Genomic DNA, 121,896 nt, shown 5'->3' with positions numbered 1-121,896 from the left:
CCTATAATTGGAGCACACTCTCCGGTCCCCTTTCTTAAAAAGAGGGGCCACCACCCCAGTCTGCCACTCCAGAGGCACTGTCCCCGACCGCCACACAATGTTGCAGAGGCATGTCAGCCAAGACAGCCCCACAACATCCAGAGACTTGAGATACTCAAGGCGGATCTCATCCACCCTCGGTGCCTTGCCACCGAGGAGCTTGCAAACCACCTCAGTGACTTCGGCGTGGGTAATGGATGAGTCCACCTCTGAGTCATCAGCCTCCACTTCCTCAATGGAAGATGTGATGGTGGGATTGAGGAGATCCTTGAAGTATTCCTTCCACCGCCCGACAATGTCCCCAGTCGAAATCAACAGCTCCCCACCTGCACTGTAAACAGTGTTGGCAGAGTACTGCTTCCCCCTCCTGAAGCGCTGGACAGTTTGCCAGAATTTCTTCGAGGCTGACCGACAGTCCTCCTCCATGGCCTCACCAAACTCCTCCCAATTCCGAGTTTTTGCCTCCACAACTGCCCGAGCTGCGGCACGCCTGGCCTGCCGATACCCGTCAACTGCCTCAGGAGTCCCGGAGGCCAACATGGCCCGATAAGACTCCTTCTTCAGCTTGACGGCATCCCTTACTTCCGGTGTCCACCACCAGGTTAGGGGATTGCTGCCACGACAGGCACCGGAGACCTTGCGGCCACGGCTCTGAACAGCCGCATCTACAATGGAGGTAGAGAACATGGTCCACTCAGACTCAATGTCCCCCACCTCCCTCGGAAGTTGCGAGAAGCTCTCCTGGAGGTGAGAGTTAAAGACCTCCCCGACAGAGTGCTCGGCCAGACATTCCCAGCAGACCCTCACCATACGTTTGGGCCTGCCAGGTCTGTCCGGCTTCCTCCTCCGCCAGTGGATCCAACTCACCACCAGATGGTGATCAGTTGACAGCTCAGCCCCTCTCTTCACCCGAGTGTCCAAGACATGGGGCCGGAGATCAGATGAAACGGCAACGAAGTCGATCATCGACCTCCGACCTAAGGTGTCCTAGTGCCACATGCACTTATGGACACCCCTATGCTCGAACATGGTGTTTGTTATGGACAAACCGTGACTAGCACAGAAATCCAATAACAAAACACCACTTGGGTTCAGATCGGGGAAGCTGTTCCTCCCAATCATGCCCCTCCAGGTGTCACAGTCATTGCCCACGTGAGCGTTGAAGTCCCCCAGTAGACCAATGGAGTCCCCCGTCTGAGCACTTCTCAGTACCTCTCCCAGGGACTCTAAGAAGGCCGGATACTCTATACTTCTATTCGGCCCGTAGGCACAAACAACAGCAAGAGCCCTCTCCCCAATCCGAAGGCACAGAGAGGCGACCCTCTCATTCACTGGGGTAAACTCCAACACATGGTGGCTGAGCTGGGGAGCTATAAGCAAGCCCACACCAGCCCGCCGCCGCTCACCATGGGTGACTCCAGAGAAGTGGAGAGTCCAGCCCCTCTCGAGGAGCTGGGTTTCGGAGCCCAAGCTGTGCATGGAGGTGAGCCCGACTATCTCTAGCCGGTACCTCTCAACCTCCCGCACAAGCTCAGGCTCTTTCCCCCTCAGCGAAGTGACATTCCATGTCCCAACAGCTAGCCGCTGTGTTCGGGGATCAGGTCGTTGAGGCCCCTGCTTTCGACTGCCGCCCAATCCAAACTGCACCGGCCCCCTATGGCTACCTCTGTGGGTGGTGAACCCACAGGAGGTCGGGCCCATGTCACCGCTTCGGGCTGAGCCCAGCCGGGCCCCGTGGGCAAAGGCCCGGCCACTAAGCGCTCGCATATGAGCTCCAACCCCGGGCCTGGCTCCAGGGTGGGGCTCCGGCTGTGCCATACCTGGCGACGTCACAGTCCTTGATCTTTTATTATGTTTTGGAATGGCCAAGTCAAAGTCCTGACCTTCATCCAATCGAAATGTTGTGGAAGGACCTGAAGCGAGCAGTTCATGTGAGGAAACCCACCAACATCCCAGAGTTGAAGCTGTTCTGTACAGAGGAATGGGCTAAAATTCCTCCAAGCCGGTGTGCAGGACTGATCAATAGTTTCCGGAAATGTTTAGCTACAGTTATTGCTGCACAAGGGGGTCACACCAGAAACTGAAAGCAAAGGTTCACATACTTTTGCCATTCACAGATATGTAATATTGGATCATTTTCCTCAATTAATAAATGACCAAGTATAATATTTTTGTCTCATTTGTTTAACTGGGTTCTTTTTATCTACTTTTAGGACTTGTGTGAAAATCTGATGATGTTTTAGATCATATTTATGCAGAAATATCGAAAAATTCTAAAGGGTTCACAAACTTTCAAGCACCACTGTATTTTCTGAATGGAATAGAAAAATCTGAATATTTCAAGCATGTAATTTTTTTATACACTAGGAATTTAATTCTGGTCTAATTCTGTTATGAATCGAAAAAATATATAAATTACAGCACTTATTTTTTCTTTTAAGTACTTCATCTAGGCAGCACGGTGGTGTAGTGGTTAGCACTCTCACCTCACAGCAAGAAGGTCTGGGTTCGAGCCTTGTGGCTGACGAAGGCCTTTCTGTGTGGAGTTTGCATGTTCTCCGCGTGTCCGCATGGGTTTCCTCCAGGTGCTCCGGTTTCCCCCACAGTCCAAAGACATGCAGGTTTGGTTAACTGGTGACTCTAAATTGACCGTAGGTGTAAATGGTTGTCTGTGTCTATGTGTCAGCCCTGTGATGACCTGGCGACTTGTCCAGGGTATACCCCGCCTTTCGCCCGTAGTCAGCTGGGATAGGCTCCAGCTTGCCTGCGACCCTGTAGAACAGGGTAAAGCGGCTAGAGATAATGAGATGAGATGAGTACTTCATCTACTTCAACAATGTTACACAAAGAGTGACACGTAACAGTTGTAAATGTCACTTAATTCCACAGGGTGTCGATAATGGTGGACACCAGTGAAAGTGATCACTATTATTGACACCTCACGTGACTTCTCAAATGTGCGTTTAGATACAAAATGGCAACTGTCAAATGAAAGAGTAAGAAACAAAGTAGGTTTTGACAAGGATGTCATGAAATATCGGTGAATTTGGTAACTAAAAACATGTCCATGATCTTCCCACCATGCTTACCTGCGATGATAACATCTGGGTTTTTCTCAAATTGCTGACTGTGCTTAAAAAAAAATCCATTTCAGGTAACAAGCTGTGTCATCAGATGACAAGACCAAAGGGTGAGGTGGGTCTTCTGGTTGATTAATTAACCAATAATAACTGTTGTAACTGAAACTCACTTTTGTAAAGTTGTTTTTTATTGCTAAATCTGAAAAGGTGTCGATAATTATGGACTGTCAATAATTGTAGCCGCCGCTCTATATCCGACAGACAAATTCAACAACAAACAAATAGAACAACCATTAAAGGCTTTTTGTTTTCTGAAAATATGACTGAAAGTATGGATTATTGAAAGTAACAAATGTTACACAATTAATTTTTTAATTACAGATCATTTTTAATTTCAAGTGTAATTATTTTCTGAACTCAGATAAATATGTTGAATGAAATAATAATTTTGTGAGGAATTTTAACGTTGTGACGTTTTCCTGATACAGTGGACACTGAATCACAGGCAGGCGGGATCAAGTTCACTTTTGGTTTTATTACAAAACCAGGAATCAAACAAAACATGCTTTTCAGCTGACCAAGGATTTTCAATGTCCCAAAGCACAGGCGTGACTTCAGCCAGGGTAAGATCCTCACTTTCTACTCCTCTCCCCCTTTTATCTGCTCCCTCTCACTGCACACAAACACACACCACATTACTTCACGACAGGTGCTTCCGCTTTGCCACTCACCTTCCCCAGCTTCACGCTTCATTTATAAACTGGTGCTTCACCACGCCCCCGCTGCCACAAATGTCCTGTCAAATTCAAGTTCTTCCAAATTACAGGTGCTGGTCATATAATTAGAATATCATGAAAAAGTTGATTTATTTTAGTAATTCCATTCAAAAAGTGAAACTTGTATATTATATTCATTCATTACACACAGACTGATATATTTCAAATGTTTATTTCTTTTAATTTTGATGATTATAACTGACTAATTAAAATCCCAAATTCAGTATCTCAGAAAATTAGAATATTACTTAAGACCAATACAAAAAAAGGATTTTTAGACATGTTGGCCAACTGAAAAGTATGAACATGAAAAGTATGAGCATGTACAGCACTCAATACTTAGTTGGGGCTCCTTTTGCCTGAATTACTGCAGCAATGCGGCGTGGCATGGAGTCGATCAGTCTGTGGCACTGCTCAGGTGTTATGAGAGCCCAGGTTGCCCTGATAGTGGCCTTCAGCTCTTCTGCATTGTTGGGTCTGGCGTATCGCATCTTCATCTTCACAATACCCCATAGATTTTTTATGGGGTTAAGGTCAGGCAAGTTTGCTGGCCAATTAAGAACAGGGATACCATGGTCCTTAAACCAGGTACTGGTACCTGTAGCTTTGGCACTGTGTGCAGGTGCCAAGTCCTGTTGGAAAATGAAATTTGCATCTCCATAAAGTTGGTTAGCAGCAGGAAGCATGAAGTGCTCTAAAACTTCCTGGTAGATGGCTGCGTTGACCTTGGACCTCAGAAAACACAGTGGACCAACACCAGCAGATGACATGGCACCCCAAACCATCACTGACTGCGGAAACTTTACACTGGACCTCAAGCAACGTGGATTCTGTGCCTCTCCTCTCTTCCTCCAGACTCTGGGACCTTGATTTCCAAACGAAATGCAAAATTTACTTTCATCAGAGAACATAACTTTGGACCACTCAGCAGCAGTCCAGTCCTTTTTGTCTTTAGCCCAGGCGAGACGCTTCTGACGCTGTCTCTTGTTCAAGAGTGGTTTGACACAAGGAATGCGACAGCTGAAACCCATGACTTGCATACGTCTGTGTGTGGTGGTTCTTGAAGTACTGACTCCAGTTGCAGTCCACTCTTTGTGAATCTCTCCCACATTTTTGAATGGGTTTTGTTTCACTATCCTCTCCAGGGTGCGGTTATCCCTATTGCTTGTACACTTTTTTTCTACCACATCTTTTCCTTCCCTTCGCCTCTCTATTAATGTGCTTGGACACAGAGCTCTGTGAACAGCCAGCCTCTTTAGCAATGACCTTTTGTGTCTTGCCCTCCTTGTGCAAGGTGTCAATGGTCGTCTTTTGGACAACTGTCAAGTCAGCAGTCTTCCCCATGATTGTGTAGCCTACAGAACTAGACTGAGAGACCATTTAAAGGCCTTTGCAGGTGTTTTGAGTTAATTAGCTGATTAGAGTGTGGCACCAGGTGTCTTCAATATTGAACCTTTTCACAATATTCTAATTTTCTGAGATACTGAATTTGGGGTTTTCATTAGTTGTTAGTTATCATCAAAATTAAAAGAAATAAACACTTGAAATATATCAGTCTGTGTGTAATGAATGAATATAATGTACAAGTTTCACTTTTTGAATGGAATTACTGAAATAAATCAGCTTTTTCATGATATTCTAATTATATGACCAGCACCTGTATTTTTCATGTCCAGGTTCATTGGTTTGCTTCCAAACTGGAAAGTTGAAAAATTGCACTCTATTTGCAATACGTTTTACAGGCCAGTCATGAGAATGGTTAGCAGTTGATCATGGAAAAAAAATACAATAAGTATTCACCATTCCACTGTGTTTTCAGTTGGATAAATAGAATATAAATATAACAAACACCGCCACAAAGCTACCTCCACGACTACCCTTGCTTTCGTGTCCTAAAATCCCATAATGCCTTGCATTGCTCACGTCGGCTGACGTCACAATCCCATTCTCTATAGACCCCTTGCACTGACATCATATTAATGTTTGCAACTGTCGCTACTCTATAGATGACTTGCAGCCACGTGATCAAAATGTGCTACGTCATGAGCGTCCGCCATGATGGTGGATATGGGTCTGTCTCAGAAACTGGGTACTGTGGGGGTACCCCACTAAATATACTCACAGTCAATAAACTATATGGTTTTGAATGGTGATGTTGGTTTTAATTTGAAATAAAATGATGAAAGAAATAATACAGATAAAACTAAATCTTTGATGTGAATACTTTATTCAGAATTTGGCAAAAATTCTGCAAATTTGTGGAAAAATGTCAGCTTGACCTGGGACATGATAAATGGTTGACTACATCGCATTCCCTTAAAAAGGTTGTAGTCCACTGAAAAGTCTTCAGTTATCACTAATTGTATTTTAAGTTGTAACTTTATACACCTAAGGATTGGTGCGCTCACAGAATAATCATAACCGTAATAAAACATCATGCAAAATATTTGATCACCGTTGTAACTCCATTTTCCGCATACCCAAAACCAATACGATCATGTGTTTTGATCTAAACGGAAAGCCTCAGGGTCAAGGTCACTACCTCACCAAAAGTAGTAACTTAAAATCACTACGCCACATAAAAATTTAGTTATAAATCTGCAATTTTGTTTTTTAAAACGAAAGCTGAAAGTTAGGTATAGAATATGTTTCTTACAGAATATGTTACAATGGTAGCTGGTCTTGTATGAATTTCTGAGCTATAAAATGAGTTATGGTCTATTTTTTACCGTAGCGTGTTTTGTGTGCGGGGAAGGACACGCGTTAATAATTTGCATGTGTAGAATGGAATTTTCCACTCCAACAGTTATTAGTTGATCGTGCTTCCATTTGCGGTCTGTGTTACACGAGTGATCTGTTTGGACGTTATCACTGAAAAGGTGAGTTTTGACAGTTTTATTGTGTTTTAGTCTTGCAGTATAAGGCAATAGAATGTTTCTTTTTCATCTTACTTTCATATTTCATAGTGTTTGCGTATTTTTGGCCAATATTTTGCATCCATGGTCAATTTAGATCAAACTTTTGATAGAATCTACGGCCAGTCATTTTGCCCCGCCCCCGCTCCATCCGGTGCGGTAGTGATGTCCTGTTGCTCGCGCGCCGCAGCAGAGACCCGCGCGACCTTCAGCCGGTACAGTCACTGTTCTTTTACCACCACCGTTATTCTCATCTTTCCGGTGTGTTCTTGATTTTTCCATTGTGTCCTATTGTCCTATTTCGTCATATCAAATACCCAAAATGTATCATATTATTCATATTTAAGTGAATAATCAATTCAGTCATCATAACTTGGCATTTTTAACCCAAGCAATCAAAAAGAGGAAATGTATTCAATATTTCACTCATCTGTGAAGGAGGAGCTTTAATTCTTCATGATGTATAGTTATTTTATATGTAAATCAATTTTACAAAAGCATTTGAATTGTAATAAAAAAAAATTTCCACAGTGGAGGCCAGATAAAGCAAGATACTATCTTTTATTCTTATTAAACATGACAAAAGAAACATTGAGTGTTTGGTGAATGCAAAAAAAAAAAAGTAAAATTAGAAAATTTATTTTTTGACCATAATGTCCCAAATGAGAGACTAGTTTCTGAGATGGACCCATATACAAAGTATCTATAGGATGGCAGCCGCTGAAAGCGTGTCTGTAAACAATGCTGAATTTTCTCAGTATTACCACGATTTGAACGGTCGAGTGAAGATTCAATACAAAGATATGTGTGGTTTTGACCCATATTATTTTTAAAAAGTCAGATTTTTCTGAGGATAAAATGCTTCTACTGACCGAGTACCCAGATATCACGTTCTATCTGGTTTGGCAGACTTTGTGGGTCGACAAATCTCAAATGAAGGCTTAAGTCCATGGAAGCCTATAACTTCTTTGTCTCTGGATGGGTAAATACCTTATTAATTAAACCAGTCAACAGTGACAAAGCAGTTGTACTTGCAAGGGTAAGTTGGCTTCTTTTGCATTTAGTTTACTTCTATGTGTAAACAACAGAAGAAGTGTGAAATTTTGACAAGTCTCTAGCTTTATGGCTTACATCACATTTCAATTTATTTCAAGTCAACCACTCAAATTATAACAATTTTATAATTATAAAATTATAACAATGACCAAGTGAACCATGACAAGAGAATGCTCATTTTATAGCAAGATTCTAGCAAGACGAAATAAAATTCTTCCATGATATTATTGAGAGAGCTTTTGAATCTCACCTGAGATAAAATGATTACTGCAAACGAGAGCTGTTTTGGTTTTAGCCTCTGTTACATCAGCCCTGCCGATGTTGTTCAGCCGTGCTCATCTCCTCTCCATACTAAGCCTCAGAGTTTCCTCGCCTTCTTTCTGAATCACGGACGGAATTCTAAAAAATCGGAACGTGCCACGGTCACGAGTACTGTTGTGACCACAATCATATACAGCACAAATATATGGCATAGCTAAAAGAACGCTTAAAGCAGCGGAAAAACAAAGTAAGTTACGCATGCGTGACTGTTTTGTATAGAATGTCGCTTGACCCCGCATTTGTATATCCACCAACATGGCCGACATCCGGGTTTCTATTTTGCTTTGACGTCACTTGCAAGCCAAGGATACCTGGGGGACAAATGAACTTCGTTTACATATTGTTCACATACTGAAGCCAAGCAGAATCTATATAATTATATCAGTGTTTTAGAGCTTTACCCTGTAACACTATTATAATTATTAGATCTAGGCCTGTAGATATGCACATTGAAACAGTTGAACCAAATCAGGACCTCTGGAAGTCAATCTTTGAAAAATCTAAAATGTTTTTTGTCCATGTGATATTGCCTGAGTGTGTTGGCAAACTATATTCCAGGCCCCAACCATCTCGGGTAAACAGTCGCCCAGATGAGAAACCATGTGATATATTGAGAGACGTTCCTCATGGATCTGGGTCAGACTCAGCTTCAAAACATAATCAGGGTCACAATCAACCAATTGTGTCCCAAATAATTTGCATTTGTAGACAGCCCCATCAACTGACTGATGACAGACTCCATCTATTGTAGCAATAAAAACTGTACATATCATTGGTTGCACCTGAAATTCTTGAATTTTAAGCAGATCCTGAGGTTCAAAACTGCCTGGTACTGTCTCGACTGTAGGAAAGGCTCTCAGTTAATTATAGTTAATATATATATTATCTAAGAAATGAACTAATGAAAACTGTGTTTTAGAAATGTATTTCTTTGTTTGAAATAACTGGAATTGTCAAATTTTGTGCACAAGTGCACTATGATAATAATATGCTCACATCTGAAGGAGAAGAGCAACTTTATTCATCACACATACACTTATGAAATTCCTCTCTGCATTTGACCCATCTGAAGCATTGAATACACACATGCACACACCCTTGAGCAATGGAGCACACACACATACCCAGAGCAGTGGGCAGCCATGCTAACAGCACCCAGGGAGCAGTTGGGGGTTAGGTGCCTCGCTCAGGGGCACTGCACCCGAAGGCACCCCATGTTAACCTAACTGCATGTCTTTGAATTGTGAGGGAAACCAGAGCACACTGAGGAAACCCACGCAGACACGGGGAGAACATACAAACTCTACACAGAAAGGCCCCCCGTTGGCCACTGGGCTTGAACCCAGAACCTTCTTGCTGTCAGGCGACCACTACACCACCGTGCTGCCCAAAAAATAGAACTTACTTAAACAGAACTTATTATTTATATCATAAAAATTATTCAACTCTCACATACTGCACTGTGTTTTCCTTGTGAATTTTATTTAATTGAAAGGCAGTACACACTGCAAAAAAATAAAAATCTTAGGAAGTTTGTCTATTTTCAAGTCAAAACATCTAGCCACCCATATTATAAGACATAATTGCCCAACAAGCAAAACCTCATTTAGCTAGAAAGGCTAGTTTTTAGACAGTCCATCTTGAAAATCTTGTAGAGACAAAATGTCTTGAAAAAGTCTTATTTGGAGCACGTTTGAAAATAAAAGTTTTTTTAAAACAAGTAAGTACATTTTGGACATTTGTCAAATGCGGTTCATCTTGTTTCAAGAAAAAAAAAAGTATGCTTGTTTTGGGAATAAATTAACTTTACTGAAATCTTTGAATCTAGTGCCCCCAAAATGCATTGTTGCTTTGGCGTTGTGTAAGCACTGTAAGTCAAAATGCATAGACGTTTGGTCACCTTGCATATCTTTAGTTTACTGCGACTGTTTACTCAGTCATTCAGATTGAGCTCCTTCTAGATGTTGTACATACTCTAGACCAGACAAGTGCCTTCAAAAAGTTTGAGTAAGTGGAGGGCATTTTAGTGAGGTCTCTTTGGAATGCTGTGAGTTAAGTTCAATGTTTTTTGTTTGTTTTTTGTGCCTGATCTTGTAAACCCCTCGTACACATGAATAGTCAGTGCCCCCAAAATGCACTGTTGCTTTGGCGTTGTGTAAGCACAATGCGTAGACTTCTTTTATTTAATTTAATTTTTTTTTTTTTGGTGCCTGAGGTCCTGGGGAAGTGGAATCTTATGAGATGTTTTAATGTTTGAATGTTGAAATTGGAAAAAAAAAATTGTTGCAATGCTACACGTGTCGTCAACTTGATTCAAGATAGTCTCTGGTCTCATATCTAGAGTATTTTACTAATTAAAGGTCACAAAAGGAGAATCTTTTAAGCTAGCAATGCTTAGTTGTAGAATTTAACAATCCTAATATTAGTATATTTATCTTAAATTCAGTTTTTACTGCTAAGACTGTGTCATGAATTTAAGTGAAATACCCTTAAAATGAAATAAATAAAAATGACTTGAATGGGGGCGTCGTGGATAAGGCGCCATACCATAAATTCGGGGACCCGGGTTCGATTCTGACCCGAGGTCATTTCCCAATCCCTCCCCATCTCTCTCCTGCTCATTTCCTGTCTCTACACTGTCCTATCCAATAAAGGTGGAAAAGGCCCCCCCAAAAAATCTTTAAAAACAAATGACTTGAATGGCTAAATGTAAGAAGTACGATCTTGTTATAAGAACTATTTTGATTATTTTGAGTTAATCAGATCTTGCATAATAAGTTCCCCAATCTTATTTTGGAATTATTTCATCTAAAAACAGGTTAGATTTTTCATCTTACTTTAAGAAATCTTACCAAGTCAAATTTGACTAGTTCCATTGGCAGATTTTTTTTTCACCTGATTCAAGCAAATATGCTTTGTTTTAATCTTTTATTTCTTATTTTTGAAAGGCCATTTTTTGCAGTGCAGAGTCACATAAATTTGTTAAGCAACAGCACACAGTGACAATTTTATCGCTAGCTGGGATTTCATTTCCTGATGTCAACAGGTGGGCAACGTACCAGACAATATGGTGAACTTATTTCACACCAATCCAATTACTCTCTCTACATGTATGCAAATATGTTCAATGTTCCTTGTGCTTTCAACATCAAGTGCAGATAGCTGAGATTTCCCCTTGTGAAAGCTGGAATTTTCACTTGTGCACATTTGAACCCCATACTATCTGCAATATCAAAACCCCTGTCTGCCAAGACTAAATCCCCAAGTAAAGTTGGTCTAACAGACCACTAATTTCTGTTATGTGTTTATCACTTGTACACCCAGTCCAGCCCAGCCCTTCAGTAAAAATGAAACTGATCCCTATGGTGTGATACCAACAAGGTATTTTATTGTATTGTGATGTTTATATGATGACCAAGTTTTGGCACGTGCTGTTAAATTTGATGGTCTTTATAATAACACAGATTTTAACTGCAAAATATTTTCTGAAATCCATATAGTAGGCATAGATAGTTGTAGTTGCTCTCTCTCAGGCCAGTAGATAAAGCTAATAAAGCCATCTCTGATACTAGTATTGTCATACTTTAGATTGATCTTGGTCTCGAGATCAGTCTCGACCACTTTTTGAAGATCTCAGTCTCGTCTCAGAATTGATCATGTTTTTACTCGGTCTTGTCTCAGTCTCAAACATAGAAGACTCTGGATTTTATTTCAAGACCGGTCAAGACCACAACTGCGAGGATTTCACTAAATTGCCTTTGCATTATCTGTTATTTATTAACACCGTTGCTGTGATTGGATGTAAAATTTCTTGCTTCAAATGCAACCAATAACGTGAATCATTGCTAATTGGAAATTTTTTCTTCCTGTTAATGGCTGTCACCCCTCCCCTCCCCACCCCCCTTCACACACACTGGTCTGGTCCTGGTCTTAACTTGGTCTTGCCCTGCCTCGGTCTTGGTCTTGATTTGATCTCAACCCCTCAAAGTCTTGGTCTTGTCTTGGTCTTGACACTTTGGACTTGGTCTTGGTTTAGGTGGTCTTGACTACAATACAATGGGATACAGTACATGAATCATCATTACAAAAGCCCTTGAAACAATAGCTTGTGATACAGCAAATCTATAACCTATGTCTTGGACTGGGGAATTGTGTCTAAGTTTCATTAGAACTAAGACTACTTTCTGAAATTTACTGAGTATTGATCTTGAACTTCCTGAAATGAGATCTGAAACCAATCCAAACAAAACCACCAATGTTTTAAAACCAGGAAGTCTAGTGTAACAGTTCACTTTCGCATGATCATCTTGAAAGGAGTCCAGTGTTATCTGGGAATTCTGAAGCCTAGATTTCAGATCCAAAGTTTCAGTAATTAGTCTTTGACATTCAACACTAGTTTTTTTTTTTTACCCATCTCAGAGTCACATTCAGAGTTTTGGTCATGTTCAGTCTCTTCAACAACATTCAAAGCTGTTTCTCTTGATGTACTTGGTGTGGGTTCTGTGTCAGCAAGTTGTTCATTCTGTTCAATTTCCTGAACACTCACTGACGACTCAAAAAGTGCATTGGCTGCATCATACTGGTCCTTATTAGACTTTCTGGCTTTAGCCCATTTTGATTCCAGTTGCTTTGGGGTTTTGACTGGCACTCTCTGTACTCAGTAGGAACAGAACTGGTCAAAGCAGGGAGTTCAAATACCTGGGGTCAACTGTACAAAATAATGGAGAGTATTGCTTCACAAATAAAAATAGGTACCCTATGGGTACATGTGGCTACTGCTTATAAATAAAATTGTTTTCTGATACCATGCCCATACAGTAAATATAGCATATATATTTACTCTATGAGGCAGTAGCCACAAAAATGAAGCGTAATCCAAAAATGAACAATTTAAAAATCACAGAAGTAAAATATACCAAGTGTCTGTACTTTATATTATTCTACCTCTTACAGTTTTCGAAACTGAAACCTCTGAACCGAGGCTGACATACACACGCTGTCGCCATGACCCAAACTCTTATTTCCCGGAAAAGGCCCGGTGCTAGAGCTCAGTGGTCTCGATACTCTTTTCGACAACTTCCTGTAACAATTCAGAAATGCGTCACATCTACATCACACATGGGACCACTGGCCAAAGAAAGCAAGGAAAGGTGGACAACCTGGAGTATATTTTAAAATAGGAATGCACTTTCCCTCGGTAATAAGCATAAACTTGTCTGAAAGCGATTTCTTTAGGCTAGTCCATTTATTTTGAATGGTGAACCGAATTGTATACACTCACGGGCCATTTTAATATAGGAACACCTGTATGCATATGCGCAGTGTGCTATTGTTACATTCATTCTTGCATTCTAACAACACGATGACATAGTGGCTACTGCCTCACAGAGGCAGTAGCCACAAAAACAAACACAGTCTTTGTCTGATTCAACAGAGATAATAAATTATATGACAAAGTCCCCCTGGATGAGTAAATAATCAATAATCTGCTACAATGTTAGTGAGCAATAAATAATAAATCTAGATTACAGTGAAAACACTGACCGGGCAGGCAGTGTTTACACAATATTACAGGATATGATTACACATTTTGCTGCTTAGTTGTTTATTTAATATCACGAATGAAATGGTCTGAGCAGACTCTACTCTCTTAGACACTTAGACAACCTTTATTGTCATTCAGTATGCAACACGTGTCCACCGAATGAAATTTCGTTGCAATTTGGCTCAGCACAGAATTAAATATGAAGTGTATTAAATTATGCAGCAGCAAAAATATTATAAAGTGCAATAGTATAAAGTGACCTGTGGAATTAGGAATGTTCAGGTATAAATAGGAGTTTAGATGGCTGATAGTTTTTTGTTTGTTTTTTAATCCTTGCAATCTTCATGCTCTTGAATTGCGAGAATGCAGTGAAAGCTATGACTAACTGGAACATTGCACCTTTTATTGCAGCCATGAATGCAGCAGGTATGTATCATTGTTGGCTTTAAAGCTTTAACTTTGGACTAGTTTAATTTTAAGGCTTTAAAATTTTATACGTATGTGTTAACAAAGCTTGCTCAATGAACCACACCACACCTCACTGCTTAACCCCAGTAATAGTGGACCCTGGAGAATTGCTAGCTTTGTGACATCATGTGAAAACGATCCATTGCCAACTTAGCCTGGGCAGGAAGGCCCGCCCAAACTAGCTAGTTGATTGACAGCTTGGACACTCAAGCAAAAGAAAAATCAATCGGGGAAAAACAAAAGCAAGAAAGAAAAAATAATTTTTAAAAATTATTTTAAAAATGTATTCTTTTTAGGCACACCTGTGACTCCATACACCTGTGCTGTTATAGGAAAATAATACCACAACACGTTTGCTGTAATTGTGGATGACTGTCGCTCGATGGCGCTGCACCAAAACGTCGTGAACCATACAGTGAACTCTGCGCATGCGCGCTATTTCACGCATGCGCATTGCATCTTGCCACCTGGGTGCAGAATCGGGCAGTGACTCGAAAGCTTTTGTTGTGTTCGTGCTTTACTTTTTTTTTTACACAGAGAAATAATGGAGGACTTTAATTCCGGAGAAGAGGTAAACTTGTGGAAATTTGTTGACTTATAGACGGAAAATAAGTTATATTTTATGTACGGAGACCGGTGAGATCGGAAACATGACGTCGGGCAGTTAAAATACATTATTAATCAACTAATAGGACGATATACGTTTAAGGAGTTAAAATGCATTTGTTATTGTACTACTTAAATGAGCAAAGCTGTTTATTGTGAACAATTCCGTTGCAGTTATGTAGAATGGAGATTTCCGGGTGTGGCTGAATGATGTTTCTGTGGAGAATGTTTGTTTATGTAAAGGTAGAGATGGGTGACTATCAACAAAGCTGTGACTGAAAATAGTGCCCTGTCCCCCTGGTCCCTGACCCATAGTGCATTCTGGGTGTTCATCAGAATCGGATTCAGAATCAGAATTGAGTTTATTGCCAAGTCCGTTCTCATATACAATACAGGGAATTTACTTTGGTGGTTGGTGCTTGAACAGTTAAGATAAAATAATTTGAAAAAAGACAAAAGTAATAATCTAAAGAAAATAAAGAAATAGAAGAATCCTAAAATATACACAGTTGAAAAATAAACACGTTTAAGGAGTATGTTCATGGGTTGGTTTGAAGTCCAGGTTCTCCAGTGTTTCCTAACCCTGTACCCCTATGGGGTGAGGAACAGGGTTCTCCACAATACGCCTGGCTTATAAAATGAGCAAAGTCCCTAATAAGTGCACGGTATTAATCATAGGGACAAACTTCAACATTATTCTCCCCCCCAAAAAAAAAAAAAGTTTAGGGGGGTATATATAGGACTCATCCTGTCTGTCCATGTGTCTTGTAAGCGCAACTACTCCTAAACGGTTTGATGGATTTTGATGAAATTTTACACAGTTGCAGTATACTGCCTGAAGATTTGCATGAAGGAAAATAGTTCCGGTCTGTTGTTTCAAAGGGGAGATAATTCAGCTTATTCTCTTACGTTGGGTGGTGTAGTGGTTAGCATGGTCGCCTCACAGCAAGAAGGTTCGGAGTTCGAACCCAGCGGCCTTTCTGTGTGGAGTTTGCATGTTCTCCCTGTGTCTGTGTGGGTTTCCTCCGGGTGCTCCGGTTTCCCTTACAATCCAAAGACATGCAGGTTAGGTTAATATGGGATGGCCTTGGGCTGAGGTGCCCTTGAGCAAGGCACCTAACTCCCAACTGCTCCCCGGGTGCTGTTAGCATGGCTGCCCACTGCTCTGAGTATGTGTGTGCGCTCATTGCTCACATGTGTGTTGAAAGGTTTCTTCACCTCTGGCCCTCACCATCTCGAGATCAGTCCCCTCGTGTCACCCAGACGTCTGGGGGTGAGTCTCAGAAAAAAGACAAGAACCCCACAAAGTAGTTCGCAATCTTTATTCGCAAGTCCCCTCTGAGACGAGAGTATACAGGGGTTTTATACGTGTGTATGTGAGTGAAACCTTGGATCAGTCATGACAATTTTTAACAAAGACTATGTTTAGTCTAACAAAGAAGTGTCTTCTCCACTGGACGAAGGTCAGGTTACACAGGAATAGTTTAAAATCACTGTTATAGTATATGTAATAGTCTAAAATAATAAAGGATCTTAAAAAGCTCTAAAATATTAAAATCATAAAGTCTTAACACCTTGTGCAGCAATAAGGCTAATATAAATCTATAAAACTAACATGAATCATTTAATGCAGCTTTAAATCTAACATTAAATCTAACATTCAATCATTTCAAATTCAACACTGAAGAGACTGGTTAAATCTAACAATCCTAAATCACGTGTAGCTATAAAACTAACTTAAATCATGACTTTAACTTTTAATCCCAAATACACGTTGGATATGTAGCTGTGTGTGGGTGTGTCTGACATCACTGCAGACCTTGGCGCTGTTCAGACTCAATAATCTGATCAATAATACATATTTCATATCAAAATAAGCAGAATGTTCTGATATGATAGCAATGTTCAGACAGAATGAAATTTTTAAACAATGTCTAGCTGAGACAGAAGGTCATTTTAACTGAACAGAATAACTCCTTACAATTTTGTCACAAAATAAATTACTGCCTTCTTGGTCAAGAATAAATACTTACAATTATTTATCCTTACAAAGGAATAAAACCTTACATGTGTGTGTTCACTGCTTCAGATGGGTTAAATGCAGAGAGGAAATTTCACAAGTATGTGATGAATAAAGTTGTGCTTTCTTTCTTTTTCTTTCCATATGGCAATATATGATGACAGGCTTATAAGCGGGGGGTATTCTATAGTGAGTTTACTCACAGTTCTAGTTTTTAAACATTCAGGTAGTTCTAATAGTGAATTCAGAAATGGATCAATATTACATGGCTAAAATGTTTGGAAGCTCTGAGTAAAGATGCAGAAATGATTGTACAGGAAAAGTGCAGCATTTTATTGACTTCTCCCTGTTTTTCTTTCTTTTATTTAGGTTGTATTCAGTCCCGATGATGCAAGTAACACAGTTAAAGAGGTAACTTGCATCAGCATCACAAAGGAAATTACATAACCAGGATAGGAAAAAGTGAATTTAATGTGTTGTCCCTGTTATGAGTTGATTGAACTGTGTGTGTGTGTGTGTGTGTGTGTGTGTGTGTGTTGGGCAGTGCATCGAGAGTGTAATTGGAGGTGAAGATTACAGACAAAACAAAGTGAACCAGTGGACAGCGAGCATTGTAGAGCACTCTCTCACTCAGCTGGTTAAACAGGGGAAAGCTTTTAAGTACATTGGTAATGTCATCATTTGTCTAAGAATAAAATGTAAAAAAATTTACTTATTCTAAACTGTGTATATCCATATCCTTATATGCATATATATTGTCATTTAGTTAACTGTGCTATAATGCAGAAGAGTGGTGCAGGACTCCATACGGCTAACTCCTGTTACTGGGACACCACCACTGACGGTAAGCGATGAGGCATGTTTAGGTTTGTGCTTAACCTTCTATGCACAAACTATGGAGAAATTTGTAACTGCATCAGACAGGAGTCAAAAATAATCAATGGCAGAGAGATTTGAGGCTGTGAAGTTTTTTTTTTTTTTTTTGAACAGCACAAAGTGTTTTATTCCTCTTATACCACAAGAAGTTTCCTGTGCTAACATTAAAAATAATAATAATGTGGTGATGTATTTTTTTATCAGTTTATAGCAACAGCATGTTTAATTTATATTTAAATTGACCTACGTTCAACTATTTGCCAGCTGTGCCTTTTTTCCAGATAAAGCAAAAAATATTTTTAAATATAAACCAATAAGAAGGAATTGTGTTTATACTACAGTATTGTTAAATTCTTTGGTGTGATTGGTCAGAAGGTGTTAATTAATTTTCTATAACAGTAGCTCTGATTGAAGTTCTGGGTGCAGGACATCAAAGGTTTATACTGTATAAATGGACTCATTACCTCTGCCAAGGAGGTTATGTTTTCGGTAGCGTTGGTTTGTTTGTTGGTTTGTCTGTTAGCAACATTACGGAAAAAGTTATGAACGGATTGCTCTGAAGTTTTTTCCAGAGGTGTGACTGGGCACAAGTAACAATCCATTAAATTTTGGCGGTGATCCGGATCACCGTCTGGATCCCGGAATTTTTTTAAAGGATTCTTGGCGGAGGTCTGTGCTCTCCGAGTGCTTTTCTAGTTCTAATATATTGTTGTTGCTATATACAACACATCATGCACAGGAGCTTGTATGAGCAGACACTCCACAAAAAAATTCGATTAACAAAGAAAATATATAGTCATTGATATGGTGAAGGCTTCAGTTAGTTTTTTTTTTTTTAAACATTTACGGAAGTCGTTTTCTAGTGTCTGTCTCATCAGTGAGTTTCCTCAGTGGGCTTGTTTTCAGGAGCGACTGCTGTCTCTTGCCTTTTTTTCCCTCCCCCTTAACATCCAGAGGGGGGAAAAAAAGAGAAGATGGTAATGGAGAAAAATAGTTGTTACCTCCGCCAAGGAAGTTGTGTTTTCGGTAGCGTTGGTTTGTCTGTTAGCAACATTACGGAAAAAAGTTATGAACGGATTGCTCTGAAGGTTTTTCCAGAGGTGTGACTGGGCACAAGTAACAATCCGTTAAATTTTGGCGGTGATCGGGATCACCGTCTGGATCCTGGAATTTTTTAAAGGATTCTTGGTGGAGGTCTGCGCTCTCCGAGTGCTTTTCTAGTTTTGCTGTTGTTACAAGCTAACCAGCGGCTGCTGGTGCTTAAAAAAAAAAAGGGGGGGGAGCACAGTATTGGGGCAGAGTTATTGTAGTTTTGACATTTTCATTAGTTTTTATTATTGTTTTTTTTTCATTTGTCTGGTTTTAGGAGTGCATAAGTAGTTTGTGTGGTTTTTATTTTTGAGGAATTAAGAGCTAGTTTTAATTTTTATTTAGTTTGTGTTAAGAAATATTCACATTATGAGGAAAGCCTTTATTTAAAGAAGCCAAGAAAGGTAAGACAAAAGAATGTATGCCATTAAATATGATCAACAAAATCTACATGATCATGTTCATCCATCCAGCTTGCAGCTCTGTTTGTCATAACAAGGGTGAGAGAAGCTTCGAGTGTAAGCCCGCCCCCGATCACCTATGTTGAAATTGGGCTGGTCTGGTCCAAGCTCCTTTATTCTCTTTTTTTTTTTTTCTTCTTCTTCCAGTATACACTGTATAAAAGGATATTTCTGTAAATAAATAACATTTTCTTTCTCCATGGGTCCACTTGAACTTGCTATCTTGTGAAAGCTCTGGTCTCACGAGCAGCAGTGAGTGACAGGTGCAAATCTGAAGGTCCGTAGAAAACTGTCCAATCACATGGGGGGGAACCCCAATTCCAATTGGCTGCTAATAAAAGAAGGCGTGTCTGGGCGCACTTTGCTGCCCCCCAGGCCAGGTTTTGAATCGGCCAATTTAAACGCATCCTCAGGCCACCTGCTCTCCAGAAATTTGTGTAGCCCACTGAGCTCTATATAAAACCTGGAGAGCTCATATGCTCGTCAGAGTGAAGCCATCTGGCCGACATCTTACCACTCGCATTGTGGAGCAGAATGGTCATTTAGACTACTGGAAGCTACACAAAACTGGACAAGTATGTAGTTGGTGAGAAGAATTGCAAGAAAAATGTCTGCATGTGCAGCAGTAAACTGTACAAACCGTAAAGTCATCAGTTATGGACAGACATTCACCTTCTGGTGATATTGATGGTGTACGTGATCATTTTTACACGTGTGCATAGTACCATTTGCATGGACCCCCTATAGCATTTTATGATGGTATGCAAGAGCGAAAGGAAAAAAAACCCAAACAAAATCTGTCTCGTCGTTTTGTCCGTTTTTGTTGCAAATCTGACATTGATATCTTGGATGAACACTGTGACTGTGCCAGATTTTCGATGGAAATATCCCAGACTAGATCAAAGCCAGAGTCTAGACATGTTTGATATTGAACGTGAGAGCTCAAGCTCAAAGTCTCAAATTCAAAAAGAAAAATGAACTGAGTAAATTAACCTCAGTAGCCTAAATAAAAGGAGGCTCCTAGCTGTAGGCAGAAATGGCAGTGAGGGATGCAAATAAAGAGATGTTATTGTTCTAGTTTGGTCAGTAGTTATTCCCATTCACCTAAAGTTGAGCACAAGATGTCAAGTGGTACACACAAGTGCCACATACCTGATGGGTATAGAAATTGCCCTGCAGTGACAACTGACTTGCCAAGTGATGCCATCCGTGGGCCATTTGAGTGGCTCTTCTGCATGCCACCTGGTGGTGTGCCATTGATCCTGTTGGATTCATCTGTCGCATTGCACGGAAAAGTGCCCTGCTACCAGCGCCTTATTGGTGATGTACTATTTAACCCATAGCTGGAACCCAGGGAGGTGCTACCACTCCAGGTCAGAGTGGACCTGGGAGCAATGGTGATTAAGGGTAACTCCTGAGACTCACCACCGGTTGCAGTTTAAATTCATACCCAGGACAACATAATCTGAGTAATTGGAAGGGGGTGGCACCCCCTATTGACCAGCCGCCACTAAAACTTGCTTGTTTTGTGGATGTTCCACACCATTAAAAGGATAAAAGAAATGTGCTGTTCTTTAATATAAATGACTTAATTTTTGTACGTGCTCTGGAATTATAGGTATTATATAAAACTCTGGGACGCTGTGTTACAGGAAAATAACCACTTCAGGCTGCTGACTAAGTGCGCTGCGTCAGAAAGCATCACACCAGCCTGCCACTGATAATTTTTACATTATCCTATTGGTTATAGGATTATTTTCCGATTATTCTTTACTTTCACACTTTGCTGAGGCTTTAGTGGTTCAGTATGTTGTGTTTTGTCATTGACATTAAATTTGCAAATGCAGTAATGTATACAAGTAACGCCACCTAATCCTGGATGAAACGTCGACATCTGTGCAGCTGGTGATGTTTATAATCGTGTCTTCTTTTTCTTTTTCTGTAGGAAGCTGCACAGTCAGATGGGAGAATCGCACCATGTATTGTGTTGTTAGTGTGTTTGCTGTTGCTTTGTGAATCAGGGCCATGCCATGAGTCCTCTCACTCAAACACACACTCTCACTCTCTCTCTCATTCACATGCACCAGGTGGCGCCATGAACTTATTTCAGTCGAATGATGCAGTGTGGTGTTGGGCTTAGGACTTTTGCGATTGAGTTCATCTGCCCTCAGTACTTTAATATTTTAACATTGCTGCTTGTGTTTGCCGTTCATCATTTTGAACTCTGAACTTTTTGTGTAGAAAGACTGCATAGTAAAGTAGTTATGTGTTTTGTTTGGGTTCAATTAAATGTTCAATGTTGTGTAATTGAGAACCTGATGCTTTATTTCCTTTTCCTTATACAGAAATAAATTCCTTAATAAAACATGAATACAAGGCAATGAATCAGATATTGATCTGATGCTCAATCATTGATCCTTTTTATTAAATTCACCAGTCCTTGTACACAGCCTATAGAAAGACCTACGGTGGTGCTTGAAAGTTTGTGAACCCTTTAGAATTTTCTATATTTCTGCATAAATATGACCTAAAACATCAGATTTTCACACAAGTCCTAAAAGTAGATAAAGAGAACCCAGTTAAACAAATGAGACAAAAATATTATACTTGGTCATTTATTTATTGAGGAAAATGATCCAAGATTACATATCTGAGAGTGGCAAAAGTATGTGAACCTCTAGAATTAGCAGTTAATTTGAAGGTGAAATTAGTCAGGTGTTCTCAATCAATGGGATGACAATCAGGTGTGAGTGGGCACCTGGTTTTATTTAAAGGACAAGGATCTATAATGCTGTGTTCACACTTATACTGGTACGAAAGTGGTATAACTGTATCAATACAAAGTATACCGGTACAGTTTAGTGCATCTGTCCACACTAGTGAGAAATGTTTGTGGTTTTCTTTCAAGGTAGTTGAAATGCACGTGCACGAAATGTTTCCGTAGTTACCGAGTAACTTCCTTCCGAGAATATATGGCGGATGAAACAACGCGTGTGTGCTTTTTGTTGTCAATGTACAGTCTGTATTTCTGGTGGTCATTTATTCAGTCGAATTGTATAAAATGCGCGAGGCAGTTGAGAAAAAAACAAACGAATCTCCGTTCTTCACTATTTTATTCAGCGAAGACATCGATTGAGGTGTGTGACTTTGCGCATAGGCATTATATTTGTATCGATACAGAGCCGCTTCATCTGTCCACACTACGCGAAGCGCTACAGTACCGATACTGTACCGGTACGAAACCCATACATTTGTGGGTTTCGTACCGATACAGTTATACCGCTACAGTACCGTTATAGTTGCTAGTGTGGACAGGTGTTGTGGTACGAAAGTAGTTTCGTATCGTTACAAAATCCCTAGTGTGGACAGGGTATAGAAGTCTGATCTTCACAACACATGTTTGTGGAAGTGTATCATGGCACGAACAAAGGAGATTTCTGAGGACCTCAGAAAAAGCGTTGTTGATGCTCATCAGGCTGGAAAAGGTTACAAAACCATCTCTAAAGAGTTTGGACTCCACCAATCCACAGACAGAAAGTTTGTGTACAAATGGAGGAAATTCAAGACCATTGTTACCCTCCCCAGGAGTGGCTGACCAACAAAGATCACTCCAAGAGCAAGGCATGCAATAGTGGGCGAGGTCACAAAGAACCCCAGGGTAACTTCTAAGTAACTAAAGGCCTCTCTCACTTTGGCTAATGTTAATGTTCATAAGTCCGTCAATTAAAAAGAAAAAATATACCCGCACACTACTGCTGCTGCTGCTCTCTGATTTTATTGATAGATACACAACGTTTCGACCGTAGTAGGTCTTTGTCAGGTGTTAACAATAACAAAGGATGGGAGGGGATATATACCCATGAAAATAGGCATTGCTCTCAATTATCCAATCAAGGAGTAAATAGTGTTCATAAACTTGAGTGTAAAAAATACATACAATAAATTTTTTTTACTTACAAATTTTACAATACATTGTTCTTATATTACTACTACAAATGTTGTACATTGACAATCTTGGCAGTAAAAACAGTATCAAAAGCATATCAAAACCCTCCCCCCAAAATCTGTTCAAGTGCTAAAAAACAAAACAAAGAAGGATTTTTCAAAAAAAAAAAATTCCATATATAAAAAAAGCACAAATGTGATAGTCAAACAAAGTATGGTACAGACTGAATTAATTCATAAAAAAGGCTTGAGGTCACACTCTTCATTTAGTCCATATGGTGCCATAGAATTGAGGGCGTATATGTGGTTTCACGTTGTAATAGTAGTTTTCACCCTACTCGCCTCATTAAGAGTCTTCCTGTAAGTCAGTTTCACCGGATTAGACGAATATGTAGCTCTGATGTGAGTCATGAACATCAAGCAAAGATTTTAAAAGAGAGATTCTTGGATAGGGGCTATAAACAAGAATGGACTGACTCTGTGGTGAATAGATTCAGTACTGTTACTCAGGATGAATCTTTACAGCCTAACACTAAAAAAAGAGTAATCCCATCTTCTGTGTGATTAAACATTCCCCATTGGGATTTGAGTTCAAAAGGATTATACAGAAACATTGGCATATAGTGAAATCTGATCCAAGACTTATCAATGTTTTTAACGAACCACCTAGGCTGGTCTACAGACGCCCACCCAGTATTAGAGACCAGGTAGTGAGGGTCCATATACCGGCTAGCAGACACACAGGAACCATCAACATCCCAGATGGGAACTACAAATGTGGAGGCTGTGCACAGTGTGGCTATACCACAGAATGTAAGACATGCACACATCCCCATAGTGGTAAGCATTTGAAGATCCATGGGGCCATTACCTGCAGCACCACTTTTGTTGTTTTATTTAATTAAATGCCCCTGTGGTCTTGGATATGTTGGTAAAACCTGCAGGGCCCTTCGTACATGCATTAGTGAACATCGTAGTAATATCAAATCAAATCAAGTTTATTTGTATAGCGCTTTTAACAATAAACATTGCCGCAAAGCAGCTTTACAGAATTTGAACGACTTAAAACATGAGCTAATTTTATCCCTAATCTATCCCCAATGAGCAAGCCTGTGGCGACGGTGGCAAGGAAAAACTCCCTCAGACGACATGAGGAAGAAACCTGGAGAGGAACCAGACTCAAAAGGGAACCCATCCTCATTTGGGCAACAACAGACAGCCTGACTATAATAATAACAGTTTTAACAGGTATAACCCTCAACTGTCCTCATGGGGCCGTCCTTCACAGGAGCGGTGCGATAAAACTCCGACCAGACACGGCACCAGGATGGATCAAGCAGGTCCAAGGGGCAGAAGAGGCCAGCATCTCAATCCCAGGATCAACATGTAACTCAGAGGGACAGATTGGGGGGGGGGGGGAAGAAAACACGTTGTTAGGTATGCCCTAAAAATGACAAGTATTAAATCTGTGTGGTAGGCTCGCAGAGACGAGAGTCTTTACATCAGGCATAAACACACAACAATGGCATGTTAATATGGTAAAATATATCATGACCTGCTCTGGCTGGATGCTTGATTGGGTGATGGGAGCACACTCCTCAGCAATGATGAGATGCAGATGGGACCCTTAGGGCTGGCCAAGACAATTCAGTTACATTTCACCGGGTCTGGGACATGCGACAGAATGTCTGACGGCCGATTCCCTGCAGGCTACAATAGCCAGTCGAGGTCTCCACCCTCTCCACCAAAAGATTTTCTGTTGACTCCATGTAACTCAGAGGGACAGATTTAGGGTGGGGGGGAGGGAAAGAAAACACAGGTGGTTAGGTATGCCCAATGTCACCTGAATAAGTAGGAACAGTATACATATTGCACCGAGTACAAGCAGGGACTCCGGCAACTAACTATGACAGCATAACTAAAAGGAGAGAGCCAGAAGGTAACACAGGCATGAGGGAGCCCCGGGACAATATAATATAAGATGTGGGGATGAAAAAAAAATTGTGGCACTACATTTTAGAAAAGCAGGACATAGTATTAGTTCTCTGCGCTATGTGGGCATCGAAAAGATGGAACGGCCCCCTAGAGGTGGTAATTATGAACACTTACAACATGAAACTTTCCACATATACGCCCTCAGTACTATGGCACCATATGGACTAAATGAAAAGTTTGACCTCAAGCCTCTTTTATGAATTAATTCAGTTTGTACCATACTTTATGTTTGACTATCACATTTGTGCTTTTTTTATATATGGAATTTTTTTTTTTTTTGAAAAATCCTTCTTTGTTTTGTAGCACTTGAACAGATTTTTGGGGGAGGGTTTTGATATGCTTTTGATACGCTTTTGATACTGTTTTTACTGCCAAGATTGTCAATGTACAACATTTGTAGTAGTAATATAAGAACAATGTATTGTAAAATTTGTATATAAAAAATGTATGTATTTTTTACACTCATAAGTTTATGAATACTACTTACTCCTTGATTGGATAATTGAGAGCAATGCCTATTTTGATGGGTATATCCCCTCCCATCCTTTGTTATTGTTAACACCTGACGAAGACCTACTACAGTCGAAACATTGTGTATCTATCAATTAAATCACTGAGAGCAGCAGCAAGAGTGTGTGGGTATATTTTTTCTTTTTAATTGACAGACATTTTTACCCTGCACCTGTGAAAAGTTGGATGTGCGTGCACTCCCTACTACAAATGTTCATGAGTCCACCATCAGGAGCACACTGAACAACAATGCAGTCCTCTCAATAACTGCTGGCAACCGGTGATTTTGCCGCCTACAAATGCTCCATTGCCGGCTACTCACAGTGGTTTTTCAAAGAATTGAAATTCATAAGTTTTTACTTCATAATTTATACTTCATAAAAATACAATTTTGCATTCAGGATCACTCAGAATTCACCATTTAACATCTACATTTTAAAAATTTTCCGGGGGAGGACCCCCAGACCCCCCTCTTTTTTATACATTGCGGCAGCGGCTAACGCAGCCTCTGCTCAGCTTACGCTTAACATGGATCCCAGATGTCCACTATTTAGCGGAATTCCGCTATTTTTCGAGCCAAAGCATTGGTTTTTTTTTTTAATCTCTTGTATATCCATTAAAAATATGTTTAGGTAAAGTGACCAGCAAAATACGTTCTGATTTGGTTTTCTTGTTTAGTGATGTTTTTGTCGGCTTTGTTTATTCTCGTTGACATTCAGGAACACTTGGAAGTTAAATTGATGTAAATACTGCAAGACTGTATGCGATAGAACGAGAAAACAATATGGCTGCGCCCATTTGCTAGAAAACGTGTTTTAACTCCGTTCGTGCTTTTGTTTCTAATGCGTTGAACTTAATTCAATATGTCGTGGAAAGCGTAGTTGCGCTTAGCCAGAGAGGAAGTTGAATCCAAGAAGAGATAATGAATGTGGTGAATACAGAACTTGAAACAAAAGCTCATGCGAACAGAGTAGCCAAGAAACTATCCAAAAGAGCACTGCAGGAACATCAGAAAAAGCAGAAGGAAAGATCAGAGAAACAAAAGCAGAGAAAACTGGAGGAAAGATCACAGAATGCACCCCAGAAAAGAGCATTAAATTCTTCTGCAGTGAAACCTTTCAGAAAGAAAAAGGTTTAAATCAAATATCTCCAATATTTGCTGTACATATGTATATATCTAATATTACTGAATAATTGATTTCTGCTCATATTCATGATTTTTGAAAAATGAATGTGGCTTATCCAAAAGTAGTATTAGTATTGACTAGTACTAGTATTGACATTAACTCAAAACAAAAAAATAAACAAATGAGATGAACTATGGATACTATTGTTATATTATAACAAAATCAGTGGAATATTTAGGCAAGTATATTCTTCAAAGCTACATTTTCGTCTAATTTTTATAAATAATTTTTTTGCCACTTATGTCATAGATTACAAAATATGGCATCAAATAGATGCACATTATTTTCAAATTCTGTTGCTTTTCTATGTTAAATCTATATAAAAAAAAATGTGTTCTATAGCATCTTTAAATGTTAAAATCTCAACAGCTTCAGGGGGCTTCACCCCCTATAGAGATCTTGCAGTCACGTGACCGGAAAGTACACAACCGCCATCGTGTCGGTCAAAAACACGGCTGAATACTGCTGCACTCGTGTACAGAATGGATCAATTTCAACCGACGGACTACACGGCTCATTTTTCTAATGAACAGATAACTGGATATATGTCTAAAATAAACGATCTACAGATTTGTGACCCTTATGGCTTTCCGGACGGAGTTTTCACGACCGGATTTTGAACTGCCAGCGGAATACCCGGACGTGTATGATTACCTCATTAACTTTCCCTCGCTGTTCAGTGGTGAAGCACTCACTGCGTGCTTAGAAATCTCTGGAAAGTTTTCTTTACAGAAATTCAGGATTTGTCAGCGACTCAGATGTGGCATCTTGTAAGCAAGAAAATGATCCTCACTGGATGGGTAAGTCACTTAAGTATTGAGTATAGCACTGACCAGCCGATTATAGAATAAGGTAATTCCAAATCGTCCGTGTTGTTTACATGGATCTGGCGTTGGAGAGGTAGAGGCTTGGCAGTGGAGGTTTGAGTAGCTGTTTTCTGAGCTTAGTCAACAGGCCGGCTCTGCCTGTAGCCTCGCTTTTGCTTCGGCTCCCGGCGCTGCCTCCTTCGCTTTGCTTCCGATAACAATCCACGGAGACCCCGCTGGTCTCGCTATCTGGTCTCGTCCGGAATGTTTTTTTTTTTCTTATCCGGAATTTTTTTTTTTCTCGTCCGGAATGTTGTGCATGTGATGGAAATCGCTACAAACCGTCATTTTCTGCTGGAAACCAATGTCCAGTAAGTCCATACGGTTGTAGTGGATATTGAAGTCCGGTACAGATGAACAACACGCAAAAATACACACAAAAAACATAACAAACGTGCACAGGTAGGGAGAGCTTGTAGCCGCATCTGTTGTAGTAGAATTGTATATAGTAGGGTTTTCCAGAAGAAAAGGTAGAAGTAAAAGCAGAAGTAGAACCAGAAGTAGAAGTAGAAGGCGGAATATGGCGTTTGCCCGACACGATGGCGTCTGTCACAATCTGGATCGGCTGTGACATCACATGCAAGATCTCTATACCCCCAGCAGGGGCGCTGCCCTTGCAGCCCCCTTGACCCATGCTGATAGTTTCTTACATACATTCCTCTATTTTTTTCAATTACTACTGGGATCCCTGGCTTAACCTCTGCCTACTACTCTTTCTTACTTGCCCCTTTCTCAGAAATATATTGAGAAGGCTGCAATGGTGTGCATGGCAGGATTGCAAGGAGAAAGCCACTGCTCTCCAAAAAGAACATTGCTGCTCGTCTGCAGTTTGCTAAAGATCATGTGGACAAGCCAGAAGGTTATTGGAAAAATGTTTTGTGGAGGGATGAGACCAAACTAGAACTTTTTGGTTTAAATGAGAAGCGTTATGTTTGGAGAAAGGAAAACACTACATTCCAGCATAAGAACCTTATCCCATCTGTGAAACGTGGTGGTAGTATCATGGTTTGCGCCTGTTTTGCTGCGTCTGTGTCAGGATGGTTTGCCATCGTTGATGGAACAATGAATTCTGAATTATACCAGTGAATTCTAAAGGAAAATGTCAGGACATCTGTCCATGAACTGAATCTCAAGAGAAGGTGGGTCATGCAGCAAGACAATGACCTTAAGCACACAAGTCGTTCTACCAAAGAATGGTGAAAGAAGAATAAAGTTAATGTTTTGGAATGGCCAAGTCAAAGTCCTGACCTTAATCCAATTGAAATGCTGTGGAAGGACCTGAAGTGAGCAGTTCATGTGAGGAAACCCACCAACATCCCAGAGTTGAAGCTGTTCTGTACAGAGGAATGGGCAAAAATTCCTCCAAGCCGGTGTGCAGGACTGATCAACAGTTACCGGAAATGTTTAGTTGCAGTTATTGCTGCACAAGGGGGTCACACCAGATACTGAAAGCAAAGGTTCACATACTTTTGCCACTCACAGATATGTAATATTGGATCATTTTCCTAAATGGCCAAATATAATATTTTTGTCTCATTTGTTTAACTGGGTTCTCTTTATCTAATTTTAGGACTTGTGTGAAAATCTGATGTTGTTTTAGGTCATATTTATGCAGAAATATAGAAAATTCTAAAGGGTTCACAAACTTTCAAGCACCACTGTAGATGTTAAATATTTGTTATATCAGGAAAGCATTTATCTTATGCAACATCTCAAAATATACCGTAGCTTACAAAATGAGTAATGTGCAACTCTAATAGCAATTCAGTTGTCATGATTATTTGCTCTCTACTTATTTATGATTGGCTTTAAAGTGCTGACTGTGAAGTCAACTGAAATTAAAAAAAAAAATTATTGTGCATGGCATTTTCCTATGTCTCACAACAATATCATGCGGATGAGACGTGATCATTTTGATGTGCTGAGGGTTGCTTTTTTTTTTTTTTAAACGGACCGTTTTCCTACCTGTTGATGTAAACAGGATGGTCCTACAGAAACAGCTGAACATAAGGAGCTTTAACTAATAAACATAGCTATGAAACTTTGTCACACCAAGATGGTGTCATGCAGAAAACATTGTGACAATTAAAAATTTATATTATACCAGCAGATCACGTTACATCCAAAAGCTGAAACATGCAGGCATCACAGATCCATATAATTTACCCACAAATGTATTTATTATGCACACTGTGCTTGCGTGCTCTCTCCCTCTCTTTCTGTGCATGCGTGCACACACGTGTGTTGGTGTTGACCGCTTCAGATGGGTTTAAATGCAGAGGAGGAATTTCGCTGTGTTTGACTATCCATCTGACAAAAAGTAAAGGCTGCATTTTAATTTACCCACAAATTCATTTATTCCATTTGAAAAAGTGTTCAGCAAACCAGCTACCGGATTTGGGACACTACGACATCCTGAAGTATTCAGAATTTGGGACTTCTAAATACACTGGAGACGCTAAAGGCAGGCAGAAGTATATAGATGAAGAAGGTTTTATGCATGCCGGAATGTTATGGGAAATTCCCAATCAAGAAAAATACCTTATTATGACAAAGGTAAGCTCAAACACGGACTTCTAACACAGTAATAAACAACCCAGATAGCAAAAGGGCATTGATTCGACGGGGAATCATCGGCATGTTCTTCGACCATACGCCGTCGAATCATCGTGGATCACCGGCGTTGATTCAACACCGCTTTGCTCATACGAGTTTGCATTGAAACGACGTTGAAAAGTGGATGGTGGCCGACAGAGAATAGACCCCCTTTCACCCTTTATTCAACTACGGATTTCGGTCGATTTATAGTTTAATTTTCGGCGATGATTCATCCAACTTTACTTCCTGTTTTATGTACAACAGGAAGGCTACAAATTAAGCAAAACAGACTAAATTAAACTAGCTAACAATAAAGCATCGGGGCTCTTGCCTAGGATGAACACACAGATGCATACTTCAACCATGAAAGTGAAACTTAATATCAATGTGCGTAGGCTACGTCCTGTTTTATGTACAACAGGATATAAAAATGCATGCAACAATGCACCTCTCCTAATGTTTGTCAAGCTATCTAATGAGGCATAACTTTTAATAAGGAACAGAACACACTTGAACAAGTTCTTAGAAACATTTTATGATTTATTTATAATTTATAATTGTGGCCTATTCCTCCTGCGGCGCAGACACCTGTACTGTACATGGAAACAGAAAAACATAACCAAAATTAATTTGATGCAGCATTGATAAAGAAAGTCAGCAGTAGGCTATGGGTTTCTAAATGCCACCCTACCTCACGTCTCCTCATCCCTCCCTCTCTCTCTGGCGCATACTTAAGCCACTTCTTGATTGCGTCACTAAAAGTAGCGTGTGTGCTCCCTGGCAGCTCCTTTTGTAGAGCATCTGAAAGAAAAAGAACAAAACAACATTGAGACTTTGCATGGTGATAATTGTTAAAGTTTGAGTTGTTAAGACTATGCACGTCACACTCTAGTGGTAGGTGGCAAGTAATGGTACTAGTACAGAAAATATATGTAAAAATCAGAAACCATAGATGTGAATCTTGTGACAATTTAAACGGGATTTAAAAAAAAACCAAACATTTTAATTTCCTCATTGACACAAAGCGGAAATAGAAATGCCACTACCGGACCGTTCGTCACTCAGTCAGCCTCCCTGGACTTGCCTGCACACCTGCTTTTTCTGAGTAAGGCGCCTGGTGAGTTTCTTAATCCTTTTTAATCCTTTGCATCTTTCACAATATGTTTGTCGTTGTCATTATAATCGTAATGTTACAGTTAGTGAAGGAGTTATCAAAGAACGTTTAGAAGTAGTGTGCAAGTACTTGCGACAGCTTACTATTTTACCCTCTTTTACAGCTTTGTGCACATGCATAACCTACCAAACAGGACATCATGGATCTTGGTGTCCTTAAACGCAGTTTTTTCCCCCTTTCCAGCCCAGTTAAATTGGCTGGCCAAGCTGTTGACCAGGAGGCTACGCAGCATCCGTCTCACTGTGACCCCTACGTTGGTTCCTCCACAAAGGGCTAAGGTAGACACCTGATAGAATAAAATGTAGCATGAAGACAATAATGAGAAAGTATTCAGTGTTTATCATTGTTTCATTGATTCACAATGATATTAAGTATTTGTGTTTCTTTTTGCAGGTGTTGCAGATGACTGGAAAGGAAAGGTAAGACTCAATAAGTACCATTAGCTGCTTTTGTTTGGCATCTTCCTTCACCAGGGCCTCTGCTGCCAAAAACTCCTCCATGGTGGAGAGTGGGAGCTTGATTAGGGGCGATGTCTGGGGTGTGTCTTGTCTCCCCATCTCTCTCCTTAGGGCCCTGACCTCTTGCGCCAGCCTTCCTACTTCCCCCTTCAGCTCCCTGTTTTCCTCCCTCAGCTGGCCAAGGAGAGCGATGACTGTGCTGATGCCCATGTCTGTTAAGTAACACCAAACATTAGGACTTTTATTTCATATTGCTGGTCATTTTTGAACAGTGATTACAGTTGATGACTCACCACGCAGCAACTGATTGTTCCCCTGTTGCGATGGCAGAGGTGTGGCTGAAATATCAGAGAGTACAATTTAGTTCACTACAAGGTGCGCCTTAATTTAAATTTCTGTTCTAAATTTACAATTTTCATGTTGATTGATTGATTTCCTCTTTGACTTAATGGAAGCGGTGACGTGGCTGGGGTGAATCTGAAAAATTGTATAGTCAGTTGATCAAAATGCATCTACATAGATATTTGTTTGTCGTTTTGTTGTTTTTTTGTCGTTTTTGGCATAAATAAAGGCAATGCATAGTTACCATGGGTTAGTGGCTGGCTGTGAAGGAAAGGGCCTGGCGGGGTTTCTGAAGACGGTGAATCTGAAAAATAGTAAGCAGTCAGTTTTCCTCCCTCAGCTGGCCAAGGAGAGCAATGACAGTGCTGATGCCCATGTCTGTTAAGTAACACCAAACATTAGGACTTTTATTTCACATTGCTGGTCATTTATGACCAGTGATTACAGTTGTGGACTCACCACGCAGCAACTGATTGTTCCCCTGTTGCGATGGCAGAGGTGTGGCTGAAATATCAGAGAGTACAATTTAGTTCACTTCAAGGTGCGCCTTAATTTAATTTCTGTTCTAAATTCACAGTTTTCATGTTGATTGATTGATTTCCTCTTTGACTTACCATGGAAGCGGTGACGTGGCTGGGGTGAATCTGAAAAATTGTATAGTCAGTTGATCAAAACGCATCTACATAGATATTTGTTTGTTGTTTTGTTTTGTTTTTTTAGTCGTTTATGGCATAAATCAAGGCAATGCATAGTTACCATGGGTTAGTGGCTGGCTGTGAAGGAAAGGGCCTGGCGGGGTTTCTGACGACAGTGAATCTGAAAAATAGTAAGCAGTCAGTTGATCAAAACATATCTTCACTTACTCATTGGTATTTTAATTTCTGGCATAAATAAAGGAAATGCATAGTTACCATGAGTTAATGGCTGGCTGTGAAGAAACAGGCCTGGCTGGGTGTCTGAAGACGGAAATGAAAGCATTATTATTTCAGACAACTTCTAGGTCTTTCGTAGAACAACAACAACAACAAGTGGTACAGATAGTCACCTTCATTAAGGGAGGGGAATTGCCACTCGCTGTCCAGCTGAGTGGCGTCAATAGATGGTGGCCTCCTCCCCCTACGGCTTGGTCCTGCCTCCTCCTCGCTGTCCTCCTCCAAATACCTTTTGTTTGGTCTTTAAAATAAACCCAGGACCTTACTGACACAGCTCAAAACACAAACGAAACCGTAATTGAACTTATAACTGCAAGTTGTGATTTAAAAAAGAAAACACTTTTACCGTCTTTTCCTTGGCCCCATCATCCATCATCATCATCCGATTGCAGGTCTGCTGTAAGGCAGCCTTCCTCAAGCGATCGGGTCAGGTAACGTCCTGCTTTGGCAAAGGTGCCTGAAAGGGAAGGCAGTCTTAATGAAATTGGCTTAATGCAGTATTGAAGTATTGTCATTGGTTTAATGAAGTAGCTATGCAGCTCACCACAGGTTGCCAGCACCCTTATTTTTTGATGGAATCGCCATCCTTGTCCCGGGGGGGTGCAGTTCATGGCGACCTTCACAGCTTTGTTTCCGCCAAAGGGTGGCCAGTAGCATCCCACTTCTCCGTCAACATCTACCACCCAGCTGGACGGCACAACTGCTGCACTCCGGTCTTGGAATTCCACAACTTTCCAAATCTGTGCCATCTATAATAAAAAAAATAAAAAAAAGTACTCCATGGAAAGGATAGTTAGTGCCTGCCATCCAGCTGGAGTACTCCAACTGTCCAGATTCCTTCTAATGCATAAGTAAAGATGTGTTTCTTTGTGTGTGTGTGTGTGTGTGGGGGGGGGGGGGGGTTTGTGTGTTTTTTTTTTTCTTCCCATATAGGTTTACGAATGGTGACGAAGAGGGATTGCCACAAAGGTCTCTCCATCTGGGAACAACACACATTTGCCCTGGACAACCTCAAGCCGGTCAACGTTAAGGCAGCTGTCTATGCCAAATACTCTGTAGCAGCCAATGCTTGTGGAGGGGCAAGGATAGTGGAAATATGACTCCCTCCTCTTGAATTTCATGTAAACCACAAAGACAGAGTCACCATGTTTAATTATGTTTTTCACCATTACGATTTCATTTTTAATCACTAGGCAATCATCGCCCTGCTTTGAAGAAAAACAGAAATCATTGAAATGCACTTTTTTAAATTGCTGGCCAGAACTTAAGTGTTGGGGTAATGGGCCCTCCTGGCGTGGGTGTAACAACTGTGGTTGTGTAGGTGGTGGTGGAAATAAACAAACTGGCTCCTCTGAAAGGCATTTGACAACCTGTTGTAAAGGTTGAGATGGCTTGCGTAGCATTTTTTTTTTAGTTTACCCAAATAATTCTCGTAAGGAAAGGATGAGATGTTGTCTAGGGAACCATACTGGCGGTACTCGTGTCAGATGTATTGTTTGATGTACGCTAAACACAATCTCGTCTTTACCATACACCTCTCCAAAATGCTTTACAAAAGCCATTAACAATTTTTTGGAAAAACAAACCATACTTTCAGAAATGTTTGGTGTGAGTAGCAAAAACATGGCCACAGAAAACAACATGAAGTTTTCATAGAGATCTTGTGGAAGAATGTCCCTCAGAACTAATGGCCCACTGTAAATCATAAATTGACGCAGCTCTGCCGCTTTCCACCTATCAATTTCGGCGAGTTCACGGGGTTTCCGTGCAAATTCAGCTGGAGTATAGGGACGAAGCTGTATTAACTTTTCGGAGATGGCTTTAATGGCTCTTGTAGGCTGCCTTGTAGAGTTTTTCCCCCTCATCCAAAAATGTATCAACTTTTTCATAACGCCAAGGCAACATAAATGCATATAATCTATTGGGAAGGCAGACACCATTTTCACCAGACCCGTCAGAGGACTTCTGTTGATGTGGTGGTCCTCATCTACCATATTTTCAAACTCCTCGTCTGACCTTAGCCTAACATCAGTCTCAGGATACGTCATTTTTTTCTGCCAAATACCAGTCTGATGGCATTTATCGCATCCGGAGTACCCATTATGGCATTTAATTTGTTTTACAAATGCTCGAGCAGGAGCATCACAAATGAAGGATGAAATGGCCACCCTCAGCTTTCTACCTCCAAATGTTACCCCATTGCAAAGCAGATCAGAGAGGTCTTTAACAAACTGCGTCAGATAATCAAACACATTGGAGGGTTTTCCAGGGCCACAAAAGATGCCAACTAAAAACGGTGTTCTGGTGTAATCGCAATCAATCAGTGCCAAAATAGGCCAAAACTGAAGCCTGGTGCTTTTGAAAATAGGGAGACCATCGATGTTAAATTGAACTCTTATTGTTTGAATAACATCTGGTAAATGGATGGTGCTTAATTTGGACAAAATTCCCTTTGCCAAGCCAAAATGGAAGTATTCCCCATTACCTACGGTCTGTAATGGTACTGCAGGCTTAGTGCCCAATAAGGTCCTAGCATCCTTGGGCAGTTCAGGGTGGCTTGTTCTCAAAATGGTCAACAGAGCAGTAATGGCAATCAAAGGCACAGAGAATGATGCAGCCCAGTGTTTTAATTTTTGGTGAAGCCCTGACTCTTCAAAAGAGTCACCATCAATATGACTGTCACTGTCACCCTCTGAAGACATGCTACTGCTGTCAGACTCTGCATCACTGCACCCTCCCAACTCAACAGAATCCCCACCATCCTCATCTAAACCCATTGATGATGCAGGCCTGGGTGATGCAATTGAAGGAGAGACTTGAGCAGCAGGATTACCCAGAGCTGACTCAAAATTGGACAGAATCTGCCTTTCTGACATTTCAGTAGCTGTCACAACACGTCTTCTTTTTGACCAATAAGAAGCCATGTTCTCTCCCCTAAAGAAATAAATGTCTGCAGTACCTTTTGAGGGAATGACGGGGTAGTGGTCTTCAGGTTCCATTGAGGTAAACATGGGGGGAACAAAGACAACAACATTTAGGTCATTACATTTGAAATAACCTTACACACACACACACACACACACACACAGTTCAAACAATTGTTTTATAGAAAGTTCTGTTTTAATACCAACAATGTTTTAACAATGTCTGGAGTCATGTTCTAATGGCTGCGACCCATACTGCCCTACAAAGCCAAAAGACCTTAATATCACTTAAGGTCAACATGAGTTATTGCCATTTTTGGAACAGAGGACATCAGTTGTATCATGTGATGAATTATTTCGAGTCATTTCTGTTTTTTTCTGGTAACAATAAGACGTCATTTTTACCGTAACTTCCAAAAGCAAAGGGAAAACCAAGGCAGAAGCCTGTAATGAGTCTGATGAGTTAAGGTCTTTTGGCTTTGTAGGGCAGTATAGGCCTACAGCGTTACAAAGCCCAGCCCCCTCAAGCCAGGTATAGAGCTCCCGGTTATAACCACGGCCTATATACTCGATTTAAATGCTTTGTTTTCACTCCATCAAGACCACTACTTTGACTAGTTTTCGACTAAACAATGCATCTGCATGTTTATTGTATTAGTTGAGGGAATATAAGCAATTTCGTTCGTGGTACCTCAAACAAAGTGGTCACTACAGAAGCGTTGGTAGCCTGGATAATCTTTAAAGTTCATGGCCGCGAGGCGCGACCCATGGCTACACAAAAGAACAGGTCAGCTCAAAACGACATGCGACCTAGGCCTACATGCTCGATTTAAACGCTAAGTTTTCACACCAACGCTAAGTTTTCACTCCAACAAGACAACTACTTCGACTCGTTTTTTGATTGAATAATGCATCTGCATTGTTGTTTCAAATGGATACTAGTTGAGGGAAATTTCTCCAACGCGTGCTATGATTGAAGTCCATCATAACTTCTTAAACTGCTTGAAATTGTATTCGAAATTCCCTTTATTAATAGTGACTTAATAATGGTACATACCAGATGTTCAGGGATGAATGAAAATGTAGCGTGGTCCAGTGTTTTTCTCAATGTTGTTTCAATGGTCCAAGCGTAACAGCAGGCCGATCCACAAGAGAGTCGCGATCCAACCGAGTGGTGTGGGAGTTTCACGTGCACCCAGGTATATAACGGAAATGACGTCATCCAGTAAACAGCAATGGTAATCGCACTGCATTATGGGACAGCGTGGGACATCCAACGACATATCGCTACGTATACGTACTGGCCCTTTTTTATATCATGCCTTGAAATGAAAGTCAGTACAACAGAGATGAGAGACACCGGGTATGAAAGTAACACCAGGATAAGTTGTAACACCAGCATTCCCACCAGTTAGGTATAAGATGCAGGTTTTGTAACACTTTCAATCTTCTTAGAATTAATTTATGATCATCTTGGAAATGTTAAGTTATTTGCAAAAAAACTTTCAAAGATAGAAGGTCAAATCCATTGCTGAGTTAAGAAAGTAAACTGGTTTTTGTTCTTTTTTTTATCATTTACTTATCATTATCACTTATACTTATATCATTTACTCGTATCTATGTGTAAGCAGGATAAGACAAACAGTGGCAATATTCTGAACAATTAGTTGCTCATCCTACCAATGTTGAAAACTGGCCGGCAAAAGTGACGATGGTTCAACATCGTATATTCGACCTTCTCTGACGGTCGACAGATCAACCTTTACCCACGGTGATTCAACAGTGATAAATCGACCTTCTCCGACGGTCGACAGATCAACCTTTACCCACGGTGATTCAACAGTGATAAATCGACCTTCTCCGACGGCGGAGAAATCGACGTTTCACGGCGCCGTTTCAGCGTTGATTTTCTGACTTACGACGGAAACCGACCATTCTGACCAAGAATCGGCGCCGTTTCAACGTCCCTCTGCTATCTGGGAAGCCAGGACTGAGATCTCACATATTTTATGGTGTTTAACCTTGTCTACATTATCAGTACATAACAAATGTGCTGCTAGTCTAGCCAAAAAAAAGTCCTTCTCGCACCACTAAGTTACATTTCTGTAGCCCTCAGGCTCTCACCTATTACATAGATAGGGTTACAGTGGAGGGCTAGTCCTCTGGTAACCACAAGAGTTTGACTCCCCACTCGCAACTGTATTGCAGCATGCCTTGCCAGATGGTACCATTTTTATGATGGTCTTTGGTATGACCCGACCGCAAGTAGAACTCATGATCTCCTGATTGAGAGGTGGACACGCTAACCACTAGGCCAACTTTCATCTAGCCAAGCATTAGGCTTAATAAAATATATCGCATCCAAAGCCCACATCCAGATATACATTTTAATGTTGCACAGAGTTTTCACACTAACCTGGTATAAAATGTTCTCCACACACACAGGAATGTTTTATCACCCAGTCTTCCTGTTTAACTGCAGCTCACCATTTCTGTCATCTTTCTGGGTTTGCCAGGAAGCGGTGAACCAGGCTTATCTACATGTCTGTTATTACATCCAAAAGCGTTACAGGTCTCTGGCATTGTTCTTTTAGATGTAACTTCTACAAGTTTATCTGTAGATGTAATGCAGCAGATAACTGAATATTTCAGGAGAATAATTCAAATGGTGATACAAGCACCAAAATTGGCTCAAATATTCCATGGGCATTACTCTTTTGAAAAATCCCACGGGCCACTCAAAATTCAAGATGCCTGCCAGTTTTCAAGATGGACACCATTTCCGGTATGATAAAATTATATTTAGCAATAGAATTGCACAGACATGTTCGATTTGAATGATTCTGACATCAAATCATACATTTCTGACTATGCAGAAACCAAATTTGGACCTCTAGAAACAGAAGTTTCCTTCTACTAGATTTCATATATTGTCATAATAATCTACTAACTGACAGCTCTAACATGCATGCATGAATCTGCTCTATTTTTGGGGTGTATGGGCATAATAGTAGAGGTAGTACTTTTGCTTCAGAAGTCAGCCACATCCCCTGGATGGACTCCTAGCACTAATCCTCACTACTTACCCAACTCTCACCTATGGCTCCAAGAAGTTGTTTGTGCACAGCAACGGCCACACCCTGGTACCCCATGTTGGCTCATGGGCGAAACTAGGTGAGGGTAGCACACAGAGAGTTTCTGTGTATGATGGATTATGTTAGACTCTAAAACCTTATGTGCATGAAGTCAGCTCATCCATGACTAGTAGATGTGGACCTCACAAGAAAGATGAGAACTGGAAAATGGATGCAACCACCGAGAGGAGTCAGAACACCAAAACAACAGAGTGGATGTCAAGGCACAACCAGGACACAGTGGTGACATCATTGCTGTGAAACTCAGCATGGGGTTCAGTGTCGGCTAACTAATAATTGCGCACCACAGTAGTTGTAGTGTAGTTGTAGTTTGGTGTCCCAAATGCTATCCAATAAGCCCTGCATAATATAGCTAGTATATTAGTTAGATGTAGTTAGATAGCCGCACCTGGATGGACAGGATGTGCCAGCATGGGAGAGCCGAGCCAAGGGTAACGGGGCTTCAGTTGCCTGGATGGTGTACAAATCGCACTGGACTTAAATGGCACTGGATGAACGATCGTGCTAGGTGTAGGCCATTTGTATGTCTGAACCTTATCATACTGTGTTAAAGAAGGTAAAAGGATAATCCCTTGGCCTTTCAACATTGACAGTCCAACAAAATGGCAAGTTCAGATCCAGTGCAATCTAAATGGAAAACAGAGTGGAGCAAATGTTGCCTTTGCCAAGAAGAGAAGAATGAAGATCTCAAATCGCCACCAACACATTATCCACGTGAACAAGATGGCCCAGTGAATGGAATTCTATGGTAAAATATACCATTTTGTACCAAAAGGGCGGCCATCTTGAAAAATAGCGGTCATTTTGTAATTTTGATTGGCCCGTGGGATTTTTTTAATATATGGCCCCTGAAGGATATTTGTACAAATTTTGGTGCTTGTATCACCATTTGAAATATTTTCTCACTTATCTGCTCCACTAATGTACTGAATTGGGCTTATGATCACTCGTGTACACTTGTGCTGGTCGTTGTCCAACACAAAGCTTGGCTGGAGAAACAAATCCGTAGTTATGATGACATCACTTGAAAGGCCCCTATAACTCCATACTCGCTACTGGGGAGTTGAGCCCATGTATTCTAAGAACCTGTTTACACGTAGCCAGGTATCTATAAAAACTGATATTTATTTATGCGGTTGCACCCATCATTTACACGTAAACGGAGGTTTCAGTCACTGGAAATGGCTGCTTTCGAAAACTCCGGGCAAAGTGGACATTTGTGAAAACTCCGTTTTCATGCCTGCGTGTAAATAGTGGAAAACTGAGTTATGTAAAACTGTGTTATGGGGAAAACAGAGTTTTAGCATTGTAATCTGACGGTCCCTCCTCCTTGGCTTTCAGATCTCTGATTGGCTCTCTATTTGTTTGACATGTTTTTGAAAGCCTTCCCTGGCTGTTTTTGAGCATTGTGTAAACGGAATTATTTTCTAGTACGGGGAGGAGAAGATACCCGTTTTCATAAATACCCGCGCTACGTGTAAACGAAGTATAAGGCTAAGATAGCTCAGTGCTAGCAAGAATTATTTCATTATCTGTCCAGAAAAATGATATAATCTAATCTTGCTCTATCTTGCAGTTGCACTCACTAGGCAGGCTTTCCTTTTCTTTCCTGCTGGCTTTTAGCTCGCAGGACAGTGGAGTCTGCCATGTTTCCCCACACTGACTTGTTTTGGTTAAAAGTAGGTTAAAGATGCCCCACGGTCTTTTCTTCGTCAATTTTTGGAATTGTAAAATGTGAGACACATTTTATCTCAGCAAAACAGTGACACATAGGACACGGTGTGTGCAGCATCGCAACATCTCGAAACTCCAACAGCTGTAGACATAAAACATTTTATCTAGAATTCAACTTTGCAGTCAGAACCTTTAAGAATAAAGATGATTTGTGTCCTTCAGTATTTTATTATGTTTGTGAGAATGTTATGCATTTTCTATCTAACAGCATGGTTTAAAGAAAACAAAGAAGACCTTGGTTGAACTTTTTTAAGCTTTGTCCACATGAAGTTAATTTCTCATTGCTGCAGAGGTGCTTCCTTGTTAGCACAACTCAATAGGAAAGAGGAACTCAGATTTTGAAAGTTCATTAATCTTGTGAATACTGGATGGTTATTTCTAAAAACACTTCTGCAATTAAATCTTGTGATTTCACAATGTTTGAAGAAAAAAATATATGGAATGAAAACTTTTGAATATTATATGATGCAGTGTAATAGTGGCAATGTTTTTTTGCCCCAAAGTCATAGAATTAAGTTAAACTAGCCTGTCTCATTGCACATCTTCTTGCAGAAAGTCTTGAAGGTGTTGTTACATCTAGACAAATCGATTGTATCTAATGTAAAACAGAAAGAAAGCAAGCCTACTAAGTTACTTAAGCAGCGTGAAAAGAGAAAACAAAGTGTGATAAGCAATTAAGGATTTGATAGGCAACATACATCAGTGCAAAACAACAATCTCTGAGTCATTTATATCAGCATTACAGCTTTTCATATCTCTTACTGTAGCAAAAGCATCAAGCTCAACACCTTCACATAAAGGACTATAGCATCATCGCATGGTACCATTGCCTCATCCTTTAGACTGTAGTTGTGCTCTGTTTTTTTTTTAAATAACTTTTAAAACAAATTCAGTGTATCTGTAGCATGTGTGATTACCACCAGTAGTAATTTCAACACACTTTCCTGCACAGAAGAATGAAAACAACAACAACAAAAAAAGATTGACTCAAAACTCACATCTGATGGCAGACGCTGGGACACTCAATAAACATTTTATTTTATTATTTTTTAAAACGATCATTTCTCAGTAAGCAACTTTTAACATAAAGTCTTCAGGATGAAGAGTTGAACTCTTGTTAACACAAAACGCTACGTTTTTTTTGTCAATCAATGGAGAGAAAAAAGAGGGTCATGAAGAAACAGCAGTTTGTTATAAAGTAAGTGACAACAGGAGCTAAATTGTTCTACAACAGCAACTGTCACTATATATAAATTGTTATTAAAACGTCTGATGTGTCACTCTTTCTTAAATAAAAAAAAAATTGTGTTTCTAAATGTTTAGTTTGAGAAAAATAATCAATTTCATCGTGGTTGAAGTAAATCTGCTTTGCGTCGTGCCACATCACACCACCCTGTTGATGACTGTGGTGGTTACACCATGTCACGTTTTATTCCTTCCTCAGATGGAAGTACTGTTTCAGAGGAGGGACTTTGTAGCTATGTGTTGTCATTTAAAGATAATAGTAAATGTGCTGTTTTCTACCTTCTGTCAAAATATTCTGAAGCGTATTACTTAAGAATTACTTATCACTCCAGTGTTGGAATCCTGGATTTATATCATCTCATTATATCAGTGAAGTTCAGTAGCTACCTGTAAATTTCCATTATGTTTCAAGAAAACTTATTTTTTTACATAAGTCTTCTGTGGTAATCACACATACACTACAAATTAGCTGAGTAGAGATTTGATCATTTTAGTTGTCTGCCTGTCTATCCATGGCCAAAATTAGAAGTTTTCCTTGTTGAAAATGAACTCCGCTCCAGCCTGCGACTGGCTGATGCACTGCTTTTCTAAGGCTTTTGCTAGAGGAGTCGGTCCACAGAGAAACACCCCGACTTTAGACCTGCAGAAAAGAGAGAAAAAAGCGAAAGGAGTGATTTCTTGTCAGTAAATCTGCTAACACAAACTACAAACATGGACACTCAGAACTACAATCCCCAAGAACCACAGCGCCCTCTGTCACCAGAATATTAATTACAGCTGCCATGCATCTCCCTAATTAGCTCTTCCCCTACTTAAGCCACTCTCTCACACTACTCCAGTGTGAAGTATCATTCTGTTTCAGCCATGCCCTCTGCCTGCCTCTCGATTTGCTGACCTTTGCTTGCCTTATTTTGTTTATGCTCTTTGTCTCGCCTATACTACGTTGTTTGCCGATCACCCGATCCTCGCTTGTTTTGGCTTTCCCCACAGTCTGCTTCCCAGCTTTCCTCTGCACATACATCTCTAAGTGCCTGCATTCTGACATTTCTACATGTAAATACAGACAGATATATCTAGTTTCTTACAGTATTGTAGTAATTACAATATTCTCAAGTGCAGGGATATTCAACAAAAATTAAAGAAGTCCCAGTTATATAAAGTAGTTACAGATCCAGGTAAGTGATTAGTTCATGGTGATCAATAAGACACATCAGCATGAAATGTTTTGGTTTCACATGTTAACACTTTTCGCCACAAGTGTTGTAGTACTCGAGACTGGTCTCAAGACCACTTTTTGAAGGTCTCGGGCTTGGCTCAGAATTGACTGCATTTTTACTTGGTCTTGTCTCAGTCTCCGACATCAAGGACTCAGTTTTATTTCAAGACCACAACTGCAGGGATTTCACTAAATTGCCGTTGCATTGTCTGATTAGCTCATTCAGCCACATGAGCTTATGTGATCACGTGTCGTCCATCGTCCGTCCACAATTTACAAAAATTGCTGCACCTCCTACAGGATTGATTGGATTTTGATCAAACTCACATACAATATTCCCCAGGTGGGTGTGCATAAAAGTTGTCAAGATGGTGGCACCACCTGTCATATTTACGATTTTATGGGCATCTTGGCCAGTATAAGCTCCAGTCTCATTGAGGCTATTTTTTTTTATTTGTTCACATCATGACTGTGATTGGATGTAAAATTTCCTGCTTCAAATGCAACCAATAACGTGACTCACGGCAAATTTGAAAAGTTTCTTCCTGTTAATGGCTGTCACCCACACACACTGGGTCTGGTCCTGGTCTTGCCCTGCCTTTTTCTTGGTCTTGACTTGATTGCAACTGCTCAAAGTCTTGGTCTTGTCTCGATACACTCTGGTCTTTGTCATGACTTGGTCTTGGTTTAGGTGGTCTTGACTACAACACTAACACCTGATTGGCTGCAACAAGCAGGACCAGAACCTCCGGTGATTTGATATTAGAAACTACAGGAAGGTTTTGGTTAAATATTGCTCAGTTTTGCTACAGTATTTTTCCAGCCCTCTATTTGATTCGCTGGTACAGCATCAGCTGACCACTGTTTAATCCTGTAGGAAATATTTAATACTACAGTTATCAGTCAGAGACTAATGAAGTCTATCACATACCCTGGGTGATTGGTGGCAATAGTGTTAAACTCGTTGTCCCAGTTGGGTTTTCCGTACAGAGTTTTCTGCTTCAGGCCAGTGATGGGGTCATTTTCTGCTTCATGGTGAACTCGGAAGTGAGCAGCCTTCATAAGGATGATAAAAAGTTAAAAACAACACACTACATTGGGAGACCTGATGAGCCTTTTCTGTTTATACAAAGTGTTCCTATTACATATAAGATGCCACCAAATAGAATCATTCAATCCTGCTGTGCGCCTATGAATATGAGACAGGGTGGATGAACTCTTTGCAAGAATGCATATTTTCTAAGTCCAAGAAAAAAAATCCATTTTATGTGTTCCACTTTGTAGAAGTGTATCTAACCTCTGTCTCCTTCCAGCGTGTGAGGTAAATGTTGTAATTGAGGAAGTCCTTCATGTTTTTTTCACTCATCTGGCGCTCCAGAGACTGAAGCAGGTCTGCAAACCATTCAAACGCCTGTGTCTCAGGACACAGCCAATAGAAGTAGATCTGCCAGGATCAAAAGGTCAGAATTATATAATATAATCACAGGATACAGTATATAGTTCAAGCTAGAAGGCCTTTACATTATTGACAAGGATTTCATACTGAAGGGGTAAAACATTATACAGAGTCATATTTTCCCTGATCTAGCTTCCCTGATTTAATTTTCAATGTAATAAAATTATTGTGCTTTTACTACTTTCAGATCCCTAATGAGCAAGGCTAAGTTGTGTGAATGGCAAAACCCCCTGAGAAAAAACTCCCTGAGAATAAAACTCCCTAGTGGGAAAAACTCTCTGAGATGACATGAAGGAGGAACCTGAGGAGGAACCAACTCAAAGGGGAACTCATCCTCTTCTGAGTGCATCCAGATAGTGGGACTATAAATAATTCCTCTTCTACAACTGTATGCTATAACATTAAACAGGACTGTGTTGAAAGTATTAGCAGAATAAGAGTGAATGACAGTCCTGGGATGAGTGTCTTTATGATTACAGCAGTAGTTCTTAGGTACATATAGACAGAGATTATCTCCTGAAACAAGGGTGAGACTTGGACAAAGTGTTTTTGGGAAGTACCAATCACAAAAGTAAAATGGGACACGTCCATTAGGATTTAGCTCAGATATGTTACATAATTGAAAAACAGAGCAACCATTTCAAACAAATCGCATCCTTTTCACATTTCCAGAACATAAGCAATGAAAATGGAGTATATTCTTATGTCTATCTATACACATTTTCAAGATCAAAGACAGTGCCAAACTGCCATGCTGCTCCACAACTAAGGCAATGTAATTCATTGAAACTGAGGAACCCTCTCACCTTTTTGGTGAACACACTGGTGTTTTGCTGTACAGTTTTGTACCACACAGACTTCAGGATTGACGCAAAGGGAGTTACACCAATTCCTGCACCCACCAGCATGACCACTTCATAGCGAAACACATCTTCACTGGCTGTGCCAAAGGGGCCATCTACTGCCATCCTGCACACACAGACACACTCAGGCTCAGCTGTCTGTCATGCAAAACAAGAATATTAGAATTAATAATAATAATGGCACTTTATCTGGAGCCTATCTGGGGAACATTAAAAGATGGGAAAACTTCCTGGATGGAAAAACCAAAAGATTGCAGGACATCATGCACACACATATGTTCACACACTTCTTTTCAAGGGGCAATTTAGAGCAGTTAATCCACGTAATGCTAGCATGCTTTCGGGAGGTGGGAGGAAACTGGAGAACCCAGAGGAACCCACATGCGCAGGGGAGAACATGAGAAACTCCACACTACTTTTTCTTCTTCATAATAATAATAATAATAATAATAATAATAATCTCATCTCATCTCATCATCTCTAGCCGCTTTATCCTTCTACAGGGTCGCAGGCAAGCTGGAGCCTATCCCAGCTGACTACGGGCGAAAGGCGGGGTACACCCTGGACAAGTCGCCAGGTCATCACAGGGCTGACACATAGACACAGACAACCATTCACACTCACATTCACACCTACGGTCAATTTAGAGTCACCAGTTAACCTAACCTGCATGTCTTTGGACTGTGGGGGAAACCGGAGCACCCGGAGGAAACCCACGCGGACACGGGGAGAACATGCAAACTCCACACAGAAAGGCCCTCGCCGGCCCCGGGGCTCGAACCCAGGACCTTCTTGCTGTGAGGCGACAGCGCTAACCACTACACCACCGTGCCGCCTAATAATAATATTGTTATTATTATTATTATTATTTTTATTACCTCTGCCAACTTTGTTGGAGGACGTTATGTTTTCATTGCTGTTTGTTTGTTTGTTTGTTTGCCTGTTCCCAATATAACTCAAAAAGTAGTGAACAGATTTTGATGAAATTTAGAGAGGAAAGGTGAGCCATGGGACAAATGATTAGCTTTTGATGCAATTCTGAATATTTGGCTTGGAGGTAGGAACTCTACTGTGTGCCCTTCTAGTTGTTGTTATTATTATTATATCTTTGTGAAGGGTTTTTTTGTTTTACTATTTGCGTGTCAAAACATTTCTTAAAAGAGGTAGCAACAAAAGTTTATGATGATGAAATCAACGCTCAGTAACTATCCCCCTCTGCTCACTGAAATAATTGCAAAACTCTGCTTTAATCTGCTCACTTCTTCTTTCCAACAGCACAGTATCACCCTGCTAAAGCCACATCCTCTTTTCACAAGAGCATAGTTTCCCAGTGGCTGTTACTTGCCAACAATAGACTGCTTTAGTGCACACAGAGACATATAAGTACATAATGTTATGAATGTAAAGAAGCTTAATTCAATAATACAAGCTAACAATGAAAGTAAAAACAGGCCAGTCAGGAAAAAAATACTAGCGTTAGCATCTGACTTACTTATATGCTTTCCTTCTTCATTATTAGCTTGTACAAGCTGTCTGAGCTACCATGTGTATGAAATCTTCTCGATAAATAATTTTTCCTTAAAAAATTTAACACCGTTATTCTTCATTTTGGATTCTATTTTCAGATATCTGACTTAATTTCCAGAGTTCAATATTCTTTTATGCTATTCTTTTATTCCCTGAGGCTTTGTGGTACAATTAGAGTGGAATTCAGTTTGTTTTATCCAAAAGTCCCAATGCAAAAGACAGTGAAATATTCATTCTTACCTGGGAAGTTCCCAGGCCTCCTGAACTCCGCTCTTGTCACCACCGCATGCCTTGTACAGGGCCTCTGTCCAGTCTCCAACAATACGGATGTGGATACTGAAGTGGTCTTCTTCAGGGGCAGAAGTCAGGGTGAAAGGATGCCACTCCAGGTGCGAGATGGACGGACACTTCAGGAAGACGTACTGACCTACCTCCATCTTAAAGCCTTTCTTCTTCAACTGCAGCTCCAGAGTTTTTGATGGATGCATCACGACCTGATGGGCAAGAAGCAATGAGTGATATAGTAAGGGCTATGCTCCTAGGACATCTCAAACAAAGTTCTTTATTAGTTAAGCAAGCAAAGAGCTTTGCAAAGTGGCTTCTTTCTCAAAAAATATGGACAACTCCAGAATTTCAGAGCAGTTATGGACTAGATTTATCTTTGCACTGTAAGAGCATGAAGATATGCAACTCAGCGAGTCAGAGAGAAGTAATATAACTCACTGAAAATGATGTATATTTTACCACTTGATGCATTTCCACTTGACTTTCTTTAGCACACATTGCATTAGTACAGTAAAAAGATGTTTTTGTTGTAATTATTGTTCTGAACACCATTTCCACTGACCTTGGTGATAACCACCTTCTGCTTCGAGCGGTAAAGTCGAACGAACCTCTCACACACGTACAGGATCATCGGCCCAATGACCCACTTCCATGTCTGTTAGTAAAGCATTATGCAATATTGGAAATAACATCATGTTCACAGTGAAACAACATTAGCACAATAAATGGATAAATAAAAGGAACAGACTTCAAAAATTTGAAAACAAGTTTCATTTCTACATGTAATACAGTAGAATATAGAACTCAATTATGTCCCAGTGTCAGAAAAATGATTAAAATGGTACACGTCTGTCAGATCAACAGAAGCGGTGGTGCTTAAAGTAGGCATATCAGGTGAAAATTCACATTCAATCCAAATTGCTTGAAACTGCTCTCATGGAATTCAGAATTTAATGCAGAACAACATACTTTTTTACAGAATTATCCGTTCTTGAGCTATTACCAATCAAAGATTGACAAAAACGGCTTAATTTTTAGAAAACTGATGTAGTATAATCTCATTTCATCATCTCTAGCCGCTTTATTCTGTTCTACAGGGTCGCGGGCAAGCTGGAGCCTATCCCAGCTGACCACGGGCGAAAGGCGGGGTACACCCTGGACAAGTCACCAGGTCATCACAGGGCTGACACATAGACACAGACAACCATTCACACTCACGGTCAATTTAGAGTCACCAGTTAACCTAACCTGCATATCTTCGGACTGTGGGGGAAACTGGAACACCCAGAGGAAACGGGGAGAACATGCAAACTCCACACAGAAAGGCCCTCGCCGGCCAGGGGCTTGAACCCAGATCTTCTTGCTGTGAGGCGACAGCACTAACCACTACACCACCGTGCCACCACCGTAATATTATGTAATAGAATAACATGGTCCAAAATGGGCCTCATTAACAAATGAGATCAAATGTTTTTTCTTAATAACTTTTTTTTATTTTTCAAGATATTTACATGGAAATTGGCAGGCACATAGATGGTTGTATAATGAGTACAAAGTTTGAAAAATTAGTAAAAACCAATTATGTAAATTAGCGTTTAATTTGTATTAATTATACTAATTAGATAAAATGTTAAATCAGTACACTCTCTTTTTTAAATCTCCTTATTCAATCTGGGCCTGGTGGAACCATCAAGAAAGATGAAAAGTGGCCCAATGCAAAAGCATACAAACTTCTTCAAAGTTTCACCAAATGGCTTTATTTTTGCAATATAAAGCTGATCTTAACTCTCATTTATGCATCACAAAGAAGGAGAAATCAATGTTAATTATATAACAGTGGTCACCAAACTTTTTTCTCTGGGGGCCACATTGTCGTTCCTGACTGTGATGGGGGGCCGGGGACGGGTCAACTATATAACATAGAATTGTATGACCCAGACAAATATGACCACCAGCAGGCCTCATTACGTAGTAGAGATTACTAGCCTGGCACAGCCATCCCCACTACTATAACCCCACTACTACCGTATATCAACACTTGATTCCTGGCACATATTTGTTTATCTTTACTAGTGGTTTGCAAAAGTAATAATCAAGTCTTCACACTTTGTTTTAAATTGAAATACCACAGATATTCCATTTATTTATTTTCTAATATAAATAACATCAAAGCTGTCAAGGTAAGAAACATCTGGCTAGTTGAGGTGATTGACACTGGCAAAGGTGAGTGGAAAATTATAAATTGTAGGTAGGCCTGTTGATATTATTAATAATATTAATAATAATTGTTTGCAGCACTTAATAAAGGTCAAATAAATAGGCCTATAAAATAAATACATTTTAAAAAACAGTGAAATTATAATAATATGAGCAATAGATCAATAGATCACAGCAGTTGTGCTGTGTCCTGCACGTCATTGCTTTCATCCATGGCCAAAGCAAAAAACTCGAATTCTGACACTTTCTCATTCAGCTGGTCATACACATTGACCCCCAAATCTTCGGTTCCTGCCTGTCACTGCTTGATCGTGAGCATATGACGAAAATTCGGAAAATATGAATAGTTAATTTTATAACTAAATATCAATTTTAATTGATAAAATCAACAAAATACAAGATGCAGACATGGTATTATTTGCCAAAAAGCAATTTTAAAAAAGGCCATGACCACTTTTGGGGATTGCCTCATAGGGTCGGTTCAAGTGGTGGGGGGCAAAGGGGCTGGGGGGCCGGTCAAAGGGGGGTGGCGGGCCGTAGTCGGCCCGCGGGCCGTAGTTTGATGACCCTTGTTATAAAACATGCATAAATAAGCAATCAATGTCATTTACATCTACAATTCTCTATCAAAATAAAAAAAAGTAATAAAAGAATATTTCTAATACCCTCTTTGTGCTCTGTAGGCCTTTGTATTTCTAAATAGGCCCTATTAGTGTTTATGAAATAATATAAATGATTGTTTCAATTAATATTCACAGCTTTCAAGGCTTACCTTGAAAAAGCTGTGTGAGCCACATCCAATAAACAATTCCAATTAATTGAATTGAAATTGACACTCATTTTTCTGACATCCGGTTTTTAAAAATATCATTCCAACCACTAAGAGCTCAGTATTTTTCATCAAAACAACTACAGTTATATTCTAAAATGTTTATTTCCATGAGTCAGTTTGATTTAGAAAAAAAAGTAGGTAAAGCAATGAAAACTCACTTCAAAGTCTCCTGTGAAGCATAACATCAAAACTAGCTGATGGAAAATTTTGCTGAATACTTCATCAGAAACAGTGAGAGCTAATGAACATCCCTATAAAAGTTATCTGATTGATATTCATGAGTAATCCAGTCGGAAACTGATCAGAAGAGAGCCTGACCACTTTCCTGTGACTCAAAAAGCAGTTTCCTGACATCACAAGAGCAGAGAGTATACTCAGTTGTACCGACTTCAACCTGCCGTTACTCCCAAAGTACTAAACAGATCTTAACGATATATATTCTTTGGAAAGCAGAGATTATAAGCTTTTTATTGATATTATTCCCGATAGAAAATATTCAAGAGTGACAGATTTAGAATATCTGTTTAGTCAAGCCTTTTGTTAATGGTGTTTATGAGGTAAAGGTGTAGATCTAGAGGGTCCTCAGACATAGTGTTTTGGTAAACTGGGATGTATGGATGCTGTCAGTCCCCACTCGCTTGCTCACTCGAGTTTGTTGACGGTGTAGTGGCTGGCTGCTTTATGTCCCAGGGTTCCCTCATGCCTTCTGGCTCTCTCCTTTTAGTTATGCTGTCATAGTTAGTTGCCGGAGTCCCTGCTTGTATTCGGTGCAATATGTATACTGCTCCTACTTATTCAGGTGACATTGGGCATACCTAACAACCTGTGTTTTCTTTCCCTCCCCCCCACCCCAAATCTGTCCCTCTGAGTTACATGGAGTCAACAGGAAAGCTTGTGGTGGAGAGGGTGGAGACCTCGACTGGCTATCGTAGCCTGCAGGGAATCGGCCGTCAGACTTTCTGTCGCATGTCCCAGACCCGGTGAAATGTAACTGAATTGTCTTGGCCAGCCCTAAGGGTCCCATCTGCATCTCATCATTGCTGAGGAGTGTGCTCCCATCACCCAATCAAGCATCCAGCCAGAGCAGGTCATGATATATTTTTTACCATATTAACATGCCATTGTTGTGTGTTATGCCTGATGTAAAGACTCTCGTCTCTGCGAGCCTACCACACAGATTTAATACTTGTCATTTTTAGGGCATACCTAACAACATGTGTTTTCTTTCTCTCTCTCTTCCCCCCCCAATCTGTCCCTCTGAGTTACATGTTGGTCCTGGGATTGAGATGCTGGCCTCTTCTGCCCCTCAGACCTGCTTGATCCATCCTGGTGCCCTGTGTCTGGTCGGAGTTTTATCGCACCGCTCCTGTGAAGGACGGCCCCATGAGGACAGTTGAGGGTTATACCTGGAGGATGCTCTGGACTCTTACAGTAATGCTTTTATGGCTGAGGACTACAGTTGTCTTGCTAACTTTAGGACTGCAGTTATCATGAACAGTTTTGCACTCAAGTTTCCATCAATGAAGAGTTATAACATCAATGAAACTGTCCTCATGTTAAAACTGTTAATATTATAGTCAGGCTGTCTGTTGTTGCCCAAATGAGGATGGGTTCCCTTTTGAGTCTGGTTCCTCTCGAGGTTTCTTCCTCATGTCGTCTGAGGGAGTTTTTCCTTGCCACCGTCGCCACAGGCTTACTCATTGGGGATAGATTAGGGATAAATTAGCTCATGTTTTAAGTCATTTAAATTCTGTAAAGCTGCTTTGCGACAATGTTTATTGTTAAAAGCGCTATACAAATAAACTTGACTTGACTTGACTTGACTAGAAACTCAGATGAGCGTCTGCATGCACAGTTTTCACACCACGGCCAGTAAGTATCTGATATGCCTACTTAAAGAGTGCAACAAGACAATCATTCAAAATAAAATATAAATCAAATGTAGGTTTTATAGGAATAAAATGAAGTTTATTGATCAGTCAGGTCAATCACCAAATGTGAATCACCAGATGTGTGGATTTGATTTTCTGAAGTCAAGGTCTGAAGGCAAATGAGCCTGAAACTAGCAGGAACTGAAAATAGCACTGCTGTAGACCTGGTAAGGCAATTTCAGGGAAAATACCCTGCATCTGCTAATGTTTAGAGCTTCAACTAAGCATTAATTGTGACATAGCAATAGGCATGTGAAATAACTGAAAGTTGGTTTACCCCTGGTGGATTTCCTGCAAAGTCTGGTGTAGGGCAGTCAGGGTCCATGCCCCATCTCTCAAACCGTTCACTGCAATTTTTAGGGTCATGACGCTTTAGACTGTCAAAGCTCTGGCCTCGTACAATACGACTGACAAGTGACAGCAACACACACACACACACACACACACACACACACACACACAGAGAGAGAGAGAGAGAGAGAGAGAGAGAGAGAGAGAGAGAGAGAGAGAGAGGAAGCTTAGGTGTTTACCAAATCACTGTGTTGCAAATATCAGTGTGATACAAGTATAAGGTTGCTTCAATCCTTTGTTAGTCAACACACAACTGTGAGAAAACACTTTTAAATGCAGCAAAATCTACAGACTTTAACCTGTTAACCTCCAGGCTTTGTATTCCATTATTTGTATTAACACATATTGTTCAACTAAGTACAGTTAAATGAGTAAGAAGGAAAATAAAGTGTAGTGAGAAGAGTAAGGAATACACATTTGGATCCACTGATTGCTCTCAAGACTTGAAGGGGTAAAAACAATATATTCAGTCCAACTGTAAAATTTTACTCAAACAAAATTAATATTATTTTTATACATAAAAAATGTGTTAAGATTTTCCTAAGATATTCCTTTATTGATCCCCATGAGGGGAACTTCAGGATTGAGAATTTAAGTTAATCTGATTGTTTCACTTTCTCCTAAAATTTGCAAGGTGCAAGGCTTTTTCAAATAAAAATGTACATTTGTATGTACTAGGAATGAGGTTTGGTAGAGTTGGTGTAACATAGATAAATAATAATACAAAATATACAGTATACTGTATATACAAAGTTGTTTATGTTAGTGTGTAAAAAATATGAAGTAAAATATCGTTTTAGTCCCTGATACTGGACTTTAAATCTATAGTTTGAGGGATTTTTAATTATTATAAAAAATTAGGGGGAAACAAGATTGAGTCAGAAGACAACAAATACTCATTAATACCATTATCCTGAACTGCTGTGAGTTGGATTTGGTGAGAAATTATATCATATGTCAGCTCAGATACATCAAAATTCATCACGACCCAACTTTAGGCATGAAAAAAAAGTCTGACTATATGGTGACAGGCAACCAATCAGGAGACAGAATGTCAAATATAATCAGTAAGTGAAAATGAATTCAGGCATGATGAATGTTTACATTGCTTTTATTCTTATTGACATTTATGTTTTTTCGAATTTGCAAATTTACTATCTATTGTTACCCACTTAAGTAACAATACTTTATACACTTTATAACTAGATAATAGCTAACTAGTTACTTTTGGTGTGTTTTTGGATTTTTGTTCTTCAAACTCAGGTTACATCAGCAGCATTATGTGTATTCTATCAAATGATTTGTCTTTTTGGGATCACGAGCGATAGTTTTATTCTCAACACTGTATTTTTTTTTTTTGCTAGCTGAAATTATTGGGTTAGTTTGTGACCTACCACTGGCCTTGAAAATGCACATAGCTTCAGAGAAATTGACTATGTTCACAGAAAGCTGCAATGTTCCAAAGCAATGTCTATCACTCACCCGACCCCATGCACCACCAGTCCAATGAAAAAGATGATAAAAAGGTGATGGGTGAACCAGAACACCTCAAAATAGGACCTGCGAATGACTTCCATGGAGGATGTAATGATGAGGATGAGGGCAAGGGTGATTGCTACACCTGACAGTCCGGCAATCGTGGTAAACATCACGATAGTCTGACTCTGTAGCATGGCAAAGAATGGAAAAAGAAAATATGATTCCCAAAACCAAGATTCAATTGCCTAGTTAAATATTTTATTCATTTTATTGAACTAAAACTCTGTGAAGGTTCAATGCATGTCCAATCTTTCAGCTGACAACATTTTGTATGACATACAGTACATTCTGCATTGTAGGACTTTTGTGTGGGTTTGCTTCCCAGTACAGTATATATTATTTGGGGAAGGTTTTGCTGCAGGTAACTCATTTAAAATGACCCAAACTGCCTGATATTTTGCTTGGTTTATATATATATATATATATATATATATATATATATATATATATATATATATATATATAATGTAATGGATAATTTTAGGGGTTGCCTGAGGTTTTGTAATAAATCAAACATTACTTGGACCAAAGAAGGATTCCATCAGTCTTACTGAAAGTTAGGGTCTCAAATGGTTTCTTAGGAAAGCAGGAGCCTTCAATCTGTTCCTTGCTTTGTGACTGCATAGATGAAAAGCAGAGTGCATGTACACTCACTGAATTTACCAACAGATGGTTAAACAAAGTATCAGTACAGACTGGCTAATTTTAAATGCAGCAGAACCTACCCCAAACATTATACGCAGAGGAGGGACATGAACCTATGCTTCCAGAGTGAAAACCCTGTGCCTTCACCATTACACTATTCTGTTAACATTATGCTACATAAAAGGCATCTTTTTTAAATCTTTTTTTTTCTGTTTAACAAACGGCATTAGAAACGTGACGAATTGTGGCAACCTGACATAACATTGTTTTGCATGCACACACACACGCGCACACACACGCACACACACAAATATGCATGCAAGTGGTGAAAAATACACATTCAATCAGTGAAGTATAATGAATAAATATAATGCTATTTCACAAACACACACATACACACACACATATATGTGTGTGTGTGTGTGTGTGTGTAACCAGGAAAAGTAGCTTGAGTAGCTGCCTCCTTCCTCTTTGAATATCTCCAACACAATTTCAAGTTATTGAACATGAAAACTCACTGAGAAGACAAATCACCAAAAGTTTTATAGAAATGTTTGCATTTTATCCATACAGCATAGAAAATGATCTAACCTTAATGTGAGTTCAAATTCCTGAGCTGCACAAACTCAATATCTCTGCACCCCTTGAGGTCAATATAAAGCTACAAGTCCAACATTAGCTTTTTGACAGGATATGATTCGTTACTCTTGAGATCTTTGTAACATATAATCACAGTATAAACAACAGAGCATGACTGAGTGTGTGCATATATATCATCTCATTATCTCTAACCGCTTTATCCTGTTCTACAGGGTCACAGGCAACCTGGAGCCTATCCCAGCTGACTTCCTGGACAAGTCGCCAGGTCATCACAGGGCTGACACATAGGCCAAGTTTACATTAGACCGTATCTGTCTCGTTTTCTTCGCGGATGCACTGTCCGTTTACATTAAAATGCCTGGAAACGCTGGGAAACGGGAATCCGCCAGGGTCCACGTATTCAATCCAGATCGTGTCTGGTCCGGTGCTGTGTAAACATTGAGAATACGCGGATACGCAGATACGCTGTGCTGAGCTCTAGCTGGCGTCGTCATTGGACAACGTCACTGTGACATCCACCTTCCTGATTCACTGGCGTTGGTCATGTGACACGACTGCTGAAAAACGGCGCGGACTTCTGCCTTGTATCACCTTTCATTAAAGAGTATAAAAGTATGAAAATACTGCAAATACTGATGCAAATACTGCCCATTGTGTAGTTATGATTGTCTTTAGGCTTGCCATCCTTCCATTTGCAAGTGGTAAGTGATATGCACTGAGATCACACACACAGCGGCTCAGTCCCGAATCACTGCTCGTGCGCTATACTCGCGCGCTCTGTGAGCTGCGCAGGGCCGGAGTGCGCACCCTCCAGAGGGCACTCGCTGTTCAGGGCGGAGTGATTTGGAGCGCAGGATGCCTACGGAGCCGAGCGTATCCGTGTATTGGTGTTGCTGTGTGCACGCGAATCGTGTATTGGTGTTGCTGTGTGCACGCTAATCGTTTTAAAAACGTTAATCTGATGATCCGCTGATACGGTCTAATGTAAACCCCACCATAGACACAGACAACCATTCACACTTACTGTCAATTTAGAGACACCAATTAACCTACATGTCTTTGGACTGTGGGGGAAACTGGAGCACCCAGAGGAAACCCACACGGACACGGGGAGAACATGCAACTCCGGACAGAAAGGCCCTTGCCGGCCACGGGGCTCGAACCTGGACCCTCTTGCTGTGAGGCGACAGCGCTAACCATTACACCACCGTGCCGCCTAAGTAAGTAAGTAAAGAGGTTCCCTCAGCCTTTCCTTCATCATTGTGGCCAGTTCTAAGGGCAGTTTCGCTGACCCCAAAGAGGAAGTTTCACCCACAGTGTGACCATGTGAAGAGTTACTGAATCACACTCATGTAATCAACCCCGATTTCCAAACACTTAGAATGTGTCAATATATCACAAGATATGTGTGTGTTATACTGACCGTTTCTCTGGATCGGATAGGGTTGAGGTAAGACTCGTTGGGCTTGTTGCCAATCAGAGACAGAATGTGAGGCAGTGAGCTGTTGTTGTCCTCCCACTGAGCAGACTCAAAACGCTCAAAATTAAACAGATGAGCGATGGTGTGCACAGCTGACAGAAACATGAGAGAGACGGTCAAAGAGCTGACAATTCTTTAAGACAGCAGTACTTGTTTTACCTCTGATGTGGTATATAAGCAGATTTCAATCCAAAAGGTACCGTACCTGTGTGGAAAGCAATCATGTAGGCTACCAGTTTGTGAAAAGTGATATTTCTGTCTAGTTGACGAGCAGCTGTACGGCTACAACACTATCCAAACATCCAAACACACAGTGTTACAGTTAATACTGTTAATGAATTCATTGTGATTGCATATCAGTCATGAGGCTGACCTGTATGGAGCCTCGGAGGAAGGACAGAAGGTTGCGGCAGACAGGCAGGAGGACCAACATGCAGTTAAAATTCAGACACGCAGCTGGAGCTCTCGCCCAGGGCAGCGCATGCTACAGAGACACAAATGGGAAATGAAAATGAGAAAGTTGTCAAATTCAGTTCATATAAACATAGACACAGCAAATGAGATAGAGAAATGATACATTTTGCGATATCTACTTTAAGCTCTAGCACTTGCTTCACTGCATGCTCAGTGTTCTGTTATGCTTGAAAAAAGCAGAATTGATGCCATTTGTATGTCTTACAACAATGCAGAATATTATGAACTCAAAAGCAGAGTAATATTGGGATGCATTCTGGGATGTCTGGCAAATCAGATTTCCTGAAGAACTATCATATTATATTTAATTTTTTTTATTGTTGATGTTGATGCTGAGCCAGATGTAGTTTTACAGTTTTGCAAGCGATGAGCTATCATATAATTATAGTGGAACGAAGCTCCATACTTAAGAGAATATAGTAATGCATTGACCTGATCTTTGATGGCTTTTGCGCCCGTATGACATCCGTACATCTGTACATACGAACAACATATGTGTAGCACCACAGGGAACCTGATCGTAAGTGCAAGGCAACATGTCTCATAAACACTTTTTTAAAATAATTTTTTATAGCAAGCAATGTATCTTTTTTCTATTTAATGTATTGTATGTTTTTTACCTGAACAATTCTGCACACTCATGTAAACATAATTATTGTATAGTTCAATAGCAATTATGAGCATCTTTCCTTAGTTTTAGATAATCGATATTGATTAGTTCTTACGTCTGAGAATATCTGATCGTAACTTTGACATGTAGTGTCAAAGAAAGGAATAAATATGTATTTGTAACTGCAATATGCATCTCATTACTGGTATCACTGTCACAAGACAATGCAGCAATTTATTGACACGAAATACACGACACTACACAATTCGATAGTTCATATGCTATAATATTATTATTCTATTCAGGTTGGGTGGCACAGTGGTGTAGTGGTTAGCACTATCGCCTCACAGCAAGAAGATTCTGGGTTTAAGCCCAGCGGCCGACGGGGGCCTTTCTGTGTGGAGTTTGCGTGTTCTCCCTGTGTCTGGGTGCTCTGGTTTTACCTGGCTACTCTAATTTGTCCATAGGTGTGAATGTGTGTGTGAATGGTTGAGAGGAGAAAACCTCTATAATAATCCAATAGAAGGCAACAGGAACCCACTACTGTAATTCTTCCCTAGAAACTTTAATGGCTGAAGCTGTCAGAGCAGACCTGCCATCAGGCAGAACACTAAAGAAGATTCAGGTTGATTTTGTGCCCTTGCAAATATTTTGCTTATTCGCTCATCAAGAGCGCTGCTTTTAGGTAGTGCCTAAATATCTATATTATAGGCTATAATAGTGGCTGAATTTGTAATTAGAGTGTACTTCCGTCAGCAGGGTCCAAAGATTTGAGCTACTTATTACTAAAGTGTTTTTTTTAATTGTCTATTTGTTACGTTTTAGAGGTTTTGCATACATTGGATTAATAATATTAGGATTCTACAATCTAGATGTAGAATTCACTGTAAAGTAACAATGAAGTATTGTAGTAAAAGCATTGTATTTTTTTCTTGAACAGAGAAATTACAGAACATTGCAATAATAATAAAAAAGATTTATTTTTGCAGTGCTAGCACTACAATAACTATGCATTTATGTAATATACAGTACTGTGCAAAAGACTTAGGTACCCTTTTTTTAATACAAACTTTGTTATAGATTTCTATTTTATGACTTCTACATTGAGTCAGTACAAAAACATTCTAGAGTTCCAAACATTCATTTGCCATCACAAAATTAAATGCTACAGAGAAAAAAAAAAAGTTTGTATCTGAGCAGCATATTCCATAAGAGCACACTTTTCAGATTAAAAAAAGGAAACATAATGAAGGCTGCTGGGTTTTGCTGCAAAATTAAGAAGCAAGTGTGACAGTCAAAGTGTCCAGAAGAACTGTGGCTGGTTGTGCAAGATGCTCAGTAAAACCAACAGCTCATTTCCTTATAAAACTGCACTCACTGTATCAGAGACTAAAGCAAAGGGTCATCTCACACCAAATATTGACTTTGTTTCATTTATTATGGCTTGCTGCTGTTTACAGTATTTTTTTATATCGAAACATTTCATTTCATTTCATTATTTTTAAGTTGTTTTTTGTCTACAGCATTTCTTTACACGTGCCTAAGACTTTGCACATTACTGTACATGTATGTGCACATCGTACAGCATACTGTCAATTCATGAAATTAGGCATCCCTTACTTAGTGAGTGAATACTGTACTGTAATATTCAGTCTTACCCCCAGGATGACCCTGCTGTAGTAGAAACGGTCGATCAGAAATGCCATGTAGAAATGGACAAAGAGAAAGGCATTGATTCCAAGCCATACCAGCTACAGAGAAAACAGCAAGTTATAACACATTTAAAACTCCGAGAGTTCAGTAAAACAGAAATGGAATATTTTAATATCAATACTGTAAAGTAGAATAATAACTGTATAATAAGTTTATAAATAACTGTAAAGCCTTAACAGGAATCATATACAGAAACAAAAGACTCACAATAACAACGACGGATAGCCCTTCATTTGCTGCAAAGTTGCCCATGCTGAAAGGACAAATGAGTCTGTGTGTGCGTGTGTGTATGTGAGTGTAAAAGTGGTAGAGTGAGGTACAGAAGTGTTCATTTGGTGTTGAAGGCAGAGAGTCATAGAGGAAGTTGAGTAGGCGTGACAGAATCAGATGAAGCGCAGTTCCTCAATGTAAAGTGTGTGTGTCCCCATGTGTATCTGTGTTATACACTTGAGAATCCAGTAAGCAACAAACAGACAGAAAAACTGTAGCTGATTTACTCATTTCTATGAGATCATAACATAAATATTGACCTCCAAGAGACGCCTACACTCTTTATTACCATGGAGATGAAGACAAATTAAGTTATCTGCTCTTAGCATTTTTATTCTTGTTATTTTCTCAGACTTCACTTACAGAAGAAAGCTGTAACAAGCAGTTGGTCACATTTTAAGGTTTTAAAAAGACTGTACACCTCTGTAAGATTACTTTCACTTCTCCAAACACCAGAGGGCACCAAAGGCTTAAATACAATCATCAGGCCTGCATTAAGGCCACTGTTCTTCCTTTAGCAAACTTTTATATTGTGCAAACTGGTCTCTTTCCATTTGTAAAGCAATAGAAGTGCAAAATATAACTGTGAACAATTAAATATAACAATTTTTAAAAATCCTCCCAAAACCTTTCTTACCTTCTTTTTGACTTCATAATTTTAACCTACATGGTAGAAACATATCAGCACAGATGTCATTTACTATCCTTCTGAATTAGTGAATAAAAAGTTGCTGGTAAAAGATCAATCTGCTGTTTATTCACTAATGTTATATCAATAAACATGTAAGACAGCATCATTGAGGAATAAACCTGAGAAGCTTGTAAATAAAACACAAACTCTTCACAAAACAGAGGACCAACAAAATATCCAGGACACCAAATGGCATTTTGATATGATTACAGCATAACTAATGCCAACGTAAGCATTTCAATTTTAAAATGCATGTGTCATTTGTTTTACATAAATGTGAAATCAGAGTTAAAAGTGCAAACGCGTTTAGTATTAAAGACAAGAAAAAGGGGAAGTGAATGCAAAAAATTAACACTATCTGGAAATAATGTAATGAATAGAAAAAAATTAATTAAATGGTGGTGATGGATTAATATTAATACGTGGCAGTGATGAGTGAGCAATTATGGCTCTAAGCTGCTGATCAGGAGACACTTAACTGCCTGGATCGTATTCACTCTCAGTTGTAAGTTACTTGAACTTGAGTCATTTGTACTTATCAGGCTTGTCGTACTTGAGTCCAGGACTCGGACTCGAGTCTGACTTGTGCCCTAAGTTTAAGGACTCGTGACTTGACTTGGACTTGAGCACTGATGATTCGGACTCGTAAATTGGAGACGAGGACTTGGATTTTTTCTTTATTTTTTGTAACATGCCATAATAATTTGGCATAAGATATTTATATCTACATTAATTTTTATACTAATTTCGTGCAAGAGAATGCACATTCACCTGTTCATACACTATGTTCAGGAACAAACTAATGTTAATGGTACTAAAATGCCTGGAGAAAATGCCTCTAGGATTGTCTGCTTTGCTTATACAGACTTCTCGCGCAGTGGGAAAAAAAATGCACTACTATGCGTTCCATATGTAGAAGAACTATCAAGGAGATGACGGGCACAACCTCGAACTTCAGTCATTGTTTGGCAAGACTCTACCCAGAGAAGTAAGTGACACACTATGTTCATTACTCTGTTGATAGCGGGGCTTGCTTGCTGACCGATGAACTAGCTAGTGTTAACCCTCTCTCATGTTATTTGCCCTGTTGATAGCGGGGCTTGCTGAGCGATGAACAAGCTTTTTATCTGTAGCCTATTAACTAAAATGGGGCAGCCAAGCAGTAACGTTAGTCCAACACAGTAACAGAGACGGTTTCACATAAAGGCAGCAACAGCCACCATCAAATGGTGCAGCTGGACACGGATCAATAGTGGACTCGACTCGGACTCGACTCAAAATTTTCTTTAAGGACTTGGACTTGAACACTGGGGACTCAAGACTGGACTTGAACTCCAGGAACTTTAGTGACTCGAATACAACACTGGTACTTATACTCTTGGAAGTGGTTTTTTTTCCTATATTTGGATGGGATTTTAGTTTGGTGAAACCTAAAAAAAAAAAAAAAAAAAACAAATTAAAAGAAAAAAAAAACACTTGCCACCCACTGCACATGCTGGTACATGCTGCTCTTGAAGCAGGAATGATTTAATTACCTCTGCCAAGGAGGTTATGTTTTCAGTAGCGTTGGTTTGTTTGTTTGTTTGTCTGTTAGCAACATTACGGAAAAAGTAATGAACGGATTGCTCTGAAATTTTTTCCAGAGGTGTGACTGGGCACAAGTAACAATCCATTAAATTTTGGCGGTGATCCGGATCACCTTCTGGATCCCGGATTTTTTTAAAGGATTCTTGGCGGAGGTCTGCACTCTCCGAGTGCTTTTCTAGTTTTCTTCTAAATTGTGCTAATTGTGCTCATTGATGCTTTCATTATTTAATACAACACATATAATACAGTATTTTAAATAAAGTGTCAACTTTTAAAGAGACACTACACTTGAGTATGGTAAATTTTGGAGGTATGGGGAGAGAGAGAATCAGACAGTAGCGTACATGTCAAAAACAGCATTCTTAATTTGTCCAAGTTAAACAGCACATGCAATCAGCAATGGCACTTAAACAACCCAAGCCACAATCATGCTGACTGTTTTGTCTTAAAATCCAAAGGACAAAAAAGAAAGAAAGAAAAAAATCAACACCCTAAAGTCTTAGAAAGACTTTGTATACAATCCACAGAGCATACGTTAACTTCATTGGTTAATCAAGCTTCTGGTCCATAAGGGGCACTTTAAAAAATGTTCAGCTCACAAAAGTGTCATTATAGATGCAGACTGACACCCCTATTTGTGCCTGAATCACACTAATTCTCAGCTACAGCCTTTACTTGCCAAGTGTGCCCAAGTGATTTGTCACCTCTTCAATTTTTCCATCTGTACTGTGGCTCTTTAGATTGGCTCAGAAGGGACTCAGAACAAACACTGGCTGATGTCTCCATTGGTGGTGGAAATTGATTCATCTTTGGCTGGATCAGAGTTCTCTAATGAAACTTTTCCCTGTGTGCCTCCAGGCTGAGAGCATGACGCAGCCGGCATCCGTAGCATGCCACAGCACTCCCACAGCCCCTGCACTGGGCTGGAGGAGAACAGGTGCCTGCAGGGGTGGCAGCACTGGTAGAAGAGGAGCATGAAGAACACAGCAAGCATATAGCTAAGCAACAGCAGCAGCTCAAGCACTGGTGCATCTACTTGTCGATAAAAATCAGTGCGGTGGGCGAACCAGAGAGATGTGAGCGCTATGTTCTCAATGAAGCGTATAGAATAGTAAGCAGTTGCTCGCCTCCAGCCATAATTTTTGTCAATCAGGTCAGGGTCGTCAAGCTTGAGCTGCACGGCTGACCAACAGAAAACGTTGATGCCGGCGTACAGAAAAGTGAGCATGGCGAGTGCAGTGGCTGTGCCCACACGTGTCAGTGTCTTCTCAATGCTCTCGGGGAAGGGTGAGCCACTGCGCCAGAATGCTGCCCATGGCTGCAGGAAGAAGGCCAAGAAGCCGAGCATGACGACTGGCAGCAGCCAGGTTTTCAACACGGACCCGAAAAGCACGAGCACAGCAACACGTGTCGCAATCTCAAAACTGCGCCACAACAACACGCACACATACGCTGCAGGACGCACTGACACTGCGTAGTCATCGTAACGGATCTTGATGGCCAGAATGTTGCAGCGCAGTGCACCATACACGATAGAGAGCAGAGAGATGACCATCAGGGTGCCTGAGAAAGAGAAAACGAGAGAGAACGGGACAGAGAAACATTAAACAGAGAAAAGGAATTAGAGAGTTATAAAGTAGACTGAAAGAAAGAGTTGGTGGAATGAAAGGCCTGGTGAGGGGATGACTGGGTGTACTGTATATACACTTACCATCCACTTTATTAGGAACACCTGTACATTCATGCAGTTATCTAATCAGCCAATCATATGACAGCAGTACAAAGCAAAAAATATGATACAGGTCTTTAGTCTTGAGTTAATGTTCACATCAAGCATCAAAATGAAGAAAAAGTATAGAATTCTTTTAAAGTGTTAAAAGTGTAGAGTTCACACAGAATGATGCAAAAAACAAAAACAATCCTGTGAGCGGAGGGTCTGCAGATGAGAGAGATCAGAGGAGACCAGACTGGCTTGAGCCGACAGGGAAAAAAAAAATCACCAGGTCAGATGCTTTTCTGCATACCACGGTTGTAAAGCGTGATTCTCATCTCATCTCATTATCTCTTGCCGCTTTATCCTTCTACAGGGTCGCAGGCAAGCTGGAGCCTAGCCCAGCTGACTACGGGCGAAAGGCGGGGTACACCCTGGACAAGTCGCCAGGTCATCACAGGGCTGACACATAGACACAGACAACCATTCACACTCACATTCACACCTACGGTCAATTTAGAGTCACCAGTTAACCTAACCTGCATGTCTTTGGACTGTGGGGGAAACCGGAGCACCCGGAGGAAACCCACGCGGACACGGGGAGAACATGCAAACTCCACACAGAAAGGCCCTCGCCGGCCCCGGGGCTCGAACCCAGGACCTTCTTGCTGTGAGGCGACAGCGCTAACCACTACACCACCGTGCCGCCCGTAAAGCGTGATTATTTGAGTTATTACGGACAGGACATAGTAACTCAAATAATCATTCTTTACAACTGTGGTATGCAGAAAAGTATCTGACCAGGTGATTTTTTTTCTAATCTTCAGCTGTCCAGTTTGCGTCAGCCTGTGCCTGTGATAGCCTCAGATTCTTGTTCTTCACTGACGGGAGTGGACCCCAATGTGGTCTTTGGCTATTGTCACTCATCCACCTCAAGGTCAATGTTTTGTTCATGCTGAAATGTTTTCTGCTCACCATGGTTGTAAAATGTGATCAACTGAGTTTCTATATCCTTCCTGGCAGCTTGAAACAATCTGACCATTTTCCTCTACCTCTTACACTTTTTCTTCATTCTGATGTTTGATGTGAACATTAACCTGCATCTGCATGACTTTTGGCATTGCACTGCTGCCATATGATTGGCTGATTAAATAACTGAATGAACCTGCAGGTTCTGATGCTCTGATCTGATGTTTCTAATAAAGTGGATGGTGAGTGTATAGACATTCCACAACATGAAATGTAGATGTAAACTCATAAAAAGGATGGATTTAAATTTTTTTTTAAATGTAACAATTGGCAAATTGCTGTGGGATAAGAAAAAAATAAAACACTTAAGTGTAAGCTGTAAAAGGAAAATTATCAACGACTGGGTGTCACTGTATTATTGATTATTTTCCTCTAACATTGCACAGTTATGTTATTTTATTATATACATAAGAGACAGGTAAATGTCTCATATATACATTTTGACTGGTTGTTAATTTGTGGAATTATTTCAGGAATCATATTCATGTTTCTTGTTTTCTCCAGTCTCACACTTCCCTGGTTCTGAGTGTAGTTTCCCAGTTACTGGTACTAACTCTAGTCAGGTCTATTGTTTTTCCTAGTTTTAATCTCAATTCAATATTTGTGGATGCAAATATAGATTTGTCTCTGATGACCATATCTGTCTGTAAATTGACATTTGTTGATATGGACTTCAGCTATGATTTTTGGAACCCCCTAAATATCAGCTCTGAAATTATATCCACCTGTTCGTGGCATGCGTGTAAGGTAATCCAGCAAGAGAAAGTACAAACACAATGCGATGCTGAGATGGTCAGGTGGATGCAGCAGCAGCTTCAGTTATTTCAGGCCTGTGCTAATAATCAACATGTCATACTCTCCTATTGCCTCAGCTGCTTCCCTATATATATATACCGTATATATCTTCTTCCACGACATTAATTCTGGACGACTTGCCCCTTTTGCTGATGGTTAGGATTAGATTCCTTGGGGCTGGCAATATTTTTTCTGCCAAGTGCTACCTGTATTTTGTGCATATGGTTACAACAGCATCTCCTGACTTTATCTCCTTTGGTGGTATCATGCCATTGGTTTTAAGCTACACAACAGGGTAGTGGTGCAGGAAGTCCATAGACCCCTTAGTCTGCTGTTTAGTTTCCCCCAGTCCACAGCTGGAGTCTCTGACATCCTCCAAGTACAAAATACCTATAGTTGTACAGGTTACCCTGCTCTTGTTGTATTCTTCCTGAAGTCCATCAACAGTATCCCTCTGACTGCTGCCCCAGCAACACTATCCTCTGATACTAATCAAATTCCAGAGCATAGTACATAATCCTGTCCATAAAACTGTCAAATTCATTACAGAGGCCAAAACCCTATAAAGGTATCACACTACCCGTAACTTGGTCTTTGTTGCACATCGGCCTTGCCAGAATAGTCACAACCTCTCTTTCTGGGAGCCTGAACCAATCAGAGTCAAATCCAGCTCCAGGACCTAGACCTGTCTCACCTCTAAATTCTTTGTCAATCCCTGCCCCTGTCCCTAATTCTGGTCAGTCCCAACCACTGCTGTCCCTGGCTCTGTTACTTGCACTGGCTTCTGTCTCAGTCCCTGATCCAATCCCTGCCTCAGCACTTGCGGAGATCTGTTTTGATCCTTTGTACCCCACCCTTCCCTTTTACTTTTCCAGTTTCTTACCTAGTCACAGCCTTTGATCCAGTTCCTGCCTCAAGACCTGATGTGCACTTATATTTACTGCTGCATCGGTCCATGAATTGCTCAGACAACCAAATACACAAAAAAACCTGCAAACATATGGCCTCGTTCAGTAAATTAGTCTCCACTTCACTAATCTTCACCTACTGCATTATTTGCCAAGAGTTCCCAAATGATATGCCACATGCTGTGTTCCTCCATCTGTTCCATGGTTTTCCAAGGAAGGTCTATATTCTTGCATACTCAGTTGAGGGCCTGTTACAGAGTGCTGGGTCAGGAAATACAACAAATTGTGCAGGTACTATTATGAGACAAGACGGCGTGTGAGGTGCAAACATTAGCAAACATGTGCTACACGTACTGTTAAAGAATGAAATTATTCTTGAGGAAATCCTAAGGAAATTAATATTCCTTTCTGTTGAATAGTATTTCAGGGTTTTGTGCAATCCAGAATATCCAAAGTAAATGTGAAGAAAATATTTCAAGAAGTGAGGGGAGAAAAATCTCAATTTGGGCTAGTCTTTAGAGTTAGTTGTCTGATTTATTTATACTATTGTAAAATGCTCAGTGAGCAGTACATTTTACCACTGTGCAGGCAAAAGAGGAAAAGAGACTGAAAATACACTTTCCACAAACACGAGGCCTGTTTCAACCACTATTAGCCTACCCAATTCAAGTGTGCTTAGTACCACCATCTATAATATAAAGAATTATTATACTGTATACTCATGTATATTGATTATACAGTGGTGGTTCAGTGGTTAAGGTTTTGGTTTTCTGATCAGAAGGTTAGGGGGTCAAGATGCAACACTTTCAAGCTGCCACTCGAGCAAAGCCCTTAACCTTTTTTGCTCCAGGGGCGCTGTATCATGGCTAACTCTGCGCTCTGACCCCGACTTCTTAACAAGCTGGGATAGGTGAAGAAAAGAATTTCACTGTGCTATAATATCCAGTATATGTGACAAATAAAAGTTATAGTTCTCTCTCTCTTTTTTTTTCATTTCAACTGAAGGTAAACCTAGGTAACACTAGATGCAGTTAGACTAGCTAAATAGCTAATATTTGTTAGCTAGCTTGGCATTTTAAAATATATAACTTGTGAACATTATTTCTTCATTTGTTTTTCTGTGATTTTCAGCTCTGACTGACTCTCTCACTGTTCTCATGGTTCATTTCATTTTAGATGTATATTCGGCAATAAAGGCCTTAACTTTATAGAGCATAATTGTAAAATTCCAGTAGTGCTTTTTATAGTAATATTCAGCCTCTGACGTTACAGTATGTGAGTTATAAGTAATAATAACAGTCAGCTCCGTACATTTCCAAGGCAATGTTTATAATGGACTATGCAATTAATTGTATCTTGGCTCTGGCTTTTTCTCTCTAAGAATTGAGCTCTATTTTAATGGAATTTGTAAGAAGTTCAAGCTTAATTACAACATACAAAACAAGATTTAATAGATGGCATTTATAACCAGCAGCTGAAGCAGAAACAATATTTTGTTCTTTCAGTTTATTATTATTATTATTATTATTTTGTAATCTCTTACATTATCTTGTGATGGTCTTTTTATAGTTCTGTAAATAATATTCAAACACTGTTTACATTTTTATTGTTGTTTCAGCCTATTGCTAATGCTATCCTTATGTCTATTCATTCATTCATTCATTCATTCATTCATTTATTTATTTATGTCTTTGCACTGCCTCGCGTGTGTATTTTGGTTACTAATTCTACCTTTATTCCTTTCAGAAAATGTAATAATGAAACATGCTATAAATAAATTACCCACCCACATGCATTCATTTGACTTTTCATTCATTTTGGTTAGTGGATATAAACAGCATTTATCTCATTTATAAACACAGGGAAACTGCTTGGAACGATACGAGTGTCTTTTTTCCTTTATCTACACACTTGTATCCTTCAAACTGAAGTGTGTATCCTTGAGATAAGGCTCAAGGAAGCAGATAACTTGTTGTGAAGTGTTTTGTTGCCATGTGCCAAAGCTGTACAATGTGGTAATGATGTGGCAGGGTTTAACTCTGACATTAGACGTGCTTTGAAAAAATGTCCTGCATTGTGCTCTTAAAGAGCAAACTTGGCTATGGTGGTCATGCTGAATGAGCAGTACATTTTGCACTAATTCAGAAAAACACAAAAGCAAAATATTCTAGAACCTGGCTTAATAAGATCATGTCTCTAACTTTTAATCCAACTTAAAAAAATCATATTTCATAAAGTTATTGCAGAAAGATATTAAAATATTTTTTTTCCTAAGCTAAAATGCCCCCCATAGATAGATAGATAGATAGATAGATAGATAGATCGATCCCTGGCCATAGTTCAGCAACTGAAGTTTGACAAACACGAACTATCACGGCTTCTATAGCAAATCCTGTATTTTGTTTTGTTGCAGTCAATTTCATGTATTTACAATAATATGTAAATGCATTCCGAAGTGGGAGAGTTTTCACAAGCTGTTACAAGGAATTTTAGTTGAAATTTAGCTTTTACTTGAATGCCCTGGTTTTATGGAATTGTCAGATTGGACTGAATTGTGACTTAACTATAATATGTACCAGACAGGAAAGTAAGATTTATTTAAGGTTTGAGATTTTAGAATCGGTATTCCTTCCTGCAACGATGTGTATTCACAAATAATACCAGAAAACGTGTGCCTTCCCTGAATCAACAGTACAAACACAGTAAGTAAGGCTCGCTCCGGATAACCTGAATAGATAGGAAACTGATCCTGTAATCCATATCAGTAACAATGTAGTACAACTTATATAGAAAGCTAAAAAGTCCTTTGAGTGCTGGGGCTGTTAATGAGCACATCCTCTAAAACGCACTTGGATTCAGCACATGAGGAATGCAATGTGGATTATAAGTGCCATTCAGCTCCAGCACTTCCCATGTGGGTGTCTATGCCCTTTCCCTCACCTCTCGCAATGGAAACGTCCCTTTGCAGCACACAGATGTAGAGCTGCAGTGTGAGCTGAGGGGCAGAGCCCAGGAAGGCCTGAATTACAGAGGTTCGGGCAAAGGCTGCTCGGTGAGCAACCAACTTGCCCTCGGCCTGCCCAAGTTCATGTTCCACCTCCTCGGCCCGGCCACACCGAGGCATTTGTTTCTTCCTAGTGATGGTGACATACGGCTCCTCCACCTTGCCTGAGCCTCCATAGATACAAAAAGCATCCAAACACCTGGAAAAGATTCAGGTTAGGGTTACAGCTTGTAGGTATTACATTCAAATTCAATTTTTTTCAGACATTATTTAAGTAATTACTCTGTCGCTGGTCAACACTTAAGTAAAAAGCTACTTCAGTAGGTATATCATTCGGTACACCTTCAAATGTCATCATGTACCATCATAGCTTGCTGTTCCTATAAAAGCATAGATAAAGAGATAGCAAGAACTGGACTTCCATTATTGAGATAATCTGGCCTGATTTAAATTGGCAATTAATAAGACACAACAGTTTGTCCATTTCTGTAGTTGTTCCAAGTCCAAAGTTTCAGCTTTCAGTGCATCTGGATACTACTGCTTTCTAAGAACTGGCTTCTTATTCAGAATAAACTCATACTAAACACCCTTTCAACACACTAAGAACTTTTTGCCTTTACTCTTCTATACTGTAAGGATTAATAATAGCACTTAAAAAGGCATCTTTTCTACATGTTCAAGGAGACACATTATAAACTCTTACTTTAGACAAAATCTAGATATCTTTTCACTTGACATAAATGTGTTTGCGGTTGCTGGGATACTGCTAGGACACACCACAATAGAACAGGGGACGTGAAAAGGTTCAAATGCGGTCCAATAATAGTTTTCTAGCCGATCGATTAATCAGAGATGTGAGAAGGCAGGATTTACTGCAGTGAGTTACACCTTCTTATTGTGGAATTGTTGCATCACAAATTAAATCTGTTACATTTACTTCCATAGTGGAACATATCCAAATGCCTTTGCAGACCTCATGACATCTGTTATGTCAATTTTAATGGCGCTAAACCAAGGGACAGAAGTTAAGACACAGCAGTAAGCTCACATCCTGTTTATTTCCTTCTATAGGAAGAGAAAATAACCAAAGACACTGTCCTTAAATGATCATTTCTATGTAAGGGCAAATTCTTGAGCAGAAAATTCATAGCCTAACATAGCACACTCACAATAAATCCTCATGCAGTTTGTTTTAAGCACATAACATCACATTAAATTGTGCTATTAACAATTGATTTAGTGCTACATTAGCACAGAGGCTAGATAAATACTGCCTGGGGGAGGGCACTTGCAAGCTCCACTGGGCCATTTTCCTATCTAACTTATTTAAAATGCAAAGGGTTGCTTTCCATTGCACATGCAGTACAGACCTGATACATTTTGCTGTATCAAAGCATCCAAACATAGCTATTTTAAAAAATGTGCAGGTACTATTACTCATCTCATCTCATCTCATCTCATTATCTCTAGCCGCTTTATCCTGTTCTACAGGGTCGCAAGTAAACTGGAGCCTATCCCAGCTGACTACGGGCGAAAGGCAGGTTACACCCTGGACAAGTTGCCAGGTCTTCACAGGGCTGACACATAGACACAGACAACCATTCACACTTACATTCACACCTACGGTCAATTTAGAGTCACCAGTTAACCTAACCTGCATGTCTTTGGACTGTGGGGGAAACCGGAGCACCCGGAGGAAACCCACGCGGACACGGGGAGAACATGCAAACTCCGCACAGAAAGGCCCTCGCCGGCCACGGGGCTCGAACCCGGACCTTCTTGCTGTGAGGCAACAGCGCTAACCACTACACCACCGTGCCGCCCTGGTACTATTACTATTTGGTACTATTATAAATAATGGCTTATAAAACATGCACAAGTGAAATGTATCTGAATTTACTCTAGAAGTTATTGTGAGAAAGGCTGTTAAAATGAAAGTATCAATTATCGATGAGTCACACACAGCCCTGAAACACTGACCAGTGATTAGGACATCACAGGCCATGTTTCTGAAAGTGTACTGAAACAGAAGGTATTGTCAATGCATCTATTATACACACACTATATGATGCTGAGGGACCGCTGGAGCTGTCATGTTGCTTCAATGTTGACTGCTTTAAAACATCCCAATGATACACTGACACACTCTTCTTAATGTAAACACATTTCTATTAAATTCATTATTAATGCAATGTTTAATGTGACTGCGCACATTTATTCACTGATTCAGTAATGAACCATTCTGCTTGAGAGGAACATCCCATTTGTTGGTGCAGTGATTAGCACAGACAGTATGAACCCAAGATATTTCATGTTTTGTTGGTCAACTTTTTTTTTCCTGTTAATATGCATCCATTCCTGCATTTCAGGCCTGCAACACATTCTGAAAAAAAAAAAGTTGGGATGGGGCAATTTAGAGCTAGTAATGAGGTAAAACAATAATGATGTGATTTGAAACAGATGATGCCAACAGATGATTGTAATCATGAGTTGGTACAAAATCAGTATACATGAAAGGCCTAGTCTTTGAGGAGTAAAGATGGGCTGAGGATTTCCAGTTGGTCTCACAAACAAATTTGTGAGAAAATTATTAAAATGTTTAAAAACACTGTTCTTCAAAGAAAGATATGAAGGGATTAGAATATTTCACCCTTGACGGTGCATAATATCGGTTCAAGGAATCTGGAGGAATTTTAGTGAGAAAAGTGAAAGGGCGCAAGCCCATGAATACCCATGATCTCCAATCCCTCAGACAGCACTGCATCAAGAACCGTCATTCACCTATAGCTGATATAACCACATGGGCTTGGGATTACATTGGCAAACCTTTGTCAAGCACTACAATATGGAGTTATATCCACAAATGCCAGTTAAAACTTTACTATGTAAAAAGGAAGCCTTATGTTATCTTTGTCCAGAAGCGCCGTCGACTTCTCTGGGCTTGGAGGCATCTGGGATGGACCATCACACAGTGGAAACATGTATTGTTGTCAGACGACTCCGTATTCAAGGTCCTTTTTTGTAAGAAATGGACACCGTGTGCTCCGGACCAAAGATGAAAAGGACCATCCAGACTGTTACCAGCAATAAGTCCAAAAGCCAGGGTCTGTCATGGTATGGGGTTGTGTCAGTGCCCATGCCAAAGGTAACTTACACTCCTGTGATGGAGCATTAATGCAGAAAAGTACATTGAGAGTTTGGAGCAACATATGCTGCCTTCAAGACAACAACTTTTCCAGGAATATTTCAATAAGACAATGCAAAACCACATTCTGCACACATTACAAAGGCATGGCTGTGGAAGATGCCTGTCCCCTCTGTCCCCAACAGAGCATGTGTGGCGACTTTTGAAATGGAAAAATGACAACAATGACCCCCTACTGTTATACACCTGAAGACCTGTTTGTAGGAAGAATGAGCCAAAATAACACCTGAAACATTTCATCACTTGATTTCTTCAATCCCTAAACATATTTTAAGTGTTGTGAGAAGGAATGGCAACATTAAAAAGTGGTAAATTCCAATTTTTTTTTAATGTTGCAGGAATCAAAATTGGTATAAGGGTTTATTTAAAAAAAAACATGAGGTATAACACATAAAACACATAAGACCACAGTAGTCTGTTCCTAAGGTGGCTCATTTCTGTCTAGCTGATCTTCCTATAAACTCTGAAGATGCTCATTTCACAGTGTGAATCTTCTTGTGTGTTTTATGCGTTAAATGATGCTTTCAGACTGTGTCATGAAACATTGATGGACTTTACACACAGCTCTGTCATATGAAGAAAAAAAACTCATATCCTTGCTGCAATCAGCTTGGATAAAAAACAAACAAAAAAAAAATCTGGCTCATTATGTAAGTGTGCTTACAAGCTACAGTCAATATTTGATTGATGACTCTCTAGCCTGTGTCATGCACAGTTTGTCTGACACTTACTTATTCAGCCTAACATCTCAGAAAAAAAAAAATATATATATCTCTTACAGATATCTTGTGGTTCTAAAACAGCAGATTTGACTTGGAAACTCTTGAGATTCAGAAGACACTACCAGCACTAGCTTTATTGTCAGGCTGATGAACATGCTCTGTAAATCCTAACCCATCCTGGAGCTCCACACACTTCAGTGCTGATGTAACCTAAATTCTACTTTCCTTGCGTGAAGGAACTGAATATATGGCAGAAGGTAAGCTGATCAGTTACCTGATGACAGGTCCGAGCTGCAGAAGGTGCAGCAGCAGGATGAGCGGCCTGTCTCTGCTCAGGTCTCGGTGGATGAAGATAAGGGTGAGCTGCACCAACACGCACGGCACCAGCGTGAAGAGCAGCGTGAAGCCCTGCCAGATCTTATCTCCAGCCGAGCGGTACGTGGTGCTGAGGTACAGCGCTGCAGTTGTTTCGGCCGTAAACAGAGAGACCGACACCAGAACGGAGCTGGGCAGTCGCATCCTCTCACCCTCACTCCGCCATCCTGATCCGCTTCTCTGCGCTGCCGCACACACACACACACACACACGCAGCACCGCGGGATTTGAGTTGCCATGTTTTGCTGTGTTTACTGTTGCAATTTACCACCTACTCATGCCACACATGAAAATACCAGCACATTATATATTGCATCTTTTTTATGATGATTATTTCCCATTCCCTTAAGAGTATTTTTATAGCACATAATGCGATTAATATTAATTTGGAAGGTAACTGCTCAATCTGGCAACACCAATCAGGCTGGGGTGGGTTTCCCAAAAGCATCGCAGCACAAAGTCATAGTTAAATGGTAGAACGAGCAGCACAATGAACACACTCTCTCTCTTCGTTAAGACGCTCTTAGCATTAAGAGGCTTTTGGGAAACCCAACCTTGAACAGAGATTGGCAACACCCCAGATAGCAAATGATGTTATTTCAATGTTGATATTTGGTCAAGATGGTTGATTTACAGTTATAGTTGAACACTGATGGTGGATCAACCATTAAATCAACCACTGATAAAATAAAGTTGAAAAAATGTGTTCGAATCAATGTAATGGTTGAAGGAAACATTTGATCAATGTTGAATACATGTTGATTTTGTTGTCATCATACACTGCACCACTGGACGGGAGCCTGGGGTGCACTCTGGGCGAGACCATTTTGTGTGTGTGTGTGGGGGGGGGGTTCCTATATTTCACTGAATTTCATTTATTTAATTTAGAATTTTAATAGAGCACAAGGAACTATGAAGAATAGATTATTATTTATGGTTATGTGCAAATCGTGTGTGTGCAACATGTAAGGAAAAAACGAACAGAAAATTCTACTGTACCGGCCGCTATTTGGAATGGTCCAAATAACCGTCTCTCAGAAGAACTTTCAGAAGAGCTCGAGCTCCGTTGACGACGAGACTTGCGACCATAGACTGTCCGTGCTTGCGACTGAAGAAATTTGCTTCAACAACACTGGCCAGTTCTCCTCTTTGTGGTAGTGTGGTTAAAAATAGTGGTTAAGTGAACATGTGCTTGTACACATGGTACTCTGATGGACAAGAACCCCATCCCACCTCACGCCCAGTGTTCCTGGCATAGGCTCCAGATTCACCACCATACTGAGTAGGATAAAACAGTGACTGAGGATTACTATACAGACTTATTATGACATGTTATGTATTCTCATCTCATTATCTCTAGCCACTTTATCCTTCTACAGGGTTGCAGGCAAGCTGGAGCCTATCCCAGCTGACTATGGGCGAAAGGCGGGGTATCTACACCCTGGACAAGTCGCCAGGTCATCACAGGGCTGACACATAGACACAGACAACCATTCACACTCACATTCACACCTACGCTCAATTTAGAGTCACCAGTTAACCTAACCTGCATGTCTTTGGACTGTGGGGGAAACCGGAGCAAATATTCAAATATTTTGTTCGTCAGGCAGTTATTTGAATTGTACAGTAAGTTTCTATTTAGATGATGGTTGAATCACTATTGATTCAATGCTGATAGGGTTGAAAATTCAACGTTGATTCAACCCAAATTCAAGAGGACACTTTCAATATCATTTCAACATTATTTCAATGTTTTCTGCCAAACGCTATTTCAATGTTGATTCAACTGATTTTTGCTATCTGGGACGAAGCTCCAAACTCACCCACAGTCATCAGTCATTTCAGCTTTCCTCCTACAGGGGGCGCAAGAAGACCAGGTCAGCTTACTGTCACTAAGCAGCGCGCACGTTGGAAGTGACTCGTTTACAGCGTTGATTATATCCTCAGCTTCATGTATTTTATATGGCGTAATTGCTCTTTGTAAGCGCCAATCAATAAACAAATATAAAGCTGAAGAAGTACATGAGATTTCACTCGTCCAGGCATAGATGGTACCATGCTCACAACCATTTGCATTCTTAAAGGGGCAAAAATAGAAAGCACTGCTTCAGCACCTTTTTCTGAAACTTAATATCCTTAAACATTTAACCCTTGTGTTATAGCCTACTCGGTCCAGAATAGTACTGTTCATGTATTACTGACTGAGCAGCTGAGACATGAGACATAAAATAATCAATCCTAAAGACACACAAACCACATTTTCATGCTCTTTGTGCAATGAGGCATGCTTGCATGAAGGTAATGCAACAGAGCAAATTTACGTATTTTTTTCTGAAAAGCTCTTGGTGTCAATTGATATTTCACCATACTGACCATTTTTTGCAATTCATATTTCATCTTTTTTCCATAATGTTTTCACATAGTACATATAACCTATGTGTTATTTTTTTTCATGTTCAGAAGATCCTCACATACAGGTGGATACACAGTACATTTCACCAGCGAAAAGTCAACTCTGAAAATGTTTAAGCATCACTAAATAATCAATACTACATCAACAAATAGGTTACTATTTCTATGTGTCTGTGCTAGCTTTTTGTTTTGCAGTCAAAAAAGAAATAGATAACCAACACACACACACACACACACACACACACACACACACACACACACACACACACACACACACTCCTATTAAAATTCTCTTCCCAACCTTCTAAAATACATCTATCACTCTAGGTTTATAGATTAGTTCCCCCAGCTTCTAATTAATTTAGTTTATTTATTAGATTAAATTGATGTCAAATCCAACACGTTGAAGATACACTATATGGCCAAAAGTTTGTGGACAACTGACCATCACATTCATGTGTGCTTTTTGAACATCTCATTCCAGAGATAGTCCTCCTTTGCTGTTATAATAGCCTCCACTCTTCTGGGAAGGCTTCCCACTAGGTTTGTGCTCAGTCAGCCATAAGAGCATTAGTGAGGTCAGGCACTGATGTCAGGCGAGGAGGTTTGGTGCTCAGTCAGCATCGCTATTCATCCCAAAGATGTTCAGTGGGATTGAGGTCTCTGTGAAGGACACTTGAGATGTTTCACTCCAACCTTGGTAAACCATGTCTTCATGGACCTCACTAGTATTTGCACAGGGGCATTATCCTGCTGGAACAGGTTTTGGGCCACTTAATTTCAGTGAAGGGAAATTGTAATGCTACAGCATCCAACTTTGTGGCAACAGTTTGTATGTGATGGTCAGATGTCTACATGCTTATGACAATAAATAAATACATATATATATATATATATATATATATATATATATATATATATATATATATATATATATATATATATATATATATATATAATCTGTAGCTGCTTATCCTGTCCTACAGGTTCGCAGGCAAGCTGGAGCCTATCCCAGCTGACTATGGGCGAGAGGTGGGGTACACCCTGGACAAGTTGCCAGGCCATCGCAGGGCTAACACAGACAACCACGCCAATTCACAGCCACCAATTAGCCTAACCTGCATGCTTTTGGGGAAACCGGAGCAAACCCACGCGGAGAGTATGCAAACTCCACACAGAAAGGCCCTCGCCGGCCGCTGGGCTCGAACCCAGGACCTTCTTGCTGTGAGGTGACAGTGCTAACCACTGTCATAAAGAATAAGCATGCAGCTAATATGCATATGTATATTAGCATATACATATGCATACACAGGAACACACAAACACTAATTGAAGCATGCAGCTAATATGCATATGTATATGCATATTAGCATATACATATGCATACACAGGAACACACAAACACTAATTGAAAACCAGATAGGCAGCACCATGTGAAGTTTTTCAAGTCTATCATCATGCCACGCCACTTGCAAACAATAAACACTTGCTGCTAATAAGTTCTTTTGCTCAACTCAGGGAACATACAACATGCAGTTCTGTCATTTGTTCCATTGTATGACTTGTACTTTGTACCTTAATTGGAATGTATGCATATGTCTTGCTTCTTCCTCCTAATGAAAAAAAAAAATCATTTCAAGAACTTACCCACTTCATCCTTCACTCCACCATCCTTCTCAAAATGTACCTTGTAAAGTTGTTTCCTTTTGTGTATGCTGACTTTTCAGCAGCCTTTTTATTATTGCAACACCAGCAGAATTGATGTTTGTATAGATCCTGCCAGGTTCTGCTAGATTGCCTGTCGAACAATGCAATCAGGCCAACAGAGGAAGAAATATTGTAGATTCCTTCCTCTTGCTAAAATGTGAAAACTGTTTTCTACCACTAGTGTTGGAAAGCTGGTCAACTTTTTGAACTACAATGGAAATTAAAAAGAAAGAAAGAAAGAAAGAAAGAAAGAAAGAAAGAACCTCCCTGACCCTTTATTGCCCTTATTGACATCTTCACACCGCTTCTTGCTCTCACATGTTCAAGGTGTTGATCATAATAGGGCATAGCTGACTTGTAATTATAAAAATGAGATCATGTGATTGGTTTCTTTTAAATGGAAGAAAATGTCCTTATTAAGAGACTCTAAAGTCTTTTTTTTACTTCTTTAAAAATTCAAAGGTCAAATTTTATTTCTTACTGTTTCAAATAACTTGGAAAATGATTAATTTTAATTTCAATTATTAAAATAAATATTGTTTAAGCAATTGCATCAGCACAAGTGTATTACAGTCACTTTAATCGGAACTTGTTCTTGAGTCTAAGATTCCTGTTCTTGGCTGTCAGGAGTGGAACCCAATGTGGTCTTCTACTGTTGCATGCTGAGATCCTTTTCTACTCACCGTGATTGTAAAGAGTGATTATATGAGTTACTATATCCTTCCTGGCAGCTCAAACCAATCTGGGGTGGGTTTCCCAAAAGCCCCTTAATGCTAAGGGCATCGATGCTTTTGGAAAACTCAGGCCTGGCCATTTTCCTCTAACCTCTCGTCAAAAGGTGTTTCCATGCACAGAACTGTTGCTCACTCAATGTTTTTTTTTTTATTTGTTTTGCGCACCATTCTGTGTAAACTCTAGAAACTGTTGTGTGTGAAAACTTCAGGAGATCAGCAGTTTCTGAAATACTCAAATCAGTCCATCTGGCACCAACACCCATGCCTCAGTGAAAGTCACAGAGATCACAATTTTTCCCATTCTGATGTTTGAAGTGAATGTTAACTGAAGCTCTTGATTTGTATCTGCATCATTTTAAGTATTGTGCTGCTGTCAAGGGATTGGCTGATTAGATAACTGCATAAAACAGCAGGTGTATGGGTGCTCCTAATAAAGTGGCTGGTGAGTGTTTGTGGATAAGTAAACCCATTTGGAAAATTGTGGCCGTGTAGACTGCTTGGCTGTGGTTCATGCATAGGCATCCTATCAGTCTTTTTATAGACACTCTCCAGTGCCCCTTCTCTCCATTGGTTTGAAAGCAACCACAAGCATACTGATATAAACTATCCATTGTCATTAGGAACTGGTGTAATTGTTTTTGCTATGAAGGAAGACATCAGATGTCTACCCTGCTAATGAGATGTACATTACCAGTCAAAAGTTTGTACACCCCTCCTCATTCATAGGTTTTTCTGCATTTTGACTATTGTCTACATTGTAGAACAATACTGAAGCTATCAAAACTATAAAATAGCATATGGGACATATATGGAATTATGTGGAAAACAAAAATGTATTAAAAACATGCACAACATTTCATAGTTTAGATTCTTCAAAGTAGCTAGCGTTTACCTTGATGGTGCTTTGCACACTATTGACATTATCTTAACCAGGCCAGCTTCATGAGGTAGTCAACTGAAATGCTTTTCAATTAACAGGTGTGCCTTGCCAAAAGTTAATTAGTGGATGAGTTTCTTGCCTTCATAATGCACTTGAGATCAAACCATAAATAGTAAATAATAACAATACATTAAATAGCCCTAGTCAATGACAACTGTAGTAATCCATATTATGTCAAGAACCGCTCAACTAAGTAAAGAGAAACAATATCCATCATTTCTTTAAGACATGAAGTGTCTTTTAATTAAGAAAAATAAAGAAAAAACATTTAATTAGACGGTATGTTCAAACTTTTGACTGGTACTGTAGGTTGGGTTTCCGGTCAAGAAGTGTGAGGTAATGCTAGCTTGCCAATGCAGTACAACATAGTTTAAGTACTGTACTTTTATCATCTATTTCAAAATAAAGTTAATGAACAACCTGCTTCCTTTTCTTGAAAGAGATGCCATGACAATCCTTAGTAAACTGAACATTAAATACATTCTGATGGCCACCACTGATTCACGTGGCATGGATTCAACACAGCAGAACATGGCTTTGTGGACATGGGAGGGAATGGGTGGGGGCTGGAATGGAGGTTGAATTCCAGGAATTAAAAAAAAAAATTCCAATATTATACAGTACTTCATCGGCAAATCTTTACTGTAATGCACCTTTCATTTTTTAAATTTGACATACAAATTCTCATATAGTCCTCATATTATCAAAGTATATTTTCATGCTAGTATTTTGCATTAAAGAATTTACTTAATGAACACCTCATCTCATTATCTCTAGCCGCTTTATCCTGTTCTACAGGGTCGCAGGCAAGCTGGAGCCTATCCCAGCTGACTACAGGTGAAAGGCGGGGTACACCCTGGACAAGTCGCCAGGTCATCACAGGACTGACACATAGATACAGACAACCATTCACACTCACGGTCAATTTAGAGTCACCAGTTAACCTAACCTGCATGTCTTTGGACTGTGGGGGAAACCGGAGCACCCGGAGGAAACCCACACGGACAACATGCAAACTCCGCACAGAAAGGCCCTCACCGGCCACGGGGCTCGAACCTGGACCTTCTTGCTGTGAGGCGACAGCGCTAACCACTACACCACCATGCCACCCCTTAATGAACATAATGATGAAATTCAAGAATGACCCAATCATTTCAACAACCCTGCCATAGAGACTTTTCTTAGGCTTAAATTTGTCTTATGTTTTCCACATGTTTTCCCAGAACTGAATAATTAGTCTTAGACAGCTTTAAAATAAATAAATAAAAAGTGAAAATTACACTACATTTTTTCATTGCTCAGCGGTTCAGGTTTTGTCAAGTTGTCACACTTATTTGTATAGCGCTTTTAAAAATAGACATTGTCACAAAGCAGCTTCACAGAAAATTAAAGACTTTAAACATGAGCTCGTCCCTCAGATGATATGAAGAAACCTTGAGAGGAACCAGATTCAAACGGGAACCCATCCTCATTTGGGTGATAACATAGCATGATTATAAATAATTTGCTTCTTGTATCCTATATAGTCACAAAGTTTAATTGTATAACCAGGAAAATCATTATAATTTTAACAAGTCTGTTTTGTTGACATTATAAACTGTTCATTGATGGACAGTGTTGTGTGACTGACTGTTCATGACAACTGCAGTCCTAATTTTCTCCTGCCAGTTGTAGTCCTCAGCCATAAATGCATTACTGCAAGTGTCCAGAGCCATCTTCCAAGTGTGACTAAAGTTTTGTTCCAACTTTAGTCCAACTTCCAAGTTTTGTGCTGCTTACAGCAAGTTATGGCTCTTCACCCACTGGCCTTCAATACAAAAGATTTTTTGAATAGTAGCCATGAATTCTAGCTTTGTGAAGTGCTCATTGAATTCTGTTGTCATCCATCCCTGTCAGTCAGCATCAGTGTACAGCTGTTGTTTCTCTTTGGTGTGATTCCTCTTCTGTCTTTTTTTTTGTCTGCATAACCTACTTTTGAGATTGAACCTCCATGAAACAGTGTAATTTTCGAGTTTTTGTGACTGATGCCCTTGCAATTTAGGCACCCAAAATTTGGCCTCTTTGAAACCCATACTTGTTAGTTGTGCATTTATAGCTGATACATGCCACTAGTTGTACTAATACAGTTGTCTATGACTCACCTTTGCAGCTGTGTTTGTAATTGTGATTTAGTGACTACTATACAAAAGGTCCTTTTATCAGCTACTGAGAATGAAACACATTAGCAGGGAGGTCATGGGAAACCATGGCCTAAAGGTTAGAGAAGTAGATTTGGGACTAAAAGGTTGCTGGTTCAATTCCCTAGACCATCAGGGATGGCTGAAGTGAATGTAAGTGAATGACTTGAGGAAGGCACCCAACTGCTACCTGGGTGCTCTTGGTATAAGGATCACTCTGGATAAGGGTGTCTGCTAAATGCTTGTACTGTGATAATGAGCACCTCTCAAGATTATTCAAAAGTGAATCACAGGAAACATTTGGTGGAGGTTATTGCAGCTAAAGGAGATTGTTCCTAACTGACCTCTGTTGTTCAGGCAGAAAGTGTTGGTCTGTTATTATAACTTGGAAGAAAATCAGAACAAATTTTATGAACAATTAACATAGAAATTCATGAAGACAAATCCATTAAGACAAAGAAATACATGTTTAGTACTGTGGTACCCAACATGCAGAATACCTGCTTTGCTGTCTGACTATGCCACCTCCAGATAAAGGGCAGGAGAAACCCCTAATCTTTCTTAAGGTACAGTGTGGCTGGTTCTAGGCCTTCCTCACAAAGGGACAGTTGACAAGAAGCATATGTATATATAAACAATTCAAATTTATGACAAATTAGTATAAACACAGTCAGAGCATATTAAAATGGAGAGTACTGCAGATGATAACCAGCTGATTCTCCTCAAAGTAGAAAAGTCAGATTGGCACATGCAGCTCCCATCTTAGGAGACCCCTGGTGAGAGACAGAAAAGGAGACCATAAACCCAACACCAAACAAAGCACGCAACACAAGCACTACACACCAATACAGTGTTCCCTCAGTGTGCCCCCCAAGAAGAAAAGGAACAGTAAACCAGCTCCCACCACCATTAATAGCATGGGATGCTAGATTAACTATAAATACTGCAGTAGGAATGGACTGATTGACAAAATCCAGCAAGCATACAGGGCAGGTAAAGGAATCAAACAAAACTAAAAAGCCAAAGAAAACATATGAAATAACAGTAAAATAGAATCAGTAAAACAGTCACTGGCCTGGTGTCCCTTTTAAAAGGGAACAAGGCATATTAGTTCCCAGGTTCATTTAACAGCACAGCATATATCCAAAAAAATTAAAAAAAAAAAAAAGCCCCCCCACACACATGACCAGCAAATATAGGCCTTCTTTGGACAAATGCTCAATACTTCTACAGCACCATAACACAGGAACGGATAAGGTAACATTCCAATACTACAAATTCAAAAAACAGTGTAAACACTGTAGGTATCATGCCGCCATCTTGTGTCTAAGAACTACAACTCCCAGCCAACTTCCGCGTTGACTACGTCACGCCTGGGCGGGACACTTACATCACATCTTTCAGCATTCCAAGAAAAAGAGTTGGAACCCAGCCATCTTCGCTCTTTCGCGTCGGACTCCAAGCGAGACTGACCAGAAGAAGAGTACTCACCATCAGACGTCTAAACCGCGCGTTTTCTTCTCTATCTAACCCTGATCAAGTTAGATTTTGGAAACACGTGATCATCAACTCAAGCGAGTTATTAAACTGGTTTGCAAGTATAATTTTTCTTTTAAAGCGTACGCAACTGCAAGTGAAAGCAGTTTCTTTCTTTTAAATCCATGCACGGTACTGAACAAAGACTGTTCGTCTCATCAACTACGAAGATCTCCAGAGAAAACTTCTCTCTTCCTCACCGAAGCGCAAACTTCCTCTCCGAGATCCACTTCTCCAGTAAGACTGTGCTTCCTACAAAGGCGAGACTTTTGCAGTAAGAAAGGCATTGGGCAGAAGTTTAAGTCTTAGGAATTAGTTATTCACTTAATGTGAAGTTATATGAAGTTAAATGAAGTGTACACTGAATTTTGGTTCTCTATCATTTGTTTGTTGATTTAAAATTGGTTAATCCATAAGTTTTTGCATGTCTCTCTCTCCCTTTTAACATTCTAATTCATTACTTATACATCTGGGTTTCACACGTGTTCTAGCTGGCAAAAGCTAAATTCCTTTGTCCGACAAAGGAAGCATGTGTCCCTCACCCACTAGGCCTTAAAACTGAGTTCCTGTATCTCAGTCTTAGACAAAATCATAAGTATTGTTTTCAATTCAACCTTATAGCAAATTCTCCTGTGCCTACATTTAAAGCCATATATACATATATCTATATCACGGATGACCGTTTGAATGTATTTTAATTGTTAATTTTAGCTTTTAACACAGGTGGCATACTAGGCCTGAAAAGCACATGGTAGCTAGCATTCCTTTGTCTAGTTAGCCTTCAAAGCTAATCACTTGGAAAGCACGTGACTAGCTAGAAATTCTTTTGTTCAGTTAGCTCACAAGCTAAAACTGCTTACACACACACACACACACACACACACACACACACACACACACACACACTTTGTTTACAGAAGATTCAATTCTGCTGCTATTAAATTGTTCAATTTTTCCTTTTCTTTTTATTAAAATTTTTATTATCTTTGTTATAATAAACTCCATTATTATTGAAATTGTGTGTGGTGTCTATCTGCTGTTTCGATACTTTGAAGTGGCCCAATCACAAAGAATTCAAGGAAAGGTGTAGATCATTTGTAATATGGTAAGTGATCAATAATAATTTGGAAGATACCATTTTAGCTGTCTGGTAATTTACCCAGGATCAATGGTATGATTCACTAAATGATTCACTAAATGATTCATTTAACGATTCACTAAATGATTCACTTCAAACGATTCAAATGAGACTGATTCTATGGTATGATTCAATTCAAATGAGTCAAATTAAACGATTCAATAGGATTGATTCATTTTGATTATTAACCTTCAAATTTAATGAGACTGATTTCATGTAATTATTAAAGATTGATCACTTATCCAATCCTAAATACACAAAATCATTAATTACACCTACAACACATTTTAAATACCAGTATAAAACAAATAAAAATGCACACAAATATATAAATTTACCAGTGTGTAGCGAAGGCCAGGCAATAAATATAAATTTTGGTAGTTGACTACGCCAGTCTGGGGGTACATGTTCTACAAACTGATCGCGAAGTAAGACTATGGAATTAGGCACACCATCTGGAGCCCGTTGTTTCACTTGCTCCATCAAAGCCAGGGAGAACTCCTGCAACGTTTTGCCTTCCTGCTGCTGTCTGGCAAAGAAAGCTTGTTGCAAGGTAACATATGATTGAGAGAGACCATAAAGCTCTTGTAAAATAGCCCAAACCTTGGCGGGATCTCTTCGTTCTATACTAGGCCGATACTTAATTTCCTGCTTTGCTTCCCCTTCCAAATGATCAAAGATGAAGAAGGCTTTATCAGCCTCAGATATGTGCCGCGCTCGCATACATGCCTGTATCTCCTCAGTCCACTCCTCCAGCCCTATGCCGGTTTTCCCATTGAACATGGGGCACTTCTGCTCACGGGGTATAACAACTAACCGCTCTGTTACCGGAGTGCTGGTTCCTGCCGTTGGCACTGAACCAGCTGCCACAGGTGTAGGCGGGATTGGGTTGGAGCTCATTTGAGGGGCCGTTTGCTCTTGATGCAAGCGCTCATTGTCTGCCTGCAGCTGTGCAACCATTTCCCGTAACTGCTGCATTTCCTCCTCCATAACTGGAGGAGCCGAAATGTCAGGGCTATAGCAAATTATGCAAAAACAAAAACAGTCCTACCTTAGGCCAGGTACCAGTTGTTCCTGAAAATCGCAGCTGCTGCCTTGTCTCCCTACTACACACAACCACACAGCAAATACCAAACAAATTCAGAAAGAAAGAAAAAGGAATGAAAAAAGCAAACAAAACAAAAACAAATAAACACATCTCTCCAGCCTTACTGAGTGATATCCTGCTGACTACGCCAAATTGTAGCAAAGGCCAGGCAATAAATATAAGTTTTGGTAGTCGACTACGCCAGTCTGGGGGTTATGTTCCCAGACACCATTAACCAGTTACTAAGACATTAACCATGACAAGCAAATAGACACAGGTTCAAACACTCTTAGGCCAGGAAGGTATGTTCCACACAAAATATTTATTACAACACATAGATAACAACCACTGATAAAACAAATACAGGTTTTAAAACAACAACCACTCACACCTCACTTAAACATACTCCAGATGACCCGGGACACTGCACATACATAATAGCCATTTAGCCATGGTACCTACTGCTTACTTTAATAAATGAGACTAGGACAGAGCTAAGGCTTACCAAGCGCACCAGGCTGACAGACAACAAAAAGAGAAAAGGGGCAGAGGCCCAGAAAAGAAACACAACAAACAAAAATCACAGCACACAACAAAATCACAACACACAACAAAATCACAACACACAACTATAAAACAAAGCAAAAATCACCCGTTGTGCACACAGCAAAGGAAAAGGTGAGAAGGCTCCACCACCTCTAGGTCAGCCGAGGACCCGCCTGGATTGCTACACTCCTGTCCAAAAAGGGAGAGAAAAATACACAGATCAGGCAAATACCTACAGCAGCTACTGGCATTCTAAAGGGTTAAATACACTTAGAGCACAATAATGTGACTTAACTTTCCTCGCAGCTAGAGCTGAACGTTGTCCTGAAGCGCTCCCACTGGACGGAAAAAAAAAATACAGCTACCCTGGTCACAGGAGGCAAAGTTAGACGGGTCATACAGATCCACGAGCATACATACACTCTTTCTACATGTACTTAACTGGCATCGTGCCCAAACACACCATACACATCCACCCACAAACACACACAAGACAAAAGAACACCACAGGCACGGCTACATTAGCCCACTCTGTAGTACGTTTCACAAACAAAACAAATAAGCAAAACCAAAAAGAAAACTACAGACACAACTGGCACTTAACAATTACTACAACTTGGCCGCTTTGCACCAAACCCCCCCAAGTATGCAGTAGCCTACAGGCTAACAGCAACTGTGAAGCAGCAGCAAGCAAGCCGAACAGCCACCATTTGTAAGTGGACAATCAAACGGGAGACAAAACAGCAGCAGCAAAAGTTATGGGCACAGTAGGCAAACAGCTTCCAGCATATGCAGATCACGCAAACAATGCTTCCGCTCCACTACGGACCAGGAAGCATACCTGTCAACCCTCCCGTTTTTCCCGGGAAATCCTTTATTTTGACTTATTTCCCGCTGTCTTCCCGTTTTTTTATTTTCCCGAAAATATCCCGTATTTTCACATTATATAAAAGTCGGTAGGTCCAGAATTCATGACGCGCCTCTGACAGGAGTTTACAGCAGGAAGTCGGGCCATGAATTCACGTCCCCGCCCTCTCCAGTACAGCAGGTGGCAGTCTAGTAATTACACACTGATTTTAATTGCATGTCTGTGAAGAAGACTGTCAGAACCATAACGCTAGTCTGACCAAGGTCACTGCTCGGAACTTCTCACAAAACTAAAAGATGGTCGTAATTCTTTCCTCAGGCAGGGCTTGAAGTGGGCCGGAACGCACCGGAACTGCGTTCCTGCACTTCTTTATTTTCACCAGAGTGGCAGCGCAGTTGTGTGCGAAGTTTCCCCATTTGTTTGTCTGGCACTGCCTCAACCACAGGCTTGGATTAGCAGTTGGGGATGTTTTAAAGCAGATCAATGGTATGAACAACTTTAAGATCTTCTTCAACAAGCTGTACAGCCTTTATCACGCTTCGCCAAAAAATCAGCGCGAGCTGAGCAGCTGTGCGCAGCGCGTTGAGCAGCGCCTTCTTGTTATTGGCCGCGTCCTTTCCGTGCGCTGGGTCGCATCCGGTGAGCGCACCGTGAGAGCGGTTTGGTGATTAGTGAACTTAGTTAAACTTAAAGGTGTTTATGTATGTGATTAGTAAACTTAAAAGGTGTTAAACCTTCTTTTGCTTTTCTTTTAGTGCAATACGTGCACTAATTACTCATTTTTTTTTATTTTTGAAACTTAAAGTAATGTTGTGATGACTTGTTTTTATTAGTTTAAACTTAATATGATGCAATGTTTTTCTGTTGTTCTTAAGGTTATCAACCTAATCAAGCCCTAATCAACCCCTTCATCACCTTTGAACTTCAATAAAAAACAAAAAAGGGGAGAAACTGAGTGTTCCTTGTGTGACCAAAGCTCTTTTGAAGTTGGGGCACAAAACTGGGGAAAATCATACACAACTTGACAATATGGTTGTGGTTCTTAGTTCTGACTTGTTTTTACTCCAGCTGTCTACAAACTAAGACACTTCGTTCAAAAATAATATCTCAGAGAGTCATTGTGAAAACACATCTGTCCAAACAACAAATACTGTAGCACAACAACAGATGAAAAGAGTAGAGCATTGTCCTTATGAGCCAAGTTTTGCAAACTGCGTGAAGGCAATACAAAAACTGAAGTTTTCAATTAAAAAATTTGAACTTTATTTGAACTTATTTGAATGACCGGGATGGCATTGTCAGAAAATCAGGGTTCCTGCACTTCTTTTTTTTCCACTTCAAGCGCTGTCCTCAGGGAGCGAGTTTCAGTAGATGGCGAGACTAGAGACATGAATAAAGAAAGGAGCGAGGCAAAACCAAAAAAGGTGTATTGCCGCTACTTGCCCAAATGGCAAGACGAATTTAATTTTGTGAAGAAAAGTCAGTTCGATTACCGACTTTCCGAAATTTTCGGAAATTTCGACTTTCCGAAATGTTCCCTTATTTTGAGTTAAAAATCTGGGAAATATCCCTTTTTTTCAAACCTCAAAGTTGACAGGTATGCCAGGAAGAAAAAAAAAACTCAGAAGCCAGTACGTACTCCGACTAAATCAGACAGGCACATGAACAGTGCTCCACTAGACCAGAGAGAGAGAAAGCAACCTCCGGAGCCAGTGCATACTCCTGAGGGCAAGGAGTTTCCCTCCTGTTGTAGAGTAACTAATGTAAGCACAGCAGCAACTGAAAGTTGAACAAGGCTGCTCCGCACGTCCCACCGCATCAACCAGGAACTAACAGCCCCCTACCATCACAACACGCACCACTTCCTTAAATAGTCCAGAGTGCCCGAAATCAGTTCCTGTGTTAAGACCAAGACTTGACTCCTCCTAGTGGAGGGAAGGGGGAATGTGAATGTGCACCCCACTACAATCGCATCAACATCTGTAGCCCAGCAGCTCATAGCAGGTCACATCAATGCTAAAATGCCATGCAGTAACCTCTGTGTCCTCCATGAAGAGTGAAACACATGCTTCTAGCAGTCACCCTGGTAAAACTGAAATAAGGCATAAAAACCTTTGGTAAATAAACAGGCCCCATTATCACCTGCATGAAAGGGGAGCCCAACTCAAGTCAGGAGTAGCAAGCAGCAGCACCAAGAAAGTGTAAGAGTTTGATCTACCAAACTTTTATAATTTCCTGGTGTGTCATGTGATCTGCCTCATGTGTGTGTTGTGTGACTGCCTGTATTGCAAATCACATAAATCCCCACAGTACAGTGATGTAAACATCAAAAAAAGTAAAAGATGTATTGAACTGATCTGCTTGTTAAGTTAATTCAGATAGTAACATACATGTTTGACATATTTTAATTAATTGTAAAGTTTAATGATGATACTTGACTAGCTTGACTGGAATTAACTTAAAACTCCTGATGAGTGTCCACCGAAACCTCCACAAGAATTTCCAACCACTCGGTATAAACAGTTTATTAGCAGAGAAACATAATGCAGTTTGGCTGTAATCTTGTTTGCTTGATGAGATTAAAATGAATGAAACACAGTTAGGACTTATCAGTGTGCGTTTCCTCTGCTCTGAGCTACATTTAGGACCCACAGGATGCCTGGATGGGAGTAAATATCTGCTCGGGTGTGTGTCAGGGAGCAGTGTTACAGCACTCCTGAGGGATCTGCTGAAGCATACTTGTCAGCTTCAATGCAACTGTTCACAGCTTGTACTTAAGCAGCAAGAGTTAGGGTCACTTTCCAGGAACAAACACAAGATTGAACACAAGAGAGGCCTCTTTGACTAGCAATGAATGATAGCTACCAGACCCTCATTCCATACATGTCAACCTTTGGTCAATCAAACCTGTATAACCAACCTCCAAAATCCTTATTTCCCTTATAAAATCCTTATAAGATGCAAATTAAAATAATTTACCTAAAATTTGAATGATAATTAACAATGATATATCCCAGTTACTTTTTATTCAATATTAATAACAATAAACCTTCAGAATGAATACAAAGCTCCAATGTTCGACAAAAACACAGTGTCACTCTAATGTTCTGAATTGTACTCCATGACAGCTTTTTTAGCACTCTGCACCAATACCTTACTAGGCTGCATGTCACAGAAAGTGTCTAGCTGTGTTGATCTTACACTGCAGTAGGCCAGGTCAGTGTGTCTGCATTCAGGTTCTTTCTGCTCTCTGTGTGTATCTTCCTGACTTGAGAGAAAACTCTCTCACAGTCAGCATTACTGTGGGGTAAACAGAGCACTGCCTAACTTGAACTAAAACGCCCACTATCTTGTGTTTTCTGTTTTTTCCAGTTGTTGGCATATCAGTTTTTGAGCGTGCAAATACTGTCATCAGTGGCTGATTTTGCCTTTGGCTTGCATTCCGCTGATGTCGTTTCGATTTGAAATGTTCTTTCACATCATACACTCCCGATGCTGCAATTGTGATGTCATGCACACACAGTGTGCAGTGTGCGTATTCTTCGTTTTTGGAGGCTGCCGGTTGGATTATGCCATTGAAAAGGTCCTTCCATTCAGGGAGAAACCTACCGCTGTATTGTGTTTTGAATTTCTTTGCCGGAGTGCCCATTCAGAATCTTTTCAGTCGCTATTGAAAGTCGCTCAGGTGGAAATACGCTTTTCAAACAAAATGTTACTTCACGGTTGGCGGGATTCTCGCAATGCGGTGTGCGCATGATCAAAAGTGGAACGAAGTCTCGCTACCACAAGATAACGCGCAATTTCATAAGACTCTTTGCTGGCTGTGTTGCAAGGATAGACGGCGGTGGAGCAGACAGAGAGCCAGAAAACTTCTTCCTCCAAACATTTTTTAAATATTTTTTCTATTTTCAAAACTCTTCTTAAAATAGTGCAAATATTTACAGTGCACCAACCAAAGGTTCAAATTGCCAAAAAGAAAACTATACAAACAAAATAAGAAAAAACAAAAATAAAGAGGCTTCAAGTTTGCCAGACTAAATCAAAAAAGACCCTGAACAAAACTATTAGTCAGCCAAACCACAGTACCTTCAAACAAAACGTTCCAACCACAACTGAGGCTCTGGAGCGACTGCAGAGCTTACATACCCGCAGCCCCTCCCACAGTTGGGCCGAAATTGCAAAATTAATCAATCAACTAAATAATGACATCCTAAATACAAAACAACAATTTAAAGAAACAAACACAAAATATACAAACATCTAAAATAATTTTCTTTAACCAAAAACCCTTCAGTGCATAGTAAAATACGTTTCCCCAACACCAGTAAAACACCCCCGTTAAAATAGTCCGTTCTACCAAACACCCGCGAAACCCCTCCATAACAAGCCAATGGTACAGTCCCTCAGTTTCTCACAACAAACAGGAAGTATGTGGAGCTCGCGTGATGAGTTACTGAAAACTATTTTGTGTTATAAAAAAATGCTAAAACTAAATAAACTTGACGTTAGAAATAGCCGGTTTGTACGCGTGTTTCCTAGACCATAGACAATGCTTAACAGATGGGAGATGAAAATGCTTAGAAATGTGTGATGCGTTTTACATATGAGTGGAGCCAAACAAATGTTACTAGAATGCCGGTAGGCCTTTCCCTGCACTCGTAACAAATGCTGCTCTCGTTAGAAACTATGGCAAATGGTGGAGTATGAAATGCTTGAAAACCAGTAATACCCATACAGAAAACTGTCATGGTCCTACCTGTGGGCTTCTCTCTTCAGGTAACATCTCCACTCAGCATTACCGGCCACGCCCGCACTCACTTCCTCTTATTATCTTTCAGTGACTGTCATTGGCTGTTGCCGATCACCTGCTTCCCCCCGTGTGTATTTAAGCTGCAGTCCTCCCAAGCTTCTGTGTCAGATCGTCTGCAACTTCCAGCGTGATAACCTGCTCTGTGTTCCCACTACTCTGACTCCTGAAATTATCCTGTTCCGTCTGACTCTGTCTGCTCTCCAGCCCCGGTAACCTGATCTGCCTTCCATTCTGTCGACTCTGCCTCTTGCCTGCCTCTCCTATACCTTCGCCTGATCTCCAGCTCGCTTAGCCCTGCTGCTCACCTGCCTCTCCATCTGCCTGGTCCTGCTCTCTAACTCCTGCCTGCTGTGGTACTGCTTGCTGGGAGACTGCCTGAAACCCAAGTACTGTCAGCCTACAGCCACACCTCTCTGACTACACCTGATCCTGTCAGATCTCTGCTGCTAAGCAGGGTTGGGTCTGGTCAGTACTTGGATGGGAGACCTCAGACGTCACCACCAGCCATCCCTGCCTCTCAGTTCTCCTGCCACTGGACTTCACCCACACACATTCTCCCAACTCCCTTTTCCCCTGTTATTAATAAACTGTGGTTTGAGCGCATTTGATCTCCTTTCCTGTTTGGTCCCTGACAGAACGATATGACCACTACATGGAGTCAGTGCCCGAACCCTCTGGCCTAGACCGGCTGCAGCGCACTGAAGGGGAGGTCAGTCGGATGTCTGCTGACATTACAGCCCTGATCCAGCTTGGTCATCATCATCAGCAGCAGCAACAACGACTGGACCTAGCACTCCAGCTGCTCACCGCCCTAGCACCCCCTGCTCCTCCGAGTCAACCACCGCAGCCCCTCGTTGCATCAGCCCCCGTCATACCCGCCGCTGACGTTCCAGCTCTGGAAGGTGCTCCTACTACACTCGATGCCCTGGTTGGCAGTCCGGAGCGTTTTGACAGTGATCCCTCCCAAGTCCGTGCTTTCCTGACCAGCTGCCAGTTGCTGTTCGACCTGCAGCCCAGAACCTTCGCGTCGGAGGCAGCGAAGGTGGCCTTTGTCATCACTCGTCTGACTGGCCGCGCACGCCTGTGGGGGACTGCAGAGTATGAACGCCGGACACCGGTGTGTGCCTCCTTCTCCCTGCTTGCAGTGGAGATGACCAAGGTCTTCGACCTGGGCTCGTCGTCAGTAGAGGCATCCGGAGGACTGATGAGTATTCGCCAAGGCGGACAAACAGTGGCTGACTACTCGATCGATTTCCGGACCTTGGCCCGGCGCAGCAATTGGAACATGCAGGCGCTGGTGGACGCTTTTCTGCACAGCCTGGCCGACTACATGAAGGACAATTTGGTCTTGTACGAACAACCATCGACACTCAATGAGGCCATTGCCCTGGCCGTCCGCATTGACCGCCGGGTCAGGACCCGTCGACGAGAGAGGGCCCGCCAGAATCAGCCAGTCACCAGCGCACGGAGTAACCCAGCCCCTTCTGCTTCTCCGCCGAGCCTTCTGGACCAGTCAGAGCCCATGGAGATCGGCCGTGCTTCCCTCAGCCCGGCAGAGCGCCAGCATCGGATCACCTCCAATCTGTGCCTGTACTGTGGGGGTGACGGTCACTGTGCTGCCTCTTGCCCAGTAAAAGCGACGAGCTCACCGGACATAGGAGGGGCCCGGCTGGGCTCAATGACCATCCAATTCTCCACCAGCCAGAAACCTATGCTCCAAGTCTGCCTTCGTCTGTTGGATTCCACCCACACCCTGGCCACCCTGGTGGACTCTGGCGCCAAGGCTAACATCATGGACACTGAGCTTGCGCGCCAGTTGGGTCTGCGAAGCCATCACCTATCCTCTCCTGTTCCAGCCAGGGTGCTGGATTGCCATCTCCTTGGCACTGTCACCTGCCTCACTGCCCCTGTTCCGATGACTCTGTCAGGCAACCACCACGAAACCATCCAATTTCACCTGCTCCATTCCCCCGGCCAACCTCTCATCCTGGGCTATCCATGGCTCCGCCAGCACAATCCTCACCTCGACTGGGCCACTGGAGAGATAAGAGAATGGGGCAAGGACTGCCACCGGACCTGCTTACAAGCTGCCATCCTAAACACCCGTACTCCACCTGCCAGCTCTGCCCCCGACCTCACTAATGTCCCAGTGTGTTATCACAGCCTTCGGGAGGTATTCAGTAAAACCAAGGCCACTTCCTTGCCTCCTCACCGGCCCTACAACTGCGCCATTGATCTCCTCCCAGGCACTGCACCACCCAAGGGTCGTCTCTACTCTCTGTCCGCCCCGGAAAGGAAGGCGATGGAGGCCTACATCAGTGACTCTCTGGCTGCCGGCCTTATCCGTCCATCCTCTTCTCCCACCGGCGCTGGGTTCTTTTTCGTGGAAAAGAAGGATGGATCCCTGCGCCCCTGCATCAATTACAGGGGTCTCAACGACATCATCGTCAAGAACTGATACCCTCTCCCACTGCCTACCTCCACCTTCGAGCTGCTCCAGGGAGCCACGGTCTTCACCAAACTCGATCTCCGGAATGCCTACCACCTGGTTCGGATAAGGGAGGGAGACGAGTGGAAGACCGCGTTCAACACCCCCACCGGTCACTATGAATACCGGGCGATGCCGTTTGGCCTTACCAACGCGCCAGCGGTATTCCAGACTCTGGTGAATGATGTCCTGCGAGATATGTTGAACAAGTTCGTGTTCGTTTACCTCGACGACATCCTGATCTTCTCTAAAACCCTGTCCGAATACACCCAGCATGTCCAGCAAGTGCTCTGTCGTCTCCTGGAAAACTCCCTCTTCGTCAAGGTGGAGAAGTGTGAGTTTCATGCCAAGTCTGTGGGGTTCCTGGGGTACATCGTGGCAGAAGGGAGCATCCAGATGGACCCTGCCAAAGTCTCTGCAGTTACTTCATGGCCAGTACCAGAGAGCAGGAAGCAGCTTCAGCAGTTCCTGGGCTTCGCAAAATTTCTACAGGAAATTAATTCGTAATTACAGCACCATTGCGTCACCCCTCACCGCCTTGACCAGCACCAAACAGCTCTTCACCTGGACTCCGGCTGCCAACGAAGCCTTTGCCACCCTCAAGGCTCGGTTCACCACTGCTCCTGTCCTCCGGCTGCCTGATGAGGAGCGGCAATTCATCGTTGAGGTGGATGCCTTGGATGTGGGAGTCGGGGCAGTGCTCTCACAGAGATCTGCGGATGACAACAAGCTCCACCCCTGTGCGTTCTTCTCCTGCCGGCTATCGCCGGCTGAACGCAATTACGACGTAGGCAATCGGGAACTGCTGGCGGTCAAGCTCACCCTGGAGGAATGGCGCCACTGGCTGGAGGGGAGTGTAGTCCCATTCCTGGTCTGGACAGACCATAAGAATCTAGAATACATCCGCACCGCCAAATGACTCAACCCCAGACAGGCCCGCTGGGCTCTCTTTTTCACCCGATTCAATTTCACCCTTTCGTACCGGCCCGGATCTTCCAACACCAAGCCTGACGCACTCTCCCGCCAGTTCCAGAAGGATGATGCCCCCTCCAAGGACCCGGATCCCATCCTATCTGACCCCTGTATCATTGCTGCTCTGACCTGGGACATCGAAGAACGAGTGCGGGAAGCCCTCTGTGACCAACCCAGCCCCAGCGCATGCCCCGCAAGTCGCCTCTTCGTTCCTGAAGACCTGCGATCCCAGGTTATACAATGGGGACACGACTCCCGTCTAGCCTGCCACCCCGGTTCCACTCGCACCTACCACCTGCTCGCCCAACGGTTCTGGTGGCCTACTATGAGCAGGGATGTGCGAGACTTTGTCCGAGCCTGCCCTACCTGTAACCAAAATAAGTCCTCCAGCCGGCCCCCTGCCGGTTTGCTCCAGCCTCTGCCCGTGCCAATGCAACCCTGGTCCCACATTTCCCTGGATTTTGTTATGGGTCTACCCCCTTCTAACGGGATGACGGTCATACTCACCATCGTGGACCGCTTTAGCAAGATGGTACACTTTGTTCCCCTCCCTAAACTACCATCAGCCAAGGAGACTGCCCAGATCGTCTTGCAACATGTCTTCCGCATCCATGGGCTGCCCAAGGACATCATTTCGGACCGGGGGCTGCAATTTGCCTCCTCTTTTTGGAAGGAGTTCTGTCACCTACTTGGGGCCACCGCCAGCCTCACCTCTGGATTCCGACCCCAGTCCAATGGCCAGTCGGAGCAGACTAACCAGGAGTTGGAGAAGGCACTTTGGTGCATGGCATCATGCAACCCTAGGACCTGGTGCGAGCACCTTCTGTGGGTGGAATACTCTCACAACTCCCTCACCAGCTCAGCCACCGGGCTGTCCCCATTCCACTGCGTGTATGGCTACCAACCACCCCTGTTCCCCAGCCAGGAGGAAGAGGTCACCTGCCCGGCTGCCCTCACCTATGCATGCCGATGCCGCCGCACCTGGTCTCAAGCCCGCGCTGCACTCCTCAAGTCAGTCACCAGCTACTCTACTGGAGCCAACCGGCGGAGGACGCCTGCGCCCACCTGGTGGGTGGGCCAGAAGGTGTGGTTATCTGCCAAGGACCTGCCCCTCCAGGTGGAGTCTCGTAAGCTAGCACCTCGGTTCATCGGACCATTCCCTATCCTGAAGATAATCAGCCAGTCTGCTGTCCAGCTCCGACTGCCCAAGTCTATGAGAGTGCACCCCACCTTCCACATCTCTAAGATCAAGCCAGTGCATGAGAGCCCGCTGGTCCCACCTGCACCTTCTCCTCCTCCTCCTCATCTCATCGATGGTGGCGCAGTCTACTCCGTCCGGCGACTGCTGAAGTCACGGCGCAGGGGCAGGGGCCTCCAATACCTGGTAGATTGGGAGGGCTATGGTCCTGAGGAGAGGATGTGGATCCCTGCTGGGAGGATCTTAGACCGTACCCTCATCAGCACCTTTCACCGCCTGCATCCGGACCAGCCGGCCAACCGGAGGGGCCGACGAAAGGGGCCGACGAAAGGGGCCTTGTCGGAATGACAATGCGCCCACCGCTACTGTCCCTGAGTCAGATCCTGAACCAGATCCTGAGGCCTTGGACTCTGACCGGTCAGAGGAGTTCTGACCCTCCACTGGTATTCCCCCTCCTCCCGCCCGTCTTTCTGGATCTGTGGCTAGGGACTTCTGGAGCCGTCCCTTGGGGGGGAGGTTCTGTCATGGTCCTACCTGTGGGCTTCTCTCTTCAGGTAACATCTCCACTCAGCATTACCAGCCACGCCCGCACTCACTTCCTCTTATTATCTTTCAGTGACTGTCATTGGCTGTTGCCGATCACCTGCTTCCCCCCGTGTGTATTTAAGCTGTAGTCCTCCCAAGCTTCTGTGTCAGATCGTCTGCAACTCTCAGCCTGATAACCTGCTCTGTGTTCCAACTACTCTGACTCCTGAAATTATCCTGTTCCGTCTGACTCTGTCTGCTCTCCAGCCCCGGTAACCTGATCTGCCTTCCATTCTGTCGACTCTGCCTCTTGCCTGCCTCTCCTGTACCTTCGCCTGATCTCCAGCTCGCTTAGCCCTGCTGCTCGCCTGCATCTCCATCTGCCTGGTCCTGCTCTTTAACTCCTGCCTGCTGTGGTACTGCTTGCTGGGAGACTGCCTGAAACCCAAGTACTGTCAGCCTACAGCCACACCTCTCTGACTACACCTGATCCTGTCAGATCTCAGAAGCTAAGCAGGGTCGGGTCTGGTCAGTACTTGGATAGGAGACCTCAGACGTCACCACCAGCCATCCCTGCCTCTCAGTTCTCCTGCCACTGGACTTCACCCACACACATTTTCCCAACTCCCTTTTCCCCTGTTATTAATAAACTGTGGTTTGAGCGCATTTGATCTCCTCTCCTGTTTGGTCCCTGACAGAAAACAGTAATGGAAATGAAGTGCAACTCACAGCGACAGGTCAGCCAAGATGTTTGAACGTTGCCAGCAGATTGCTGCCTGTGCGCTGTGCGCTTGCGTGAGAGGGGTGTGTGTGTGCGCGAGCGTCATGGCTCACTCCGTGACAGGCTGTCTGTGCTTTCTGTGGTGTACAGTATGTTTGTAAATGTTATGCGCTCTTTTATCATCGTGGGAGTTGATTATAGCTCTAAATAAATATTGAAGTTTTTTTAAAGAATCCATATAACTTTATTTGTACGCCCATGTACTACATTTATTGAATCAAATCCATATAAAATACGGACATTCCGTATAGGTTGACATGTCATTCTAGAGTTGGAGAGAAGCCAAACTGAGAAAATGGTGAAGGACCATAGTCAGGGAAGTCACAAGAAATGCATAGGTCACTCTGACAGAACTTCATATGTCCTGTGCAAAGATGGAAGAACCTGCCATAAGGACAACCATCTCTACTGCAATCATGTGGGGCAGTGAAATGGAAGACACTTCACAGTAAGACACATGAATTATTGTTTGCCGAAAGGGACCTAAAGGACATCTAAGCCATGAAGAACAAGATTATATGGTCTGATGAAACCAATGTCATGTGATTAATGAAGGTGCATGAAATTAATAAAAGGCAAAAAGATTGTGGAGAAAAGAATGGAAGGTGATGAGTGAGTGAGTGAGTGAGTGAGTGTGTGAATGACAGAGAGGGGGACAGGAAGCATGTGAGTGTCGTGCATGAATTATTCAGACTCTAAATGATTTAATATTTCAGTTCATTCAACACAACACAAAATGTAATCTCCAGTGACCTTTCTGATGGAAGCGTAAGTGGCACTTAATTTGAAGCCAATTTGACTTCATCAACTTTGTTTACATGTCTTCTAAAGAGTGATTAGTCTAAAAGCCTTCTCAGCTCATGGCAATCATTTTTTATTACCATAGCATGATGTCAAAATATCAAGGGTCTTGTGCATTTACATAAAAAGGTAAAAACAAAATAGATTATCACTTCACCTGTGCGTGTCAGCTCACCAGGACAAGGTGGTGCTTCTGTGGTGTGATGCTTATGTGCACATACAGTGTCGTGCAAAAGTATTCATCCCCCTTTGTGTTTGTCCTGTTTTGTTGCATTACAAGAAGGAATTAAAATGGATTTTTGGAGGGTAAGCACCATTTGATTTACACACCATGCCTACCACTTTAAATGTGCAAATTGTTGTTTTATTGTGACACAAACAATAATTAAGATGAAAAAACAGAAATCTGGAGTGTGCATACTGTAGGTATTCACCCCCTTTCTTATGAAACCCTTAAATAAGAGCTGGTCCAACCAGTTCACTTCATAAGTCACATAATTAATTGATAAAGAGCCACCTGTGTGCAATCAAAGTGTCACATGATCTATCACATGATGTCTGTATAAATCAGCCTGTTCTGGAAGGACCCTGAGTCTGCAACACTACTAAGCAAGCAACATGAGAACCAAGGAGCACTCCAAACATGTCAGAGACAAAGTTGTGAAGAAATATAGATCAGGGTTGGATTATAAAAAATATCCCAAACTTTGAATATCCTACGGCGCACCATTAGATCGGTCAAAAAGGGCATTACTCAGAGATGCAACAAAAACACCAAAGATAACACTGAAGGAGCTGCAAAGATGGGAGTATCTGTCCATAGGACCACTTTACACCATACACTCCACAGAGCGGGGCTTTATGGAAGAGTGGCCAGAAAAAAGCCATTGCTTAAGAAAACATGTTTGGAGTTTGCCCAACAGCATGTGGCAGACTCCCCAAACACATGTCAGAAGATTCTCTGGAAACTAAAATTGATCTTTTTGGCCATTGTGGGAAATGCCATGTGTGACGCAAACCCAGCACCCTGAGAACACCATTCCTACAGTGAAGCATGCTGGTGGCGGCATCATGCTGTAGGAATATTTTTCATCTGCAGGTACAGGAAAGCTAAATACAGGGCAATTCTGGAGGAAAACCTGTTTGAGTCAGCCAGAGGTTTGAGACTGGGACAAAGGTTCACATTCCAGCAGGACAATGCCCCAAAACATATTGCTAAAACTACACTGGAGTGGTTGAAAGGGAAACATTTAAATGTTTTGGAATGGCCTAGTCAAAGCCCAGACCTCAATCCAATTGAGAATATGTGGCATAACTTGATTGCTGTACACCAACGCAACCCATCTAACTTGAAGGAGTTGGAGCAGTTTTACCTTGAGGAATGGGCAAAAATCCCAGTGGCTAGATGTGCTAAGCTAAGAGAGACATACCCCAAGAAACTTCAGCTGTAATTGTAGCAAAAGGTACAATTACAATACTACAAAGTATTGGCTTTTGGGGTGTGTGTGTGAATACCTATGCACACACTAGACTTCTGGGTTGTTATTTTTTTTCCATCTTAATTATTGTTTGTGTCACAATAAAATGGTAGGCATGTTGTGTAAATCAAATGGTGCTCCCCAGAAAATCCATTTTAATTCCAGCTTGTAATGTGATAAAACAGGACAAATCCGAAGGGGGATGAATACTTTTGCAAGACACTGTACTGATATGAAAAGGTCTCACAGGCAGATATATGTTAGATATATTACCTGGTTACAGACCTAGTCTACTGTAGGTCTGTTACCCTTTGATACAAACTCTCCCCTTTTCTCAAATGCCGAAGGATTCAAGCCTATCATAGTTTGTTAGCTTAGCAAGGAAGGGTCTTGCAAGACCTTTGAACAAATGACAAAATATTCATTAATATTCTCTCTCCTCTTTTAGACTTTCACTTTCACTCTCAAGCAGTTCACATTTACGTATCCAAAACACTTGCTTCAAAGCTAGACTGTGATGCAGTTTTATTAGACTGTTCATTCTGTTATTTTAATGCTTCATGCTTCCATACATCCAGTTCTGTTCATTATTTGAAAATGTCCTTGATTACTCACCACTCTGACACTGGAGGGAAGAAAGAATACTGGATATCCTATCTGACTTTCATACTCAGTGAACTTAAATTCTTATCTTCCTGCAAGCCAATAATAACTGCTGCAAAAAATGCAAAAAAAAAAAAAGTTCAGATGATGATTCAGAGACATGCGGTGGAGATTGGGATGCAGACAGTTTAGAGATGTGATATTAAAAGTGTCTGGCATTGAGGGGAGCCAATAAAGCTGTCAGGCTTTATTGAAAGACCAAGAGGAAATAGTACATGGCATTCATATGGCTACAATTTAGCATAGTTTAACATGGTCCAATATTTAACAGTCCAATTTGACCATTTTTTCCCTTTTACTGTTACAGATTCCTGTGCTTATATGACCTTTTGAGGTCGCAAGTGTGAAAAAGACATCTAAATGTTCTCTGATTGATAACATCACAATTTTTCTGTTCCACACAACTCCACATACACCCCAGGGAATAATAATAATAATAATAATACAACCCTGATTCCAAAAAAGTTGGGACAAAGTACAAATTGTAAATAAAAACAGAATTCAATAATTTACAAATCTCAAAAACTGATATTGTATTCACAATAGAACATAGACAACATATCAAATATCGAAAGTGAGACATTTTGAAATTTCATGCCAAATATTGGCTCATTTGAAATTTCATGACAGCAACACATCTCAAAAAAGTTGGGACAGGGGCAATAAGTGGCTGGAAAAGTTAAAGGTACAAAAAAGGAACAGATAGCGGACCAAATTGCAACTCATTAGGTCAATTGGCAATAGGTCATTAACATGACTGGGTATAAAAAGAGCATCTTGGAGTGGCAGCGGCTCTAAGAAGTAAAGATGGGAAGAGGATCACCAATCCCCCTAATTCTGCGCCGACAAATAGTGGAGCAATATCAGAAAGGAGTTCACGAGGAGTTCAGGGGAAATCAGGGACGCTGTGTCATTCAGACTAAAGAGGAGAAGGACAACCCAAGTTGTTATCAGCGCTCAGTTCAGAAGCCTGCATCTCTGATGGTATGGGGTTGCATTAGTGCGTGTGGCATGGGCAGCTTACACATCTGGAAAGACACCATCAATGCTGAAAGGTATATCCAGGTTCTGGAGCAACATATGCTCCCATCCAGACGACGTCTCTTTCAGGGAAGACCTTGCATTTTCCAACATGACAATGCCAAACCACATACTGCATCAATTACAGCATCATGGCTGCGTAGAAGAAGGGTCCGGGTACTGAACTGGCCAGCCTGCAGTCCAGATCTTTCACCCATAGAAAACATTTGGCACATCATAAAACGGAAGATACGACAAAAAAGACCTAAGACAGTTGAGCAACTAGAATCCTACATTAGACAAGAATGGGTTAACATTCCTGTCCCTAAACTTGAGCAACTTGTCTCCTCAGTCCCCAGACGTTTACAGACTGTTGTAAAGAGAAAAGGGGACGTCTCACAGTGGTAAACATGGCCTTGTCCCAACTTTTGAGATGTGTTTTTGTCATGAAATTTAAAATCACCTAATTTTTCTCTTTAAATGATACATTTTCTCAGTTTAAACATTTGATATGTCATCTGTTCTATTCTGAATAAAATATGGAATTTTGAAACTTCCACATCATTGCATTCCGTTTTTATTTACAATTTTCTACTTTGTCCCAACTTTTTTGGAATCGGGGTTGTAATAATAATAATAATAATAATAATAATAATAATAATAATAACCAATACGACTACAGTCAGCTCTAGAATGACTCATATTTTTGAGCATAATTTTGCCATGTGTCTTTGAAAGTAAATACATCATGGCAAATGGATCATTATGAAAACACATTTGTTAAAGCTGTTCACCAAGTGAAGTTGGAACTAAGTCTACACTGGTCTTCATATAAATTTGCATTTTTACTGCACCATGTGTTTTACAGGATGTCTAATACTAACTTTTTGATTAAATATAGAAAATACGGTCACACTTCCACAGTCTAACGCTATCTCAGATCATTACCAGATCTCATTTAAAATGTGTCTTTGTCATAATACATGCACTTTGCCACACTCCGGCATCAAACATACATTCATGTCAGCTACGGCACATTGTTTTATCAAGAATTTTCTAGAGTTCTCAACTTTGACTGAATCACTGTCTGACCTCTCAGAACATGATCAGGCAGTTAAATGCTTAGAGTCTTAATGATTACACATGCACCTTAAAACAGACCACTCATAAAATTTGGCATCACATTAAATTGGTACAGAAGTACTCCAAAAAGCATGAAAGGAGAGCTTCCTGCACTATAGAAAAGCTCTTAGTGCTGCTAGATCAACATATCTGTTTATTTGAAATCATCTTATCATTTATTTTTATATTCTAAACTTGTTACAAATATAGGTAAGCCTATTAACAGCATACCAGTTTTCCAGCTTTGTTATTGAACACTTCTGTAAATTAGATATCCTTGACTCAATTGAAGCCAGGAAGATAGCCAGTAAAGTTAATGCTGAACACAGTTTACTGCTCTAGCCCCTTTCTGTCCCTTGATACTTATGTTTACCTTTCTCTCCTTCCACTAGTTTGTTTCATATTTTTATATTTTACCAGTGACATTGTGTTGCTCATTTTTTTGCTGTTTGTGTGCTTGTTTTACAGGCACTCTTCATCAGTGATTGAGGATACTAGCCCAACACTGCAGTCATGTCCTCTCTCACTGTCCGCTTTCCCTTTCTCCCTCTCTCCTCTTTTAGCCTTTCACTTTCACTGTCAAGCAGTTCACATTTACATGTCCAAAACACTTGGTTCCAAGCTAGACTGTGATGCAGTTTTATTAGACTGTTCATTATGGTATTTTAATGCAGAATTACACTGTTATTGATGCTATTTAAACTCAGCATCTGAGGTTATGCTCATGAGTTCAGTAAAGCCTGTCATTAAGGATTTTACAAGAGACAGATTCTTCTAAATATCTAATGCATTACCTTGTCAATTTTGTAATAAAAATGTTCCAAATATTATTAGTCTTACAAAGTCAGCTGGACAAATGACTGAGGATTTATAATAAACTACAGCAATATTTTACTGAATGTGTTTTATATATATATATATATATATTTTTTTTTTAATTTGTGGGGATTTATAGGAAATAAATGCAAAAGTAGCAGATTTTATTACCATTTGTAAATAAACAGTAACATGCTGGCATTTTCTGTAAAACCCATAGTTATCCTACTGTCATATACTGGAATTGAATATATGGTAACATATCATAAAAATAAATTATGGTACTGTAGATGTAAAAATAAAATTTTACAGTGTATCTAGTGCAAGTATTTTACTGTTATTTTACAGTGAAATTCTTGACAGTGTAATCCTATATTCTTGTTCCATACTCTAGCAAAGTTAACTAGGAATAAGACTACCATAGAAGCATGCATACCATCAATATGTCCTAGTGATGACTTCATGAATTTTTTCAATGACAAAATTCAGACTATTAATTTAGAGCCAGACACTTTGATAACTAACTATGCAGATGACAATATCACCATATCAGATCAGTGATTACAATGTTTTACTCCCCTTTAAGAGACCAAACTAATTTTCACCAATTTCCTCATCAAAATCATCAACTTGTGTATTAGATCGGGTGGCATGGTGGTGTAGTGGTTAGCACTGTTGCCTCATGGCAAGAAGGTCCTAGGTTGGAGCCCAGTGGCCGACGAGGGCCTTTCTGTGTGGAGTTTGCATGTTCTCCCTGTGTCTGTGTGGGTTTCCCCCACAGTCCAAAGACATGCAGGTTAGGCTAATTGGTGGCTCTAAATTGACTGTAGGTGTGAATGTGAGTGTGAATAGTTGTTCATCTCTATGTGTCACCCCTGTGATGACCTGGCGACTTGTCCAGGGTGTACCCCGCCTTTCGCCCATAGTCAGCTGGGATAGGCTCCAGCTTGCCTGCGACCCTGTACAGGATAAGCGGCTACAGATAATGGATGGATGGTGTATTAGATCAAGAAGAAACCTATACGTTTCTTCAAACAGATACTACCAGAGGCAATTGAACAGCCTCTAAAAAATAATCAATTACTCCTTAAATCATTTATACTAGCAGTTATCAAACCCCTTATTAAAAGCCAGACTCTGTGAGTAAAAAAAGATTGGTGTAAGCCAAACATATAGAAATGATCCAAGAGTTCATCAATGCAAGGCATTAGATATAAATCAATTTTGGACACTTCATTGACCTGGCAGAAGTTGGAGTTTTGTAACAAGAACAACTAAGTTGTTCTAAACACTGTGTGATATCTCTATTACCCTTATATCCTTTATTTTGCCCAATATTAACCAACTAACATTCACAGCATGACACACATCACCACCCTCATTAGCAAGTCAGGGAAACCCATAGCTGCTCATGGCCTTCTGTTACCATAACCTGGTCAAAGGCATACCTTTGACTTTCATTGTGTATACTGGGTAGGAAAGGTAAGGACTTACCACTACCTTTACTTGATGTGGTTGTCCCTTATACTAGATATTTAAAGGCACTAAAGGATAAATGTGCACATTAATTACCATGAATATACCTTACCTTCACTTCTCAGCATATCCAATACAGTACCTTGCCTTGAATCAGGCTTTGGTGCACTAGGGTTTGGGGGAAGAAAAAAAACACACCAGTGCCTGATGTCTACCCCCTTGAATACTCATCAGTAACTGGTATTTCAAATCCTGATGGGAAGGTCAGTGGGGCAGAGGAGCTCTGGAGCATTTGATCCACCTACCTCTGGGGCACTCCCCCTGAAAATGCCCTGGCTCTCAACACCTCCAACTGACCCACCTGTATCCAGCTCCAGCTCTTGGGGCAGTATTGGAGATCCCCTGGGAAACAGAAGGAGGGGGAAGAACACACAAAATAGAGGGAGAGGTAATAAGAATAAGTCAAGTTTCAAGTCAAGTCAAGTTTATTTGTATAGCGCTTTTAACAATAAACATTGTCGCAAAGCAGCTTTACAGAATTTGAACGACTTAAAACATGAGCTAATTTTATCCCTAATCTATCCCCAATGAGCAAGCCTGTGGCGACGGTGGCAAGGAAAAACTCCCTCAGACGACATGAGGAAGAAACCTCGAGAGGAACCAGACTCAAAAGGGAACCCATCCTCATTTGGGCAACAACAGACAGCCTGACTATAATATTAACAGTTTTAACATGAGGACAGTTTCGTTGATGTTATAACTCTTCATTGATGGAAACTTGAGTGCAGAACTGTTCATGATAACTGCAGTCCTAAAGTTAGCAAGACAACTGTAGTCCTCAGCCATAAAAGCATTACTGTAAGAGTCCAGCGCATCCTCCAGGTATAACCCTCAACTGTCCTCATGGGGCCATCCTTCACAGGAGCGGTGCGATAAAACTCAGACCAGACACAGGGCACCAGGATGGATCAAGCAGGTCTGAGGGGCAGAAGAGGCCAGCATCTCAATCCCAGGACCAACATGTAACTCAGAGGGACAGATTGGGGGGAGGGGGGAAGAGAGAGAGAAAGAAAACACATGTTGTTAGGTATGCCCTAAAAATGACAAGTATTAAATCTGTGTGGTAGGCTCGCAGAGACGAGAGTCTTTACATCAGGCATAACACACAACAATGGCATGTTAATATGGTAAAAAATATATCATGACCTGCTCTGGCTGGATGCTTGATTGGGTGATGGGAGCACACTCCTCAGCAATGATGAGATGCAGATGGGACCCTTAGGGCTGGCCAAGACAATTCAGTTACATTTCACCGGGTCTGGGACATGCGACAGAAAGTCTGACGGCCGATTCCCTGCAGGCTACGATAGCCAGTCGAGGTCTCCACCCTCTCCACCAAAATATTTCCTGTTGACTCCATGTAACTCAGAGGGACAGATTTGGGGTGGGGGGGGAGGGAAAGAAAACACAGGTTGTTAGGTATGCCCAATGTCACCTGAATAAGTAGGAGCAGTATACATATTGCACCGAGTACAAGCAGGGACTCCGGCAACTAACTATGACAGCATAACTAAAAGGAGAGAGCCAGAAGGTAACACAGGCATGAGGGAGCCCCGGGACATAAAGCAGCCAGCCACTACACCATCAACAAACTCGAGTGAGCAAGCGAGTGGGGACTGACAGCATCCATACATCCCAGTTTACCAAAACACTCTATGTCTGAGAACCCTCTAGATCTACACCTTTACCTCATAAACACCATTAACAAAAGGCTTGACTAAACAGATATGTTTTCAGCCTAGACTTAAATGCTGAGACTGTCTGATTCCCGAACATTACTTGGAAGGCTGTTCCATAACAGTGGGGCTTTGTAAGAAAAGGTTCTGCCCCCTGATGTAGCCTTCACTATACGAGGTACCAGCAGATAGCCTGCACCTTTTGATCTAAGTAGGCGTGGCGGGTCATAGAGGAGCAGAAGTTCACTCAGGTACTGTGGTGCGAGACCATTTAGTGCTTTAAAGGTCAATCGTAGTATTTTATAATCAATACGAAATTTGATTGGGAAATATGTTTCAATTCCATAAGGCACTGTTCACAATGCTTCGGTTCCTCAGACACATGCACTGGGCTTGCACTTCTTACAGCTCACCCTATGACTGGTGGCAGTTCATTCTTCCTGGAGCTGGTGTTGGCAGAACTCCAGATGGGTAGATGGGAAACTCAGTAGGTCTCTGTAAACACCACCAGTGTTTGCAGAGCTAGGCTCCACTTAGCTCCACTTAGCTTGATGGCATCAGACATGGTCTTGGGTTGGTGACACTGGACCCACCCCTTGGTTATGCTGGGTAGTTGTACAGTGAAATGCTCAAGTTATGGTATTAGCTGGTGTTGCTTAGCTGTCTAGTGGGTGGCAAATTGCATGGAGCCAAATGTGCTTTGCTAGCCAGGAAGACTTGGATGTGTACAGTTGTGGTCAGAAATTTACATAAAGTGACATGAATGTCATCTTGGATATGAATGTCCTGGCAATATTTGGGCTTTCAGTAATTTCTTTGAACTGTTCTTTTTCTGTGGCAGAATGTACAGCATACATCTCATCTCATTATCTCTAGTTGCTTTATCCTGTTCTACAGGGTCGCAGGCAAGCTGGAGCCTATCCCAGCTGACTACGGGCGAAAGGCGGGGTACACCCTGGACAAATCGCCAGGTCATCACAGGGCTGACACATAGACACAGACAACCATTCACACTCACACCTACAGTCAATTTAGAGTCACCAGTTAACCTAACCTGCATGTCTTTGGACTATGGGGGAAACCTGAGCACCCAGAGGAAACCCACGCGGACATGGGGAGAACATGCAAACTCCGCACAGAAAGGCCCTCGCCGGCCACGGGGCTCGAACCCAAACCTTCTTGCTGTGAGGTGACAGTGCTAACCACTACACCACCGTGCCGCTCTACAGCATACATCTTTAATTAAAAAAAAAACAACACTAGAATTTGGTGCAGAAGTTTAAATTTTCTTTGGGTTTTCTGAAATCAACACAGGGTCAAAATTTACATATGCTAACTTAGATTATTAATTCAGAGGTGTTGAAACTTCCAAAATGTCTTTTATCTTGTCAAGGCTGAGGTCTCTTAACTTCCTGTTAGTGATCATGATTGACTACAGCTGGTAGCTTCTCTGTGCCTTCATAAAAAGGGTTTGTTTACAGCACTCATTGGATTGAACAGCACACAGTAAAATGGGAAAGTCCAAGGAACTCAGTGCAGAGCTGAGAAAGAGGATCGCAGATAAACACAACTCCAGAATGTTTCTTGGAGCCATTTCTAAACAACTGCAAATTCCAAAATCAGTTCAAACAATTGTATCCAAGTTATTGTGAGGTGTAGTCACTTCGCCAAGCTACTTTGCTTCAAGAAAACCCAAACTGTCACCCTCAGCTGAAAGGAAATTAGTTTGGATGGTCAGGAACAACCTGGGAACCACCATGGCACAGCCCTACTATGAACTAGAAGCTGATGGATCACTGTCTACAGTTCAGATCACCATGGACTAAGAGGATGCTATCCAAGAAATAACCCCCTGCTCCAAATTTTTGACCATGTGTTAATTTCAGAAAACCCAAGGAAAATTAAAAACTTGTGCACCAAATTCTAGTTTTTTTTTTTAAATTTTTATTAAAGATGTATGCTGTACAATCTGCCACAGAAAAAGAACAGTTCAAAGAAATTACTCTAAGCCCATGACATTCATATCCAAGATGACATTCATGTCATTTTATGTAAACTTCTGACCACAACTGTAGGTCCCACTCACGCTGAGCCAGCCACAAAAGAAAACCGTCATCTCAAATACCTCTAGGTTCATTGGTGGACCATTGGTGGGGCTCTTGCACACCAATGTGAAAGCCGACAGGCACTGGTAGGAAAATAAATAAAAAAAACACCAGTTTTCTTGAACAACATCACTGACAGTATGTCCAACATGACCCTAGAAAGGACACTACAGAACAACTTCATTCATCCACATTCATTCAACTTCAGTAAACATTTAATTCTGCTCAGTTTAGCAATAAATCCTGTGCAAAAACACACTTCTTCAGGAGCCTGCACACAGAATAAGATGCTATTCCATGGGGTACCATGTACACACACATTTGAATCTAGCATATGATGATAAAAACATATTTCATGTCAAATAATAAAATGTTTGCAATTACAATATCAGAATTAAAGGTTCACTACCACACTATCAGGAGGTGTGCGCCAAATATTCACCCACTATTGCTCTAGGACACAAGCATTACCAGTGTGGATATTTGAGAGATGGTCCATAGACATTTGGAACAAACAGTGAGACAAGGAATCCAAATCCTATCACAGCAACACTGGACGAGAGGCAGGGATACACTCTGGATGGGACACCAATCCACTGCACACCATGGAACCATGCACACACTTTCACATAATCATTTCACCAAGAGACCATATCGGAGGTCAAGCTGCATAATAAATGTTTAACAGGAGATGGGAGAAAACCAGAGACGATAGAGGAAACCCACATATACACTGGGAGAACATGTAGTACTTCACAAAGACAGTAGACAAGCAGACAGCTGGTTTTCATGGACATAAAGTAATATGTTGAACTAAGTAAAAATAAACAGTGTTTCAGCCTCTCACTAATATCTCTATTAACTAAGACATTCTGTTAAGAAGAAGAAGAAACCTTTATTCATCACATGCACACTTCAAGCACAGTGAAATTCATCCTCTGCATTTAACCCATCTGAAGCACACACACACACACACACACCCAGAGCAGTGGGCAGCCCAGAGCACCCGGGGAGCAGTCAGGGGTTCGGTACCTTGCTCAAGGGTACCTTGCTCAAGGGCACCTCAGCCCAAGGCCGCCCCACATCAACCTACAGTAACTGCATGTCTTTGGATTGTGGGGGAAACCGGAGCACCCGGAGGAAACCCACACAGACATGGGGAGAACATGCAAACTCCACACAGAAAGGCCCTCGCCAGCCGCTGGATTCAAGCCCGGAACCTTCTTGCTGTGAGGCGACCGTGCTAACCACTACACCACTGTGCCGCCCATGTGTGTGTGTGCCACCCATGTGTGTGTTCTGTTCTTCGTTCTCTTTAAAGTGATTAACAGAAAACCTGGAACTTGCATCACAGGAAAAACATGTAATGGGCTCCTGATGCTGCATAACCTCTAATTGGAAATATAATTGGTTTAGGCAATGCAAGAGATCTGCTCACGTCTACCACTGGATATCCATTACTGAGTAATCTAAGACAAATATCACCCAATTATGTTTATTGTGTTAAAAGTTTATGAAATAAAATAAGTAGATGCATAATATATTTACTTAAGTATAATCTGTTTACTCTCTTCTTACTCTTCTTTATCTTTAGCTCCTGTTGAGTCTTTTCATAGAATTGAACATTATATTTTAAAAGTGTGGTCACAAAACATACAACTGCCATGAGGGTTAATGTGGTACCAAATGTTAAACATCTCACACACATAAAGTCACATGGTGACACAGGTGAACATGTGTGGCATGCCTCATGGGGTCCAGGAGCAAGTAATTAGGCTGGGTAGATTGCTGTCCCCTCCTCTTTTTTCATCTCTCTCTCTCTCTCACACACACACACACACACACACACACACACACACACACACACACACACACACACACATGTCCATCGAGCTAGATTATCTTGCCTTCTTGAGATAGTGCTCCAATTTCATTTGACAGTTCATAGCAGGTGGAAGGTCTGGGGAATTATTACAATCTCCAGGCCTTTTTTTTTTTTGCCAGCAAATCACATTGCTCACAGACTCAGAACTTTGCTTCAGTCCTCTTTCATTGCTTCCCACTTGCATCTTGTAAATGGCAGTGACAATAGTGGAATCAGGGCATTAGGTTACATGGTAATTTGCAGCTCTGAACTCATATGTTTCTCTTTTACAGGTGCTAAAGTGGAGTAAAGTGTGATAATGGAGCCAATTGAATGCAGAGTGGTCATCAGGTTCCTGTACTTGAGAGGCCGCACACAAAGGGAGACGTTCGATGAAATGAAAGAGACTTATGGGGAGGATGCTCCATCATATGACATAGTCAAGCACTGGCATTATCAGTTCAAGTGTGGTCAGACATCAGTGGAAATGGCTCTCATTCCCGGGCGACCACAGTCCGCCACTGATGAAGACACCATCCAGCAAGTGGAGGCCACCATTTTGGAGGATCACCGCATAACCATTCGCCAACTAGCCCAAGATGTTAAGATCAGTGGGAGGTCTGTGGAAAAAAAATCATCCATGACCATTTGCACATGTGGAAGTTGTCTGCATGATGGATTCCCTGGTTGCTTACACCTTTCCAGAAGCAGGAACGAGTCAAGTGCTCCCAGGCTCTTTTGGCCATCTGCTAAGAAAACCAGGAGTACTTCTTCGACAGACTAATCATGCAGGACGGAACATGGGCCCATCACTATGATCCAGAGACTAAAGCCCAGTTGAAGCAATGGAAACATTATCACCACCTCCGAAGAAGGCACATGTCCAACCCTCGGCGGGCAAAGTCATGCTCACAGTCTTTTGGGACCAGCACAGAGAAGTGATGATGGATTTCCTGGCGAAGGGTACCACAATTACCAGAACATACTCCACTTCACTGCTGCAGAAATTGCAGGAGACCATCAAAACTGAGAGGTGTGGCGTGCTGACCAAAGAGGTCTGCCTCCTGCAAGACAATGCCCCAGTTCACAACTCGTATGTTGCCCAGACAGAAGGACGGTCCTACGGCTATGAAATCTTTCCTCATCCCCCTTACTCTCCCGACCTTGCACCATCTGACTTCCACCTCTTTCGAACCATGAAGTCATTTTTGAAGGGCAAACATTTCTCAGACGATGAAACATTTATTTCTGCGGACAAGTTGTGGTTTCTGACGCAACCTGCAGACTTCTACAGTCAAAGCCTTCACAGCTGCATAAAGCGATAGGAGAAGTGTGTCAACCTTGGTTGTACCTATGTAGAGAAAGACTAATAACTGTGCCAAATTTCCTTCCTCTCAGTCCATGGGAAGTGGGTCAAGGAAATCTTTAATGAACATCCCTCGTAGACAGCATATATTTAAGATTATGCTACCTGCTAGAACATACATAGTGATGGCTGGTTGTGGTGTTACGATTTACTCATAAATAACTATGCAGGAACTATGCAGGATCAATGAATGAATATTTCTTCATCAACACCTATCTGATTCCTATAAAATCCTAAGAACTACTAGTTAATTACTAGGAAAGCCTCATGACCACCAGTGTACTTTTTTTTTTACACAGAATCTCAAAAAGCGTCCTCTTTCCTAGCAGCCCTCACTACATAGGTTATATTATCCCCCGCCCAAACAAAGTTTGGCGGGGGATATAGAAATGGGTTCCGGCCAGCTGGCTGTCCGTCTGGTCACGTTTTCGTTTCCGGGCCATATCTTTAAAACTACTGAAGATATCTTCATGAAACTTTGTATACATATCAAGCAACATGTGAACTGGTGCCTTTTGCTATTTTGGATCTTTGAAAAAAAATTTTTTCAAATTTTTACACAGAAAATATATTTTGACTTAGTTTCTAAGAGCAATGTTCGTTTCCGGAGCATATATCCAAAACTATTTATGATACAGATTTGAAACTTGGTATACATGGTAACAAGGTGATGTAGATGTGCCTTTTAGAAACGGGTTCCATCCGTCTGGCTGTCCATCCGGTCACATTTTTGTATCCGGGCCATATCTTTAAAACTACTGAAGGTATCTTCATGAAACTTTGTATACATATCAAGCAACATGTGAACTGGTGCATTTTGCTATTTGGGATTTTTAAGACAAGTATTTTTCAAATTTTTACATAAAAAATTGATTTTGACTTAGTTTCTGAGAGCAATGTTCCTTTCCGGAGCATATATCCAAAACTATTTATGATACGGATTTGAAACTTGGTATACATGTTAACAAGGTGATGTAGATGTGCCTTTTCATACTTAGAAATTTGAGAAATTTTAATTTTTCATGTTTCCATGGAAACAATTTCAGATTTAGTCTCTCAGGTTAGTCTTACGTACGGGTAGGTTTTGTTTCTGGAGCAGAACTTGAAAACTATGAGTGGTATGATCTTGAAAGTTGGTACATGTGTTGATTAAGTAATGTGTAAAGTGGTGCTTGAAAGTTTGTGAACCCTTTAGAATTTTCTATATTTCTGCATAAATATGACCTAAAACATCATCAGATTTTCACACAAGTCCTAAAAGTAGATAAAGAGAACCCAGTTAAACAAATGAGACAACAATATTATACTTGGTCACTTATTTATTGAGGAAAATGATCCAATATTACATATCTGTGAGTGGCAAAAGTATGTGAACTTCTAGGATTAGCAGTTAATTTGGAGGTGAAATTAGAGTCAGGTGTTTTCAATCAATGGGATGACAATCAGGTATGAGTGGGCACCCTGTTTTATTTAAAGAACAAGGATCTACCGTATCAAAGTCTGATCTTCACAACACATGTTTGTGGCAGTGTATCATGGCATGAGCAAAGGAGATTTCTGAGGACCTCAGAAAAAGTGTTGTTGATGCTCATCTGGCTGGAAAAGGTTACAAAACCATCTCGAAAGAGTTTGGACTCCACCAATCCACAGTCAGACAGATAGTGTACAAATGGAGGAAATTCAAGACCATTGTTACCTTCCCCAGGAGTGGTCGACCAACAAAGGTCACTCCAAGAGCAAAGCGTATAATAGTCGGCGAGGTCACAAAGGACCTCAGGGTAACTTCTATGCAACTGAAGGCCTCTCTCACATTGGCTAATGTTAATGTTCATATGTCCACCATCAGGAGAACACTGAACAACAATGGTGTGCATGGCAGGGTTGCAAGGAGAAAGCCACTGCTCTCCAAAAAGAACAATGCTGTTCATCTGCAGTTTGCTAAAGATCATGTGGACAAGTCAGAAGGCCACTGGAAAAATGTTTTGTGGATGGATGAGACCAAAATAGAGCTTTTTGGTTTGAACGAGAAGAGTTATGTTTGGAGAAAGGAAAACACTGCATTCCAGCATAAGAACCTTATCCCATCTGTGAAACATGGTGGTGGTAGTATCATGGTTTGGGCCTGTTTTGCTGCATCTGGGCCAGGATGGCTTACCATGATTGATGGATCAATGAATTCTGAATTATACCAATGAATTCTAAAGGAAAATGTCAGGACATCTGTCCATGAACTGAATCTCAAGAGAAGGTGGGTCATGCAGCAAGACAATGACCTTAAGCACACAAGTTGTTCTATCAAAGAATGGCTAAAGAAGAATAAAGTTAATGTTTTGGAATGGCCAAGTCAAAGTCCTGACCTTAATCCAATCGAAATGTTGTGGAAGGACCTGAAGTGAGCAGTTCATGTGAGGAAAACCCGCCAACATCCCAGAGTTGAAGCTGTTCTGTACGGAGGAATGGGCTAAAATTCCTCCAAGCCGGTGTGCAGGACTGATCAACAGTTTCTGGAAATGTTTAGTTGCAGTTATTGCTGCACAAGGGGGTCACACCAGATACTGAAAGCAAAGGTTCATATACTTCTGCCACTCACAGATATGTAATATTGGATCATTTTCCTCAATAAATAAATGACCAAGTATAATATTTTTGTCTCATTTGTTTAACTGGGTTCTCTTTATCTACTTTTAGGACTTGTGTGAAAATCTGATATTTTAGGTCATATTTATGCAGAAATATAGAACATTCTAAAAGGTTCACAAACTTTCAAGCACCACTGTATGTGCTTTCTGATTCTAAGAAATGTGATAAATCTTAATTTTTAGCTCACCTGGACCAACGGATAAACTTGTGATGGTCACCAAGTGATTCAAGCTCAAGCAATTAAAAGGCTGCCACCAAATACTAGCAAAGTGTATGCAAACTGTTGACTCACTAAAAACCTGCTTTAGTAAACCAAAGCTGAAGTAAATCTGTTTTTTAGCTATTATTTTGAGATTACCTCTAATGGAAAGAAAGTGGATATCCTTAATGACTTCACACAGGGAATGTATGGTAACATTGTGCAAAATTGAGTTTGAATTCCTTTGGCCTTGTTGTATGTAAATATTTGGCCTGGCAAAGTTCCTGAAATGTGTGCTTTTTATCTGCTGCAGGCTTAGGCAAAAGAACTGGCAAAAGAACAAACCTCTTGAGTGACAACTTTTCAACTTAATGGCCACTTTACATATGTCATCATTTAAGTTCTTTTAAATAATTGCTGGCATTTGATTTTTCTTTTCAAGCCCAGGTGCACCCACTGTTCAATTTCAGGAGTAAATGGAGTCTGTCTAAAATCTTGCAAGCTCAGTGTGATTTTCTCACACTTGGTGTCTGCAACAACACCCAACCGCACATAATCAGAACAGATTTTTTAAATAGAGAAGTGTTCGAACACTTTCTACTGAAGTAGATTTATAAATTGTGACAGTAATTTCTTTAAGGTGAAACTAAGGTTAAGGTGTGTGGTGTCTGAGGGAGTCTGTGAAACTGTGCTCATTTTCAAATACATGCTGATCAAGAGCAACTCCTGCCTCAAACATCCACAACCACCATATACAGTACCAGTCAAAAGTAATTAAATGTTTTTCTTTATTTTTATTCATTAAAAGACACTTAATGTCTTAAAGTAATAATGGATGTCGTTTCTCTTTACTTTGGTGAGCAGTTCTTGACATAATATGGATTACTACAGTTGCAGAATTGGGCTATTTATGTTTTTTTAAATTATTTTCTATTTACTGTTTGATCTCAAGCACATTAAGAAGGCAAGAAACTAGTCCACTAATGAAAGTTTGAGGAAGCACACCTGTTAATTGAAAAGCATTCCAGGTGACTACTTCATGAAGCTGGTTAAGATAATACCAATAGTGTGCAAAGCGTCATCAAGGTAAATGCTAGCTACTTTGAAGAATCTAAAATATGAAACATATTTTGCTGTTTAATTATTTTTTGTTTACCACATAATTCCACATATGTTCCATGTGCTATTTTATAGTTTTGATGTCTTCAGTATTGTTCAATTAATGTAGAAAATAGTCCAAATACAGAAAAACTTATGAATGAGTGGTACTGTATGTTTCTGAAAGGCAGACATGATGAAAATAAAATTAAATAAATATTTAAATGTGCCATACATAAGAATTTGTAAGAATTTTAGTTCAAACATTCAGAAATGAACTAGAATTATCAACAAAAATTGAAGTAACAGCTTTGAGGTTATATCAAAGATGCCTATGTATTGCATTGCAGATATATCTACTGAAGTTAGCATGCTAACCAGAGAGACCTGATTCAGGATGCAGTGTAAGACCACTTTGTACCTCAAAAGGTGATAGTGAGTCACTGTAGTGTTCAGTCTGCACTCAGCCCCAAATGAGAGGTCATGAGAAGTCATGAGTCACTGGCAGCTACATACAGTCTCTGAGCTCAGACTGCCAAAAACTAAAGAAAAGAGAAGCAAGTGGGTCACTGCAGTTCACAGAAACTACTGTAATTCAGGTACTGAAACATGGATTTGCAGATCCATGAGATCCATGAGATCCATAATTTTAGTATTGCAGATACTGAGTTTTTTTTAATTAATAAGGTTTAAAAAATAAACAAATAATGTGGGATTGAGTTGAAGAGTTTATGGTATAAATTTATATTTAATAATAGGTCCTGGCTTAGTTTTTTTCGTCCATGACACAAATGCTGTGAAAGGCAAGCTGGGCAAGTCCTGTTGGATTTTAACAGGGCACGGGAACTTTGTGCATCGACATAACATACTGTATTCCCAGACTGCACTGTAGAATACATGTAAAGGCTGTGTGCCATCCTTTTATGCTAATGGTATCGCTAACATGCATGTTCACAAGCCAAAATGATAAGATGCTGTAGCAGGCTTACACACACGTATCGGCTGTCCAGCTACTGCTCGTATTCATTAATAGGGTATCCCTGTACTTACTATACCCTGTGTATGTACATGGTACATGTGCCATTTTGGGGGTGACCTCACTTTGATTTTTACGACAGCAGCTTGATAGGTCTGTGAGAGATGTTGATTTTTGCAACAGATCTGAAGAAAATCTGCTTGAAATCCCCTGAGTCTTGGGAACTAAAACTTATAGGACTTGTTCACATGCAACTTACACAATCATTATATAGTTATCTCAGTCTATTAGACTCAGGAGCTCAGATTGCAGTTACTGATTTTGTATTATAGACATGCAACTCTTCTAGTCTTTGTTTATAGTTACCTTGGTATTAAGCTCTGTCTTAAGTGGCCACTTACATTACCTCAGTTTACCTGGGTATATTCACTGTCTTTTATATGTACATTGAATGTCCTGAGCAGGAGCTCAGATTGCAGTTGCTAAAATAGTAATAATTTATTGATATAAGATGTTTTGTGGTCAGTGTACTACACTGTAGTGTGTCATGTGGTAATACATTATATGACAATACAACTTTCACATATATTACCATATATCAGTTGTAATTATGGTCTGCATATACCTGCAACTCTGACAATAACATTTTCAGTGACTAATAAAATGGTTTTGAAAGTTCCTACTTTTAAAGCATATTTTTATGCCTCTGCCACTGTAAGGTGCAGGAGGCATTATGTTTTTGGGTTGTCCATCTGTCCGTGTATCCGTCCGTCCGTCCGTGCGTGCGTGCGTGCGTGCGTGCGTCCATCCCAAAACCTTGTGAACGCGATATCTCAAAGGCTAATGAAAGGAATTTCACCAAACTTTCACCATTTGTGCGCTTTGGGACAGACATGAACTGATTAGATTTTGAGATCAAAAGGTCTAAGGTCAAGGTCACTGTGAGGTCAAATGTCTGTCCAAAAATCTTGTGAACACAATATCTCCAAGGCAGATGAAAGGAATTTCACCAAACTTTCACCATTTGTGTGCTTTGGGACAAACATGAACTGATTAGATTTTCAGATCAAAAGGTCTAAGGTCAAGGTCACTGTGAGGTCAAATGTCTGTCCAAAAACCTTGTGACCACAATATCTCCAAGACAGATGAAAGGACTTTCACCAAACTTTCACCATTTGTGCATTTGGGGACAAGGATAAACTGATTAGGTTTTGAGATCAAAAGGTCTAAGGTCAAGGTCACAGTGAGATCAAATGTCTGTCCGAGAACCTTGTGAACACAATATCCCCAAGGCAAATCAAAGGAATTTCACCAAGCTTTCACCATTTGTGCATTTGGGGACAAGGATAAACTGATTAGATTTTGAGATCAAAAGGTCTAAGGTCAAGGTCACTGTGAGGTCAAATGTCTGTCCAAAAACCTTGTGAACACAATATCTCCAAGGCTAATACAAGTAATTTCACCAGGTCAAGATTGCTGTGAGGTCAAATGTCCATCCCCAAATCTCAACTTAATAAGGCGTGTAGTCTACCAGGCGGACGCATCCCCATCGATGCCGTTGGCGTCGAGTTCTACAACCCCGATTCCAAAAAAGTTGGGACAAAGTACAAATTGTAAATAAAAATGGAATGCAAGAATTTACAAATCTCAAAAACTGATATTGTATTCACAGTAGAACATAGACAACATATCAAATGCCGAAAGTGAGACATTTTGAAATTTCATGCCAAATATTGGCTCATTTGAAATTTCATGACAGCAACACATCTCAAAAAAGTTGGGACAGGGGCAATAAGAGGCTGGAAAAGTTAAAGGTACAAAAAAGGAACAGCTGGAGGACCAAATTGCAACTCATTAGGTCAATTGGCAATAGGTCATTAACATGACTGGGTATAAAAAGAGCATCTTGGAGTGGCAGCGGCTCTCAGAAGTAAAGATGGGAAGAGGATCACCAATCCCCCTAATTCTGCGGCGACAAATAATGGAGCAATATCAGAAAGGAGTTCGACAGTGTAAAATTGCAAAGAGTTTGAACATATCATCATCTACAGTGCATAATATCATCAAAAGATTCAGAGAATCTGGAAGAATCTACGTGTGTAAGGGTCAAGGCCGGAAAACCATACTGGGTGCCCGTGCTCTTCAGGCCCTTAGACGGCACTGCATCACATACAGGCATGCTTCTGTATTGGAAATCACAAAATGGACTCAGGAATATTTCCAGAGAACATTATCTGTGAACACAATTCACCATGCCATCCGCTGTTGCCAGCTAAAACTCTATAGTTCAAAGAAGAAGCCGTATCTAAACATGATCCAGAAGCGCAGACGTCTTCTCTGGGCCAAGGCTCGTTTAAAATGGACTGTGGCAAAGTGGAAAACTGTTCTGTGGTCAGACAAATCAAAATTTGAAGTTCTTTATGGAAATCAGGGACGCCGTGTCATTTGGACTAAAGAGGAGAAGGAGGACCCAAGTTGTTATCAGCGCTCAGTTCAGAAGCCTGCATCTCTGATGGTATGGGGTTGCATTAGTGTGTGTGGCATGGGCAGCTTACACATCTGGAAAGACACCATCAATGCTGAAAGGTATATCCAGGTTCTAGAGCAACATATGTTCCCATCCAGACGACGTCTCTTTCAGGGAAGACCTTGCATTTTCCAACATGACAATGCCAAACCACATACTGCATCAATTACAGCATCATGGCTGTGTAGAAGAAGGGTCCGGGTACTGAACTGGCCAGCCTGCAGTCCAGATCTTTCACCCATAGAAAACATTTGGCACATCATAAAACGGAAGATATGACAAAAAAGACCTAAGACAGTTGAGCAACTAGAATCCTACATTGGACAAGAATGGGTTAACATTCCTATCCCTAAACTTGAGCAACTTGTCTCCTCAGTCCCCAGATGTTTACAGACTGTTGTAAAGAGAAAAGGGGATGTCTCACAGTGGTAAACATGGCCTTGTCCCAACTTTTTTGAGATGTGTTGTTGTCATGAAATTTAAAATCACCTAATTTTTCTCTTTAAATGATACCTTTTCTCAGTTTAAACATTTGATATGTCATCTATGTTCTGTTCTGAATAAAATATGGAATTTTGAAACTTCCACATCATTGCATTCCGTTTTTATTTACAATTTGTACTTTGTCCCAACTTTTTTGGAATCGGGGTTGTATCTAGTTGATATGGTAATTTTCTTTTCTTTAAGAGCTTTCATTTACAACATGTCCCTGACAGCTCAAAATGCATCTCTGGGCATTTAAAAACTACAGAACTTCCAGGGGCCTCTGGTGCCCCCTGGACCCCCAGCCTTACTGGGTTCCCCCCTTCCCATTTTCCTGGATCCGCCCTGTTTACACTATATTCAGTGAGTGATAATTCTATGAGCGTGGTGGTGGTGGTGTGTTTGGGGGAAGGGGGAGTAGGAGGGACATCATTCTTGTTTCTTATGCTTGAACACAGTTGAACAAAACTGTGCAGCATGCGAGAATTATCTAAAAATGCACCAACTGCAATGCAGATTTGGACATGGCACAAAAAGTTCAAAGATCTGTGCAGGGCAAAAGGATCTGGATGACCACCAGCATCGGAAGAGACGGTCGAGTGGGTTCATGAATATTGAAAATTTGTGAAATCATTCATGGAATCCACATACCTTTGAATTTCTCATTCAGATTTTGAGGAATAAAGCTTATATTGCTGAAAGTTAAGCCTGTTCAGTTTCATTTGCCTAGATTATGTAGTTTCTGGGATATTTATATCTCAAATATAACATTTTTTGACACACCCTGTATATAGTTAAATATTGAAACGTCAAATACAACTAAATCTAAACTAGATAGAACTCGATGCCAACGGCGTCGATGGGGATGCCTCCGCCTGGTAGACTACACGCCTTATTAAGTTGAGATTCGGGGATGGACATTTGACTTCACAGTAATCTTGACCTGGTGAAATTACTTGTATTAGCCTTGGAGATATTGTGTTCACAAGAGAATAACAAGGTATAAACGAGAATGAGGGTCAAAGAAACTAGAGACAGGCAGAAAAGAACCAGCTTGGTATGACAGGGTAAACACTGAACAATACTTCGCAACAGAAGTGAGTGAGAGAGGGGATTAAGTAGCATGACTTGAGTGGAGAACGAGAGACAGATGTAATCAATAAGCAGGTGATAGAGGGCACTGTGGTCCTTGGGCTTTGTAGTTTTGAGAAGCCATGCTTATAGTCTGTTTCGAGCTGTTGCTCTCAACGCCAT

The 121,896-nt window shown here is 41.0% G+C and overlaps 4 protein-coding genes and 1 long non-coding RNA gene across 6 annotated transcripts; 1 reads left to right on the top strand and 4 right to left on the bottom strand.

Moving 5' to 3' along the window:
* The first annotated feature begins 14,645 nt into the window (after nt 1-14,645).
* dynlt3 (dynein light chain Tctex-type 3) lies at nt 14,646-21,642 on the top strand. The gene is made up of 5 exons (XM_060911279.1): nt 14,646-14,771; nt 17,196-17,237; nt 17,371-17,494; nt 17,593-17,670; nt 21,198-21,642. Exons 1-5 carry the CDS (start codon nt 14,745-14,747, stop codon nt 21,266-21,268), a joined length of 342 nt encoding a protein of 113 aa, XP_060767262.1. The 5' UTR covers nt 14,646-14,744; the 3' UTR covers nt 21,269-21,642.
* Nucleotides 21,643-31,524: 9,882 nt separating this feature from the next.
* On the bottom strand, nt 31,525-34,028 carry LOC132874754 (uncharacterized). Of its 2 annotated transcripts, XM_060911142.1 has the most exons (11): nt 33,804-34,028; nt 33,606-33,716; nt 33,373-33,500; nt 33,239-33,283; nt 33,084-33,143; nt 32,942-32,971; nt 32,787-32,831; nt 32,572-32,631; nt 32,279-32,323; nt 31,965-32,197; nt 31,525-31,813 (listed from the first exon to the last, which is right to left on the bottom strand). In XM_060911142.1, exons 2-11 carry the CDS (start codon nt 33,626-33,628, stop codon nt 31,625-31,627), a joined length of 858 nt encoding a protein of 285 aa, XP_060767125.1. In that variant the 5' UTR covers nt 33,629-33,716; nt 33,804-34,028; the 3' UTR covers nt 31,525-31,624. The 2 variants fall into 2 exon arrangements, with proteins under 2 accessions (XP_060767125.1, XP_060767126.1); XM_060911143.1 differs by lacking the exons at nt 32,787-32,831; nt 32,942-32,971; nt 33,084-33,143.
* Nucleotides 34,029-41,220: 7,192 nt separating this feature from the next.
* Nucleotides 41,221-60,407, bottom strand: LOC132875107 (cytochrome b-245 heavy chain). The gene is made up of 13 exons (XM_060911729.1): nt 60,264-60,407; nt 60,002-60,094; nt 57,633-57,743; nt 57,465-57,549; nt 57,203-57,351; nt 54,478-54,659; nt 52,922-53,051; nt 48,227-48,319; nt 47,620-47,873; nt 45,796-45,958; nt 44,831-44,977; nt 44,465-44,589; nt 41,221-42,957 (listed from the first exon to the last, which is right to left on the bottom strand). Exons 1-13 carry the CDS (start codon nt 60,306-60,308, stop codon nt 42,840-42,842), a joined length of 1,695 nt encoding a protein of 564 aa, XP_060767712.1. The 5' UTR covers nt 60,309-60,407; the 3' UTR covers nt 41,221-42,839.
* Nucleotides 60,408-60,468: 61 nt separating this feature from the next.
* Nucleotides 60,469-74,519, bottom strand: xk (X-linked Kx blood group (McLeod syndrome)). Its single transcript, XM_060911730.1, has 3 exons — nt 74,253-74,519; nt 69,988-70,250; nt 60,469-64,167 (listed from the first exon to the last, which is right to left on the bottom strand). Exons 1-3 carry the CDS (start codon nt 74,495-74,497, stop codon nt 63,362-63,364), a joined length of 1,314 nt encoding a protein of 437 aa, XP_060767713.1. The 5' UTR covers nt 74,498-74,519; the 3' UTR covers nt 60,469-63,361.
* An 8,386-nt stretch (nt 74,520-82,905) lies between these two features.
* On the bottom strand, nt 82,906-89,221 carry LOC132875116 (uncharacterized). Its single transcript, XR_009651758.1, has 4 exons — nt 89,138-89,221; nt 86,737-86,996; nt 86,049-86,103; nt 82,906-83,096 (listed from the first exon to the last, which is right to left on the bottom strand). It is a non-coding gene; the product is annotated as an uncharacterized LOC132875116 (long non-coding RNA).
* Nucleotides 89,222-121,896: the final 32,675 nt, after the last annotated feature.

The sequence above is a fragment of the Neoarius graeffei genome, chromosome 27 (assembly GCF_027579695.1).
Source record: "Neoarius graeffei isolate fNeoGra1 chromosome 27, fNeoGra1.pri, whole genome shotgun sequence".
Classification (NCBI taxonomy): domain Eukaryota; kingdom Metazoa; phylum Chordata; class Actinopteri; order Siluriformes; family Ariidae; genus Neoarius; species Neoarius graeffei.
Note: the sequence above shows the minus strand (reverse complement) of the source record. Positions and strands in the feature narration are given on the sequence as shown.

Bases quoted from the DNA above. Each gene is read 5' to 3' on its own strand.
- dynlt3 (XM_060911279.1), top strand. From the start codon at position 14,745: ATGGAGGACTTTAATTCCGGAGAAGAG. The intron at 14,772-17,195 runs GTAAACTTGTGG...TCTTTTATTTAG, and splicing joins ACTTTAATTCCGGAGAAGAG to GTTGTATTCAGTCCCGATGA. The intron at 17,495-17,592 runs GTAATGTCATCA...ATTGTCATTTAG, and splicing joins GAAAGCTTTTAAGTACATTG to TTAACTGTGCTATAATGCAG.
- LOC132874754 (XM_060911142.1), bottom strand. From the start codon at position 33,628: ATGATGGGGCCAAGGAAAAGACG. The intron at 32,972-33,083 runs GTAACTATGCAT...ACAATTTTTCAG, and splicing joins CAGCCAGCCACTAACCCATG to ATTCACCCCAGCCACGTCAC. The intron at 32,324-32,571 runs GTAACTATGCAT...CTGATATTTCAG, and splicing joins CAGCCAGCCACTAACCCATG to CCACACCTCTGCCATCGCAA.
- LOC132875107 (XM_060911729.1), bottom strand. From the start codon at position 60,308: ATGGGCAACTTTGCAGCAAATGAAGGGCTATCCGTCGTTGTTATT. The intron at 57,352-57,464 runs GTACGGTACCTT...TGTTTCTGTCAG, and splicing joins CATGATTGCTTTCCACACAG to CTGTGCACACCATCGCTCAT. The intron at 44,978-45,795 runs GTGAGAGGGTTC...TGATCCTGGCAG, and splicing joins CCAGTGTGTTCACCAAAAAG to ATCTACTTCTATTGGCTGTG.
- xk (XM_060911730.1), bottom strand. From the start codon at position 74,497: ATGCGACTGCCCAGCTCCGTTCTGGTGTCGGTCTCTCTGTTTACGGCC. The intron at 70,251-74,252 runs GTAACTGATCAG...AATCTTTTCCAG, and splicing joins CAGCTCGGACCTGTCATCAG to GTGTTTGGATGCTTTTTGTA. The intron at 64,168-69,987 runs GTGAGGGAAAGG...TCTCTTTCTCAG, and splicing joins GGACGTTTCCATTGCGAGAG to GCACCCTGATGGTCATCTCT.